Below are 136,740 nucleotides of genomic sequence, written 5' to 3'. Positions count from 1 at the left end.
ATTTAGTTGGATAGGGGATAGCTTTGAGACTACTTTCAGGTGACGGTTGTGCTGGTTACGATAGCTCTGTCATCATGAAACACAAAATTGGGGCAGGTTGCGGAAACTATAACGGCATAGTTAGCCGAAACAGGAGCTAATAATATATGGAAGCATCTTTCGCCCGCGTCAAATGATGTGATTGTAGAGGCCAAAAGTTGTAAGCATCTCTCATGTTGGATTGATGTTGGCACTGTTGAAGCTGTCACTGGTTTTGAGGCTATAATTGTTAGATGGCATTGAGCTCATTTCAAATTCTGTTGATAAATGCTTTGCAAGGGTGTTTGTTTGGGCTTCTTCCGCTTCATGTCCTGTTGTCTGGTTGGGGTCTCTTTAATCCTAGGTCAACTGTCTGTCAAGAAGCTTAGTTTAGTGACCATGCAATGTGTTTCAATCTTAGCAACCATTTGAACGTATCTAGATTTAGACATAAAGCATAACATAATATTACTAGATAACATGGTTATCTAGTTTTCGGTTGCATGACCAAAAGACGACTTCAAGTGGAAGACCCACAAAATGGCATCACAACAAAAAGGAAGTCACAAAAACAAGCCTAACATTTACTCAAGCACTACATGGGACCTAACTACCTAAGGTCAAGGGCTTCTATAGGCACGTCTAACCATTCAAGTCAATTCAATTTATTTCGCACCAAAATCAAAGCACGTCACATTCCTAATTCCTTGGCTTTAGGGTCAGAAAAGTGTCGGCCCACATGTTATTCAAATCTTCCATGTAAATGTGCGTACAAAAATAGGGAAAAATAGGGTGAGTCACGAGAATACAGAAAAAGCAAGTTGGGGTTTCCCTTGTTTTACATGAAATGCATTGAAGAAAACTTAGGGTTTCCCTGGGTTCTTCCTACCATGGCCGAAACCAAAACCAAAACCACCCTTTCCATTTCTCTCTTTTTTCTTTCTCTTGTGTACTCTTGGAGATGCATGCATGGGTTTGGTTTTTATGGTCCTACTTTACCCATTTCAAAGGCTTACGTTAACTCCATCAAGGCATCAAACCACATTTCAAACTTTCAACTCATATCGACAAGCAAACATCATTCACTAGTGTTCATGCACATGATGGTTTGGGTTTGATTTCACACAAGCATGTCAACCATGCTTGAGTGGATGACGTTACATACAAAACATTGAGCAGACATCAAATGATCAACAATAGAAAGTACAGATAAAATTCATGTTGATCGGAGTCTCACTGATCAATAATGGAGTTTTGGTAGAATCTGATGACCATTAAGGAAAAAAGGAGTCACACCTGGAATAGAGAAATCTCGTCTCAATAGCTTACTCAAAAAGTACAATACTTTCATTTATTAAATAAACTCGGTTACATTGTTATATATATAGGCAACCTCTTATATATTTGATAAACTTAAATACTACTAAGATAACATAAATAACAAATACTTCAGTAGCTTATCCCGCAAATTTAAATAATTAATAAGAGAATAAAGATAAACTCCTTTAGCTTCAACACATCTTTCACTAGTCATTTAGAATTTGTGTAGGATTCTTCATCACATTGTCTTTACAAATAACCATTTGCATACAAAACACCATTCAAATCAACCTAACAACTTGATTACACTGATCAAAAAAAAAAAAAAATACAAACACAACACAAAAAAAGGAAGTTAATCCATCTTCACGCACATCTCAAGGTAACATCATACAATCAACCCTGTTGTCACTGACACCTCTTGAAGTTAATTCACTCATAAACAAACACAATACAAATAGATCCATGAACACGCAGCTATTTTATGATAATTCTTCTCATTGCTTGGTATTCGATCTCTCTGATCACGATTTCTTTACGATATTGAGGAATTTTATTCTCCATTTTTGTCTTAACCTTCCAAACTTCAATTTCAACCATTGTTTCACATCGTGCAGCTTCTGCATTCAAACTTTGGTGCCTTTCCCATAAACGACTTACAACACTTTTGCCATGCTCATATATGGCAAGATCCATCCCATCAAAAAAAAAAACCACAGGCCGATTAATCTGCAAAACCCAAGACACATACCAAGTATTTAAGGGGAAGCTTAGACTAATAGTGGACAGTGGTTGAAATTTACTCATAAGTATATTGTAGTATATTGCAATTTTAATGATCATATGGTGAGCCTAAGGGTTGAGGCAAGCATGGATTAATATAGGATTATGGCATAATTTGAGACACAAAATTACCCATCTGAGTACTGCTACTCTTTTTTTTTTCTTTTTTTTTTTTCTTTATCATATTCAAATAATAACTTAACATTATATCATATTAATGCCTAAAAAATCTTTATTTCAGGAAATTCTTTCATTTATGTCAAATTTCCACCCCTGAACAATTAACATAGAGTTCACTTCCCAACATAACCTTTTTCTTTTTCTTTAACAACAAATATTTCAAAACTCAAAATAATATTGAAAAACATAAATCTATGACCATAATTTGGAGTTATGGAGCTCATGACCCTTCAAGTTCAAAATACCAAGCACAAAATATAACAAAATACCAAGTAAGTTACTTACCTCGTAATTCTCACAGCTCACAAACTTCCTATTGATTTTTTTTTTTTTTTTCACTGTAGGCGATTCTAAAACAATCTAGCTGCTCACAAACACAAAGTGTCTTTGCTACAGATGTTGCCCCACTCTTCGTGGAACCAGAGAATGCATTGGGATCTGACATATCCATCCTCTAAACTGTGGTTCTCCTTCAATCTTCAAAACCCGAGGTTACGGAAACTGTTGTATTTTGTAGGCTTGAAGGAGACAAAGACCAAGTTTTTGTCTTCTAAAAAGCTGAGCTACACTTATAAAAATAGTTGTTGTTTTATTTAGAAAAGAGACCCACTCATTGAGGCATTTTCGGGAGTTCAGATCGTTAAAAATCACGTGTGATGCATATGGCTTACATTCTGTCCAAAAAGACGGAAAAAGTTAATAGATAGACTAACTTGCTACAATTTCGTAGTTTGTGAAGGCATTTTTAAACTTTGGAAACTAAAACCCAAAAGCTGAGGGGAGGGAGGAGTAAAGTGCATTTTTCCCTATTCTTCCAATAGTGTTGTGACAAGTGTATGAATTGCACAATCAGCTTCACCATGTTAGACGCATACCACAGTGAATCACGTCATTAAAAAACCTAAGTCATAAATGCCTCATCATTAAAAATGCTCATTACCAAATCACTAAATCTCATGTTCGCTGGGGGAGGGGGGGGTCACACAGCCACCCCTCCATTGTGGGCATGGCCACCCCCCATTTATTGTGGGTGGCCTCCTATAATAGAAGGGGGTGGCCACCCTCTGCCACAATACATTTAGGTGGCCACTCCACCACCCCCTCCCACAACAGATGGGAATAGTTGAGGCCACCTACCCTCCCACAAAAGAGGTGCTGGTTGTACTACCCCCCTCTCACAAGAAATTGTAAGTCACACAACCATCGCTCCCACCATATAAAAGTGGCCACACAGCCACTTCATTCTTCTTTATTTGGACACGAGATTTAGTGATAAAATATTTTTAGCGACATGTCATTAACATAGCAATTCACTGTAGTATATGTATGATGTGGTGAGGCTAATTGTACAATGAACACGCGTATCACAAAACTATTGGATATGACATAACATGAAAAGTTAACAAAAGTGAAATGAAATAAGTGGTTTGATGACCGATTAAACCTTAAAGATCGATTTGATAAGCTTTAAACCTAGGAAATGATTTGATAGAAGGTCAAATCCCATGATATGATATAGTATTTTTCCCCCAAAACAAAAGTAGCTGACCTATGTCAAAGAGAGATAATGGTCGGATGTCATGAAATTGGGTAGGTTAGAAGGTGAAGGTGCACTTTGCCCCCTGCTCATAATTTAGGAAGCAAGTTAGGGGTTCTCCCAATACACCACACCCACTAAGAAGATAGGGCGACTATCGCACTTAAATATGGAAAACCCCCCAAGACAGTTGGAAAGATTCATCAAAAAGCAATACTTTCTGTTTCCCAGGATTTATATCAATTATCGATCGAAAGCCCTAAAACTCTCCTAGGGATCAGGTGGATGTGCGTCCAACAATGAACATATCAAATCAATTCTGAAACAGGAATACCCCACATCATTTGGTGATCTTGTACAAACATGTCTATCTAAAGGGAGTCATCCCCCGTCCTAAGGGGGGCAGGGAAACATTTTACTACTACTATATCATTGTCACTGATGTCAGACATTAAAAGCAAAATTGAATGATCAAGTTTAAGTTCTAGCTGTAAAGGACAGTATAGGGTAGCAACTGGGGCATCAGCCAGTCCTGCCCTTACTGTAAGGTCATGGATCAGATGGGGAAGGACTGAACAGGAGTTTTGTTTCCTGTCCTTGTCCTCTGATGCCAGAATGGGTTGAAAGGAAAAATCTAATCACGAACCTTTTAAACTGTACAAAACATTGTACATGGAATTCTGAAGGCGCTCTGGACAAGCCCCATTGACAGCACAATCATCAGTTAAATTAATTCACTTTAGTAATCTACAATCTAGGAATCCATGATGATGCATGAAATTTTATACACAACATCAGCTCCATTACTACCCAGTGCAAGAGTAGCCGTGAATATCAACAAGGTAAACTGACGATTGAGTGTGGACCTCCACCTGCCACCGACCGAGACATTTGGTTCATCATTCTGAGGAGAAACTCAATTCATCAATGGCAATGGAGAGTTCTGATTCGATCGCATTAGCGGGGTTTGTCTCTTCGGCCTTATCCTTGATGCCATTCTCTTCCTTACCTTCTGCTGCATCTATACACTCCTGGAATCTAAAGCAACTGATGAGATGGTCATTTGTTATTCCTGCTACCTGCATGAATGAGTAGATGACGGTGGGGCCCACACTCCGGAATCCCCGTCTCACCAGGTCTTTGCTTATCACATCTGCTTTCGGAGTTTTCACTGGAACTTGGCGAGAGTATCGGAATCTGCTAACTATGGACTTGTGGTTCACAAAGCTCCAGATATAATTGTCAAATGACCCAAACTCATCTATGACCTGGCATCAGCAAAACCTGCAAAAAGTTAGTTGCAATGATAATTATAGCAATCAAGGAAATGTCCAATTATTGCACTTCAGTGAAAGAAAAAAAAAGGGTTAGTGGTTAACGGCTGGAAATTATCAAGTCTGATAAATGACTTGGGCCTTGCCAACTAAGAAAGCTGGCATGTTGAAAACAAGGAATAATTAGGTGCATGAGTAACTCTTGAAATGAGATATAATAATGTCAGCCTGTATACTTATCAAAAAAAATAATAATAATGTCAGCCTGTATAGATGGTAATATATAGCTTTGTCCTGTATGGTACAAATTGCACACAGATCAGGACCACAATTCAACTACTTTGTTCACCTAACCGACATGATCAAATGAGCACTAAGCACCCATTATTTGTCATTTAATTGCTCATACAAAGAAGAAGAGAACATCGCAAGTGTCCTTGACTTAAAAAGGTATGCTGACCAACCAAGGTTTTCCACTTCTGGACATCATCAATGCATAAACACAACCCATATGTATTGGACTGCCAACATCACACAAGATTTTAACACTTTTTTGACATCAATTTTACTTTGGGTAACTTCACAAGAGTAAATTTATGTTGCGTAAATTTGTTAATATGGTCTGTTCTAAGCATCTTCAAGTATATAAGTGTTAACTCACAGAGCCCTATCCGCATGCATCTTCAGCAACTCAGATCAATAAATGCTATAAGAAAATGAGAATCTACCTTAGATATTTGCCGTGCATTCTCAATGATAGCACGTAGCTTTGGCTCTGATAAAAGGGAGCTTGCAGTGCTTCCTGGTGCTATCATCTTCTTTTCATTCAATTTTGAGACAGTGACCGGATCAAAATCTGCAAATGCTTCCCTGTAAAAAGAATATTGTCAGAAAATAAAATATAGTAAAAACACCAAGAAGCAGGGAAGGGGCCATGATTTCAAGGGACCAAGTTATCTTGTAGCCAATAGTAGGAGGTGAATCTGTTGATAGATGAAAATAAGATTGAACTTTCAGGGGAAGCATACCTAAAGATATGCCTTTTGCTTAAAATGACAGGCCATGTAAGTTCAGCCAAAGCACCAGAAAGGACAAGCAGCTCAAACAATTTCCTGCACGAGAACAGGGATATTAAGAAAACAAAAAGCAACTAGAAAATAGAATTACATATAAAAAAAGGGATACCCCTTTCAATCAATACGGAAGCAAGCAGTGTTGTGATTACATACTTGTCATCATGTACTGGAACTCCCCATTCCTCATCATGCAAAGCAGCATAGCATGGGTCTGGTTTCAACAAATGTAACTCTATCAGAATATAAAATCTAAAAGAAGCATAATAATACAGCTAGGCAACACCCAGGAACAATGGCTTTCCCAACCAATGCATGCCCTGCCAATTCCTGGGTGACATATATGTAACGTCTATCTCTACTTTGAATACAACTTACTGATACATACAATGTACTATTTATTTAAGTGGGAAAATAATGGCACCTTATTGTGGATGGTAGAGTCATATCTCTCCAGTTTTTGCACCAAATAAGAGCAAAACACTCAACAAAGAAACAAAAGCTAAATAAATAAACACACAACAGAGTACTATAATTCATTCAAAGTGATCATAGCCATAAAACAGCCAAACAGCCGGATGCCAAAGTTTTCCTTTAAAAAGTATTGCCCCCAGTATCAGCTAAACTGCACAGTTATGCTCACTTCTCAACTTTTTATAATGGAGTACCCCCTACGTTGTTATTACAGAATGCAAATGCAATATCTAAAGGATATCGATCCAAGTTAAGTAAACTGCACGATGGGAAGTAAGAATGATTAGATGACTTTGGGCTGTGTGACCTATCATTACATCACATGGTTAAATCTTAACAAATTAGGCTTGGAACACATCCAATACAATCTATTATTGGCATGATGAAATCGTAGAAATCAGGGGTTTTACTTGACTAAAAGCTCAGTTTAGTTAGGTATTTGCAAGAACCTAGATACAAAGCCATAGTAGACAAAACAAAAACTGAGAATGAAGAACTTGATTCCAGGTCAAAATCTTGTCCAAACCAAATTCAATCTGGAAACTGACCATCACAAACATGAACAGAGTGAAGTTAATTTAACAAAGCCTTAAATCTGATTACTTCAGTCAGCCACATGTATTCTACTGAACTCTATCGAGAGCCATATCCTCCATAAATCAAAAGCTTCAGTCTATGTCGAGAAAATCATATGGTTCAGTTGTCAGTTTAGTAAGAATGATAAATGCAACTCCTGTCACTTGCATTGAGTTGATGCTGAGCCAAACCACTCCACATCTGGCTTTCCTAGCAATCACATATAACATAAAGACTTTTTTATACAAATCTTCGCCTACACATTAATAATAGAATCCAAATGTATTGCAAATTATTTTGGTTCTTATCACTTATCCAAGGCTTGCCCCAGATTATCATTTCAATGTAAAAATAAGTAATGACTTGTAAAGGCAATCCGCAGCAGATAATAAAAAGGCACATATATCTTCTATAAAACCGTAATATTTTGAAATAAGAGAGTTGCGCCAACATCAAAGAAGAAAAAGAACAAACCCGAATTTGGTGTCACCCACGCACACCTCTTCTTAGTCTGCAAACCATCAGGTGGAGACTCCAAACTACCATCAGAAGCAACACTTCTCGGCTTCGAAGGATACGGCTTCCGCCTACTCCCTACACTATTCGATCGAATCAACCTGCCAGTAGACGCCCGACTATGAAAAGAATCCGTAGAAGCATCGGAGGAACACGAAGCATTTAATGACAAATTGGAATGCAACAACTGCTCGTGCCGGCGAAGCACTGTAGGAACATTGGCAGAATGCAGCTGAGGGGAGGAAGTAGTAACAGTAGACGAGATTCGGGCTTTCTTATCTTCGGCCAATGTAGCCTCCCCAGCCGATTTCTCGACCTTTCTCAATGGTTTCAAGCCAAGTTTTCGTGCACTCAACGACCCTGTCTTGTTCCCATTCCCGGCAGGACCAAGCACTGGCCTCGCCTCCTCCGAATCAGCCACATTCATAGACCTCACTCTTGGAGCTCCCGACATTGATAAAATAGAACTCCTCCTTTGGTTCAACCCAAAGATCCCAACTTTTTGAGCTCAAATTCAACCAAATTTCCCAATTGTACCAGCCACCTTGTGGAGTTTCTTTCAAATCCTCAAACTTCCAAACCATCTCTCAAAATCATCCAAAACCCACCAGCAAAATCCTCGGAAACACACATTTTTTCTGATCGTTTGACGCTCAAAATCACTCCTAAAACCCTAGAAACCAAAATCCATTAGAAAAATATAAAATTCTCACTTCCTCTAGGTATATTCATTGACCTGGCCCCCTCAAGCTCCCAACACAGATCTCACTTTTCCACCCTTCAATTCCACAATTTTTACAGCCCCACCAATCCTAAGGTTCATTCAAAATCACTCGGTTTAAGTACTAAAACCTCAAAACCATCAAAATCCCACAACACGAAACCCCCCATTTTTCTCTGAAACCCAGATTTCAAATCAGCCCAAAACCCTAGAAAACAATACGCACTTCGGGTTTTACAAACACGAACACGAACTCCATCAAACTCAGCAAAATGGGTTACCCTTTTTGACCAAAACTAGGGTTCACATACAGTGTCTTAAAAAAAAATAGCTTTTTATTGTATATTCAAAATGAGCTTCCAAGAGCCTCGAAAGACTGAGATTCCCCTGCGCATTGTGAGAAACGATAGCTTCAGGAAAAGTTGAAACTGCGTCGTTTTCAGGCGCCACTCACATGGAGAGAAAAAGCTGACACCTTGGCGACTGCAGTGTGCAGGTCATGTACACCTACCTTCTTTTTTCCCGAGAAAATGGAAGGAAAAGTTCGAGAGAAAATGTGGGAAAGTAAGATTAGGAATTGATACGAATTGGCGAAGAGGGTATTTGGGTGTTCGATCAAAGACACAGGAATTGCAAAATTTTCTGTGAAAATTGTTAAGAGAGAGAGAGAGAGAAAGACTTTTAAAGAGCAAATGAGTGAAAGACAGAGAGTGAAAGTGAAGATTGGGCTTTGGCTTTGTTTAATGTTTATTGGGAGGCAACCGGGAGTGCCGGTTTTGAGCAGTCTTTTACTGGTTATGTCTGGTTTTGGATTTTATTTTTAAGTTTTAATTTTTGTTCTATTATCTAAAGAAAAAATATTATTCTTTCCATTTTTTTGTTTTTTTTTTAAAATTGGTTTTCAAATTATGTGTCAACGTCCTATGAAACGGTAACCCCTCCATTCCCAAGTGATGGCTCTCTTAGTTACGCTGAGCCTTGACCCGAGTTCTTACGTCTGCTCTTCTCTGTCTACTTTTTTTAAAATAGTAAATTTTAATTATAATTGACACATTATTTAGAAATCAAATTTTTTAAAAGAAGTTAAAAAAATTAGTAAGTGTAGCACTTAGTTTATCTAAATTCTAAAGTCTACTTAGAATTGTCAACCCGAAGATTTATGTATAATAAATAGTTAATGTGGGTGGTGATTAGTTTAATGAACCATCTAACTTTATCACCCACATATTAATTCCATTTCTTATGAGGCAGGTATGAGATTTGTGGTAATTTAATGAATCAATAGAGATAAAGGATATTTTTATGGGTTGCTAGAAAGCATATTGGATTTAGCTAGAGAGAGACAAAGCCATCTTATTCGTTCTTGAGTAAAAAAATCACTCTAGGTAATCTAAAGGGAAAATTTTAATTCAACTCTCCTGAATTTTATCATTTTTGTAATTTCTTTCAGATCTCTTCAAAATTTTAAAACTCTCAATTTAGTGTATCGAGTTTTTAATTTTCTACAATTTTCGTGCTTAAATTGCATGGAGTTTATATAATTGCGTGAAATCTTTAATGAGACTCACATGTTCAAATATGTGAGTCTTATTGAAACCCGGTATAATTGTCTATCCGATTGCAAGGGACAAATAATTAGAAGGGTTAAATATATTTTAGCCCCTCAAATTACCACAATTTTTTCTGATAGCCCCCCAAACTTTCACTTTCTGAGTTTTTGGCTTCATCCGTCCATTTATGCCGTCAATTCTAATAGAAATTTGATCATGTGTATTGCACGTGACCCTTTTAGCTCAAAAATCCGAAAATACCCCTCCCTTTACCATGGGAATTTCAAAATGCATGAGGGGTATTTTCGAATTTTGGGGCTAAAAGGGTCACGTGCCGTGCACATGACCCAATTTATGTTAGAATTGATGGCATAAATGGACGGATGGAGCCAAAAAATCAGAAAGTGGTAGTTTAGGGGGCCAGAATCTAAGCATTGGTAGTTTGATGGACCATCCGGAAAAAGGGTAGTAGTTTGGGAAGCTAAAATGTATTTAACCCAAATTAGAAAGAATCGAGTCCTTATAAGACTAATGGACCTTAAAAGCAAAATACTTCTTTATTATAATTAGGGTTAAATATCTCATTGGTATCTGAATTTTATGTGTTTTTAAACTTAGTACCTCAGTTTTGTTTTATATCATAGGTGGTATCTGAATTAGGGGTAAAAACTCATTTGGTACCTCTCTTATATTTTCAGTCCAAATTTTAATGCCTCGCCACGTGTCAACTGCTGAGGTTGACATGTGGCACTATATAAAAAAAAATCTTTAAAAAATAATTAAAATTGAAAAAAAGAAAAAAGAAGAGGGGTGGCTAAGCCACCCCCTTGGCAGGTCTAGGGTGGCCGAACCACCGTCATGGAGGGTGGTTCGGCCACCCCATGGGAGAAAAAAAATATTATAGGTTTCGGCCCTTGGGGGTGGCCGGTCTGGAGGTGGCCGAACCACCCCCTAGGGCCAAACTCATCAAAACAAATTTGAGAGTTTGCCCTTGGGTGTGGTTCGGCCACCCCCAATGGTCAAAACCCATTATATTTTATTTTATTTTTATTATTTTTTATTATTTTTTCTGCCATGGGGTGGTTTGATCGCCCTAAATCGCCCGCCACCCCTCATCTTTTTCTTTTTTCTTTTTTTCAATTTTTAATTTTTTTTTTTAATTTTTTTTTTATTTTATTTTATATAGTATCACATATCAACCTTAGCGATTGACAAGTGACGAGGCATTAAAATTTGGACAGAAAATCTAACATAGATACCAAATGGGTTTTTACCCTTAATTCAGGTACCACCTATGATACAAAATAAAACTGAAGTACTAAATTTAAAAACACGTAAACTTTAAGTACCAATGAATTATTCGACCCCTATAATTACATGCCATAGTTTAGTTGGTGGAGTGCTAGGCTGCTAGCATGCGCATCATATAATGAGTTTAGTTGGTGTGAAATGGAATTAGATTTCGATTATTGGATAGTCAACTCTTTTACATGCTTTTAAGTACAATTTATGGTGAGTAATTTTGATCCTAATTTAGTTTTGCGTAGGATGTACATTTGGTCTTACCTTATTTTAAAATACAATATACAAATATAGTATATGTTATATGGCATCATATAATAATTAGATACTTATGATACAAGTTATGTGTCAACGTCCGATGAGACGGTAACCCCTCCATTCCCAAGTGATGGCTCTCTTAGTTACGCTGAGCCTTGACCCGAGTTCTTACGTCTGCTCTTTTCTGTCCACTTTTTTAAAAATAGTAAATTTTAATCATAATTGACACATCATTTAGAAATCAAATTTTTTAAAAGAAGTTAAAAAAATTAGTAAGTGTAGCACTTAGTTTATCTAAATTCTAAAGTCTACTTAGAATTGTCAACCCGAAGATTTATGTATAATAAATAGTTAATGTGGGTGGTGATTAATTTAATGAACCATCTAATGAGGCAGGTATGAGATTTGTGGTAATTTAATGAATCAATAGGATAAAGGATATTTTTATGGGTTGCTAGAAAGCATATTGGATTTAGCTAGAGAGAGACAAAGCCATCTTATTCGTTCTTGAGTAAAAAAATCACTCTAGGTAATCTAAAGGGAAAATTTTAATTCAACTCTCCTGAATTTTTATCATTTTTGTAATTTCTTTCAGATCTCTTCAAAGTTTTAAACCTCTCAATTTAGTGTATCGAGTTTTCAATTTTCTACAATTTTCGTGCTTAAATTGCATGGAGTTTATATAATTGCGAGAAATCTTCAATGAGACTAAATATGTGAGTCTTATTGAAACCCATTATAATTGTCTATCCGATTGTAAAGGACAAATAATTAGAAGGGTTAAATATATTTTAGTCCCTCAAATTACCACACTTTCTCCGGATGGCCCACCAAACTTTCACTTTCTGATTTTTTGGCCTCATCCGTCCATTTATGCCGTCAATTCTAACAGAAATTTGATCATGTGCACGGCACGTGACCCTTTTAGCTCAAAAACCCGAAAATACCTCTCCTTTTACCGTGAGAATTTCAAAGTGTATGAGGGGTATTTTTCGAATTTTTGGACTAAAAAGGTCACGTGCCGTGCACATGACCCAATTTCTGTTAGAATTGACGGCATAAATGGACGGATGGTGCCAAAAAATCAGAAAGTGGTAGTTTAGGGGGTCAGAATCTAAGCATTGGTAGTTTGGGGGGCCATCCAAAAAAAGGATAGTAGTTTGAGAGGCTAAAATATATTTAACCCTAATTAGAAAGAATCCAGTCCTTATAAGACTAATGGACCTTAAAAGCAAAATACTTCTTTATTATAATTAGGGTTAAATATCTCATTAGTATCTAAGTTTTATGTGTTTTTAAATTTAGTACCTCAGTTTTGTTTTATATTATAGGTGGTACCTGAATTAGGGGTAAAAACTCATTTGTACCTCTCTTATATTTTCAGTCCAAATTTTAACGCATCGCCACGTGTCAACTGCTGAGGTTGACATGTGGCACTATATAAAAAAAAAAAAAAAAAAAAAAAAAAAAAAAAAAAGAAGAGGGGTGGCCGAACCACCCTCATGGAGGGTGGTTCGGCCATGAGGGTGGTTCGGCCACCCCATGGGAGAAAAAAAAAATTATAGGTTTTGGCCCTAGGGGGTGGTCGAACCACCCCCTAGGGCCATGGGGGTGGTTCGGCCACCCCCAGGGCGGCCTGTCTGGAGGTGGCCGAACCACCCCCTAGGGCCAAACCCATCAAAACAAATTTGAGAGTTTACCCTTGGGAGTAGCCATGGGGGTGGTTCGGCCACCCCAAATGGTCAAAACCCATTAAATTTTATTTTATTATTAATATTTTATTTTTTTTTTTAATTTTTTTTTTTTTTTGTCATGGGGTGGTTTGATCGCCCTAAACCGGGCAAAGGGGGTGGCTGATGGTCAAAACCCATTAAATTTTATTTTATTATTAATATTTAATTTAATTTAATTTAATTTAATTTAAATTTTTTTTTTTTGTCATGGGGTGGTTTGATCGCCCTAAACCGGGCAAAAGGGGTGGCTGAGCCACCCCTCATCTTTTTCTTTTTTCTTTTTTTCAATTTTAATTTTTTTTTATTTAATATAGTATCACATATCAACCTCAGTGATTGACAAATGACGATGTGTTAAAATTTGGACGGAAAATTTAACATAGATACCAAATGGGTTTTTACCCTTAATTCAAGTATCACTTATGATATAAAACAAAACTAAAGTACTAAATTTAAAAACGTAAAACTCAGGTACCAATTAATTATTTAACCCCTATAATTACATGCCATATTTTAGTTGGTGGAGTGCTAGGCTGCTAGCATGCGCATCATATAGTGAGTTTAGTTGGTGTGAAATGCAATTAGATTTCGATTATTGGATAGTCAACTCTTTTACATGCTTTTAAGTACAATTTATGGTGAGTAATTTTGATCCTAATTTAGTTTTGCGTAGGATGTACATTTGGTCTTACCTTATTTTAAAACACAATATACAAATATAGTATATGTTATATGGCATCATATAATAATTAGATACTTATGATATAAATAAATAGATTGAACAAGTCTATTATTGGAATTTAAAGAAATAAAATTAAGTTTTATATAGCATAGCTAGTTGTAAGTAGCTTCAATTTTGTTCTAATTCATTTGTTTATAACACTTTCTTCTTTTTCATTTTGTTTTCTCTTTTTAAAATAAAGGCATTAACACAAACCAACTACAAAAACATTTAAAACCATTTTCACCTCTTTTATGTCACACAAAAAACTTTTTTTTAAAAAAAAAACAAAAAATATTAACAAAACGAAGCTAAGAGCCTAAGAGCATTTCCAATGGGTTAACTATTTATAACTTTAGGCTAACATAGCTAAACAAAAAGTTAAAAACACACTCCATTAGATTATGTTAACTAAATGTAAAATAAATTTTTCACCCATTTGTGATCAGCATTGCACTATTCACATATGGGTCTTTTTTTTTATTGTTTCCCCACGGGCGAAAATAACGGAAAGGTCTCTGTCTTTGGATTTGGGAGCAATACAGTTCCAATTTGAATTTCTTAGAACTGTCTCTTTCCTGGTAAAAAAAATTAAAAATTAAAAAATTGTTCAGGAACTATCGGTGTCGAACAAAGTTTTCCTTCAAATTTAGTTGGAAGAACTAATCTATTAAATTGATATATATATCCTTAAAACATGTGATTTTCATTGCATTTTTAAAGAAATAACGAAGTATATAATTTTTACCTGCATAATTAGAAAGGCATGGAAGAATTACATTGTCAATTTAATATACCGAGTTAAAAAATCTACTTCTAAACCTAATTTAAAGCAAAACTTTGTCGGTATCAAATATGCGCAAACCACAAAGGGAAGATTATAAGAAAGAAAATCATGAGAAAGGTAGGTTTTATTCTCAAAGTCTACTCAAAATAGAAATCACAAGGGATATGTTCCCCAAATAGGAAAAGAGAAGTTCTCCTAGTTGTCATCACTCTCAAGTATTCTTCCTTTAAAGTTGTTTACAGTTTTAGATTTATTAGTAAAATTAGAATCACAGTTTTTCAATCCATTTTTCTATTCCCTTGCTTTTAATCTTTATGTCATGCTTTTTCTTGAGAAAAAAAAATAGACAGATTCTCACCCATGTTCCTTGAGGTTTCACATCAAGATTTTTGGAGCCTTGGAAGTGAAGATGCCCTGTGAACTCTGATGATCTGATTGACTAATCCTCAGTCTGGTGAAACAACAAAAGTGAAAAAAAGAAAAAGAAAAGCTAAGCAGTGAATGAACAAAAGTGAAAAGAAAGGTATATCATTTGTCGTAAGTTCGAGTCATGACAAAAAAATAATAATAAAATATATATATATATATATATATAAAGAGAGAGAGAGAGAGTTTGTTTGTAATTGTTTTATGAAAAAAAGTAAACGTAATCCTCTCGGACCATTATTTCATTGTCGATATTCTTGAAACTGTTAATTGTGTCAACGTCCACCCTTAAACTATCAAAACTTGTTAATATTTTTTTTAGTGACAAAAATACCCTTCATAAAATTATTAATTTTTAAAAAAATAAAAATTATTAATTATAAAAAAAATTATAATTTTCAGTTTCTTTTTTTATGTTTTTTTTTTTTAAAAAAAAAATTATAGTTTTTTTTCTGAATTTATATGGACATTTTTGTAATATTGAAAAAAATTTATGGTCATTTTTATCTTTTTGTTGGTCTTTTTTTTTTTTTTTACCTCTCATTTCTCTTCTCTTTATTAGAAAGAACCCAAAACATAAAATATTTACGAAAAACTTAAAACTAAATTTTTGTTATATCGAAATAATTTTTCAAACAAAACAAAACGCACTCTCAAGAATTTCCTCCGACCTGGGTTGAAATAATTTTCTCAAACACATTTGATAAAATTGTCATGTGTCTCTTAATACGTGAAAACACAAGATTTTTTAATTGAGTAATTTTACTTACTCTTCATACTTATTTATTACATCTATTTCATACGAGCCGATGTGATTTGTTTTAAGTGACTTCCATATTTAAAAAGAAAAAACAATTATATCAGCCACTTAAAATATGCTACGTTAGCATGTGTGAAATAGGCACGAAGAGAAGTAGTACTCTTTTTAATCAACATGTGAGAAACATAAGATTTTTTAATAAGTTATGATATTTAGTAGACCACATACTATTTTATGATTGCTAGTTGTATGACAGTCATATAACAGTCTACTTTTTTAATAAAACTTAAAAAAAAAAAAGCACGTTTTTCTCATATATTTCAAAAACACATAACAATTTTATAAACCGAAATAAAAGAAATTTCTCCATCCTGATTTCAAGGAAATTTAAGTCCCATATGAAAAGCATTAACAAGAGGAGGCCTTCAAAATCTGGAAGATATTGGAGTAGCACATGATGGGGATAGGGGAGAAGCACCTGGAAAGCTAATCACAGTTAATTTTTACTTTATCCCCTTTGAGAAGTTTAATCAATTTATTTACTCACCCACTTCCTTTGTTCTCGCCCTTGGAGTCAAAGCAGGTAGATTTCCAAGATCATTAACTTCTATTTTCACTCTTCGTATCTCATCTTTGGTCAAATTAGTTTAATTGTCAAAATCTTTACACCGGTCTCTTTTTCTTTTTCTTTTTTCCAAGTATTTTAAAAAGGATAAGATGATGATTCTGTTTAGTAATACTTTTTAGATTATGTTTTTTGCTTTTTGTTTGAAAAGTGTTTTTGACATAACAAAAAAGTAAAAAAAAAAAAAAAACAGTTTTAAATTGCAATAGAAAAGAAGAAGGGAGGTTTGTGAAAGTTTTTGATATTCAGTAACTCCTGTAAAAAAATAATCGCAGAAATCCAAACATTTATCTATCCAGCCATAAGGTAGATCAGCCACTACTCCTCTGATACGAAAATAATTATGCATCATTCTCATATCAGTGGCAGCTTCAAATAGATCATATATGAATTCTCTTTCTTTGAAAATATAGAAGAAAGGAGTTTGTGCACCAATATCTGCCATAAAGGGGCCGAGCCATAACAGATGAGAAGCTATACGACTCAATTCCAACATAGTATTTTGTATTTTGAATTGTTTGTTAATATTTTTTGTTTTAAAATGAAAAAAGAAAAAGTTATCAAACAAATCCAATTTGGGCCTTTCGGAAAAATTGATGGTCTGATTTGCACAAAACTTTGCTAGATGAACCGTCTCTATTAACCAATATAAAAGAATTTCCTCATTGCCTCCTATTGTTGTAGGCCCTATATATTAACCTCCACGCCTCTCCTTTTCTTTTCCTTCCTTTTAGTGTTGTTTGTTTTGTTTTGTTCTATTATTTTCTCAGGAAAAAAAAAAAAAAAAGGCTTATTCTAAAGAAACATTAGCTCTGAATCCGAGTTGGCCGAGTAAGCCCAAACAACTTTCCTTTCTTTCTCCATACGCAATACCCAGTTTGAGGGAAACCCATAGGTCCATAGTACACGGCATTAAGGGTACAAAAGAAAACTAGTCAGTGGCCACACTCCATTTGTTAATGCTTTTTATATGATTTTTTTTTTTTTGTTGTTTAAAAAAGCATTTTGATGTGGCATAAATATAAAAATATTTTTGAATATTTTATAAGTATTTTGTATTTTAGGTTATTTATTAATATTTTTATTTTGAAAATAAAAACAAAAATAAAAAAAGCATTAACAGACAAAGCCGAGAGAAACCTTAACTTTGTACACGACTGAGGGATGAATGAAAACAAATCTATCGAAGAACCCAATCAGCTTTGAATCAGCAAGAACAGTAGGCACTTTGTTTTTAAACCTATGACCCTTAGTTGGTACTTCTTAATTGGGACTTTATTATAAACCCAAATAGAAAACTCACTTGCATGTGTGAAAAGAAAGAATTTCACTGTTAAGAAGTTAAAAAATTAATTTATGATGAACAGACGGGAAACTTTCTTCCAATACTTATGTGCAAAGCAATGTTTTGCTTTTACAATCCAGAAAATGATTACTGGCATTGTAATTTAAACTTTCTAAAATTATTTACGAAGCTCAATCTCACAAAATAATAAACAATGTGAAACCGAACACCCGTGACACTTTTGTAATCTACCCTTTACTGAATAAATGTAATAATAATTTTATGAAATACCACAAGTACAAGGTTTTTCTTCACCATGATTGATTAAAGAGTAATATTAAAAGCCACACTTTTACCTCACCCTGTTGATGTAGCAACACCAATCAACTAGTATTAGGGTCCTCTCTATTTCAAATAAAATTGAGAGGAGCCAATCCCTTATTTTATAAAGGGTAAAATAGTCCCAAAAGGTGAAATGACTATTTTGCCTCATATAAAATAAGGGACCTGCTCCTCCCCGTTTAATTTGAAATGGGGAGGATCTGTTTCCCAATCAACTATTGTTACACAAAATAAAATTCAATGATTGATTGACACTGTAACATCAACAGAATCGGATAGCAGTGAAATGAAAGTGTGGTCTCTAGTATTATTCCTAATTAAAAAAAAAAAAAAAAAATCAAAAAATCAAATGCAGGTAGTTTCACTTCCTACTCATCTTTTTTCTTTTTTTTTAGAGAGAGAGAGAGAGAGAGAGTCCTTGAACTATTGGGGCAAATCCATCTTCAAGATCTACTTCTTGGGACGATGGTTTCCCTTAACCCGTGAGCTATGAATAAAAACAGAAAACAGAATCAACAGAGGCAGATAGGGAAAGGCATACAATCCATCAACATGAAAAGACAATAGTAATACAATGGATATGCTCGGATGTGGCATATTAAATAACTCCATTCTCTGTCATCATAAAAGGGTCTTTGCAGAAAATAAAAACAATCATGACAGAAAATGAAAGAGATCATCATTGGGCATCGATTTTTTTTTTTAAAAAAGGTAAGCAAGAATTCTTAAAAACTCTAATAAAATCCATGCCATCAGTGTGGTGAGATCTCCCTTTACTTTAGTGCCCCCACGATAGAATTGTTTACCTTACAATGCTATGCAAAACAAATGGGACTCCCTCAAAAGAGTGGGGAGAAAGAAAAGGTGAAACAAATTGCACAAATCAAACCCTAGGACATCAAAGACACCCTACAGAAAGTTCAATGTCCCGGAGTCCATCAGAATGCAAGTTAATCAACATTAGTTATGATATGCAAATTGTCTTTAAAAAGACAACGGTCTACATGATATTATCATCTTATACAACACAAAATTTAACTCCCAAGTTCTGCAGTTCCACCTCCATGTAATGAACTGATATTATAAGAGCCGGAAATGGCATCTGCAAGCATCCAAACATAACCTAATAGTTAGTGAGTTCATGGGTAGCATGCTCCCTCTGGCCACTGAAAAGATAGAAATAACTAAAAAGAAATTTAAAAAAGAATATATCTACTCATCGACCAAACCGTGCAATAGGATAAGTAACAGTCCATTCTTATATATACAGGTATTTCAGCAAGATCACAAGGTCAATGTTTCATTTCTGAGTATTTTGATGCTGGGAACACTAGTACTTGAATTTATACTCCAAAAGCATCTTGAACATTAATAGCATAGTATCGAAATGGCATAACCAATGCCAAGAAACTAAAGGAATTACAATTGCCAAAATAAACAGAAGAAAAATAAGAAAGGAATGTCTCCAAGCAATATTTGCAAGCTGGGAATCAGTCTAAAACATACAGTGCATTCAGAGCAATTTTAAAGAAATGTGAATTTGAATGCTTAGAAGTGTTCCCTTAGTTTGTTTCGTTGGGGATATGTTTTTTTTTTTTTTGATAAGTAATTGCAATTTATTAAAAAGCGCAAAGGGGCGCAACCCTTATACACGAGAAGTATACAAGAAAACCCCTAAAAAGAACGAACAGAGAAATTTGCATAAAGTCACCAAGAGATTTCTTCACAAAATAAATAACAGAAAGAACAATCACCAGCCAATTCTTTAAAGCGTAAAGGGTCACCCATGGACTAAATTGCATTAAATTTGTTTGCTAGCCATGGACTAAATTAACATACTATTTGCTTGGACCCCCAGTCAAAAAAAAAAAAAAAAAAAACTATCCAATTCTTTTTTTTTTTTTTGGTAAGTAAGAATTCATTAAAGAGCATAGAGGGGCGCAACCCTAATACACAGGAAGTATACAAAAATGTCCCTAATCAGAGGAAAGAAACGAACAAAAAAGTAAAAAATCCGTGAATGACATACTACCCCAGGCTATGCGCCAATACTCAAAGATATAACATATTAAGCACATTTCTACAAAGAGCCTTAACCGGTACCTCCACATCCTCAAAAAGCCTAGAATTGCTCTCATGCCACAAACTCCACAAAACACATAAAGGAACCTGCTTCCAAATACGGTTAACAGGACCACGACCCAGCAAAGTGCCCCAACCACTCAATAAATCCAAGACACTACTAGGCATAACCCACTCCACCCTGAACAAGCTATAAAAAGAACTTCAAACAACCCATGCCACATCACAATGAAGAAGAAGGTGATCAACGAATTCCTCATGCTTCTTACACATAACACACCACTCTACCACCACAATACCACGCCTACGCAAATTGCCATGAGTTTAAAATATTTCTTAAAGCCGCTGTCCAAACAAAGAATGCCACCCGCTTTGAACCTTTAACACGCCATATACCCTTCCAAGAAAAAGAAGCCGTCTCGTGACAAACTAATGCTTTATAGAAAGTCTTTACTTCAAAATTCCTCCTCTTAGAAAGAATCAACACCACCCTATCAACCTTCCCATGCCGGACCTGAATAGAGTATAACTGTTTATAGAAGGACATCACCATCTCCACCTCCCAATCCTGAGCATAGCACTTAAAGAGAACATTCCAATGAACCACGCCTCCTACCACAGAAAAATTATCCCCCACCCAAGCATCAGAAGAACGCGCAATAGTGTACAAAGCTGGATAACAGAGCTTGAGAGGCCAGTCCCCACACCATAAATCATGCCAAAAGCGAATATGAGACCCATCACCCACCTCAAAACGCAAATACTTGGTAACATTATCCCCCCCCCCCCCCCCCCCCCCCCCCCCGCGAATAAACTTCCAAACACTGACACCATAAGGCCCCGTCACAAGAAGTAATGAATACCAACCTCCCCTCACACTCACATACCTCACCTCAATCACCAATCTCCACAAAGCATCGCGCTCCTGAGAAAACCTTCAAATCCACTACCCCAATAAGGCTTGATTAAAATTAATAACATTACAAACTCCCAGTCCACCGACCTTGATTGGAGTACAAACTCGATGCCAATTGACTAAATGAAATTTAGTCTCATCACCCATACCACTCTACAGAAACTCCTTTTGAAGCCGCTCCGGTTTCTTAGCTACACTCACAAGAATAGGGAACAAAGATAAATAATACGTAGTAATGGTAAAAAGAGTACTGTGAATCAACGTCACCCTACCACCCTTGGATAAATAAAGTTTCTTCCAACTAGCTAACCTTCATTCCACCTTCTCAATAACTTCATTCCATATAGAAATAGATTTGAACTTGCAAGTATAGTCGGCCACAAAAAACAACCTCTCTTCATTTTTTGTTGCTAACTACTCTACGTATTATATTATTAAGGAAATATATTTGTCAATTTTGCAATGATATCACCATCTTCTGAATATCTATTCCACATGATAATATATCATCATCTTCCCTATGTATTGTAACTCTATTATAATGAATCCTAAATAAGCCACTAAAATCATTCCAGAAGAAAAGTTTTATTTATTGTAATTGCTTACAGGACATATTAACATTTTGAGAAATGATAACCAGCACTCTTTGACTGAAGGCATTTGTAAATAAGATTGCACTGAAATTTATATAGAGTAGAGCACAACTAAAGGAGAGGGCAGACATACCCCAGAAGTCCCCTGCCTTGCCATGTTCTGGGTGTCACTGTTAAGTTGATCAGTGCACCCTGCCTCTTAACTACTACAGGTATTGCACGACCTTGATTTGTCTGACCTTCAGACGCCAACCTCTGTGACAAATTTTCGCCAGCTTCAACATTCCCAAATTTGACAATCTGATCTCCCAGCTGTAAACCATCCTCTGCTGCTGGTGATGCATCAGCTATTTCGTCAACAATTGCATACGGTATACTGACAATCAGATCCACATCCATAGCATTGGGAGATTCTCTCAAAAGAACATTGTGTGATGATGCAGATGGAACAGCACTAACAAATGGTGAGTTTTGGTTGTTTAACCCATCATCATTCCCTTGCATATCAGGCAAAAAAGGGAGTCAATTTGTTGCATACAAGATATCACTGCTTCATTTTTTATTTTATTTTTGTAAGTAATCGAAATATCATTAAAAGCAAAAGGCGCAACCCGAGTACATAGAAAGTGTACAAGAGAAATCTAGCTACAAAGAGAGAAAAGAACAGGGAAATATCATTTCTTCATTCTAGTAGACACAATACTTTGAGCCCCAGTTTTACAAAGACAAGAATAAAAAAATAGAAGTTAGAGAACTTCACAGTTCAGAAGGAAAACCATTCTCAGTTATATATTGATAGATTAAAGATGTACCCTATATTTGAGATAAATGAAAAATCCATAACCAGCAAACAATAATGGTTAACAACTAGATGTGGGCATTTAAAACTAAAAAATGGCAACCAGAATCAAACCTGCCTTGGCTAAACAGGTGAACCCTACCATAAACAGTAGCTCACCATGTCAAGCTAGATACATACAATACTTTCAAATGCAAATTAAACAGGTTTTCCGAATTGCAGACTTTGATCAAGTAAGATGCATTAATAAATAAATTTCTCCATCTCCAAGTGAAACAGTGAAAAACCATTTTCTTATCCTGTAAAACCATTTTGACATCATTTTGAAGCACATAAAGAACAAAATATATGTAGTTTCTGCAAAACACATAATCTGTATTACAAGTGATTGAATTAGACATGTCATAGAATCAAAAAAAAACAAGAAGACTAATGATCATGCCCCCATATGTGAATGCACACACGTGCACTACGAGACAAAACTGCAGACTAGAATTCAGAAAGAGTAGTTGATGTAGGACGAAAGCACTTTGAGAAGAAAGCTTTGAGAAAGAGAGGGAGAAGCTGGGAGAGAGAAGAGAATGAAGCCAAAGAATGGGGGGAAGAAGCTCGGAAGAGAAACTAGAGAGAGAAGAAGCCAGAAAAAGCCTAGAAAGAGAAAAGAAAGCCTTAGAAAGAAGGAAGAGAGAGAGAGAAAGGGAGGGGGAGGGCAACACCCGATTTGTCAACAGTTTTATTCCATCTCAAAAGTGCCTTTCATTGGACTACAAACATGTTTAAATAGACCTCGACTAAAAACCCTAGGGCAACGCCCGTTTATTACTTACCTAACATAGTTTATTTTCTTGCCTAACATAGCCTAGAGCAACGCCCATTTATTGAATTACCAAAATAAATAAATCATAAAATAAAACATAAATTAATACACAGAATTAAAAACCTAAATAAAATTAGAGGCTGGGTGTTCCACATCAGTAGTTCAAATTAACAGACAAAGAAACCATGGAATGTCTACGACACAACTACCAACAATAAAAAGCTTACTGTTAGGCTTAACAGTTGCAAGTCATTACAAAATTTTCAAGAAACCATGGAATGTCAACCACAGCTTAGACAATAAAAAAATAAAACAAAGCCTATCTGAAAAACATTGAACATCTGGCTTACAGCAAGCATCCAAACTTTGCATAAGTACGTCAATATTTCAGAATATTGGCTCAAAAATCTAAATGAAGGGTATCACCAATAGCAAGCACTCATCAGGTGCAAACTATAGTTAACCCATTGCTCATTCAATATCCATATGGAGGCTACAAATTCCACATCTTTGGTAAGTGAGAACATGTCATCTAATTCCTTTTATATGCATAAGTTGATGGGTTAGAGGTGAGAGATAGCTCTAGGGTTAGATTCTGGCATGATTTATGGTGTGGAGATTTGGCCCTTAAGAAAGCCTTCCTGTGTTTATTTGGTATTGCATGCACAAATAATGCTTTTGTTGCGGGTCATGTGGAACTTCTTAAAGGTTCCCTTCAGTAGAACGAGAGCTTTGCTAGAGCAACTCAAGACTGGGAGGTGGATGTCTTTGCCTTGTTCTTCAGTGTGTTGTATTTAGGGAGAGTGAGATGGGAAGGCGAGGACAAGTTGTAGTGGGTCCCTTCCAAAAGAGGGTTGTTTGGGGTTAAATCATGTTACAATGTCATGAGTCACAATGATGGTTTTTGTTTTCCTTGGAAGAGTGTTTGGTGGACTAATGCTCCGTTGAGGGTGGTCTTTTTTGCTTGGTCGGTAACCCTAAAAAAGATTCTTGCTATGGACAATCTTCGGAAGCAGTGCATCATTGTGGTTAATAGGTGTTGTATGTGCAAAAGGAATTGGGAATCTGTGAACCGCTTTTTTCTTCATTGTGAGGTTGCTTGTGCTATGTGGAGTGTTTTCATCAGTCAATTTGGGGTGTCTTAGGTTATGCATAGAGTAGTCGACTTGTATGCTTATTGGTGGACTGTTGGCAGCACTCGAAGTGTTGCTGAATGGAAAATGGTGCGTTTGTGCCTTTTGTGGCGTCTTTGGAGGGAAATGAATGATAATTTTAAGGACTGTGAGAGTACTTTGGACGAGATTAAATTTTTATTTTTCAATACTCTACACCTTTGGACAACTGCTTTTGTTTCTCTTTTGATGATTAGTTATCATGATTGTCTTGTTCTTTTTGCTTCTACTAGTTAGGTGGCTTCTTTTCTATACTCTCTATGTACCTGAAGGCACCTTACGCTTTTAATGATATCTCAATTACTTATAAAAAATAAAAAAGAAAAATACATAAGTTACTGTCTTCAACCAATAAAGTTTCACTGAGCAACATCAGTTGCTAATTCTTTTCAAAATATTTCTATCAACAGATCTGGATAGAATAACATTTATTTCATCCAGTTACCTGATTCTCTGGGGGGTGAAGACCCAGAAGGAAGCCTTGCCGAGTGTAGAATTTCTATATTCCGATTTATTTTCTCTGTTAACTCCCTGTGATCATTCCGCAGCTCTGCACATAATAAAGAAGAAAACAAAAATTAAAAAAACCAATGATTAAAACAGAAAAATTACTAATATGAAATTGCAACACCACTAGTACTGCTGCTATGGCAGTAACAGGCAGTTGCATACTAAGCATTCACTTAAATCAAACTGTTTTTGAATTATGCCACTTTCAGTTGCACATAATCTGAACAAGGATTGCTTGACTACAAATATTAAGAAGTTGTGATCTCCACAACTAGTTTTTCTTCAACGAACATATAACAGACAAAAAGAAGAGAAAGTTGGATGAAGAATAGTCAATATCACAGTAGGGCCCTCCCATATTAATACTATTACTCTGCTTTAAAATTAGGTGCTTTACAATAGACCTTGATATTTTTGAGGGACTATGCATATAATATTTGTAACAGTTCCTAAGTTAAAACATGCACAATGGCACTCACACCACAACCCTCGTGAGAACCCAGATACTCAAATTAATTATGACAGACAACAACTAAGATAGAGGACTGTCCAATATATATATTTGAATGAATAGATTACAGAACATAACAATTAATACTCTCAAAAAAATCTAATAATGCTGATTACATTATAATCCTACTTATTTGTTATAATTCTAGACAAAGATAGATTGCATATATATAATGCGGACTCGTGATACAATTCGATCAAAATACAACAAAAACCATCATACCAGAAAGACGATGCCGCTCTGCTCGCACAACTGGAATGTCGATATCCGAGCGAGGAAAACCCTACATCAAACCGAACAACAAAACCCCAAATTGTAAAAATCCACAACCACTTCCATTCACTACCAATCACTCCCATACTCTAAGACTCCATTTAGTCGCAAGTAAGCAAAATCCTCAGCACCTTGCACTGTATAACTTATATTTCCCAATGAATACTAGAACTACTTTTTTTTTTTAGAAAGAAACAAAAAATATTAGCATTCACCTAGTTGAGATTTTATTCTATTACAATATAAGGGGAATAAATTGTGAGACGCGAATTGTGTTCCCTTGGTTTTTACTCAATTTTCTCAGCAACCAAACGGAGTCCTAGTAAAAATCAATTAATTCGAACAAATTTTAGCTCTACAGATTACGGAAACAAACAATCCAAGCAGAAAACAAAAAAAACTAACAGAAAATATTATTTTTCCATTTCTCGGCAACCAAAAAAGAAAATTTACAAAGAATAAACAAAACACCTCGGAATCGATGAGACCGCCGGAGAGGCCAGGGCCGCCGGGCTGGCAGAGGCGGCCTATGATGGCGTCCATATCGGCCTCCATGGCGCTCCTCTTCTCCATCAGGGCCATCGTCTCGGATTTCAGGTTCGTCGCCACCATTCTTTGTGCCGATGCTTTTGCGCCGGGTGATGTTATCAACGCCCTTCTTCCAGTTCAATGTACTTCGACTGTGTTTTGAGCGGTGAGTTTTTTGTAATGAGAAGTCTTCTGGAATCTGGAGCCTGTTGGTGGGCAGTTTGGTAAAATTGTACGTGAATAACCCTCGCAAATAGCACACAGTTTTCCAGGTTTTCCTCTCCTTTTATATGTCTATTTAGCATTTGAAAAATACATAATTTTTTAATAATACGAATAAAGTTGAAAGAAATTGTATTGAAAAAACATATGCATGAGTTCAGTTCTCGTGTTATTAAAAATGTATGTATTTATTACATAGTAAATGAGACATGTCTTGGATCGGAAAAAAATTTTGTTCTTTGAAAATAATTCTTAGAATTTCTTACATGCTAAAGTAAATGAGAAATTTTTGTTCTTTGAAAATAATCCTTAGAATTTAATTAATAAAGCTTACTAATAAGACTATAATATTTTAATACCAACAGCTAAATGAGGAAAAAAAAAAGAGATAAATATAAAATAAATTCACGAGCAAACACACTTTTACATATTACTCTCCATAGGTTTTTTTGTCCTTTCAATTTTTATTTTTATTTTTTTTATTTTTTCAATTGGGTCTTTACATATGTTTTCGGTCGAATTTAGTAACATTCGTCAATGCCACGTCATATTAAAATGATATTTTTTATTTACTATAAAAATTTAAAATCTTAACAGTAAATATTTTTAATTTATTATTTTAATTTAAGGTGACAAAAGGATTGACATGACATTAACGGGCGTTAATTATTTGGACAAAAAACACACAGAAATACACAATTAAAAGTTGCAAAAAACAAGGTTTTAAAAATGAAATAAAAATCATAAGGAGTAATCTGTAAAAGCTCATTTTACCAATGATTTATTTTATATTTACAAAAAAAAAAAAAAAAAATCTATAATGTCCCTAAGGCATGGATGGACTTTTATTAAATCAATCCTAGGGCTCAAAAGTTACCAATTTACTCCCTAAGGTTATAACTATTATCAAATAGATCCCTATGTCCATCATCTATTCAATTTTTAATGGTTATCACTCATCATGTTCAATCGAAAGACGACACGTGTCCCTTTTAATAAAAACAAAAAAACAAAAAGAAAAACAATTTTTATAAGGGTTGTGTGGACAACCCTTAGATTGCCTATAATGGGTGACCAAACCATCAAAGGCCAATTTGACCACTCTCAAAAAATAAAAAGATTTAATTTTAATTTTAATTTTTTCCTTTTTGTTTTTTATATTTATATTTATATTCATAATTTTTTATATTTTTCTTTTTTATTTTTATAAATTTTTTATTTTGTATTAAACATAACATGTGTCATCTTTTTATGGGTACGATGTATTATAACCGTTAAGAAATTGACAAAAAGTAGACAAAATAATTTACATGATAACATTTATAACCTTAATGAGTAAATTGATAACATTTGAACATTATTTGTTGGAATTGTCAGCAATTTAGATAAATAATGTGAAAGACATTATATGAAACTCACATATCTAAATAGATTTTAGATTATCTGAACACTTAAATTACTACATGCCTAAATTATTAGTAATTCTTCGTGGGAAACGGTTTGTGGGGGACAAGAAACCATCCCCCACCACCCCCTTTTTGATTTTTTTAAAAAAATCAAACGATGTCCTTTGATGATCACATCAAATGACATATTTTGATTTTTTTTATTAAAAAATTAATAAAAGGGCGATGGGGGACGGGGACGAGGACGGTAATGTATCATCTCCCTTCGAAATAAGTGCTTTGAATCATCCATACATACATAGGTTGTTGATCAAATATTTCAATTCACCATCAAAATAAAGAATTACGAAATGAAACAATTATCCAATAAATATGAGAAGAAATTTAGTGTTATAGGATGTCTAATCATTCTATTAAAGAAAAATCTATGATAAATTCATAGGTAAAATCACAAATTGAAATTACTAACTTTTTAAAAATCAATTTTTGCTGTTTTAATTTTTCATGAATTTTAAATTAGTCATTCTATGATTTTTTTCATTTATTTTCGCAACTTTCGTTAATACTACATCAACCTTTTTGCCACATTATCTTAAAGTATTATATTATTTAAAAACTAAAAATTTTATTTTATTTTATTTTTTTAAAAAAATGAAAATGGAGGTTTAGGGGTGGCCTGCAGAGGTGGCCAGTGCCACCCCTAAATCCATCTAAGGGGTGGTTGTGCACCACCCTCGGCCTTAAGGAGTGGCTGCCCCGATTTCCATTTTTTGTTAAAAAAATAAAAAAATTAAGTTTTAAAATAATATAATAATAATAATAAAAAATATTTTAAGATGATGTAGCGAAAAGGCTGACGTGACATTAACGGAAATTGCGAAAATGAACGAAAAACTCACTGAGGGACAGGTTTCAAATCTGCAAAAAACTTAAACAACAAAAATTGATTTTTAAAAAATTAGAGAGTGATTTCAAATCGCACTTTTACCAACTTACAAGATATGATATTCTAAACTACCAATTTGATATGATTTAGCCCCCTTCGTTAGTTTTGACCGTTATCTTGGATGTAAAATCAAATTTGACTAAAATGTTCCGAAAATGCCTTTATTTTTTACTATTGAAAAACCAAAATTACCCTCTGTATTGATTAATTAGTAGAAAAATATATATTTTTTTAAAAAAATAAATAAATAAAAGAAAGAAATCTTTTTATTATTATTATTATTATTATTTTTATCTTGGACAGAAAAGAAGATTGGTCATTTGCGTGGCACGTGACTAATTTGACCTAATTCTACCCATTTTACCTTTGTCGGGATTAAAAAAAAAAAACTATATATAATTTTTTTTTTTTTTTTTAAAAAAGTTTAGGGGTGATGAAAATAAGGGTATTTTCAAAACATATGGTCAAATTTGATTTTCCATCAAAGATAACGGCCAAGACTGACAGAGGGACCTAAATCAGATCAAATTAGTAGTTTAGAGGACTATATCATGTGAGTTGTTAGTTTCTGATGTTACATCACAAACTGTAGTTAGTTGAGGGAATTAAATAATATTTAACCCATTAAATTAACTATAATCTGCTATGAATTTTTAAACTTAGGTTATTCTTTATTAATTTTTCTGATGTGAGAACAACATTGGACGACCTCCATGACATCTTTTTAAACTAATATGAGCTAGAATAAAGTTCATTTATTTGCTTTTGGATCAAATTTATCAAACAATGTGTTAATAAAAAAACATAGAAAGTTATAAAGTTGAGTTTGTGAGGCTCAAAAATAAAAATTAAATTTTTTAAAAATCATCTTTGTGACTTGTGAGATTGGGGGTAAATGCTTAATTTTGAAATGAATATTTCATGAAAATATAAAATTTAGGAGCAATTTTAAAATTTTGGGGGCTAATGCTCCCAAGCATATATACCTAGTTTTGCTCTGATTTTCCCTTCTATAACACATCAAAGCCCTATTTCCTTTTTTTCTTTTCTTTTGAAGGGAAATCCCTATTTCAAATCAAATCCAAAAACACACAAACAAACAAAATATTCCTCCAATTTCGATCCCATAATTATTATTTTTATTATTTTAACTCAAATTAACGCCTATTCTTAATAAAAAAAAATATAATTCTTACATAATTTTTAATAAAATTAATAAAACATGTGAATCTACATTTTAAATTATGCACGTTAGAATTAAAGAAATTTCCTTCTAACTTTTTTTATTTTCTTTTGAGTGAAATTTTCGTCTTTCTTTCTTTTATTATTTATTTATTTATTTTATTTTTATTTATAGATAGTGAAATTTCCTTCTAACTTTCAAAGAAGAACGAGAATATAGACAATCGTCCAGTACTTCAGTCAAACACATATCTCGCTTTCGGTGGTGATTCTTCGATGTGATCCATGACCAAACATGACTACGAAGGAAGATGCCGACTGCCGAGAAGTCTCCGAGCCTTCTTTTAACGCCTGTGACCAACGCCTTCTCTCTTTGTGATTTCTTTCATGGCTTTCCAAGGAGCCTCTTCCTCTTCTTCTTCCCGTCAATGGGCTTCCGATGTGTTCTTGAGCTTTAGAGGCACAGATACTCGCAACACATTTACCGCCGATCTACACAAGGCTTTGACTCAGAAGGGAATCATCACCTACATAGACGACGACAACCTTAGAAGAGGAGAGGAAATTTCGGGAGCACTTCTAGAAGCCATTGATGAGTCAAGGATTTCAATCGTTGTACTGTCTGAAAACTATGCATCATCGTCGTGGTGCTTGGACGAGCTGATTAGGATCGTTGAGTGTAAGAAAACAAAGCAACAGATCGTTCTACCGGTGTTTTACAAAGTAGATCCGTCGGAAGTACGGCTTCAAAGAAAGAGTTATGGAAAAGGACTGGCTAAACTTGAAGGAAGGTTCAAGGATGACAGGTTGCAGAAATGGAAGGCAGCTCTGAAAGAAGTGGCCGATTCGTCTGAGTGGCGTTTAAGGAAGAAAGGGTATTTCTAACCACTCTTGTGCCTTCATTCTAGAATTTTCTTCTACTTCTAATCTAATTTTAAGGAACATTTAATATGGAATTAAATCATTAATTTCTTTATAGAGTTAATTGGAGAACGGGAGAAATTAATTCGAACTTGAACAAAAAAATAAAAAATGTAAATAATATATATATTGCCAATTTAATAAATTACCAACTAAGGTAGAGGAAACGAATATCCATTTTGGTCAAAGAGTTTTTTTTTTTTTTTTTTTTTTTTTTTTGAATATCAGACAATATTATTGAAATTCAATCAGGTTGTACATTCAGAATCTGCTACAACAACATTTTGGATAATAGAAGGACATTCAGTTATCCATGTGTTGTTTAACAGTTGTGACAGAGCATATTTAGCCAGTACATGTGCCGCCCGATTTGCATTTCTACGAACGTGTTTTACCTCCACCGACGAGAAGAAAGAGAACTGGCTCTTGATGTCATCCAGAATTTGGCCATAGACTCGGAAGCTCGACTCCCTCGTTCCAAGAGCTGAGACTATGACTGACAAATCTCCCTCCAGCACAATTCGACTGCCCCCCACCTCTCGAGCAAGAACTACAGCTTCCCACGCAGCTAGTGCTTCAGCTACGCCAGGGTCGGTAATGTAAAGAATCACCTTCGTCCGAGCCGCCACCACCAGACCTGCTGCATCCTAATTACCACCCCCAACGCCCATTCTGTTCATCTCCTTTGAAATAGCAGCATCCCAGTTAATTTTCCAAACACCAAGAGAAGGTTTGGTCCATAAGGGAGGGGCTCCTACCAATGCTCTACCTGTTTTATCCTCAATCTTCATAGCTTGGGAGAAACCTTCCATCGATTGGTACACAGCAGCCATAACTTGGGAAGGAGGAGTAAGTTTGCCCTCAAAAATAAAAGTGTTCCTTGTAAGCCAAATCATCCTGAGTATGGACAGAGCTTCTATCAACTCCTCAGACTCTAATTTGTCCTGGAAAAACAACAACAAACCCCTACCATCTGTATCCCCACAAGCCATCTTCTGAAGCTTTCTACTCCCTTCTTGCCAAATCCCTACGGCCATTGGACAGCTCCAGAGGCATTGAAAAATTGTTTCTGGTTCTCCATTGCAAATAGGACAAATTGGATTAGCTACCACTTTTTGGGAGAACAAGTTGAGCTTTGTAGGCAGTAAGTCATGACACAATTTCCAGCAAAAATTTCGAAGCACTGGGGTGGTCGGCAGACTCCAGATGAACTTCCATAATTGTTCATTACCATCAACACTTGAACTTTCACCTTTTTCTTGGGCTCTTCTCCTCATCTCCATATGATATGCACTTCTCACAGTGAAGACACCCGAAGGTGAACCTCTCCAAATAATTTTGTCTTTTTTCAGTAAAGGGCTAATCACAACACTCCCAATATCTGCTGCCTCCCCAGGATCAAAAAGTCTATGAATAAGGTCTAAGTTCCACCAACCTGAATTGTGATCAATAAGGCTGCTAACTCTTGACTCAGGGTGCCAATTTGTGTTGTTGGTCAGTAGTAAACGACTCTTAGGAGGATTCAACCAAACATCCTTCCAGATCTTTATATCTTCCCCATTTCCCACCCTCCAACCAATCCCATTTTGCAGTATGGACTTTGCCTTCAGGATGCTGCGCCACACAAAAGAAGGACGACTCCCCAACTTTGCATCCATAAAATCCACTCGCGGATGATATTTTGCTTTCATGATACGAGCCACCAGGGACTCCGGATTGGACAGCAATCGCCATCCTTGCTTTGCAAGCAAAGCCAAATTGAACACCTCCAAATCACGGAACCCCATACCACCCCTGTTTTTTGGAGCACCTAACCTCTTCCAACTCATCCAATGGACTCGCCCTTGATTAGTCTTGTGCCCCCACCAAAATTTGCTCATCAGTGAGTTTAGGGACTTACACAAAGTCTGAGGCAGCCTGAAAACACTCATACAATAGGTAGGCAGTGCCTGGACAACAACTTTTATCAAAATTTCCTTCCTTGCTTGGGAAAGGAATTTCTCCTTCCACCCATCTAGTTTCGCCTTCACCCTCCTGCAGATACTGGCAAAGGTTTGCTTCTTAGACCGACCTACCATCGCAGGAAGACCAAGGTACTTATCAAAACTTGAAGTAACTGTCACCCCTGCCAAGTTGATGAGGTATTCCCGAAAATCTGAATGTGTATTCCGGCTTAAGAAGATGGCTGTTTTGGCCGTGTTCAGTTGCTGCCCTAATGTTCGCTCGTAGGTTTGCAAAACCTGGGTGACATTGGACCATTCCACTGCATTCGCCCTGCAAAACAGGAGAGAGTCATCCGCAAAAAATAGATGACTCAACTGATAACCACCAGCAGCAATGGGTACCCCCGTAAGTCTTTTGTCATACCCCGCCTTGGACAACAAAGCACTCAATCCCTCTGCCATAATCAAGAAGAGATAGGGTGACAAAGGATCCCTTTGTCTCAACCCACGGGTTGGGAGAATCTTTCCAAAGGGTTGATCATTCACCAGCACCGAGTAGGATACACTCTTCACACAAGTCATTATAAGAGTGATCCACTTCTCGTCAAACCCCATTGTTCTCATCATAGCCTCGAGGAAGGGCCATTCCACCTTGTCATAAGCTTTCCTCATATCTACCTTTACAACCATAAAGCTCTTTTTACCACTCATCCTGGAAGACATGGTATGTAGTGCTTCATAAGCTATCATTACATTATCCGTTATTAACCTCCCGGGAACAAAGGCACTTTGGTTATAAGAAATAATAGAAGGCAGCACCAATTTCAGCCTATTAGCTAGCACTTTAGCTATGAGCTTATACACTACATTGCATAGGCTAATAGGTCTATAATCAGACACTGAGGATGCATTAACCTTCTTAGGGATTAGAGCTATGAAAGTCTCATTAATCGAGGGGTTAAAGACACCCCCCTCTAAAAAATTCAGAACTGCTCCACTAACCTTATCGCCAATTGCCTCCTAATGATGTTTATAAAAACTTGCTCCAAAGCCATCAGGCCCTGGGGACTTAAGAGGCTGCATCTGTGCCAGGGCTGTATTGATTTCCTCAATAGAAAACGCTGCTGACAGCATAGCATTCAATTCTGGCTTTACCTTGGAACACACTGCAGGGATACAATCTTCAATTCCTATCACCCCCTCGGACGTAAACAGGTGCTGGAAATACCTGGAGAAAGCATCTCCAACCTCTGTAGAGCCCTTCCTCAATTGTCCTTCCATATCTATTGTGGCCCCAATAAAATTGGATCTCCTCCGGTGGTTTGCCCAAGCATGGAAAAACTGGGTATTTCGGTCCCTGTCTTTAAAACCAACTCCGCTTCGCTCTTTGTCGCCATTTAATGTCCTCCATTTCAAGGAGCTTGTTAAGTTCCCCTTGGACCTCCCTAATATGAGCCATTCTGCCAGGGAGCTCATTTTGCTACAGATCATCCAATCTCCTCGTCAGTTGCTTTATACGGCGGGAATTTCCAGCGAACTTAAGACGGCTCCAAACTAATAAAGCATCCTAACTTCAGTGAAGATCTTGAACTACTGCTCCCAAAGGGTCCCCGTCCACTGCCCCTGAATTCCACACTTTTTGGACAACTGCCAAACACTCCTCCTCTACATTCCACTTGGCCTCATAACGAAAAAGCTTCGTGGACACCCGATGTTCTGAATCAAATTTTAGCAGGAGGGGCTTATGATCTGAATTGGCAACTGGAAGAGTCTCAATAGAACATTAGGAAAATTGGCACACCAACTTGGAGTTGCAACCGCTCTATCCAGCCTCTCCTTGACAAAATTGGAAGCTTCCCTGCAGTTACTCCAAGTGTATTTAGACCCCCGGTAGCCCAAATCATTTAAATTGCATTCCTCAAGAGTTGAGCTGAACCGCTGCATTTGAGCTTCACTGCAAATAGCAACTCCATGTTTCTCGCTTTGATCAACAATCTCGTTAAAGTCTCCCATGCATAACCAAGAGTCCCTACTAAGAGAGGCCAAATGTGATAAAAGTTTCCACGAACCCTCACGCAGATTCCTATCTGGATAGCCATAAAACCCAGTGAAGGTCCAATGGAAATTCGAATCATTCAGGGAGATATCTATAGAGATATGGCTTTGGGAGTAATTCAAGTCTTCCACTCCTTTCCCAGGCTTCCAAAAGAAAGCCAAACCTCCCCTGTGACCTATGGGGTCCACCTGAAGCATTCCAACAAAATCAAACTTTCTTCCGAGACGTTGTAGCAGATGGGAAAACACTTTTGTTTCAATAAGAAACAAAAAGTGGGGCTTCTTACTCTTCACCAGATTGTGAAGCTCCCGAACTGTCTCAGGGTTCTCAAGCCCTCGACAGTTCCAACAAAGAAAACTCATGGTGATCGGCGCGGCTGATCCACAGCCACCGCCGATTCAGTGCTACGTACAGAAAGGCTCGATTCATACCTTTGACCCAAGGTAAAAAATGGAGTCTTTGAGTGTACTGATTCTAAACCGGTCCGAGTCGCGTCTCCTTCTTGCTTTTCCTTCGGAACCCCCACATTTTTAGAATTGTCTCCACCCTCCTCATCCTCTCTAGTTCTTTTCTTTCTAGCCCCCTCCAAGCCAAGCTGAACCAAAGGAGTGACGGATAAGGAATTCCCGTCGCTGTCCTCTTTAGTTTCTCTGTTCTTCCTCTTTCGGGGAAGCTTCTGGGAGGACTCCTTCAAAGTATCGAGGACCTGACGTGTGGAAGCTTCAATTGATACCTGCTAGGGAGTGGCTAGGGTCTGTCCACATGTGTTTGAGCCTTCCGGAAAGGTGTGAGTAACTATTCCCACTTCTGCATTTTGTTTGGGCCTATACGACATCCTGGCTTGGCCCGTAATCCCTGGTGACCAACCCATTCCTCCTTTTTGGACCCTTATTGGTCAAAGAGTATTAAGCAATGCTTAAAAGCCACTTTATTTTTAGAGGGACATAATAGTGACACAAGATGAACTTATAGCATTACTCCATGTAAAACTATTTGGTAGTTATCATATTTTTGGAAATTAAATTTCATGAAGAAAATCAAACTTAAATTAGAAATATGTTGATTGAAGCATTTAATATGGTACTCTAACATGTAAATTTCTCTCTAAATTTCAGTGGAGAACAGAAAAAATTAATCGTAACTTGAACCTAAAAGAAAAAAACCCAAATAATTGTTTTGTTGCCCTTTGAATCGCTAACAGATAAATCACTACTTATCTCAAAAGTTTAAGCTTATAAGAATGGGTGAATTTAATCATTTAATTAAATAGCATTAACAACTTGACAATTAAATAATTAACTAAAATGTAAAAAATGTATCGTTTAATACTACGTGCATGCATATATATATTTATTTGAGTTAGGGAGGGAAAGAATATAGCCTACCATTGTCATTTGTTACGAGGAAAAAGAAGAAAAAAATATATTGCAACTAGATCATGTTCCTATGTCCTTTAATGTGAAAAGTTCAACACGTTAAATGTGTCTTATCTTTTGTATTTGTAGGAGTGCGTCGGAATTTATCAAGAAAATTGTTCAATGGGTCTCAAGAGTTGTAAATCGTACATATTTAAATGTTGCTGCGAATCCAGTTGGAGTGGAGACCCATGTGCAAGAGATCAATTCACATTTAAGTATTGGGAAGAATGACATACGGATGATAGGGATCTTTGGACCTGGTGGAATTGGGAAGACGACTATCGCCAAAGCAATCTATAACTTGATCGCTTATCAATTTGAAGGTAGTTGTTTTCTTGCAAATACTAGAGAAACATCTAAGCAAGACTTTGGCCTGGTCCAACTACAAAAGACACTTCTTTGTGATATCCTTGGAAAAATTGGAAGTTTGAAGTTTGGCGATGTTGATCGAGGAATCAATGTGATAAAAAAGAGACTTCGCTCTAAAAGGGTTCTTTTAATTCTTGATGATGTAGATCAGTTGGTCCAATTAGAAACATTGGCAGGAAAATGTGATTGGTTTGGTTTAGGAAGTAGAATCATCATAACAACAAGAGATAGAAATTTACTATCTCAACATGAAGTTAATTCAATGTACAAGGTGAGGGAATTGGATCACAATGAAGCTCTTCAGCTTTTTAGCTGGCATGCCTTCAAAAAAGACAGACCTGATGATGATTACTTGAAACTTACAGAACATGTAATACAGTATGCTGGGGGCCTTCCACTAGCTTTAACAGAGTTAGGTACAGATCTATATGGTAGAAGTGTACAGCATTGGAAAAGTGCATTGGATAGGTATAAAAGAATTCCTAACAAAAATATACAAGAAAAACTTAGAATAAGTTATGATGGATTGGGTGATACCGAGAAGAATATTTTTCTTGACATTGCATGTTTCTTCAACGGATGTGATGCAGATTATGTTATTAAAATACTTGACAATTGTGGTTTCTTTCCAAATAATGGTATCAAAGTGCTTATGGATAAGTCTCTCATAACTATTGATGAGTTTAACAGATTGATCATGCATCATTTATTGCAAGAAACGGGAAGACAAATTGTTCAACTAGAATCCAAAGAACCTGGCCAGCGTAGTAGATTGTGGTTTCATGAAGACGTTCGTCATGTACTGGAAGAAAATACGGTAAGAGTCACCAAAATTAATTTTACTTTTGTTTCTTTTTCATAAGTGAAACCTACAGTAAAAATATTGATTTTTTTTTTTTGGGTAAAAAAATGGTGAAGAAATGCACATATAGATATACATACATATGTACAAAAAAGTTGAATAAATAGAATGCTTTTAATTAAGAAAAATAAATAAAATTATCATATGCAACGGCGGTTTACCATATTTCAAAGATAGGCTTAGTTTTTATGAATATTTTTGCCTTCTATTTTACAAGTAGGTAAGAGTAATATGTAACTATGATAGAAGACAAAAGTTTGACATTTTGAATGTGGTGATAATCACTTTAGGACATTCAAATAATAGATGCAAATGGAAAAAATTTATGCTTTGATTTCGCTGACACTTATGTATTATCTTGTCAGGGAACAAACAAAATTCAAGGCATATTGATAGATTTGCCTGAACAAGACCTCATATGCTTGAGCTTTGAAGCCTTTGAGAAGATGAAAAAGCTTAGAATATTTATAAACCATAATGCATGCTTTTCAGAAGAGCCTAGTTTTCTCTCTAATGAGTTAAGATTACTTGATTGGCCCGAATATTCTGTGGAATCTTTACCATCCAATTTTCATGGAGAGAACCTTGTTGTTTTTAGAATGCGAAGTAGCTGCCTTAAGGGAATAAAGGGATTCCAGGTACAATTATTATTGTCTATATTTCTTCCTTCAAATTATGTTGTAAACTTACTTGAAGCTAATTTATTCCCTCTTTTTCTTGACAGAACTTTCAAAACTTGACAATTTTGGATTTTTCAAATTGTAAATTCCTAAGAAAAATCCCTGATGTTTTAGGGATCCCAAATTTAAAGGAAGTGACTCTTGATGGTTGTACAAATTTAGTTGAGATTCATCATTTTGTTGGATTCCTTGATAAGCTCATTGATTTGAGTCTTCAAGAATGCTCCAACCTTAAAAGTTCTCTGAGAAGCTTCAAGGTGAGATTTCCTGAATATCTCAGCCTTGAAAACTGCTCAAGGCTTAAGAACTTTCCTCCAATTGAGTCTCTAATGGAATGTGTAAGAAGCATCGACTTACGATACATTGGTATAGAAGAAGAATTGCCTTCATCCATTGGGTGCATCGTTGGGCTTAAAAAATTAAATCTACAAGGCTGCATAAACCTTATGAATCTCCCAAGTAGCATTCATCAACTACAATATCTAGAGTTTCTTTTATTGAGTGAGGTATGTCTTTCTCTCTCTTTCTCTCTCTTATATGCATGTTTGTGTGTGCCTTGATTTGTTGGTTAATTTGGCTGACAATTTGTCATATCTGTGTAATAGGGACATCTTAAAGACCATCCATTTGGCATTATACTTCTGGGAAATAAGATTCCAGATCAGTTCAGCGATCATAAAGGGGCTTCAAATAGTAACTCATGTGAAATAAATATTAATGAAGCTTGTGAAATAGATATTAATGAGCCTGCATATTTGGATGGAGAGATGGGAGGAATTGCTTTCTCTGCTGTTTTTGGAATAATGGATGGACATACGGAAGATTATTTTGATTTTTTTGTTGATATCAGCAGTGATGGTTCAGATCAGTTGTGTTACTATATTCGAGAATCTTTTAAGCTAAAGGGAGATTATTTGCAAGTTTGTTTTGGATTTGAGTCAGGTTCAGTGTTCCTTAAAAATTGCAGAGTCCGTATGGTATATAGGCATAAAGAGGAAACGACAGATCATATGCTGAATCCTCAAGATCTAGGTGTGCTTCATGAGGATGTTGATGTTCATTTGGGTGTACCTGATGAAGATATTGAAAATTCGATAGATATGATGGATGGTATTCAACTTACTAAGAGGTGCCATGATGATGATGATTATGGCAACTTGGAATCCAATTGGTACCCACAACGGAAGAGACGTTCTTCAACTTTGGACATCAAAATTTCCGATAAGAGGATATGCCACTTGGTGAATCACAGCTACACCAATCAAATCACCCCTAGCACTTAAACCAGCTAGCGTCTTTTCACTTTTTCCTCTTAGGATCCTGCAATGCTTGTTAATTTTGTTGGTGGATTCAGAGGGCTTTAGCAGCATTTGCGCCTTACCTGAAAGAAAATATAATGACTTTGAATTTTTGGTGGAATAATACATATGTTGTAGTATTCCATTCCATTTAAAGAGATTACAAAGTACATGATAAATACACAGTGCAAAAGATAACAAAGGTAAAAGTTCCAAAACTGTCATGATAAATTACAAACTCTAGGAATCACTCGGGATAAATCTTCATCTCTACTCTCTTTATCATCTGCAGGAATATCCTTTGGAGAGAGAAGGAGATGATTAGTTGCATTGGTATTGCTGCTGTCGAGTTCTTATCTGGTTGATGTGGAAATTGCTGATGTGGAGCTGATGGTGTTGTTGCTGACTGAGTAGTTACATTAACATTACCATTACCATCCCACTTTTGATGCTACTAAATACTAATGGTAGCAGGCTAAGCAGTTACGTAATGACACAAAGATCCAGCATTTGCCTCCTGATTTGTCCACTTAATTATGGATCAGGTAGTCCTAGTCTGGAAACAGATTTTTTTTCAAGTTTTTGGTGCGGTTGACAAATGTAGTTCGACACGAGAATGCGCGGGACATATCCAGTATTTGACTATGAATGAGTTTGTGCAAGCCAGCCAAATTAGCTGTTTGAGGCAGAATCACTTGCTTGAGTGTTCTAACAACTGTAAGTGTTTCAGTAAGGCTTATCATTGATCTAGCCATATAGACTTCAATTTCATAATTGAGCTGTTGCTTTCATTATTTTTGTTACAAGTGGGTTTTGTGTGGCTCGAAGGGAAAGGGGAGGAGGAGATACATTGCTCTATTTTTAGGGTCTTGTTGGAGCTTGTACAGTTTTTTGCTTTGTGATTTTCATGGGACAAATGCCTCACCAATGCTTAGTAATATTGGAGCTGGAAATTTTTCTGGCAGGCATATTGCATAGATTATTAGATTTCATTTTGCTTTTGGTCGGTGTGTTTTCTAGGGTTTTAATTTCTTGCTATGTTCCTTATCTAGAGTATGTGTTATGGACCTCATTTGATCATCATCTCTTTCAGATTTTTGCTGCCAATGTGTTATGGACCTCATTTGATTTACCCGTAACAAAATAATTCATGAAATATTTGTTCCAAATGCTCTTCAATTGCCTGCTCTACTAAAAAAAGTTAGCTTAGAACACCATCTTCCTTGGAAAAACCTACCTCCAAACCAGTACCATGCGGGGACTCCTTTGGGGAAATTGATGTATTGTTTGGGAGCGTTTTAAAAAAATTGTGATTCGAAAGCACAGAAAAATATACGTTTTTAAATTGCAGACAAGGGGTGTGTTTTTAAAAACACGATTTTAAAAATTAAACTGTGATTATAAGGCCACTATTTTACCAAACACCCAATTGCGTTTTTTAAAAATCGTACATTTTAAAATTACAATTCCAAACGAACAAGTCTGTTTAGGAGTGCGATTTTGCATGCCAAAAGTGTGATTTTAAATCAAGTCGTATAAAATGTATCATTTGGAGTGTTTTTAAAAAATTACGATTTGATAAAAAAAAAAAAAAAAAAAAAAAAACATTTTTAACTTGCAGGCAATGGGTGCGTCTTTAAAAAAATGTTAGTTTAAAAATTAAACTACAATTTTAAATGTCAAATAACAATTTTACCAAACGTTTAACTGCGTTTTGAAATCGATCATTTTAAAATCGTTATTTTTTTTATTGCATTTTTTAAATAACAAACCTAAACATATCCTAAAGATCAACTTTATAAGGGATTCTCTCTCCTTTTTTTGAGATATATATATATATATACATATAAGTACAACGGAAACAATACAAACTACAAATCAAGGAACTCTAAAGGAGAAAGAAATATCCATTCCAATATAGGAAGGAATGGTTGTAGAACTAAAAGTAAAAGGAGTGAGAATATAGCTAGAGATAAATCTAGTCGCGGTCCGATTTTCTCACATTGTGGGTATAGAAGTTTATACTTCAGTTAATATTACTAGCTATACAGCTAGTAGTGGAAGGGATGGTAGCAGGAAAATCCGAGATAATTGACAAGATACGCCAATCCTATGTGATCGTTGGATTATTGATAGCAAGATTGACTGTGAGAGAGTCACATTCAAAAGTGACATGAGATAGTTGCAATGACAAACAGAGTTGAGCATCAAGTAAAGCTGTTGTAGCTTCTCCATACAGTGGGGTGCAAGGTGGACTAATCCTTGAAATAGTTTGGATAATAACTCCAGTTGAATCTCGACAAATAGCTGTTTGCGCTGAAAAATTACTTTTGATTGCCGTATCATAATTGATCTTTAAACAATGAGATTCCGGCTTTTTCCAAACTTGTCGTATAGGAGCAGTTTTGTTTGTCCATGCTAAAAAGTGGATCCGAGATGTTTGATTGACAGCAGCAGATATAGATAAAGCATTAGGAATCCAACCATCATGATGAGCTTTGTTGCAAGAGCGCCAGATGTGATCACAAGCAACCATTGCAGAAATTTGGAAAAGATATGAATCTTTAGAAGAAATACCTATGGTCCCTGGATGTAGAATACTATTTAACCATTCAGAAATTGCAGAGATACGTAGAGCGGTAATGTCCATAGGCTATAAAGAATTTCTCCATATAACCCGTGCACTAGGGCAGGAGAAAAATAGATAAAGCAGTGAATCCGTTGCATGGGAACATAGAGAGCATGATGTATCCAATTGAGATGAGCTAATGGATTTTGAAATACGATCCTTTGTAGGAACAATGTTCCAAACCATTTTCTAGAGGAAAAGCTTGAGTCTATGATTAAGCTTTAGTTTCCACATGCCTTTCCAACTGACTATAGCACTGGTGAAACTGGAAGAGGCCTATTAGAAGTAAATAAATGATGAGCCGTCTTGGTAGTGAAAACCCCAGAAGCAGAAGCTATCCATAGAAAATCATCTGAAAGAACTCTAATTTTAATCTTTAGGACTTCTGTCACAATAGAGGAATCAAAAAGAAAAGTTAGAAGTGATACATTCCAAGTCATAGTAACAGGATTTATAAGGTCCGAAATTGCCAATGGATGCTCCATGATCAGTCTCAAAACTCACGGAATAAGTTGAAAATTGGGCAAAGTAGGTATCCAAGGTGAAAACCAAATTTCCAGAGAATAACCATGAGGAATATAATAAGAACCTGATTTAAGCAAAGGAACGACAAATTTGATTCCATTCCATATATAAGACCCCGATATTAAAGAGCTGGAGAGAAGCGTTCCATACTTAATATATTTTTCCTTGGAGAGAGATATCCAAAGTGCATCATGATTTGAAAGAATTTTTCAGCCAAGTTTGGCAATAAGCGAAACATTGATATCTTTCATTAAACGAAAACCTATACCACTCTGGTCTTTAGGCAGACATATCGAGCTCCAAGATTTAAGAATAAGATTATGAGATTTACCTTTAGGGAAACCCCACCAAAAATTCTTGAAAGCATTGTCAAGACGAGAGAATGTCCAGGAACATAAAAGAACTCATAGCATAAGAAGGGATAGAGGAAGCCACCACTTAAAGCAGAACCGATTTCCCAGCTTGGGAGAGGATTTTAGATCTCCATCCTTCTATTTTCCCTTGCACCTTTTGTAGAATATCCAAAAAAGAAGACTGCTTAGACCGACCGAAGAACATAGGGAGGCCCAGATGCTTCGCCGAAATAGGTGTCTATGTATAGGGTAGAATATCCAGAATACTAGCTTTGGTAGATACTATAGTGTTAGAGCTAAACAGTATATTTGATTTATCCACATTCACCGACTGACTTGACCAAAGGTTGTATTTAGTTAAACAATCCTTGATGATACCTGCTTCCAGAGAGGTGGCATTAGTGAAAATGGCCAGATCATCCGCAAAAAGAAGGTGATTTAGAGGAAGACATCCCTGAGAAATCTTATTACCCTGCAAACTCTAGTGTAGGAGCCTTGATATAACTTCAGTACCCAAAATGAAAAGAAAAGGCAACTGGGGGTCACTTTGGCGTAAACCCCGAGAAGGCCGAAAGAGACCAAAATGAGAACCATTCAATAGGACAAAGAAGGAAGATGTAGAGATGCAAATCCGAATTCAGTTGATCCATTTTGGATGAAAACCGAATTTCTTCATAATAATCAGAAGGAAGTCCCACTCCATTTTATCAAATGCTTTCTCCATATCTATATTAACTGCCATAAAACCACCCCTTCCCCGTTTATTTTTGAGAGTGTGAAGCATCTCATGGGACAGTATAGAATTATCTTGGATATACCTAGCATAAATGCAGTTTAAAAAGGGAAAATAATTTTTGATAAAAGAGACTTTAGTCTATTAGCCAGCAACTTTGAGATAATCTTGTAAATAATGTTATAAAGACTAACAGGCTGGAAGTGTTAAACAGTAAAAGCCCCCAAATGCTTGGGAATCAAAGTAATGAAAGTATAGTTCTGTTCTCTAAGCAATTTATTAGAATAAAAAAAAAAATACCAATGGCCAACAAAACCGTACTTTTGTTACAGTCCCAATAGTTGACAAAAAATAATGATGTAAAGCCATTGGGACCCGGAGCTTTTTCCCGACCCAAACTGGTCAGCGAGTCATAAATCTCAACTTCAATAGGAATAACACAAAGGAGATTATTGTCAAATTCCGAAATGACTGGATTAAAAAGATCAAGTAGTTCTTGAAAGAAAACCGGATTAGTAGAAGTTAACAGATTCTTAAAATTAGTGACAAAAGAATTACCAACATCAGCACGATCAATGATCCACCCCCCATTCGGGGTTTGAAGAAGAGAAATAGAATTTCGTTGTCGACGAATAAGTGTACTAGTGTGGAAGAATCTTGTGTTAAGATCAATGGCGGTAAGCCACAACTCCCTATATTTAGTCTTCTATAGAAACTCTTCCTGAAGAAGATATTCATCCCATAAAGCTTGAAGGTGAAGCTCCATAGCTAAATTAGAATCCGAATGAGGAGCCTGTTGTACCTTATCAAGTAAAGAGAGAGTACTATCCAGTTTAGATTTAATATTCCCAAGATAGTACTTGTTCCAAAATTTAACCTCCGTTGTTAGTTTGAGCTTTTTTGTCAAACAATAAGAAGAGAAACCTGGGATAAAATGTGACCATGCTTCTTCTATAACAATACCATAGGTTGGATCTCTAGTCCAAAATTCCTCAAACCTAAAAGGTTGTGGAAGTGAGGGAACCGGGAGGATTGTGTTCAAAAGAAGCGGGTTGTGATCTGAACTATAAGCTGGGCGACGAACAACAGAATAAGATGGAAAATAGTGAATCTAGTTGCTATTAGCATGACCCCTATTAAGTCTCTCCTTAATTAAACTAGAGCCTTGCCTGTGATTAGACAATGTGAGAGGATTACCACTGAAACCCAAATCAATCATTCCAAATTCATCCATGAAATCAGAGAATGGATTTGAAGAATAAGAATCAAAAGGTCTACCCCTTAATTTATCATCAGGTGAAGTAATAACATTAAAATTCCCAATGCAAACCCACAGGTCATTATAAGAAACCCTAAAACTATCCATAGCATCCCAAATTTTTTTGCAGAGATTGTTGTAAGGGGGTCCATACACAAAGGTAAGTAAGCATTTAATGAGAGGATCATCCGAATAGTACCAAACACAAATAATATTACAAGAAACATAGAAATTGACAATATTTATATCTATTCTCTAAACAAGCAAAAGATCTCCCTTAGAACCAGAGGGAGGGACATGAACCATTAAAGTAAACCCCAGTTGATGCAAAATAGGGGTTGAAACAAAATGACCAGTCTTCGTTTCAGACAAAAAGAGAATATCAGGGTTATATTTCATGATAAGTGCCCTAAGACTGCGAATTGTAGAGGCTTGGGCTAAGCCTCTACAATTCCAAGATAAAGCAATCATATCTCTGGAAGGGGCATGGGCGAGCCAGCCGTTGCAAGTGGTGCAGAGGGTTTAGTCACTGCAAGAGAAGATTAGTTGTGTAACACTTCTGGATTTGTTTGCAGCCTTGTACACCTTCCTTGCAAGAGTTGGAGACATTGGTGTAGTTGGTAAACCCATTGTGTCAACACGGGTTGTGGGAGAAGACTCTGCATAAGAAGAGTGTGTCACAGTAAAAGGTGCCAATTCCTTTGTAGTGGATACCTTTTGTAGAACCGGGGTATGAGGAGCTGGTGGAGTTTTATTCATTGTTGTGAGGGAGTGGGTAGCAAGCATCATCATATCTTGGAAGTTGCTGGAAGTGGAAAGCCTTTTAGAAGGACTAGAAAAAAGCTTCGAGACTTCAGAAACAACCATTCTTTTTTGCCCAGTGATCTGACTCAACTCTGAGAGAGGTGAAGGATAGACCTACTTTGTTTGTGAATACCCAAGTGCAACCGAGACACTACCCTTTCTTTGGTATGGATGGTGACGGGTGGAGGACCTAGAGGTGTGAGTTGGTAAAATGTGTGAGGTAGGGGCATTTGGGTAGTTGAGGCCAGTGGGGTGGCTATTGTATATTTGGAAAGGAGATGGGAGCAATGAAATGATCGGGTTAGTGTATATGTGGGGTGGTATATGCATGGGATTTGATTGGGAGCCCGGGTGAAATGCATGTGTTGGTGGATCATGTGAATCAAAATTAGGCATTAAATTGCTATAAGGAAAGGAGGTGGAAACAAGGGGATTGCTTACTTGTGGATGATGGGCCAAAGAAGAAGGGCTTTGAGGCATGAGCTCAATGTCCATAAGAGATATGCCCATGGAAGCATAGCCCTGATGGAAATGGAGCGCTGATGGACCGAAGAGTGTGAGCCTTGAGGAATGAGGAAAATCTTATCAAGGTATATTATTCTTGAATTGTTTCACTTTCACCAAGCAAAAAGAAGAAAAATGAGGAAAATCTTATCAAGGTATATTTAAAAAAAAAAATTCCAATATTTCATGAGTTTGGCTTGTGATATATAAGGAAATTTTTCAACAATTTTTTTTTCATTGTAAAACATCAAATAATCAATCAAAAACTTATCTTCAATTTTATTGTGAAGCCTAGTTTGTATAATAGTTATTATTTGAATGATATTTTTCTTATATGAAGAGATTATTCATAATGGTTAAGATGTTATAAAAAAGTCTAGTCTTTCCAAAAGGCTCGCCACTTCCAGCAGCTTCCAGGATAGGATGATGCTTGGTGCCCACTTCCTTACGGCAATGAAGAATACTCCACCAACTTCTCATACCTCGATTTTGCAAAAGGTATCCACTACAAAGGAATTGTCACCTTTTAATGTGACACACTCTTCTTATGCAGAGTCTTCTCTCATAACCTGTGTTGACACAATGAGTTTACCAACTGCACCAATGTCTTCAACTCTTGCAAGGAAGGTGTACAAGGTTGCAAAAAAATTTAGAAGTGTTACACAAATCACAATATGTGGGAAGGGTCACATCATCTTAAAATCCTTGTGACTTTAATTGATAACCCTTTTTATTTCTCTTTTTTTATTATTCTTTTGAAATAAAAATATTAACAAATAATCAAAAATATAAAATACACAAAAATACTCTTATTTTTATGTGACATAATATATATATATATTTAAAAAAAAACACCATAAAAAAACATAAACAAATGGACCTTTTTCTTTATGAGATTCTCAATTGTTGAGAAACATAGCTTAGGCCCGTTTGTCAATTCCCTCCCCTTCCCCTTCCCCTTCACTCATTTTAACTTTTTTTTTTTTTTTTTTTTTTTTTTTTTTTTTTTATATCACATAAACAATTTTTTATTATTATTTAAATAAAAAAAACTCACTACAATACAAATTTTTTTATACTTTTCCATATAAATTATTTTTACTTTATATCACAAATTCACATCAATCAATTTTTACTACCACTTAAAAAAAATTCCCCCCTATTCTGAGGGGAGGGGGTTGCCAAATGGGATTACTCTTAGAAAAGTAAGATGCCCAACTCTAATGAGAATTTCATGTTTCTAGAGACCATGGACCCTGCTAAGATTACATTTTTTTTTTTTCAGCACTTGGAATAATATAGATGATTTATATTGGATACTTTAAAGGTGCCCTTATGTAAAGCATTTATTGTTGCCAAATGGGATTACTTTTAGAAAAGTAAGATGCCCAACTCTAATGAGAATTTCATGTTTCTAGAGACCATGGACCCTGCTAAGATTACATTTTTTTTTTTTCAGCACTTGGAATAATATAGATGATTTATATTGGATACTTTAAAGGTGCCCTTATGTAAAGCATTTATTGTTGCCAAATGGGATTACTCTTAGAAAAGTAAGATGCCCAACTCTAATGAGAATTTCATGTTTCTAGAGACCATGGACCCTGCTAAGATTACATTTTTTTTTTTTTCAGCACTTGGAATAATATAGATGATTTATATTGGATACTTTAAAGGTGCCCTTATGTAAAGCATTTATTGTTTATAGTCTAAGATCTTAGATTAACTACCAACTTTTAACAGTGTAATTTTCTTCATGAATGTGTAAGGATAGAGATTTTTTAATAATTTTGCTGGCAAAATGAAGTTCTTACGAGACATGTAAGTTCATAGTGTTTTTTCACATTTTCTATCCATATTACTAATAATGCGAACAAAAAATTGCAAGGAATCCAATTTATTAATGTAGATTACAAACATAAATCGGGTTTAGTGGGCTGTCCGTGAGAGGACAGGTGGCTCCTATTTACTTGGATAGGTGATCGAACATCTCTAGTGAGTATCTAAGCAAGTGGAGGCTTACATTATTCTGATTTGGCTTAGGTGCTGTAAAAATGTGTTGTAGTTATTTCAGCTATCTCTCTTTCTTTCTTATAAAAAAATATGAAATTAAATTTGAACCATTGAAAAAACTATAATACATATATTACAATTTTTTTTACACCACCAAATCCAAATCCCACATATCCTTTCATATTAGGCTTATCAACTTTTGGACCCAATTCAAATATGTATAAACTACTTGCGCAAAAAAAAAATAAAAAAAAATTGTCTTCATGTCTTTGCCTTTTATTGTTTTGGTGCTTCATCCGTCCTCATCCTTAACTTTGTTCAAGGTACCGATAAATTTTTGACTCTTTTGGTGTGAAAAAAAAAATCCATTTCCTAATTGGTGTTTCGTGTTCTGGTGCTATTTTTTCTCAATTTGAATTTAGGGATAATTACACTTAACCCTCCTGATTTATCTACAGTGTGACGATTTACCTCCCAATGTACCAAAATTGATATATGACCTCCCCGAATTTGTTAACGTGTGACAAAATCGACCTTCCGTCCAATCGCCCGTTCGTTTGGACGGAAAGTCGGTCACGTGCAAGTCACGTGACTTGGGGAGGGTCTCTGTCTTAAACGGTCACGTGACTTGCACGTGACCGACTTTTCGTCTAAACGGACGGGCGATTGGACGGAAGGTCGATTTTGTTACACATTAGCAAGTTTGGGGGGGTCATGTATCAATTTTGATACATTAGAGGGTAAATCACCACACCGTAACTAAATCAGGAAGGTTAAGTGTAATTATCCATTGAATTTATTATTGGAGAATTCATTCTTCTTGGTGTTCATGGTAATTCTGTTCATTGATGAATGAATGTTGTTTTTTGTGTTTTGTGTTTTTTTTTTTTAAGAAAAAGAAAAAAGAAAGTAGTCTTAATTAGTGGGCATTTCTTGATAAGCGTGCCGTGGATGAAATTGTGATAGCATTTGGCCCAGCCTTCCGTGATTAAATGCAAGACTCCATAAACTCACATGCTGTCATCTGACCTCGCAAGTCATTTTTTTTTTCCTAAGTAAATAACATATATTTTCAAACAAATTGTGACCGTCCATAAAGTTTGTGTCGTATTGAAATGATGAATTGCTTACATTAAGTATATAAATTATATAAATACTCATAAATGATAAGTTTTGCATTGATTTTTTTTTTCTTTTTTGTCTGAAACTAAATTTTATAAACAATTTTTTTTAAAATTTATTATTATGCAAATAGAGTTGAGAGTTCTTCCTTAATAGTTAAGCAAACTAAACTAAAAAGGGATCCAAGGAACAATAATAAAGCGTCCTATTCCACATCACATCAAACAAGGAACCTGAAGGGATAATCATCAAAGTTGTTATTAAAAAAAAGAAAAAAAAAGAAAAGAAAAAGAGGAACAGGTTTAAGGAAAGCAGGACCCACACAGCAGGCGGTATTGGTTCTAGGGTAATGCTAAAATTATAACAAATGCACTACTACAGTCTACAAGTGCACTTGGTTCTATCTAGGTGGTGATGACAACGCACGCGCCCCATCATCTTCGGCGCCTCACTCACGCTCTATTCGATCACTTTGAGGGTTCACTATAAATAGGTAGAGTCCCACACACACGAAAATGGCCGCCATTGTTGTGTCATTGGCATCCGCACTCGTTGCTTCATCTTCTCGTTCTTCTTCGTCTTTGGTCTTCGCTAAGCTTCGGTCTTCGAGTGCGCTTCGAGTTTCTTTTGCGGTCGCACCCTTTAGCTCTCGTAGAGGGAGGGTTATGGCTCACACTCTCGCCCAGGCCACTCTCGGGCTCACTCTGCCCGCCAGTATCGAAGCCCCGAAGGTCTCGCTCTCTCCCTCTCACACTCTTGGAGTCTGAAAACCCAGTATTTATTTTTCCATTTTATGTAATAATCGTGCATTTTGAATGATGGGTTTTGGCTGAAATATGTGGATAATTGAGTTACTGCTGATGGGTTTCTGAGACTGAGACCACTAGAGTTTGTCACTGTTTGTGGTTCATAATTCTAGAATTTTTGATGGATTATAAGAGCTAATTTTGTGAAGGTTTGATATTTGTTTGCTCTGAATCCATACTCTTTTCTTTAGTGCTGTGATAGGATCACGGTATCTGATTTATTTGATTGTTTTTGAACGGCTAAAATCCATAAATCGATTGAATTACTGGAAAGTCTTTTATGTGTTTGTGAAAATTCCTGACAGGTCTCTTTTGCTGCAAAAGAGATTGATGTGACGGAATGGAAGGGAGACATACTTGCAGTGGGTGTCACAGAGAAAGACATGTCAAAGGATGATAACTCAAAATTTGAGAATTCAATTTTGAAGAAGTTGGATGCTCAATTGGGCGGTTTATTGGCTGAAGCCTCTTCCGAGGAGGATTTTACCGGTAAGGCTGGCCAGTCAACAGTTCTTAGGCTTCCGGGTCTTGGCTCAAAGAGGGTTGGCTTGATTGGGCTTGGACAGTCTGCTTCAACTACAGCTGCTTTTCGGGGTCTTGGTGAGGCAGTTGCAGCAGCAGCAAAGGCTGCTCAAGCAAGTGATGTTGCCATTGTGCTGGCCTCTTCCGAGGGGCTCTCTGCTGAATTGAAGCTTAACACAGCTACGGCGATAGCATCTGGTACTAGATTTATGATCTAGTAAATTAAATTCATGATTGTCTGGGTGTTGTATATTTATGGTAAAATTTGACTAAACATGGTGGAATGGTTTGAATTGTCATAGGAACTGTACTTGGATTATATGAAGATAATAGATACAAATCAGAGTCAAAGAAACCAGCTCTTAAGTCTGTTGATATTCTTGGTCTTGGAACTGGACCTGAACTGGGAAAGAAGCTCAAGTATGCGGAAGATGTTTCATATGCAGTAATTTTTGGGCGAGAGCTTGTGAATTCGCCTGCCAATGTACTCACCCCTGGTTCGTATGACTTGAACTTATGAATAATCCCTCATTCCTGTGTCCTGTAGTAATTTGTTAGGCAGTTATTGATTATCATATTTGTGTAATGCATTACTAAGTATGAAATTTGAAAACTTTTACTTTCTTTGCTAGCATTTTGTTATATCTGTTGGTGTTTATTACAAAACAAGATAATTCTTGGTAATAATTATATCCAATGACTTTTCTACTTCAGCGGTACTGGCAGAAGAGGCTTCAAAGATTGCTTCCTTGTACAGCGATGTTCTTTCTGCAACAATTTTAGATGCTGAAGAATGCAAAAAATTGAAGATGGGGTCATATCTGGCTGTAGCTGCAGCCTCTGCAAATCCCCCTCACTTCATACATTTGTGCTACAAACCTCCAGGTGGATCTGCCAAAGTTAAGTTGGCGTTGGTTGGAAAAGGGTTGACCTTTGACAGGTGAATATATGTTAACTGCTGAGATGTTTTTTGACTAGTTCAGTTATCACCTGGGCAAAGGGTAAAGAATGAGAATTCATTGCCTATGATTTTTGGGATGTTCAAGATTTGATGCCTACATCAACATTGCAATTGAGTTGTGACTTGATTTATGTAATTGTTGATATATCTTGAGTATGATCTACCAACTAGTGAGTCACTCCTGTCTCACTGTGTATGCCAATTGCACTGGATGATTTTGTATTTCTTTCTTCTTTATTGCAAGTTCTTTTCCTACTTGTTCTGATGGTTATGGATGTGGGATTTTCTTAGGATAAGTTATTGGAATACTATTTCTTATGTGTTCTTCTTTGATTTTGATGGCTCTTAGTTATATGGGGTGTTGAATATTCATCCTTTTTGTGTTATCAGTGGTGGCTACAACATCAAGACAGGACCTGGCTGTTCAATTGAGCTCATGAAATTTGATATGGGGGGTTCCGCAGCAGTTCTAGGTGCGGCAAAAGCTATTGGTCAAATTAAACCTCTTGGAGTAGAGGTCAGCAATTTGATGTCGTTTTTGTTCTTATTTTGGTGCAATGAACATTATCCTAATTGATCAATTTGCACTGGTTTTAAATTTTTATTTGTCTTAATTTTTTGGTTCTTTTTTTTAAGACTTTGAGCAGTTGAATCTAGTAATATGCCTTATGTGAGGAAAGTGTCTTGTCTTTGCAGGTTCATTTCATTGTGGCAGCTTGTGAGAATATGATAAGTGGAACAGGTATGAGGCCTGGAGACATTGTCACGGCATCAAATGGAAAGACTATTGAGGTATGGGTTCTTTTGTTTGTGAAGAGATCATACAATAGTCAACTTACGAAAGGTCACATTGACTTATTGGATTGTCTCAAATTTAAAGTGCAGTTTAATGAATACTCAAGGAGTCTCAAAGCATGTTATGGATTTTTTTTTTTTTTTGGGAAAGCCGACTCTTTAGCTTTATTCATTCTTCTACCAGGTCCTAAGTAAATATTTTCAGTAAGTTCCATGTGTTTTCAGTTCAGTTGCATATTTCTTCTTATTCGATAGTAAATGCAATAGTTGTGCTGGGTCAAACTCAATTGGTTCCATAACTACAGTAGCCAGAACTCATTAAAATGATGACAACTTGCCCAGGGGTATGTTTGGGTGTTTCTTTTAAATTTGATTGGCCCTATTGGTTTTTTTCATGGTGTCTGTGAACCATTAAGAAAATTGAACTTGTAATCATATTTGATACTCTAAGACGGACAAAGATTTCCTCCAAGCTGGGTTGGAGGAAGTTCATCCAACCCAATTTATAAAAATGTCATGTGTCCCTTTGCATGTGAGAAGTGCATGCTTTTTTTAATTGCAATGACTAAGTTGGAAGACATTTGATTAAAAATGCATTTGCTCTTCCAACGAATCCAACTTTTCCCTTGTAATAGAAAAGAACTTATGCTTCTCATATGCGAAAGGACATATGGCATTTTTATAGATTAGGTTGGAAGAAGTTCCTCCAACCTAGTTTGGAGGAAAACTCTGTCCCTCTAAGACCAGGTTTGGGATTTATTGAATGCTTTTATCTTAAATTTTCACTATTGCAGGTGATGATGGTCATCATTTTCTAAAGTACCTCCACTCATGGTGTTCGAATTTCTATAGAAAATATATTCATGCAGTTCAATATACAAGAATTTCCTAAGCCACCCCAAAATATTAAGAATAATTTCAAATGCATTATGAAGGTTTGTGGAGCGTGATAATATACTTGACATAAAATAATATTTGATTGGTTGCATGCCAACTTAACTTGCCTAGTTGCCTTTGAAACTTACCATTTACTGGCACATTGTGTTTTGTTATCCAGTCTAAAATGTAATTATAGGGCAATGGAAAATATTGGCACATGGACTGGCTGGACACTTTTCCAGTCTTTTTTGTATTCTATATGATTCAAGATATTGCTTCAGAAGGTTGTCACATTTCAAGTAATTAGATTTTTTTTTAATGAATAAATTAGAGTTAATTGTTTAATGGTAATCAAGTAATAGACATCCGAGACTTGATTTTCAGTGGCATACTTCAGATTTTCTTTTTGTTGGTGAACAACAATAATTATAACGGCATAAAGTATTCAGGTTATGGATATTTGTTGCCATTGTGTGCTATTGATGTTTACGTTGCACATTTAGTATTGAAACTATCAAGTCTTAATAGTTTTCAGGAGCATTAGTGGCTTAACTTTTGAGGTTCTGCATTCATGTCTTTAAACTGATATTTTTTGTTCTCTTCAATTGCTACTGCAGGTTAATAACACCGATGCTGAAGGCAGACTAACACTGGCAGATGCTTTGGTATATGCTTGTAACCAAGGTGTCGAGAAGGTAATACTTAAAATAATGTGTCATGGCAATGCATCAGTCTTCGATAATTCCAAGAATAATTATAACAGATCTGATATATTCTTCTTGTATTCAAGTTATGTAAGCACAAAATTTTTCGACTTCCGTTTATTTTATGTTTGATTAGTGGTGTCTTTATCCAGTTTCAAAGGGCAAAAACCAGTGGTCCTCTATCCTCTAATTTTTGTTGCAGAAAAAAAAAATTGAAAATCAAATATCTGACTGGTATTATGGAGAACATGATGCATCATAAAATCTTCTCAGTGTTTCATTGAATCCAGAGTATCAGTTGTATTCTATTATATCCAGAACCTGATAAAATTCAAAGTCATGTATACATGTCATTGTGGAATTGCACGGAAATACAGGACATCCTTCACCCTGTTCTTTTAACTTTTTTTCTTTTTCCTGAAAGAGTTTCCATCTTGTTAAGATGTTTAATTTGGTTTTAGGATCTGGCTCACACTACTCTTAATTGTTCTGCAGATAGTTGACCTGGCAACCTTAACTGGCGCTTGCGTAGTTGCTCTTGGGCCCTCAGTTGCAGGTATTGCATTTTCTCATAATCGTGGTGGTGAACTATTTATTTTGGTTTTCTATCCTGCTGTGATTTGAGTTCTGAGAACCATACAACGTTCTAATGTGAACAAATCAGGAAAAACCAACAAAAGATTTCGAGTGCAGTTTTAGGTGATGCATGTGTTGTAGACATAGAAAAAGAGGAAAAGAAAAGCACACTGGTTTTGAAATTTGGTTAGCTGTAGCTTATAAGAAATAGTTGTACATCGGCAATCCTGCATGATGTTCATGGAATGGAGTCGAAACATCATAGGTTATGTTTGCCATTTGTCCAAGGCTATTACTATGGTGGCTTTTTACCAGCTGGATTCACAATCTTTCATATATCTGCTGAACTTTTTTTTTTATTTTTTTGGTTAAGTAATGCATTTCATTAAAAGTGTAGACGGGCGCAACCCTAGTAAACATGAAGTATATAAGAGAAAATTCCTTTAGTGAGAAAAAGAAGTACAAAAATCCAAGAAATCAGAATATCTGCTGAACTCTTTAACAACATGATTCCTGGGATAACAGCTATTTATTGATGGCAAACCTTTTCTTTTATAGGTATCTTTACACCCAGTGATGACTTGGCCAAGGAGGTATTTGCAGCTTCAGAGGTCAGTGGGGAGAAACTCTGGAGAATGCCATTGGAGGAAAGTTATTGGGAGTCAATGAAATCAGGAGTAGCTGATATGCTCAACACCGGTGGTCGGGCAGGTGGTGCTATCACTGCTGCTCTATTTTTGAAGCAGGTATATGATCCGTTCATTTTCCTTCTCTGAATTATCGTGCTTTTTACTTGTTCTTCAGAGTCTCTTGATCGTAACTCTGAGTTGCGGGGTCTCTCTCTTCTCTATCTGCATTTTTTTTTTCTCTTTTTAATATTTTGTTTTGTATCTTTCCTTTTTTAAATTAAATTTCTTCCCTACGAGGAAAGAAGTGGGGGGGGTTTTAGGGTGCATATTTGGCGATTGGGTCATCGGAGTGGGGGAATGATGTTCCCATGCTAATTGCTGCCTTTATTTTGTCTCCCTTTTGAGCAAGATTCTCTTCAATTGCAGTTGCTATGAATTTCTGAAACTTGTTGAGTTGTGCTTTTTGCAGTTTGTTGATGAGAAGGTTCAATGGATGCATATCGACCTGGCTGGCCCAGTTTGGAACGAGAAGAAACGCACTGCAACAGGATTTGGCATTGCTACTTTAGTGGAGTGGGTTTTGAAGAACTCTTCTTAGATGCAAAGGTGTTGGGTTCTCTCATACACATCAGTGAAGCAGGAGTGTGGAAAACAGATGCATCTTGGTGGGGTTTCTAATGATGTGATCAGTTATAACTTATATGAATAAAATATGTTGAAGGAGTCGAGAAGTGATGGGGTTTGTTACAGGAAATTAACACTTCTTGATTTTCAACTTAAACAATGTTCTTAGATGTCTCTAAGCTGGAATAAGATTCTCTCTATTTTATGGCTCAAATTAAATTTAAAATGACGTGGTAACATATTTACTATGTGATAGCATATACATCGTTAAATCTTTAAAATATAATTTGGACGATGAAATGGATTTTCTTAATTTTCACTTGAAATGGAGACGATCCTCAACTTACATGGTTTATTTATCTATGTACTTTGTGTTTCATGTTGATGGTGGTCTTCTGTGTGTGTAAATGGTGGAGTACTCTTGGTATTTGGTGAGGTTTATCAAGGTTTGGCTAGATAAGAGAGCACTAGCCCGATAAGGTTTCGCTCTATTTTAGTTAATAGAGATGAACTATTTATAATTAATATTTTATTTTGTTGTATTTAATTTTATATATTTAAACTTTTTAAATAATGTGGTAACATATTTGCCTACGACAACAAAAGCATGTAACATCAATCAGTTTTTTGTCTAGTGTTGTATCATGTATTGCTTGTGTTCTGCATATTGTTGTGGTTAAGAGTAATATTATTGTTTACACATTTCATATCAGTTGACGTGATGTATTTTAGGTGTTTTTTTTTTTTTTTAACCTTCATTTAGTAATTAACATAGGAGATTGTTTTCAAAAAAAAAAAAAAAACATAGAAGATTGTTTAAAACGCAACTTAATGAATGTAATAAATGAGCATGATTTGTATGAATAACATTATTTATTTTTTTTTTTTTTTATGAATTATATCAGCTAACAAAAATCAAAGAAGAAATAATCAATTAAAAAATGAGACATTGAAAGCAAAACTACTCGGAGCAAGTGTCTTTCATATTATTTAAAGTGTTCAATTATCATTTATTCTAAAAATATAAGTTCAATAAAGAAAAAGTTATTTTAATTATTTAAATACTATTTTAATAAAAATAAATTTTGTGCTTAAGTAGAAAATGAATAATTCTAAATACCATTTTATATCTTTTCTGTGTTCTTTTAAAAGTGACATAGATTTTAAAATTATAATTAAATTTATTTTAAAAGTCCATATCAATTTTAAGATTTTGAGAACACAAAAAAGACATGAGGTGACATGTCACATTACACGTAAAAAAAAAAAAAAAAAAGAAGATAAAAATTAGAATACATCGAAAGTAATGCTAATAGAAGAATATAAATCCTCTTTTGAATCCTCCCAAAATAGTTGTAGCTTTGAAGCTATTATTAGATTATCGTATATAATATATTTAATAATAATTTTAAAAATCATATAAATTTTAGAAGAAATAAATCATTCTTATAGTAATACTCGTGCTTTGCAAACGAAACTTTATTGTAAATGCACATGTCACAACAACAACCGGAGTGACCCCGGAAAATATATTGACACGTGCGTATAGGGTCGATATACTGGACCTCGCACGTGCATGGTCAAAACCCAAATAAATCGTAGAAAAATTCTCAGTTCAGACATAAATTATAATTGAGGTTTGAGTATCTCTCTCTCTCTCTCTCTCTCTCTCTGTATACGCTCTTCAACCGTACTGTTCATCAGTGACTCTTCTGTTGGAGTCCACACGAAACGAATATGCGTAAAGTTGTTCACTTTGCTCTTTGTTGAAAAATATTTGGGTAATTAATGATCATGTAGCAGAAAAGAAAGGATAGAGAGAAAGAAAGAGACTAGAGAGAAAATGAGTGTTTCTTTAACAGTGATGACCTTCAATCTTCATGAAGATCAGCCACCAGACAGTCCTAATTCATGGGAGAAGAGGAGGGATTTGTGTATCAGCGTCATCACCAGCTACTCCCCAATGATCCTCTGTACCCAACAAGGTCTCTCTTCCTCTCCTTACACGCGTCTATACATGAATGTTTGTGTGTGTTGTAGTGTGGATCTTGGTCGTGCTTGTTTTTTGATTGAAATGGTTGATCTGGGTCTTCATTGACTGGTGTTTTGGAGGTGGGTTTTTCTTCTTTTAGGGTGTGGTTTTCGGTTTTCCTGTTGAAATGCTTGGCCAGTGAACAAAAATTTGGGTGAATGATGTTTTTGGTTGAAGAGTTCTTAATTCTTACTCTTCTTAATCATACTCCTTTTGAATGATAGAACTGGATTGGGTTTCGTTAATTTATTCTTTGGGGTGCTTCTTTTGCTTCATATAGTTTGAGCTGAGTATATTTTCATAAATATTGATGATTTGGCTTTTCTTTCTTTAAACTCATTTCATATATATATTTTTTTCTGTCTTGGTTCAGGACTGCAATCCCAATTGGATTATATTCAGCAGGGCTTGCCAGGTAACTTTTTTATCGTCTCATGAATTATTACTATAGACTTAGGCAGTAGTAACTTTATCATCAAAGAAGTTGGCTGGAAATAATTTTCTAATAGTTTAAAATGGAGCCAGATTTATACATATATTAATTAGATTGCATTTATGTGCTACTGAGAGTCTGAGATATTGTATATTCATACTCGCACTGAATATAAGAAAGTTCTATGTGGTGGCATGGTGCCCAACCACCTAATACCTGATATGATCAGATTGCATTGAATGTATAAATGCCATGCCTTTGCTTACAGTTTCCGATGGAGATAGATCCCATCTCAGTCTCAGCCAGGTCTACATAGACCCTTGTTCATTCTGATAGGAAGAATATTAATCAAAATATGGATCATAGATGTACATGTGGATTCGGGTGTTTGTGTGAGATTTGTATAGATGTTCTTGTACTAGGATTGTCATATGAGAGCTTTCAATAGGTACTATACACATAGATACAAGCATAGATTAGTCTTTGTAGATTCATAGATACACACACACACATCATGAAACCCAAAAGATAATCTCTGTATATGTGGGACTGCAAATGTTATCTTCACCTAGCAATAGATTCAACACTTTTAGTGAGTGAGTTGTGTGATTCAAGTGATGTTTCTTGTAATAATTTGCTCATTTAGGCATGGAAGTCATTCTTCTTTTAAGTTCTGATTGTTTCCTTAATCATATAGATTAAGAAGTTTGTTGTGCTTGATCCTTCCTCTTCTTATTTTGTTTACTTATTAACTTGGATACGGTAAAAGGAATGTAATGATCTGGTGTTCATGTTATTTCTGATCTTTCCCTGCTATTATCATCCTATACATGGAAATTCAGCTTGTAATTGGACTCTTTTCTTTCTCTAATATTATCTATTAGGTTATGCTCAATTTGGAATATCAAGGAAAGGATCTGAAGACACTTCAGATGAACATTGCACCATCTTCTATGACAAGGAGAAGGTACAAGATTGATTCTTTCCAATATGGCATAGATTTCTAATTTTCATTTGTCAAATTTTTTATTTTTTTGGTTACTTCACTCTTTTATTAAATGAAGGTAGAGGTGGTAGAAGGTGGAACTTTCTGGTTGTCAGAGGCGCCTTCTGTTCCTGGAAGCATGTCATGGGGTTCTGATGTTCCATGTATTGCAACATGGGTGATATCCTTGTAAATTTACTTTATCTGGCATTAAACTGCCTTTTACATAGTGCTTTTATTTTTCTATCCTAGAGTATTGTATCATTTGTTTCTTTGACATGATGTCCACACATTCCAATTGAAACGAGTCGAGCCACCAGGGTTTTCATTTCAGATCGTCAATACAAATATGGATCAGTTCAGTCCTCGTGCTCGTAGACGAAGTGCTTTACTCACATGGCAGCACATTGCATCCCTACCTCCTAGCTTACCAGTTGTATACTGCGGAGGATTCAACACACCAAAGGAATCAACTACAGGGCGTTTTCTTCTTGGGAGATCAAGGTATTCATTGACATGTAGATGTCCAGCTGTTTTATGGTCCTGTCCTATTTCTTGTTTATTGAATGTTAACCACATATATAGATAATAATCCTTTTTTGAGTTATGGATCTTCTGTTTGAAAATTAAACTATGAATATGGAGTAATTAAAAGGAACTTGTGATTTATGGAAAACTATTTTGAGAAGAACAATTCATTATCTCACTGCTTCTATGTTTGGAATACAAATGCTTCTGTTTCAGAGAGAGAAGAATAAAACAAATAGTTCAACTGTTTCCTGGGACGATGGAACACGACCTCTTATTTTCTTGTGGGCAATCAATTTTGTTGTAGGAACCGGAATCACTTGTCTAATCCATTGAATATGATTCTACTTTAATGCTGCTACTATCACATGAATGTTGGTTATCAAAATTTTTTCCTTAAAAAAAAAGCAGAAGAAAGTACTATCATGTGAATGCAACCCTATTCAAGACATGTCATTTGGGAGCATTCAAATATACATTTTTTTTCCAATTTGTTTTGTGTTGACAGAAAGGGGAGTCGTGGCTCTTTAATGGTTTAGGACTTAATCTACATCAACTTTTCCATCCAGCATGTTATTGAGGACGTTGTAACATATGGAGGGAATTCCTCTTGATTGTGTATGATGGTAATAAGCAGTGTAGTCCAACTTTTTATAGTATATAAAAGGAAACCTACCCGTCTCCTTGATGATAAGTTGTTAATGGTTCATACTTGTTAGAAAATAGAAAATAAAATAGCCTGGTAAAAGAATCCCCTACCATTGCTTCCTGGTTATCATTTTCTTGATAAGTAGTTTGAATTTTCATTATTTGTAGTTAGTACCTAATAATGCATCATCTTTACATTTTATTGCAAAATGAACGTGTTAGCCTTTTCCTGTTAGGATATGAATTAAATTACTTTTGGTCTTTCACTCTATTTGCCTCCAGAGAGCATGGTGTTGTGGGGGATATGAGGGATGCATGGCCCAATGCCCGTGTGAGGAAAAATGTTTCTCTCATACGCACTTACCATGGATTCAAAGGTATCACTTTGCTCCTTTTAGACTGATCCTTGATCATGTTATAGCCATGGCCTCACTTGATAGTATTTGGTGCTGTCAGGTGACAAACAGGGAGCTCTTGAATATCTCAAGTTGATTTTCAGAGCTCTCTGCCTTTGCTGGGATCGTCAAACTCAGGATCTACACATTGATTGGATTCTCTTCAGAGGTAGATCTCTGATTCCTGTTTCTTGTGAAGTGGTGAATGATAACATTGATGGATACTACCCATCCTCTCACTATCCCATATTTGCCGAGTTTATGCTTCCTCGTGCTGTGAGAATGCTTGAATCGCCCACTCAAGAGGAAAACTAAAATGCTATTTGTTTTGAATCTTTCCCCTCCCCTTCTACTTAGCATAAAGGATACTATTCATTGTTGCCAAGATTAGGTACCCTACCCTTTTCAAGCACATTTTATATTGTTATGTAAGGATCTTCATTTGATGCGCTTTGAAATATATAATTTCGTCTGAATGTCTTAAAAGTTGTACTTTGTCTACTAACCCTCAAAAGACTCATAGAATGGAACTTGGTTCACAAGTGAATTTTATTTTATTTTATTATTTTTTTTTTTCTAGTGTTTGGAAATAACACTTTTTGCTTTTGCGCTCTCTCTCTCTCCAGCAGTTCCAAGGGGAAACTAAAAGTACTAAAGAATTAGAAATTTGTTGCTAGCATATGTCTAAAGCTCTTTTCAAAAAAAAAAAAAAAAAGCATATGTCTAAAGCTAAAACCCTGCCTGACCCTTTGTTTTAAATGCGGTGGTTGAGCAAGCTGAGCTCATGAATATGGTGGTGGTTGTGAGTTTGTGGGTTCATGATGTTGGACATCCTTTTTTGGAACTTCACCATGAATAAGAAACTTGGGTCTTGCGGAAAGGATAATACAGCAACTCAGGCAATGGCCATAACTTCAGGAATCTGAGACTGGATTTTACACTAGGAATTATGCTGTTAAGCTCTGCAAAGGAGTGGCATAAGCCTACAGTCAGAGGAGGGCACTTATCCATCGATTTGTAGAGTAGAAAATCAGCTGGCAGTTTCTGAAGTATTAACAATGATAGCGAGGGTTGAACAAATACACTTACAATCAAGAATTTTTGTCGAGGACATTATACAAATGGATAACTTCTTTGGTTGTGATTGTAGGTTGGCTTGGTACATCATCTGATGGAAAAAAAGTAGTCAAAAATAGTAGTTACCAAAAACTTCAGTTGTCATGTTGGCTCTCAACCATCCGAATCTCATAGTCGACTCGAAGTTAGCTCCCATTATTTCTTAAATTTGCAGTTACATCCCTACGTCCTCTTGGTTAGGAAAGTTCACAAAAGTCTAAACTTCTGCACCCATGATAGGACAAGATGGGCCGCGTCTAAATGCTTTACTGGTTACATTCTCGTATCCTCTCCTTCTCGCCTGTCCATTTGGCTGTGATCGCCCTACACAATTACATGATTTTAAGCGTTGATTAGCATGTCGTTGTTCGAGGTTTATTATGGTTAGTGTGGGGTTATAGTCTTTCCTAAGCAAGCTAGATCAAGCTTGGCTCCTTTGCGTACTGCTTCAATTTTCACTAATCCCTCCACTAAGCAACTGATATCTTCACACTTATCTTTATAATAAACTTCATGCAGTGTACCCGGAAAAAGGCAACAGGAAACTTAATCTAAAGATAAGTGTCTATTTTCTATTCACATGACATAAAAACCCACCAAATAAGAAAGCAAAAAAAAGGCAATTAGAAGTTAACCTCCATTTAATTGGTGCTTTGTGCCTGTGGTGGCTTGGTGGGTGGTGCAGTGACGAAATGGTGTGGTCCAACTACCCTCCCACCTTGCAATTTTCTGTTGGGTTGTCTCTGTCTTGCCTTGTATCTCATTGTTTTGGTCTGCAGCAATCTACCAAATAATGTTGAACAAATGCTCAATATTAGTTTATAGGGTTAATTATAATTGTTATCCATTAGGGTTTTTATCGCTTGAAAATCAGAAAATAAAGGAAATAAAGAGATAAAATCGAACCCAACATGTCCATTTTCTTGATAAGTTTTATACTAATTTGAGTGGAAGGTGAATATCATCAAGTAGTCTTAAATTGATATTTTGGTTAATAAAAAAAATTATAATTTAGGAAGAATATTAGGTTGAAGAGTTATCATTAGACATTCGTCCTAGTTTTGATCATTTGCACATTTAAAAGGACCTCTTAAATGTATCTTTCTGAAAAGGATATATAGGTCAAGACTCAAGAGACCTAATTCCCCACCTTTTCTCCATTTATTGGAAATATAAGTAGGATGCTTATTCCCCACTTACCTTTGTTTTTACATATTTTTAGATTGATAGTGATAGTGACCATGAATAGGACTCAAGAAAACTAAATTTAATGTGGATATTTTTTGCCTCCCTAAAAATAAAATAAAGAATTTGGATTGTATTGATTCTATAATTAAAAAAAAAAAAATTGCAAGAAATTTAATACTGAGAAACAAACGAAGAGCATGCATCATTACCTTAAGCTTGAATTCAAGTGACATCAATAATATATTATTTATCTTGGATCAAGATTCACTATAGTTTTTGAAAGCTTTTTTAAGTTCTTTAAAGCACAACTATATTCAAATTTTACCACTTTACTATTTATCACATTTATTTATTTTTTTTAAAATGTGATCTAGTATCAAGCTGATAAATATGATAAATTCTAATCATTTAATCTTTAAATAATATTTAAAATTTTAAGTGTAGTTCTCTAAAAACTCTTGAAGATCATGATCATAATCCATTTTGATAGTATCGTGAAAGGAAAATGTTTTTTTTTTTTTCAAAGAAAAAAAGGAAGGAAAAATTTTTATGGTATCTTATATTATAATTATCTTAAAAATTTATGTGACAATTTACATTTTATGAGAATAAGTGCCATATAAACTGTTTGGCAACAATTTACATTTTAGTGACCGATTTAAGAAAAATCACATGGATTGTCCCATCTGTCTGTAAACATGATAAATACTGTGTAGACTACCACATGACCGTCTATGTTTTAGTGACTAATGTGATAAGTATTAGATAGATTTTCATGTCAATTTAGAAGAAATTTGTAATAAAAGCAGTAATATCCAAATCTTAAAAGACTAAATGATTTTAATTAAATTATAAATAATTTAAAATATAAAAAGAAATTATAAATTTTTTTTTTTAAAAAAAATACTCCAGCTAGTGAAAGAAAAAACAAAACGATGGGTAATAACAAAGAAACCAACAAACGTTGACTAACGAAGCCGTTTTCCACCGCACACAAAACGGTAATCACCGTCAGAGAAACTTCCTTCTGGTCCAATCTCTACCGCACATCACGCGGCATAACAATCGAACGGCAATCAATCCCCACGTTTTGGCGCATAAACGCTTTCTCCAATTCTCGTTCTTCTCGTGTGCCATTATATCACCGCTGAGACTCACAGAGAGAGAGAGAGAGAGAGAGAGAGAGAGGGTAGGGCTTGTGGAGGTGGATCTAGATCTTGGTTGTGGAAGCCATGGCGAGAGGACCTCTCGCTCTTCAGCGATGGATCTGTGTGTTTCTGCTGCTCTTTGTCCATGCCGCGTATTGCTTCTATCTCCCCGGTGTCGCGCCCCAAGATTTTAAAAATGTATGTATACATGTACATGTGCGTATGTGCATGTGTTTGCGGTTGAATCTAGGGTTAGATCTTGGATAATGCTTTTTGGATCTGTTATTTATTTTGATTTTGTTTTTGTTAATTTTGTGTGGATCTGTGCTGGTTTCTTATCTTGTGAACTTAGCTTAGTGTTAATGGGTATTCAATTTGTTATTGTTGTTGTTTTTCGTTTCTTTGAAATTTTATTGTTTTCCTTATTGATTTCTATTCTAGAGCAAGTTTTAGGATTTCAAGCAAAAAAAGAAGAAAAGAAGTTCACTTGTTGTCTCGCATGATAGAGACAAAAGTGGAATTATAAGTTATAATGGGAATTTGATTTTTAGATTGTTGTCTTTAGGAAGGAATTCTAAACACTGTTTGAATCACTAAAAACTGCCGACCAACGTGAAATTACGTATATTTTGTATTTGGGTTTTAGCTTGGTGAGATGTTGAGGCCCCATTCTTCAATTGGATCGACACAGGATCCTTTTTCTTTTGGGAGATGCTTTTGGAAGTTGTAAAATTTTCCATGTTCTTTTGTATGTTGCTGTATACCCATCCCTGTTAGGTAAACCTTGGACCAATGTAAAGTGCTTCCTCTGCACGGATCGGGTAATACTCCTGCTTCGCTGGTGGGTTAGCCCCAAATAATTGTTTGCACGCAAGGGGATGTACTTTTTGGAGTGCGGATTTCTAGTTTTCCTACAGATATCTGTTTGGTCTCCCAAGTTTTAATTAAAAGGGGTTTCTTTTAGAGGTTTACATGGAGCACGCTCACCGGGAAGTCCCGTTATTAGAATGAGAGTGAAGTTAAGGTATACTTCCAGAAGTTTGAATGCTTGTGTATTTTAGAAATATAGAAAAGAAAAGATGACATTGCATGAAATAAAAGGGCCTTTTTTTTTGAGGCATTGTTGACAATATGATATTCAGAAATAAACGCACACTCACTTTCACTCTGCTCAGTCGGTCTGCCCTCACATTGATAGAGGTGTAATTTGGTCATTTTAATGGTGCATATCGGATTAGTTAATTCCTCCCATATGTTCTCATGCATTGTATGTGTTTGCTAAGTGATGCAGTCACATTCTGCTTTTGTTTTACTAGCAATGATTTCTGATTAAATGACATCATCTTGTTGGAGTTTTAAATTTTTTGTCACATTGGTTGCAGGGGGATGAGTTGAAGGTGAAAGTGAACAAATTGTCCTCTACAAAAACTCAGCTTCCTTATTCTTATTATTCCCTCGATTATTGTCCTCCAGAGAAGATAGTTGACAGTGCCGAGAATCTTGGGGAAGTTCTTCGTGGTGATCGCATTGAAAACTCTCCTTATGTGGTAAGTTAGATGTTTTAGACAATTTACTCATCCTCTCGTTTAGTCTCTTGTGTTTGGTTACTGAGCTGCTAACTGAATTTGTTTGTTTCAGTTTAAAATGAGAGAACCACAGATGTGCAATATCGTCTGTCGTAAAACTCTTAATGCGAAAACTGCAAAGGATTTCAAGGAAAAGATTGATGATGAGTATCGGGTGAACATGTAAGGCAGTACTTTAGAGGGTTTTGAATGCAAATTATGTTCTTATCTTAACAGGAATGTGAATTATATTCTTATGTGAATAGAAACCGGCTAACTGCATGGTATAACATGTTTGATTATATTTGTTCCGTTATTTCAGGATTTTGGATAATCTTCCTCTGGTTGTTCCTATAAGAAGGCCTGATCAGGAGAATTCCATAGTGTATCAACATGGGTTCCATGTGGGTCTCAGGGGACAGTATGCGGGGGTAAGTGCTGAAGCAATTACTGCTTATCAAAAAAGTTCTGAAGCAATTACCATTTGTTTTAAGAAGTAATAACTTCTACTAATGTACTCATCCATTTTTTTTTTCAAATATAATTATTTGCAGAGCAAGGAAGAAAAGCATTTTATCCACAATCACTTGACATTTACAGTCAAGTTTCACAAAGATTCAGTGACTGAATTATCAAGGATTGTTGGATTTGAGGTCAAACCATTCAGGTTAGAGTATATGATTCCTTCCTATATTATCTGTATTGATTTATGCTAATCTCTCTTCAATGGTAGTTTATGCCTGCATAAGGACATTTTATTATTTTTATCAATACAGTATCAAGCATGAATATGAAGGTCAATGGAATGATAAGACCCGTTTAACAACCTGTGATCCCCATGCCAAACGTACGGTTACCAACTCCGAAACTCCTCAGGAGGTTGAAGAGAAGAAGGAAATTATATTTACCTATGATGTTGAGTTCCAGGTCAGTTACCATCTACACATAAAGAAAGGAATTTGCTTCTTGCCATTGGGTTTATTATGACCTTCTCTATGAATGTCTTGGCCCTTGTTTAACCTTGCAGGATAGTGATGTGAAATGGGCATCCCGGTGGGACACTTATCTTCTGATGGCCGATGATCAGATTCACTGGTTCTCAATTGTTAATTCTTTGATGATTGTTCTTTTCCTCTCGGGCATGGTGGCTATGATTATGTTGCGAACACTTTACCGGGATATCTCCAAGTACAATCAGTTAGAAACCCAAGAAGAAGCCCAAGAAGAGACGGGGTGGAAACTGGTGCATGGGGATGTTTTCAGGCCTCCGTCCAACTCAGACTTACTCTGTGTCTACGTTGGGACAGGAGTCCAGTTTTTTGGGATGATTCTTGTCACTATGACTTTTGCTGTCCTCGGGTTCCTCTCCCCCTCAAATCGAGGTGGGTTGATGACGGCCATGCTCCTACTCTGGGTCTTTATGGGGCTGTTTGCTGGATACTCTTCAGCCCGTCTCTATAAGATGTTCAAGGGAACAGAATGGAAGAAAATTACTCTCAAAACAGCAGTCACATTTCCTGCGATCATCTTCGCTATTTTCTTTGTTTTGAATGCTATAATTTGGGGCCAGAAATCCTCTGGGGCAGTGCCATTTGGAACCATGTTTGCTCTGGTTTTCTTGTGGTTTGGCATTTCAGTTCCACTTGTTTTTGTGGGTGGTTATGTGGGTTTTAAGAAGCCCACTATTGAGGATCCGGTGAAAACCAATAAGATCCCTAGGCAGATCCCAGAACAGGCTTGGTACATGAACCCGGCATTCTCTATCCTAATTGGAGGCATACTTCCCTTTGGCGCCGTCTTTATTGAACTCTTTTTCATCCTCACTTCGATATGGTTGCAACAGTTCTATTACATATTTGGTTTCCTCTTCATTGTCTTCCTCATCCTTGTTGTCACTTGTGCTGAGATTACGATTGTGCTATGCTACTTCCAGCTGTGCAGTGAGGACTACCTTTGGTGGTGGAGGTCATATTTAACTTCGGGTTCTTCTGCACTCTACCTTTTCCTCTATGCTGCTTTCTACTTCTTTACAAAGCTTGAGATCACTAAGCCTGTGTCTGGGATGTTGTACTTTGGCTACATGCTGATTGTCTCATACGCTTTCTTCGTGCTGACTGGTACAATTGGTTTCTATGCGTGCTTCTGGTTCACAAGGCTCATCTACTCATCGGTGAAGATTGATTAGTTAATTTTTGCCGAGGAGGTGGCTTTTTGGTACTAGCTGAGGAAGCACAGAATTTCCACTTGGGATGGAAAAAGTGGGGAACATTTCTGGAATTACCGTCTGGGTTCAGTTTTGAATTTTAAACCATAGAAATTATTGTTAATGTTAGTCTTCTCTATACAGGTTCTTTGGCAGTTTAGCTCTCTCTCTCTCTCTCTCTCTCTCTCGCTTCCCCCACCTTTGTGTTTAAATTTTTTGTTCTTATTTGTCTTCTTATTATTCTGTATGAGACAATTGTGGGGGATTGTTAAGCAATCTCCTGTCCAAATGCCTATTTAGAAATGAAAAGGAATTCTTGTATCAGCACTACTGGTGGTTTTTGTTTTTGTTGTTGCAAAATCCATAAGTAATGAATTTATGCTTTGATAATAAAAGAAGGTAGAAGATCAATTTATGGTGTTCTATTTTCTGCATGATGTCCTCAAATATTTTGGTTTTTTTTTTTTTTTTTTTTCTAAGCTATTTGGAATTGTTATTACATCCGTTCTTCTTAGCTTAGAACCATTTCTTTTGGAGGCATTAACATCTTTCATCTTTGAGCATACACTATTATCTTTGTGGAAGGCTGAGGTCCTTCAAGATGTCAGCTTCCTGTCTTTGATCATGCAGGTTGTCCACTTTTGCCAGTTCTGTCTGCCTCGACAAGTCCCAAAGGGGACACCTTTAGAAACATCGCAGTGATTAAAGGCCATGGGCATGTTGATTATCTTTTCTTTTGTTCGATATTTTTATGGATTATAGGGAACAAGGATAGGGTAAAGGTTTTTTTTTAGATGAATAAGTAGATCTATTATTGACAAAAGAATCAACTGTACAGCAAGACAACAAACAAAACCAACACATTACAATCAGAGAATAACTCTGAAAACCCAACCAAAACAAACGACAGCCAACCAACTAACCCAAAACATTTACATCAATGGTCCATGTAGAACATAGGCGGACATTCTCCAAGTTCTTCTTGCAACTACCTTTTACCAGAAACCTAACCTCCCAAAAGATTAGCTTCAAAATATGTTCCTCAGTTTTGGGATGGCCCCCAAATCTGATTTCATTCCTATCCCTTCATAGCCCATACACAGTTGCGCTAAGAACCAACTGGCAGATCACCCCAAACATGGATTTAGACTTCCAGTTTCGGCAGCCTTTTCTACAATCAAATCATTCCAAACCATAGGAGGGTCCAAGACACTGCATCTCTGCAAAAAAGAAAGCTTGCTTTGGAATTGCATATGGGTGCTAAACCCTAACAACATTCTTCTTCCGCCGAAGGTGCCAGATCGAGCAATGGACCAGATTGGCTTGTCAACTAATCCAAGTTGCACTTCAAGTAGTTTACTTTGTATTTCAACAAGGTTTTCAGAATGGGCTGGCCTCCAACACCATACACCATTCTTAAGAACAGAGTTTAGTTTGGCATCCAGCTTACTATGTGAATCATAAACAATTCTGAAACCAAATCTCTCCACCAAAGCACCAAGAAGATGCCAATTATCCAACCACATATGGATTTGCCCTCCACCAACATCAAACTGAAGAAAATTTCTGGCAAGGTCACGTAGCTTCAATATTTTCCTCCAACACCAGGAACTATTTTGAGGGATAGTTACATTCCAAAAACTTTTCCCTCTCAACAAATAAGTTTGGACCTAAGCCACCCAGATAGAGCCAGAATGGGCAAACAGACACCATACATGCCTCATTATAGAAGAGATGTTTCAGGTCTCCAAATCCTTCAACCCTAAGCCATATTCCTTCTTAGGAAAGCAAACATCACTCCAAGCTATTTTAGCCTTAGCAGCATTACCTTCTCTACCATTCCATAAGAAGAGGTTGAACTTTTGATTTATAACCTTTAAAATTTTATTTGGCAGGATAAAAATTCTTGTCCAGTATACTTGAAGGCTATAAAGGACGAATGAAAGAAGCTGTAATCTGCCAGCAAAGGACAGGTTCTTAGAAGTCCAAGACTCCATTCGGCTAGTGATTTTCTCAAGAAGCACTTGGCAGTCCGCAGCTGAGAGTTTAGTGGATATCAAGAGCACTCCTAGATACCTTATAGGGAGATGCCCTTCCTTCATCTTCAATTCCTCCAACAAAAAAGCCTTCAACCTGTTCGAAACCCCATAACAGAATAGAGGACTCTATGAAGGATTAGCCTTCAAGCTAGACAACACCTCAAATTCCAAAAGAGCAAGAAATAGAGGAGAAATTAGCAGCAGAAAAGATAAGCAAATCATCCACAAAACAAAGGTGGGTAAGCTTCAACTTAGAACACCTAAGATGAAACATAAAACCCAAACCTTCCTGAGTGTGATCCCCAAAATTTTTGGAGAAAACTTCCATGGTAATAACAAAAAGGAAAGGGGATAAAGGATCCCCTTGCCTCAAGCCCTTTTCACCCTTGAAGTACCCTACCAAAGTCCCATTGAGGAAAATAGAGAACCGGGGGGAAGTAATGCACATCTTCACCTACTGCACAAATCTGGCCGGATAACCAATACACCTGAGGCAGTGAATAAGAAAATTCCAATCTATAGAATCATAAGCCTTCATCAAGTCCACCTTCATTGTGCATCTAGGTTGACCATCTTTCCTATGATAGTTCCGGACCAGTTCTTGGGCCAAAAGGAGATGCTTCTACCGAGAATAAAGGCAGACTGAGCTCTGCTAACCACTGAATCCAATATAGCCACCATACGATTAGATAAGATTTTCGTGATGCACTTATACAGGATATTGCAACAAGCAATAGGCCTGAAATCACCCATAGCCGCAGCAAATTCAATAGGGTAAAGTTTTTTTACTCAAAACTGTCTGGTTGGAATTTCTTCAAATTCAATCTATTAAATTGACATGCTTTAAAGAATTTATATGCATTTTCAAATAGGATTAACAGATTGAGAATGGGTTGAAGCATATTTACTAAGAACACGTCACATGCACTAAATACAAATGTAGACTGGATTCGAGAAATTTCAAACTGAGGACTCAGTTTGAAGGAATTTGTTCCACTTTGTCTATTAGGATATGGGCACGAGCCAACGAGTTTAAAGCTCAACTAGGTTAATGCTAATGGGTGTCTTTATTCTCTCAATGGAGAAAGATGCGTTGTGCTTTTCAAAAAGCTCGTCAGTAAAGATCCTCTCGAACAAAAAGAAAGTGCGTACTACACTTGTGACGGCAATCAGCTGAGCAGATTAACTTTAAAAATACCCTTCTTTATGCCTCTGTGAAGAAGACTTTTTTTTGCAATAGATGTGATGCATCCTTAATTGGACCGGTCCATTTTCCTCCTAGAAATCATCCTTTGGTTATAGTGATATTTCAATGCCAAGTAGTTCATTCCCGTGTACTTGAGTTGCGCCCATTACGATTTTAATGAGTTTGCTTTACTTTAAAAATTTGCAACATGCTGGCTTAAACACAGTTTAATCATTAAATATGAAAAAGGATAAACTTGGAGACAGTTATTTCTGCAACAATGTCTAGAACATTTAACCAACCTCAAGGGCAATCTGCTAAGGTTCTTGCCTCTTTGGTTGGATGGGAAAACAAGCAACATAAGCATCCGAGCTTTTTACATTTTCTTCCAGCAAGCCTTGCAATCGCTATTTAAAGTTTTGTGTAAAGTAATACATTTTGCTTTTTGCCCCTTTGAGATGTAAAATCAGAAAAATAAAATAAAATCAGTTATGAGCATATGAGCATATCCAACGAGTTATTTTACATAACAAGTCTGTCTCTTAATTTTTTTTAGGCAACACACTTCACAAATCAATCTGCATCATCAACAGCAAAATCAGGCTCTGGAGGCTTTTGCAGTTTCACCAATTCCCTAGCAGTCTTTGCAAGCCGATTCCGATGTAAACCACGAAGAGCATTTGCTGCAAACCTGGAAGCTAAGAAAGTGGCACCAAGACTGTATGAACCCGCACCAACATTGTTGCCAGTCCCTTCCAACCCTTTTGCTCTTTCTTCCTCTTCTTCCTCCTTGCGATGAAGCTCCATATTCTTCCTCTTGGAATATCGGCGCCATGCTGCTTGGATAAAGCATGCCGCCCAAGTCCTCCATTGCTGTGAGTAGAAGCGGAAGGTGTGTTGAACCTGTCTACTGTGAAGGCGCCTAAATTGACTTGCAACAAATTTCAACTCTTCAGCTGTTAGAGCGAAAGCCTCAACCTCTGTTATAGCCTTCACAGTCCGAGTAGAAGATGGGAGGTTAGATCCCGATTTGGGATCCAGTGCCCAGGTTAGAAGCTCCTCCCCACAGAAATCAGTTTCAACCAGAAGACTACGGTTGAAGAACCCGCTCCTCCCACCATCGGTGGTTATACTCTCAAGGCGGCCGCGTATGATAAAAAGCATCTCATCAACTGGATCTCCTTCCCGGACTAAGTAAGTATGCTCTGTGAATAAGCATGGTTTCAGACGCTCACAAATGGCATCAAGCAATCTCTCATCCATACTCTCAAACAGAGGAACCTACAATTACCAGCAAAACAATTAATGCCATTTCCAAAACCAGATGCCAAAGCACCAATTACATAAGAGGCCAGTAGGAAGGAAAAAGGAAACAAGTACAGATACTATCGAGAGACGAGAAAGACAGATGCCAACTTCTCAAGAACACAATGTATACCTCCCTAATAATGAACTTAAGAGCAGTCTTTTTCAGATGTGAGCATGGAAACAATCAACTATACAAGTCAACTCAAGAAAGCCCCTGTTCAATTAATTGGCATCAAATGCACATTAGGATAAACAAAGAAGCTTTTGTGTCTGATTCATTCAACAATTATGAACTTATTGAGACATTATCAGCTACTGCATATTTGTGATGTGTGCAAAAAATACAATGCTAAAAAATTTGGTTCCATATGCTTTGCAAATAAGAATATGACCTCTTTTTTGTTTTTAATATAAATATCCTCACCACAAAAGGATAGCTACATGAGTAAGATACCAAAAAGGGTTAAAAATTTACCCTCCTCACTAAAGCGAGACACAGGTGCCGCTTGATATCTCTTCTAAGATCCTTTGGTAGACTCTGTACCAAACTCTGTTCATCCACCCCACGTGTTTCCAACCACTTGTACTGATCATAACGTCTAACCCGCTCTTTAAGGCCCTGTGGTAGCATGCGATGATGCATCCACTGTTCTGAATCACGCCTTTTAACCCTCATCTCCTCAAGCCGAATAGTAAGCGACTGAAGATAGGTCTGTCACAGTAGCACAATACCCAGAATTTAATATTCTATTTCTCATACTATAAATTTCTTTTCCACGGTTGTGAGATTTCAACAAAACATGCATTTAGTGAAATTGGAATGGAAATTTATATATATAAAACGATGAATGGTAATTCTAAGAAACGAAGAGAACAGGCAGTGAACTTGGCTAAGGAAGATTATAGCAACTACAAGGGTTAGCTACATTATCAATTTTCACATTCACTTCTATTTGTCCAGTTCACATCTTCTGTTCATCTCTTAATAAATATAGGTTGCATTATTTGTTTCCAACGAGCATCCAATAAGCAAGGATCTTGTTGACTAGATTCAAGGCTGCCTATATACAAAAATGCACTACCAGAAACTTCAGGAGGCTCCAAGCAAAAGAAATCAATCTGTATATGAAAGTTACTAAAAAAGGTTTACCTGCATGTTGCCAATCAGAAGAGCAAAGAGGATGAGACCGAATATGGCTAGAGCTATGGAAAATATAACCTCTCCAGGATAGGTACTGGTTTGAAGTCCCTGGCCAAGTGTACTGTAGCAAAATCATGGAAAATGTAGTTAGAGTGTGGAAACTTAATTATAATTATCAACTGTATGAAAAACCTAGTTATAACTATAATTCTACTTGCATAGAAACCAGTAGAAACGAATGGATGGGGAAACCAAGGTCCCATTTTTAAACCAAGTGATGAAGTTAAGCAAAATAACATTTTCAATGGTCACACTCGCCTCAACTCAAGTTCGAACATCTTGGCACGTTGAATAGATAATATCAGACAAAAATTTGTTAAGGAAAAATGAAAAGTGTGTGATCGTGTTGAATACATAACCTAAACTCTATTCATGTATTTGGTTATAAAATGAAAAGCGTACTTGTGACACAGATAGAGAAATAGAAACAAAGAAAGTATTCCTTATTGACCCCAGCACATACAGCCTGAGAAATTAGCAAGAAAGTTCATATTACTAATATTCTTAAAAATGCACTCTATTTTCGAAAGTATATAGGTTTAGAAAGAGCTAGAGCTATAAATTTCCCTCACAAATTGATGAGAATCTTCCACAATACAAAACTTTAGAAAGCAACTAAATTTGTGCACTCTTTGCCTTAAGAAAGTTGGATAATAAAGGACTGTAGAAGTCTTTTGTGTGTGTGTGTGTATATATATATATGAGAAATGGTAGATATTATAATTTTATCTAATAATGCTGTTGTGACACTCCCAACCAACCATTAAATCTTTTTTTCTTTTCTTTTAATTTAACAATGATTAGTTGGGAGGGTCACGTCAACGTTGTTGAATGAATGTTTGCTAAAATTATAGTATCTAGCATTACTCTCTCTCTCTCTCTCTCTCTCTATATATATATATATATATGTGTGTGTGTGTGTGCGCGCGCGCCACTTTTAACAAAAGAAAGAAGCTAAAAACAAATGGGGCCATCTGCCTATGCTCTGGAGATTAGTCTGACTTATGGGATGAAAATATCCTCATTACCACATAAAAAATAAAAGGGAAAATTTCACTTATAACCCCTGACCTTTCATCACTTTTGCAATTAAGTACTCAAACTTTAAAAAGTGTCAATTTAGGGTATCCATCTTTCAATTTATTTCAATTTCAACTCTCAGTTAGAATTTTCCGTTAAATCCTATTAAAATTCCCAAAATACATTTTTTCTTTTTTTAATTATAAAAATTTTCAGAAATTTAGGCATGAGTTTTTTTGCAAATTTCGTTAAATTCTGACCAACACCTAAATCCTTACAATTTTTTTTTTCTTTCCTAAAATATGGGTATTTTGAAAATTTTGATAGGATTTAAAGAAAAATTCTAATGGAGGGTTGAAATTGAAAAAAAAAATGAAAGATGGATACCCTAAATTGACACTTTTTAAAATTTGAGTACTTAAATGCTAAAAGATCATGAGTTATAAATGAAGTTTCAAAGAAGATCAATCATATTCACTAGTAAAAGCACAAAATATCAACCGAATATTACCATCTTCAACTGTGTTCATTATAACCCCTTTTCATATGTTTAAAAGCCCAATGCAGTTAATCCTGCCCATTCCATCAACTAATCTCAACTAAAGAATTTTAACTAAAAGAAACCAAAAGGCCAAGAGCCTGTCACAGTTCACTACTACAACAGCTTGAATGGTGACATGCTTAAAGATCTAAATAGTAAAAGTCATTAATTTTGCTGTGGTATCACTAAATCATCAACTAGTTGAAAATTTACCAGCTAGTACTAAGTATACAAAAATAGTCACTACACATAAACTTTGCAAAGCCCTCGTACAGATTGTCAAACCAGGACAAGAATACCCCATATAAACCCAATTTGGTCTCTTTCAGTTGGTATACATTACCTACCAAAAAACTAAAAACTAAAATCTATGGTGCCACAGTTAATTTGTTTCATGGGTTTGATGCTGAAACAGATAACTTATGTGGATGTATAACTGCATTTATAAGCCAAGTTGTGGTGGAAATAACAACTTTCATTTGGAAGCATGGATGTAAGCGGAAGTATGGAAGCACATGCGCTAGTTATCCAATAATTTTTAATGTATTAGTTTTATGGGGTTCAACAAATAGATGTGTTCAGCTGACTATAGTCAATCATGATAGATGATGAAGAACAAATACATAACTAGAAAGTTTAGATGTCCAAATACTTCTTAATTATTCCTATATACAGAACCCATATCTCTTGGCCAGAGATCTATGAGCAGTGGCAGCACATCATCAAATGAGAATTGAAGGTTCACTCTCAGTATAGCATTGGTCTTCAAAGTCTGAATGAACAAATAAACAAACATCGAGAAGTGAAATACCAAACTCAAACTACCCCACTACAGGCCAAATAAACACTCTCCTACTGTTTATATAGCAGCACCTAGTTGTAGAAAAGAAAAATTAATATACCTTAAATTCTGTAGTCCCCACCATAAACAGTAACAGTATTTGGGGACGAAATTAATGGATGAAACAATTTCAGATGACAAAGCTTTGGCATAGATGCCAAAATCAAATGGTTTGTTACTATCATTCGCTGTGCAATTTGAACTGAGAACTTTCTGCCAGTCATTGATTACCCCGGCTTGGTTCCTGCAATACAAAGAACTTTTGCAAGCTTTAATACCAGTACCAGTACCAATACCAGAACAAGCCTCTTGCCAGCATGCGTCATTGCGTTCTACAGCTAACAGGTACCAGAATGCCCCAACTATCTGCAAAGATTCATCCAATAGATAGAAAATATGTCACAGAGACGTGCCATTTCCTTTCTTAATGAATTTTAAACAGGATTGCAGATGTTTTCTTGACAAGAATTAAGTTAAGAAGAAAATAAAAGTATATGACCATTTATTTAAATGCCAAATGTTAGGGGAAATGACATTCTCCTTTTTCTCTTTTTGTTTCTTTGATAAGACTTTGCAAAGAAATTTCCTCGTCATCCAAAAAAAAAAAAAAAGAAAGACTTCACAAAGAAAAACAAAAGAAAAAACTGAGGTACACAGAAAGTGTATAATCTGAAATTCAATAAGTCAATAAAATTCAAAAAGGAAGAAGGAACTCTGCTCAAGGATATCATCCAGTCATATGAAGACCTCAAAGGCAAAAGCCAAAGCATGCAGCCCAACACCATTGAAATTCAGATAATTCTTCTCACTCCAGATAGTCTCTACAAGGCAAAGTGGGATAGTTCCAGCTTTTACAGCTTTTGTGACAACCAAACTTCTGCCTCCAGCATGCTAGCAACCAGAGTTACCATATTTCAGAGACAACCCCCGTCAAGGCATCTCAACTCCCCTTCCGGTCTCTGCCAGGAGACCAGCAACGATCGCGATGAGGCTCCTGGAGAAACAACGGGCTTAACAGAAGAGAGATCGATATTCGCTCCCTTGAGCGAACCCGGAAAACAATCCACCGCACCCATTCTGACTTTCCAGTTGAGAGTGGAGTTGGGCCTGGACTGGCGTTGGCTTAAAACCTGGGAGAACTTGAACCAAATCAGGCCTGGGCCTTTAGCTCGTGCTCTAGCGGGTTGGGCCGCCAAATCTGGGCTTGATTTAAGCGCTCCTAAGCCCTTAGATGAAAACGAAGAGGCCCTCCCTAAAGCAAAGGCCTTCGATTCCCGAGGAACGCCGGGCTGACAGGAACTTTAGCCCACTCCTGCGCCCAAGTCCACAACAGAAGCCCACCCTCCCACACTCCTGGGCCAATTTTGACTTAAACCTTGGGCTCAAAAACACGGAGCCTCAAAAGAAACTCCCCTGAGCCGGTGGGTGAAAAGGATGGTGCCTTACTGTCTGGCTTGTACTTCAGCTCAATGAATCTCTCCTTTGCAAGGCCTGCATCCAAAACGGGCCCAATAGAAGCCTGATCCACCTTTTTTTTTTGATAAGTAATAGAAGCCTGATCCACCTCTAACCTCTCCAAGCAATTTTCCACATTTTTTTTAAGTAAAGCCAACAAATTCTTCAGGGATTGTACCTGAAACATCCTTGGGTACCTTGGCACTGACAGAACCAGCTTGAAATCTAGGAATTCCTGCAAATACCACAAATGCTCCTCTGCCGCTGTCTACCCTTCCCCTAAGGACTCTACTGTCTAAAAAAAATATTGGCCCTCAACGAAGTGGCAATTTCCGGAGACCACCCCGCCCTACTAGAGCCTCCGCATACAACTTCCTTTCAACATCCTCTACCGGGGCCTTACCCGCTAGCACCAACGAACCACCACCCAAACTGATCATCTAAAAGCCACCAAGAGGCTTTCAGGTATGCACAGCTCTGATCCCATTGCCAGTAAGACAGCTCGAAGAAAGCTACCGTCTTTCGCAACTCAATGTCACAGCTTCTTCAGGATTGCTCAATTAGTGAACGAGAGGGCAAAGGTAGTTTAATTGAGAAAGAGGACTGTTTATGCTTTGTGGTTGGGTTCGCTAATGACAATCAGCTAAATTGGGAATACAAGTAGTCAAACACTTAAACAGTTGGGCACATATCACTATGAAATGGATCCAGCCAAGGATGGAGCAAAACTGTAATAAACAGGATTATTTGGATTGAGCAGACATGGTTCTCTCAAATCTACCGCACATGTTTTACTCCAGAATATACTATATACTCTGTTGTCTTTTCCACGACCAAATTTCAGAACAGAAAGTAAAAAGAATAAAACCTTTGAAAAACAAAGGGTCATCTGTGGTTTGTTTGAACTAAAAACCAATACTTGGTCTAAATCCAGGAATTGGAAGGGTTGGTACACCACAAAACTATATCATATAGGGAAGGATGAAAAGTATGGTACAGTTATTTTGATCTGTTGATTAGTTTGGTGATTAGTTTATACTTGGACAGTTGCGTTTTTAGCACATTTGGTGATCAGTTTTAAAGATTTTCTTGTTCTTTTTTCTCCTTCTAGGTAGGCCTTTTTCTTGCATACTTCCTATGTATTTGGGTTGCGTTTTTAATGATATTTCAATTACTTTTTTTTAAAAAAAATAAAATAAATAACATTTAGGAACTAATATGATGTTAACTAAATAAAATATTTCTACACTCATCACCTAACCTGGTGAGTTGGTCTAAGGTTTTCTTTCCTAACTCTGAGGGAGGGTTGGGTATTAGGAATTTGATGATGTTTGGGTAAATGGTTGTTGCGCTATGGGCTTGATAGAGAGGATTGGTGGAGAGTAGCGATGGATTCTAAATTTGGTAGTTTATGGGGTGGGTGGTGCTCTAGAGTCTACAGGAGTCTTTGGGGTGGGGTTGTAGAAGAATATCAGGAAAGGGTGAGATAAACTTTCCAGCTTTACTGCTTTTGAGGTGGGGGATGGGTCGAAGATTAGCTTCTGGCGTGATCGGTGGTGTGGGGAAATAACTCTAAAAGTAGCTTTTCCGGTTTTATATGGTCTTGCATGTGAGAAGGACATCTCTATTGTGGATAATTTATTTATGGCCCAAGGGGAGCCGTATGAGGTGAAAATCTCATGTACGGTTCTGTAATAGCGATGGTAACAGCGATGTTATCAGCGATGTTATCACCGACTATGATTATCTAACAGTTTAAGTACAGTTGATATAGTTGAGGCTCAATCAAAATACGGTTTTTGGGGGTGGAATTTGTGGCGTCAACCTATAGGGTTTATCGTTTTTATAATTTCTTCCCTAGCAGAATGCGAGAGATTACCTTTTGATTTACCAGAAGCAGGGCGGTTCCAACCAGTGGAATGTGAGCTTCACTAGAGTAGGACCGGATTGGGAGGTTGATGACTTTGCCTCTTTTACAAAAGTATTGCATTCCAGTAAAGTGAGAAGAGGATGTGTAGATAAGCTGTGGCGGAATCCTTCCACAAGAAGTTTATTCAGGATTAAATCCTTATACAACCCTTTGGCTTTTTCGGAAGGTAGCAGCTTCCCTTGGAAGAGTGTTTGGTGGACTCAAGTTTCTTCGAGGGCAGCCTTTTTTGCTTGGTTGGCGGCTCTAGGAAATATCGTCACTTTGGATAATCTTAGGAGGTGAAACATCATCGTGATGGACAGATGTTGCATGTGCAAGAGGAATGGAGAATTTGTGGACCACCTTCTTCTTCATTGTAAATGTGGCTTTTGCTATTTGGAGTGTTCTTTTTAATCGCTTTGGGATGTCCTGGGTTATGCTTAGACGTGTCATTGATTTGTATGATTGTTGGTGGTCCTCTGGTAGGCCAAGGAGCACTGCGATGTGGAAAATGGTGCATACGTGCCTATTTTGGTGTTTATGGAAGGAAATAAATGATAGAAATTTTGAGGATAGGGAGAGTTCTAGGGGGATATTATTTCTATATTTTTTGAAACTTCGTATCTTTGGATTGTGGCGTATGTGTCTCCTTTGTTGATTAGTTTTAGTGATTTTCTTTTTCGTTTTGCTCTTTCTAGTTAGGGTTGTTCCTTTTGTATACTTCTTGTGTGCTTCGAGGCACCTCGCGCTTTCAATGAGATTGGTTTTATTACTTATCAAAAAAAAAATATTTCTACCAGTTTGCGGCAAATCTTCTAGGATATACAGTTGGACTTTGCTACAAAGAACCATTTCATTCCTACATTGTACATGAACCAATCCTCCTTGTTTTGAAAAACCACAATGGCTTTAGGCTTCAATTCCTTTTTTCTGCCAAAAGTCTATCCACACACAATTGTTTAGATATGTTTATTTGAAGCTCCTACATTATTCCTGCCTTTTGCTTTTACATTGATTTAAATTTCATGAAAACTTCTACATATTTCAAAGCATAATTAATCTAAAACACTTTTAAGCCCTAAATCCATCATCATTGCCTCCCCCATGATTATAAAATATATACCTCGTTGAAAATACTAACGTTACTAGTAAGTTTGAATTTCATGATTTGCTCTCAATTTATTCAATTTTGGCTTATATCAGGAAAATAGATGATTGCAAGGAAGAGCATGGTATGGCACATGGATCGCATTTGCACTTGTTGCCATGATATCAGCCAAGAAGAGACAACTTGCAGAAAAGCTCAATGTTGCAGCTATTTTCCCATAAATAAATTTACACTGCAACGAGGCTAACAAGGTTTTGGGAATAGTTCATGCAACCAAAATAAAACCTTAAGTAGCAAGAAAGGTGCATCCAGTTAGTCAACAAGACAGATTCACAACAGTGGACTTCAACTATGATAATATGCTAACAAACCAATTAGGAACTTACATGACTAGCGAGCATGTATAGTAGCAAGTAACATGCAGCACCTGCCCAAGCAGTTTCAGCAAAGACACCCTCTGTCCTTTTCAGTTCTGAAGTCAAAGGTAAGATTCGAAGAAATCTGGGAAAATATTGAAGCAAGACAATGAAAAACAAGGCTTGTTTTGTAGCCAGTACATCTGAACCATCTGAATTCTGAAGAAATCTCCATACAACAATCTGCACAATTTTAAGAAATGACAAAAAAAAAGGGTTTATTCTAGATACAACCTCAAGTCCTGTAAATCTGTAAGTAGGTATTCCAATGCCAACACACTTTTCAGGACTTCTATCAGTATCTATTGTCACACGTCTTAAAGCAGCAATAAACAAGCATCTCATATAGACATCAAGTTCACTTGATGTCAAGAACCTATCATGAAATTGGGGCCAACAATTGTAGCCACATCTTGGCTGAAAACTCTAGTGAGCTCATATGTGCATCTGGGCCTGTGAGTAAGTCTAGTCAAAAGGACCATATATGCATAACATTTTATTTTAGGCATTTAAAATGAGAATTTCCATATTTTTGGAATGAAAGTTGTTAAAATATCCAATCCAGAAGCTTAACCCATTACGTGGAGAGGCCCAAATGAACCTGGCAAGTGGAGTAGAAACAAATTAACAAACAAACAAAGCGGACTCTAATATTATGTTAAAGGCCAACTAGCCCATACACTCATATCAATACAAAACTCAACCATTGCATTACTTCTCTTAACTAAAGGATTTAAACAAAATTTTAATCAGCAAAAGCAAAGATTTTCACATAAGAATCATTCTGTTTCCAACAATTCATGCCCCTAGGAAAGTATTTGGAAAGTAAAGGTCCCCCTGAGAGTGGCTTTCTTTGTGTGGACGGCAACGTTAGGGAAAATATTAACTGTGGATAATTTACGAAAGAGAAACATTATTGTGATGGAGTGGTGCTTTATGTGTAAAAGTTCTGGAGAGTCCATTGACCATTTGTTTCTGCATTGTATGGTGGCTACAGAATTGTGGAGGACGATTCTGCAAATGTTTGGGGTGGAGTGGGTAATGCCGCGGTCAGTGAAAGATATGTTGGGGAGTTGGAGGGGGCAAAAGGGTAATCAGACATTGATACCGATTTGGCGCATGGCTCCATTGTGTTTGATGTGGTGTGTTTGGAGGGAACGAAATGCACGCTGTTTTGAAGATTGTGAGATTGATTTGATGAACTTGAAGAGAATGATGCTACAAACAATGTTTATGAGGAGAGAAAAATTTCAGCTTATGCATGAGTGTTCTTTTTTTGAATTTATAGATAGGTGCTCTCGTTTTTCTTTGAATTAGGGGCTTCTTGTATACGTCCTGTGTACTATGGGTTGCGCCCCTTTACGCCTTTTGAATATACTTCACTTATAAAAAAAAAAAAACAATTCATGCCCCTAGGAACCCCTAACACTCTAGCATATCTTTCCAATTCTATTTTTAAAATTGAAGGCTTGTACGTGTATATGAATACAATATCAATTATGCAAAAACACATGAAGAAAAGAATAATAAGTATCCAACAAATTATAAAACACTAGAGCAGAAAAAAGAGAAAATGTGATTCATTAGATATTTACTACAACGGAAAATAAACAGAAAAACGGATACTATTAAATAAGTGTTTATGAGAAACACGTATTACTGCAAAATTGTCAAGTAGAATGCAAATAGAGGGCAAATAAGAAAAAAGAAGTAATATCAATATAGTAATACACTAACATAGTTAACATGGAAATCATAAGAAAACAACAGTCAGCTGAACTGTTTTTGATATGTTTAGCACTACAAAGGTAAGATGTTAACAACATATAAAACAAAGATGGAAAACGCACAAAAGTTGAGAGCCAGAAGTATATGAATAAGGTGGAAACATGCAGCCTGGTGAATAAATAAATGGAGTGAGAGCAGTATGAACTTTTAGACCTGTGGTAGGGGTAGTACAGCAAGAAAATCAACGATAAAATACCGCCGCAAGTATCGCCTGGCTATTTGTGCAGGATCTATCACAAGTTCACCCCGTCCAAAAACCCGAGATGATGGGGCAATATAAGCTGTTCGGAATTGGAGAGCCATGTGAATGAGATAGAAAGCATCAACAATTGTCCGCACTGTAGTCACTGTGATTGCTAACTTTCGATCTATACCAATGCAATTTGATGACTGACTAATGACTGGAAGATAATAAAAAAGCGGGTCTACAGATACTGCCATAATGCACGATACAACAGAAAGTTTATTCCACAAAAGGAGGAATTTGTTTTGAGGATCAAATATCTTCTTCTTTGAAGCTTGCAGATCTTCTGGGAACACTGCCCGAGAAACCCCAAATCTAAGTGATCGACCAATTGACTTAAGTCCTTCAGATCTCTTTCTCATTCCTTTCTTGAAAGATCTAGATGCTCCATCTCTTGCATGACCAGCAGGGCGAAATCCGTCAACATTAAATCCGCATTTATTCACTCCAATATCAGAAGGTGATGATAATGTAGATTCTGAGTCATTTAACCTAAAAAATAAATAAATAGCACCACCATGCACAAAATAAGATGCTTTTTATACTGTAGCAGTGAAAAATGTAGTTCGTACACAATTAAAAACATCAGCCTTGAATTTTCATCACAATAAATAGATGGGAGAGAAGGCTAGGGTTAGAGGAGGGGGGCAATAACCCTGCTTTTGACATCAACTACAATCCTTTTCCTGCTAAAGCAACGTCTAAGACTTCTTTTTTATAAGTAATTAACCCCAAGGGGAGGGGAAATGAGAGAATCAAACTAGTAACCTTTGCTTCATGAGGCATGGTCCCCGATTGAGCTACCCCTTGGGGTAACATCTAAGACTTTTATTTTTAAATATAAATATATCTAAAATTGTGAAAGTTAGTATCAAAAGTTGCATAATGAAACTGAAATTTTTCTTGGTCAACATATCGAAGTAATGAACAGTACAAAAATAATATAGTGAAAACAAATTTTGAAATTATATCGAAACTTATAGCCTTCCCATCATCCCATGAACCATGAAAATTTTGGACAACACTTAATCATATGAGAGGACTGTAGATGACTCATACCCTGACATGTCATGAAGTAAAACTTGCATTTGTACCCACGTGTGATATCTAAACTCTAATAACAGCTTTAAATACTTCCCAAAAATATATTTTTAGACCAGACTAACAAAACCTAATAAACATAAACGTATAAACAATTTAACTTTCTTAACCTTCATAAGTTTGCAACCATAACAGTGTGTAAAACTATATTTGGTACCTTGCAAATTTCTCCCGTTGGCCACCCATGTATTGTGATGTGTAACCACAATCAAACATTCTTTACAACTGAGTACATAAAACCTGCAACCAAGGAAATAATTCAAGTTAAAGTATTCATCCCAAAAAAGAAATTCAATTTAAAGTGCAACGTCCTATTAATCAAATCAACCCAGGTACTTCGGCTATATGACAGGTTAACGCCATGCGACCAAGGCAACATTACACCAGAAGTCCTTTAAGTTCCAACCATGCACTCAAGACTTCTTTACCACGTGATCATCTAAAAATTCCAGCATGGGGGCAGGTTGAATCAGAGTTTCAACAAGAGGTCTCTCTACATGTCTCTTTAATATTTTTTCAGAAGTTCACCCTCCTTATATGTTTTATTAAGTGCCATATCCACTAAGAGCATCAAGTTACATAAACACAAACATGATACGAGTTATTATACATTACTAGTGTCAAAATAACAAAGAGCCCGCCAAATAGCTAGTAAAAGCCAAAATTCATTTTCTCCATTTTTCCACAAGCAAACTTGTCTAGCATCTGCATCAAGTAGTCCCAATCAACATGTTCAAATGCTTTGTTATCCAATTTACAAATTATCCCTTCAATAGCAGATCATGTCTTGCCATCCATGCACTTGTTCCCAGTAAGGAAAAAATCCAACTTTTTTCCCTCAACAAAGGCATTTTGCAACACTAGCTTACTACCGTCCTTCTCAACCAGCTAGCAATCCTTAGTCAAAAGTTTTAAAACACTTCCCACAAAGCTAATGGGCCTAAAGTCTTCTATGTTCAAAGCACCACTTTCTTCGACAAGAGCAGCATAAGCAGCATTCAAACTTTTCCCAGGAAAAAACCGCATGATAACATTCTTCACCAGCACCAGCAATTTTAAAGAAACCCATGGTAACCTATCTAGACCAGATGACATATTCCTAGTAAAATGTCTAACTAACCCATGGCCTCTCTAACGAACCACTGTCTTGATTTATCAGCAAAAAGGAAGTATATAATCACAAGGTCTCCACTAAACTGCGACTCTACAAATATTCTAATTGATCATTCTTCTCATCTAAGAGAACAAAAGTTCCCGTTCCCAATAAAGTTCTCTCTTTTATGAAGATCACGAAAAGACTTTGTACTTCCACCCCTATCTTCGAGCTGAACAGCCCTCAATTATCCCCTCTTTTCCAGCACAGACCCTCGGGTGGCTTTACTTTCGGAGTAGCGCACTAATGTAAAAGTCAACACTTTTACTAACACCCATTAGTGTACAGGAAATGCCCTCTAATTCAATTACCAAACTGCATCTTATTTCATTCTCTTCAATAATCTTTTTTTTGATAAGTATCTCTTCAATAATCTTATCATCAGGAAAGCCCCAAATTTTACGAAATACTTTTCCAACAAACTCAAATCTACTTGCTTCCTCATTTTTTCTTTCTGGGCATCCAAAAAATTATCTATGTTATCACTGCAGCACACAGAATAAGGACTCTCTAATGCATTAAATCTCAATCATCAGCTTACAAAAGCAGATTTCTCTCGCTTCCCACTTCTTACTAGCACAATCCAACATTCCCAAATGCTTCTTCGCACTATCAAGCTTTCTTTCTACCATTGACCACTGGATTTCATAAAATTGCATCTAGAAGAAAAGCCAATAACATTAGTGATTATGACCCAGAAGCCGTATTTAAGATTAGGACAACTCTACTCCAGCTCCAAACCTCCAGATTCCCAAGACAGCTCCAAAATCTAATCTACTTCAAACATTCATGCAACAAAGCTACACTAAATTCAAAATCTGACACAAAAGTTTCCGTTTTCAAATATATTCACACACATAAATATACATACACATACACATACACATACACACGTATTTCTGTTAGCAACAACGATTGGATGGAAAAGAGAGACCAAGAGATTAAAGAGACGTACTTTGAATCACCTGAGGCTCTTTAGCTCATTGTCTGAGTTGGAAAAGAAAGAAAGCCTGGTACCCAGAGACAAAAAGAGAGAAATATCTTTTACCCAAAAATAATTGAGAGGAAAAGATTAAATTTTGAGTCTATGGATTTTCTATATGGAAGTGGGAAATGACTGGATCGGCCCCTGCGAGTGCGCAAGTTGTTTGCACGGCACAGTAGGAAGGATGGTGGCTGCTGCCTCTGAATTGACTGCAAAATGTGAACGTTTTGAAGAAGTCAAGATAGGAAGTCAAATGTGTTGGAGAGTTGGAAAAAATTTAAATAAAATATATATATATATATATATACTCTCTTTTTATTTTCACATCAAAATATTTTTTTAAACCAAAAAAAAAAAAAAAAAAAAACCCGTCTAAAAGCCATTTCTAGTACTTTCTTTAATTTTCATTTGTCTTTTTGATCTTTTTTATATTATAATGTATTGCTTGTGATGTCACCAGTGCAGTGATTTTCACGAAAGAGTAATACACACTCCATCCCCAAATAGATAAAATATCATCACTAATACATATTTTAATTAGCCAATTAAATGTTTTTAATGTTAGGCTATATATTTTTTCAACCTAAAAAGTTTAGTAAAAATAATTTTCGTACCAATCAAATAATAAACATGGATTTTTTTATATTATTTTTAGAATCTGAATCAAAAAAAAAAAAAAAATCAATGATTTCTCGGGAAAAAATTCTCTTAGAAAACTGTTTACGTCAACACATCCACATAGGTTTCCTGTTTTCTCGAGAAAAGAAGAAAAAATAAGCTTAAGTTGAAGAGTAATATAAGAAAGTTAAATAAATAAATGATTTTATTTGTTAAAATTTCCATTTTTTTTTTGGACAATCTAAAATGAAAACATCTTGTCCGATAAAACTTTTTCCTTTTCTCTTTTTTTTTTTTTTTTTTAATAAAAATATTAATAAACAACTCAAAATACAAAACACTAAAACTATTTTCACTGAATCAAAATATTTTTTTAAACAAAAATAAATCATTTAAAAAACATTAACAAACATAGCTTATTTGAGGATAGAGAAAATAATAACAAAAAAAAAAAAACAATTGCTCAGCTACATTAAGAATGAAACAAAATAATTAGGGAACAAGATATATACTTTTCTCAAACTACTACTCTATTGTTAATTTGTTCTCCAAACTACCAATCGTATCAATGTCACTTCCCATAAACTACCAAAAAATATTAATGTCTTTCCTAAAGCTAACAAAAATATAAAAATAACCCTAAAAAAGTTTTAACAAGACAAATATATCATTATAAATTCAGGGAAAAAAAAACAAAAAATAAAAAACAAAATTTTTTTAAATTAAAATTTTTAAAAAATGATTTTTTTTTTAAAGATTGAAAAAAAAAAAACATTTTTGTTCTTTAAAAAACAAAAAAAAAAACAAAAAAAATAAAAAGAAAAATAAAAATAAAAATTCAAGGAATGTCCCAAAACTAAAAATTATATAAAACAAAATGTTAAAAAAAAAAACACTAGTTTGTACTTTTTTTTTTCCTTTTTTTGTTTTTTTGTTTTTTATAATTTTATGAAGGGTATTTTTGTTATGGGATAATTGCACCGTTGGTCCCTATGGTATACTATAATTATTTTTCACTCCCTATAGTTTAAAAAGTTCATGGGAGGTCCTTGTGATATGCAATAATTACAAATCGATCCCTGACGTCAAATTCTGTTAAAATTTTTAACAGATTCCGTCAAATGCCACGTCAGCGCCATGTGTCGTCATCTTATTGGTGGCACGTGGCGCTGACATGTCCAATCTTAATAAAATAATATAAATTTATTAAAAAAAAATAAAAATACTTATTTTTTTTTTAAAAAAAAAAAAAAATTCAAAAAAATTCAAAAAAAAAAAAAAGAAAAAACAAAAATGGGGAAAGGGGGTGGCCACACGCCACCCCCAGAGGCCGCCTGGGGTGGCGCGCGCCCACCCCAAGCCATTGGGGGTGGCCGTGCGCCACCCCTTCAGCTTTTTTTTTTTTTTTTTTTTTTTTAATTTTTTTTAATTTTTTTTTTTTTTATAAAAAAATAAGTATTTTTATTTATTTTTTAATAATTTTTTTTTTTATTATGGTGGACACGTGTCACAATCTTATTGGCGACACGTGGCGCTGACGTGGCATTTGACGGAATCTGTTAAAAATTTTAACAGAATTTGACGCTGGGGATCGATTTGTAATTATTGCATATCACGAGGACCTCTCATGAACTTTTTAAACCATAGGGAGTGAAAAATAATTATGGTATACCACAGGGACCAACGGTACAATTATCCCTTTTGTTATTAGGGGGATATTGACATGAACTTGTTTGGCAAATGATTATAATTGTGGAATATTTGTTTGAATAATAATAAAAAGTGATTGATATAATATAAAGTATAAAAAAGTTTGGAATTGATTTATAAAAAAGTGAAAAAGTTTTGTTTTGTAGTGAATTTTTTTTATTTGGATAATAATAAAAAGTTACTAATGTGATATAAAAAGTGAAAAAAAGAAAAAGAAATTTTTTTTGATTTAACTTTTTTGAGAGAAGTGAAAAATATAGAAGGAGAGTGAGAATTGTTTGCCAAACCTCATTGTTTGGTAGTCTAGGAGAAAACATTGACACAATTAATAGTTTGGAGGGAACATTGACAATTGGTTGATAATTTAAAATATATATATATATTCCAAATAATTAAAGAATTTTTCGGAAGCACTAAAAAAACAGAAAAGCGTCACGTTTTACAAATCTTCAAAACAAATTACCAACTTTTTAAGAACTTTTGACCTTGTCTGCCATTACTCTTTCCTTAAAAAGCACGAAAACTCGAGGTCAGTGACTCAGTATTGTCTTATTTGTGGCAATAATTTGGTCTTTCTCTTTACTCTTTAGAGATTAGAGAAGGCTTATCTTGTTGATTTTCTCAAGTAAGTAAAATCAGTTACTTTTGCAATACGATCATCTATGGAAAATGTAAAGACTACCCCTTGAGTTCTAGACGTCAATTATATCATTATTTCTTGTTAACATAATCAAATGGTATATTTCCTTGGGTAAATCACATGACATATTTTACCCTAAATGGTTGGTCCTGTTAGCGTTTATTATTGATTTGGCTTGGAACCGAACCCGTGGGATTGTGACACGTGTTCCTCGTGTATTGTAATAAACGGATATCTCAATTTCAATGAGTTCAATTTCAACTAAAATTGGACCCATGCCAAATCATTTTTTGCCTTGAATGGAACACTATCAAGACATTATCAGCTTCTAAATATTTGTGATCCATGCAAAAAATACAATGCTCAAAAATTTGGGTCCATGTGCTTTGCAAATAAGAATATGACCTCTTTTTTTTTTTTTTTTTTTTTTTTTTTAATATAAATATCTTCACCATTAAAGGATAGCCACATGAGCAAGATACCAAAAAGGCTTGAGAGGTCATATTCTTATTTGCCAAAAAAAAAAATCATGACCAAAATTCATTAAAACTACTCACGTTTGTCACTTAAATTGGCAAAACTTATCACTAGCATATCAAAGAGTTTTTTGAATCTGGTTTCATCTGAACTTTAGGTGTTATGCATGTTAATGTAAAAGGTAATATGTGTAGGTTGTGTAGCTAGTAACTTGGCTTCAAACTAGCCTGAAAATATCTTTATATTGGCTCTGTTTGTTAATACTTTTTCAATGGTATTTTTGTTCAAAAAAAGTATTCTCTTGTGACATAAAAGTGAAAGCAGTTTTATGTGTTTTACGAGTATTTTATATTTTATATTGTTTATTAATATTTTTGTTTTGAAAATAAAAAACAAAATGAAGGATGAAAAAGTTTTAGCAAACAAAGTCTAACTCCAATAATTTCTCTTTCCAAATGGATGGGATTTTTGTGAATGAAATGTTACCTCACCCATACCCTTTGGAACTTGATATCTTGAACACACTTATCTATCTTAAAATTATAGATAACTCTTTATCTTTAAATTATAAAAAGAAATGACAATATTCAACCCTCCTTATAAGCCTAATCTTTTAGTACTCCATAGATAAGTTGGTTTCATTCTTGACAGAGATTAGACCCATTCCACGCTAGTCAAGGATTGGTTCGGCCACCTTCAACCGTTCACTAAGTCGGTCGTACTACCTATGTAGTCAAAAGAGGCGGTTCAGCCACTCCGGTAGCTTGCTTGGTGTGCAAGCCATCCTCCCTGTTTATGTAAGTTCACCATACTTGGTCAAACGTTGGAAGGATGGGAGAGATAAATGAGAAGCAAATCTATTAAAATAAACAAAAAAGAAAAAGAAAAGAAAAGAGAGAAGAAATCTATTAACTTTAATCCGTTGATTACATTGTCATTGTTTATTTGTTTGTTTTCATTTGGTGGGGACTGGGTAGGGGGTATCTGAGGGTCCAGATCTCCAGCTGTCGATTGTGTCCGAGATAGTAGCAGTGTGTGTATGTTGGTGCAACCACAGCTTGCATTCACAACTTATATATTACCAAAATTTAATCTGGAATAAGTCAGAGTGGGATTATCAACAGAGCACAGAATGACAAGGAAATTCTTTCGAATGATCATTCGAAGCATATAAAACTCAAATAAGTAAGAGCAAATTCAAATTAGGCACAATAATATAGTATGTATTTACCCCAAAAAAAAAAAAAGGAAATAATAATAATGACATTTACTTTATATAAGAAATGAATAATTAATTGAGTAGTTCGTAAACAAGCTCAAGTTCGTTTGAAAAATAAATGAGTCAAGCTTGAACATATTATCTAGCTTGATAATAAGCTCGAGTGTTTTAAATAAAATTAAATGAACCGCGTTTGACATTCAATAGTTGGCTCGTTTACAGCCCTACACAATAACCATTAAAATACTGCTTGCAAACTGAGCCACATGGGAAGGCAGAAAACTGGTTCCTACACGTGCAAGAGCAACAACTCATCTGAGAAATAGTAGGTGGGTTAGCTCTTAAATGAGCCTAACAAAAGTATATATATATATATTACTTGTTCAGTTCTCACATAAAACGGCCATTAATACATTGCTAATGGAATGAGTCACAAATCACAGTATATGGGTTTCAGTTTCATGTGGCAGTGAGGCAACCAATCTGAGAAGACAGTACATCAAGATCTCAACATCATCTTCTACTTTAACAGGTTCAGTTGATTCCAACTAGGCTGGGTGTCTTGATATAAGATGCTCCAGTATTGCATATTTTACTTGGAGCTAATTCTATTTCGTGGTCAACGAAAAAGCAAGTCACTGTTTCCTGTGGAGCAATGAAAGAGGTGATCCAGTAGCAAGTAGCAACGCTAGGCTCCATGGTCGTATGCCGCCATTTGCTTGTGAGATCGCATGTGTTTATTAATTGAACGAGATTCAATGAAAGCAAGAGTGTCTTCAGAATAAGAATACATGTAGCATTGTATACCTACCAGTAAAAATACCAAACTGAGAAATAGAGACTGTAATAACCCCTATGGTCAAAATTTTCAAGGATATATTGGAGAGAGAGAGCATATTTGCCTTCTTTACACCTTCATTTGCGTTTTATATAATTTGCAATCAAACCAGTCAAACCATCATATGTTCAAACATACAATCTTTGCTTTTCTTTTTTTCAAAAATCAAAACAACATTCACTACTTCCATTAATCGTTATATCTGTAACATTGCTATAAGCCCAAATACTTGCATGATAACAGATTGCAGACAAAAATGCAGCACTCATTAATATGGAAATTAAACTCACCTTACTTTTCACATGCTATGACGGTGATGGAAAGACTTAAATCAGAGAAAAAAGCAAGGACAATGGATTCATACCTTCCAGTTTATATTTCTTTCAGGTTAAAGGATCAAGTGTTGAGCCATTGAAATCAAGCAGAACTTGTTGCAGTAAATATCTGGTCATTGGCGATTGAGCTCATCTGCGATTGTGTTTCTAGCCTCATTGCATAGCACTTGTGCATCACTTCCTTCTATAGGCTTATGAATAACAACTTTTACATCACCTTCATTCAAGATCCCCTCCATTCCTGCAGGCATGATTTTCCCAGTTCCCATAAGGGTAATAGGTACTACTGGTACTTTGGTTTTTGCTGCAACACTGAATGCACCTTTCTACATATCACCAACAAGATAAAACAATAAATTTCCGAGAAAACACTAGGGTTCCAAATTTCCTCTCAAAGCATCCTTTTTTTTTACAAAAAAAAATACTAAAAAGTACCTACTTTTCCATCTTTACCTGCGTTCCCTAAATGAACTTACCAAATCAGTCCATAAAGATGATAAGAACATTATAGGAACTCACCTTAAAAGCACCTAATTTTCCATCTTTACTCCGTGTTCCCTCTGGAAAGAAAAAGACGGAGGCCCCCTTCACCATAAGATCCATGCATCGCTTAAGACAATCCTATATGAGAAAAAGTAAAACAAAGTTTCAAATTCATTGTTTGAGACTAAGATAATAAGTTCACCTAGACAAATTGGATAGAAAAGAATTTATTATTGCACAGGGTACACTGCATATAACCTAGACAGACAATAGAACAAAACTGCAATCAGAAACAATGCAAAAGAGGAAGGAGCTACCAACTGGCTTCTAACATCCAAGCGCTTCAACGGGATGACACCCATCAAAAACATGGCCCACCCAATAATGGGATAGAGGAATATTGAAGTCTTGCTGATGAGCTTAAAGCTTCTTCCAAGAGTGAGAAGACAATAGATGTCTAAAAAACTCTGGTGGTTGGAAACATATACAGCAGGAATATCAGGAGGAGGCAGATTCTCCAGTCCCTCATACTTGATCTTGAAAAATGGAGTGACCGTAAAAGTTGCCCAAGTTTTGGCCACAAAATGATGAAATCTTCTTCGGTATCGATCAAATAAGAGAACAAATGGATGAGCCACCATCATCAGCACAAACAGAAAGATGGCATTGACAGCAGTGACAGCATAAAAGCACATTCCTCTAACCTTTGAGCCTAACTTATATTCTGCATTTCAGAGATGTTAAAACGGATTAGGCCAATAAGCTTGAACATATTTTTTTTTTGATAAGTAATAAGCTTGAACATAAAGATGGATAATGTCTGAAAAGGCTTTAAGGAGAAACCTGATAATGGGTGCCAAGCATCAGCGTTCCCAGCTCCAGCAAGTTCAGATCTAGCAACTATGTATCTGGACAATTTATTTGGCTTATGCAATATATTATCATAAGACGGTCTGTTTAAACCCTCTATGGGCTTAAAATAGTGCCACGATACACCACGATTTTTTCTTGGAAAGCATACATAGCCATTTCGAAGAGCTGCAGAAGAAAAGGAGCGCAAACAAGAAGATTTAAAAGATTATGGTGACCAAATAAGGAATCAAATTTCATAAAAGCAAATAATTAGCTTTGCATTACACTTTCTACAAAATCGCGAAGATTATACCTATAGACTAAGCAACAAATATTTATATGATTCATGATTAAGCCAGAAAACAAAAGGGAACAGTGCATTCAGGAATTTTTTTCACAAGGATCAGAACCAAAATCAGCATGATGAGGATAGGCACGAAAGCGGACATTTTAATCCGATGTTCTGATGACAAAGTAGAAGAGCTTGTAAGGGGAACAAACAGGAAGACGAAATAGGGGCTATGTTTTTCTTAAATGGCATCTGTTGAAAGTACATCTAAATTACATAAATGATATTCTGTGCGTATGATCAAACAAATAAACAATGAGAAAGTAGATCACCCGCGGTACCATAATTTCTAATAGTATCACTCAATTCACCTCAAACTCAATTGAGCCTTAATCCCAATTAATTGAATTTGGTTATCTTTTTACACCACTTTTTCCCATCTCCAGAAATTTCTGATGATATCAATGATTGCTATTATTACTTAATTTTCATGATCCTGGCAGTTAGGCAAGAAATGGAGAACGAGCCACATCACTGATGGCAACTGAAAGAACATAAAATTTGAAATGCAGCGCATCATTAACCATTTATTTGGGCACAAAGCATATAAATAGTGTGATTATCTGCTAGAGATACATTTACTTACAGTTAGTTGAAACTCCTAAAATCGCCTGTTTACACGGAGAGCACACTGTATAAAGTCCTTTCCGAGCGCATGACTGCTGTAAGAAGGGTCATAAGCAACAAAGTCATGGAACAAAATCTATAACAATAACAGCACTATCGAATCCAAAGCAAAAAATTTCATTTCTTACAATTGCTAAATACTAAATAAACATTTGGGGACATGAAATTTCATTATTAAAAACACATGTCGTGGAGGAAGGTCGTTCAAACTGGCAATGCATAGTGCAGGGGATTAATGGGTTAGCTCAGCTAAGTGATAGGGCTAGGCACATCAAGCTTGTTTCTCTAGTTTTGGGTCCATCAATGACAAAATTAGTATTAGTAACAACAAAAAGATTTCGCTCCACAAATGGGAAAGCAACTTCAGCGCACTCAATCGGTGGCAACAGCTTATACTAAATTACACATTGAAGAACGCCATCGAGGCATCTATACCTGTCACACACACATGCTGTGAAAAAAAAAAAAAAATCATCTTCCTTATAATTATTCCCCTTGAGAACAACCTTCTCAATCAACCAAAGCACCAAAACAAATGCAAAGCTTTTTTTCCTACTAACAAACACCTAATATTCTGCTTGGTTGCTGGGAAAATGTAGGAAAAGAAACGAAATCAAAACACTCAGTTACAATTTCATTTACAGGGAACACAATACACGCATGAGTAACAAAATTCAGCTTTCTTTCATTTCGTTCGTTTTCTCAGGAACCAAACATAGGGGAAACAAAATCGACAGCGTATAATTACCGGTAACAAAGACGGTGCTGCGAAAAACCTCGATTCCTTATAACCTGAAAATCGAACCCACAAGAGCGAGCAATTCAGAGACTGACAAAAAAGTTGCGAGAGAGAGAGAGTGAGAGAGTACCAAAACGATGTAGCATTGGACGTGGTGGGTGGGAAGCGACTTCCATAGATGAACTCTCTCTCTGTCTCTATCTCTGAGGTTGAGAAAACGACGTAGTATTGTAAAGGTGAGAGTGTTAGGGTTTACGGTGAATTGTTAGTGCACATTTCAAGGCAGAAATATTCCCAATCTGCGAATTGCTTGGGAGTGAGAGCGACTGGGATTACTGACTTCTCTTCAAGGCAGATATATTTGACACTTGTTTTGGCTGGAGGACCACCCTAAACCTTAGGGCTAGGGTCACACAATTCGAATCTTAAACAATTTGCGACGTTGCAATTTGGAGAATAAATATAATTTAGGGTTAAATATATTTTAACCCCCCAAACTACCACCCTTTCTCCGGATGGCCTCCCAAACTACCAATGCTTAGATTCTGGCCCCCCAAACTACCACTTTCTGATTTTTTGGCCCCATCCGTCTATTTATGCCGTTAATTCTAACAGAAATTGGTCAAAAACCCGAAAATACCCCTCCCTTAACCGTGGGAATTTCAAAGTGTAAGAGGGGTATTTTCGGGTTTCTGTTTAAAATTGACGGCATAAATGGACGGATGAGGCCAAAAAATCAGAAAGTGATAGTTTGGGGGGCCAAAATCTAAGCATTGGTAGTTTAGGGGGCCATCCGGAGAAAGGGTGGTAGTTTGAGGGGCTAAAATATATTTAATCCTATAATTTATTATTATTATTATTATTATTTTATAAAACTCATTTATTGGGCCAAGACAAGTAGATTTCTAACAAAATTGCTAGTCACGTTATGTTATGGAAATATGTTTAACATAAGAGTAATGCTAGGATCACAGAATTCGAATCTTCAACAATTTATTGTCTCGTAATTCGAACAGTAAATATAAAACATCTACGGGCCTTCCAAGACCTGTTTAGACAAGTAAATTTCTAACAACATTGTTGGCCACATTACGTTATGGAAATATGTTTAACATAAGAGTAATGCTAGATAATTACTTCACTTTTGAGTATAATCTTATAAAGTTGAAGTACTCTTTGCACTCTTTACCATATCATCCATTTAGTTTGTATTAAAATTTTCCATCCGTCCAAAAAAAATAAAATTGAACCAATGTGTGATGTGGTGTATAATCTCAGTTAAAAAATGCTAGACCTATAAATTTTTTTATAACTTTTTTATAATTTGTTGACATGTGTCGACATGTGATTGAAATGTATTAAATTTTTTAATAGCTAATGTATCTCCAATCATATGTTAACATGTGTCAGCAAGTTGTAAGGAATGTAAGTGTGGTATTACTATCTAGGTTGTAAACATATAGTTTAAAATTGGACAATTGAAACCAAAAAATTTGAAGGGAAAAAAAAAATAAAATTGTTTTTGTAGCTTTTTTGTTATTTACTCATAGTGGCCTCCCTAAAAGATATGCAACTCTTGGAAAAGTTGCACCTATTGTGAAGAGACACCATTATATCTATAAAAGAATGGAATGGTGGTAATTGGTAAGTTTCTAACACTTTTTCTGCCTCAGTAGGTTATCTCCCATGAGATCAACACTCTCACATGAGATACATGTAACATCACCATCTTCAAAATCTTATAGAAATAGGTTTAAAAGCTTAACTTTATGTGTTTCACCAGCTCTATAGTTTTTGGCATATCGGTTAGGTATCAAAACTTTCCACGTTCCATCGGTCGGCTCTAGTGCTTTTTCCATTTTTGATACCTAATCGATAAGTCAAAAGTTCCAAAGTTAATGGAACAATATGAAAAATTATACTCTATGATATAGGAATAACATTTAAATGATAGGGTTGTTCAACATTTAATCAAGTCTAATTAAAAGTGCCTCGATTCGATGATTAATCATGATAAAGTCTTATCCAATTTAACATATGGTGGTTGCAAAGAGAGAAATCATTAAAGGATGGTTGGAAGTTTGGAACTCACATTTTGAGTTACATAATTTACATGTATTTTCAGGTTCCAACTATAAATTTCAAGGTCACATGCCATGATGTTAAAAAAACCCCAATATTAGACCAACCATTTGATGTCTTGTCCACCGTGCTCATTGATTCACTAATTTCGCATTGTAACTGTTTTTCAACGATCCTGAATTTGATCAAGTTCAAATACTTCAAACATTCTATTAAAGAGGTTAACGTGAAATATTTAATTGAAATGTGGGTAAAACATAAAGTCAGTATTCGAACTCAAGAATTTTACTTTGAAACTATGTTAAATCACCATTTGTCTCAAAATTTTAAGGGTCCGTTTGGATTTGCGGTTTCAAAACGTACGATATTTAAAAACGCAGTTAAGTGTTTGGTAAAATCGCATTTTATGCTTTAAAATCGTTCGTTTTTAAAAGCACACCTCATTACCTGCAAATTGAAAACACATATTGTTCTATGTTTTCAAACCGCAATTTGACCTTTAAAATTACAGTTTAACCTTTAAAATGATATGTTTTTAAAAAACACACTTCTTTGCCTACGAATTAAAGATATATATATATATATATATTTTAATGTTTTCAAACTGCGAATTTTTAAAAATGCACTCACAAATGGAACATTTTTCACAATTTTGTTTAAAATCACATTTTTAGCTTACAAAATCGCAGGGCCAAACGGACTGTAACTTGTTAGAAAATGCCAAATTTAATTAACCCTTTAACAAAATTGATCGAGTGGTCTGAATCCCTGAACTTAATTCAAATAAGAAAAGTTTTGACATAATATATGAGACCCATCATATAGCACGTAATGGAAGCTTTATTTGTGCTACATCTTAAGGCAATAGAAGAAAAAACATAAAACCAGGCATATATGAATGAACAAGGACATCTACTGGCGCGGGTGGGTGTTGTCTGGATGGGCAACTCCGACGGAAACTTTGGCAACATCAACGGCGGAGGCTTCCGGCTTCTTCTTGGAGTACAAGACCAAGTAACCGAGGGCGGCGGTGAAGGCAAAGCCACCAATGGCCATTCTGATCGGACAAAAAGGCAGTTTTTTGCGTTGGTGAAGTGCCTCAGTTGAATGCCGCCCCGGGGAAGGAACCTTCATTGCGTCTGGTCCTGCCATAGCCTTTATCTCTGGTTTATCTCTTTGACACTTCCGAATCCTCTATATATATTCTCTATCTTTTTCTGCAAAACTGTGTCCTGTGTGTGTGCTTTGTATATGTTATGAGGTACTTATGGAAGTTTAGGCAGAAGAGAGTGGGGGGAGGTGACGAGGGTGCATGCATGCATGCATGGAAGAAATAAGAGGCGAAAGTGAATGGTTAATGGACATTTGGAGCATGTAGACTTGAAGAGATCCAAAGTTTGATATGTGGTGGTTGACCTTTTACAAGCAGTCTTTGACTTGATCCATGTATGTTTGATCAATATATATGGTGTCAATTAGTTGTTTCATATGACCTTTTCCTTCTCACAACCACGTTTTTAGGGGTGGGAATTTGACTAAGATTTATTATTATACAATACAAGATGCAAACCTTTCTCCATTCATTCTACATGTGTTTGGTCCTTAGCATTAGGTCAATTAGAGTTGATTGAATGAGAAATGTTATATTCTTAAACCTATCTCATATTAAGCTGACTCAATCTGACGCTCATACCTCAAATTAGGGCCCACCAGGATTATAACAATACGTGCTGATACCCATGGAGGCCCACTCTATAACAGCTTTCATTGAACACGTGACATGGTACTTGCTTTGATACCAATATTAAATACCTAACCAATATGCCAAAAGCTTCAGAATTGATGGAACACGAAAAATTAAGCCCTTAACCCTCTCACATACTAGACTGGCCCAATTTGACGTCCATACCCCATATTAGACGTTACCAAGATCATAACAATGTGTGCCGATGCCACATAAGCCCACTCTATGGCGGCTTTTATTGAACGCGTGACACATTGCTTGCTCTTATATCAATATTACATACCAAACCAATATGCCAAAAGCTCCAAAATCTTAAATCTATCTTATACTAAGCGGACCCAATCCGAAACCCATACCTCAAATTAAGCCCCGCCAGGATCATAACAGCCTGATTCTAGACTATTAAACCACATTTTCTTAAAAAATTTCACTGTCCAATATACTTCTGGTTATGTCATAACTGAATTGTAAGAACAACTGACACCCCTTTAGTCCTTTGTATGAGAGATATGGGTTTAGAATCATATATGATTTTTAGAGTAGTCTGGAGGCAAAGTTAAATTTTGTAATTAGGAATGGGCACTAGTGCTGGAGACCAGTTAGATCAGATGAGTTGGTGGATATTCAGAGTAAGCTTTCGGATGTGCCTCTAGGTGAAGTGGATAAACCCTTTTTTTTTTTTGATAAGTTGAAGTGGATAAACCTATATGGACTATCTCTCGGAAATGAGTTTATGTAAGTGCAAAAACATGGGAGTTTATGAGGAAAAGGAAGCAGAAAGTCAGTTGGTGGAATATTGTTTGGTTTCCTCAAGCTATTCCCAAACAAGCTTTTATTCTATGGTTGACTATCCTTAATAGACTAACTACAGGAGAAAGGCTTGTGACTTGGGGTTTTCAGGGAGATACGCAGTGTTTGTTTTGCAAGAATGGGATGGAAAGTTGTGATTATCTATTTTTCTCTTGCAGCTTTAGCTCACGTATTTGAAAAACCTGCATGAACTGTTGCTTCATACAACATCCTCTTCTGGACTGGCAAGGGGTGCTTGATGAAGCTTGTAGAAAATGGAAAACTAAGAAGTTGCTAGGCGTGTTGTGCAGGTTGATACTGAAAGAGGAGTTTCAAACTAAGAATCTTCTTATCCAGATGAAAGGCAATTTGTATATGACAGTTCGTATTGCTGATCCCCATCAAATGGAAGTTTCAAACTTCAGCGCTGAATTAGTGAATTCAATCTTAATATTCTGCAGACACTTTACATTGTATTCGAAAGAGGAGTTTTTGGGGGAAGCAAAGAATGGCCTCAAACTACCATTTCAGCTTCTTTAAGGTCTGAGGGGATTCCCACATCCAACCTCATAGTTGATTTATACTCTTCCGGCACAACAGCACCAGCCTGTATGCACATTTCGACTACAGCAGGAGCTTGACCATAGAAGTTCCTAAGCTCCCGATGCAATGTCGGTTCGTTTACATCAGGAACATGCCACACATATCTTGGTGGTATGAAGTCATCTAGCACCGCCGCCTGCCAACCATGCTGCCCATTCCGCTGCTGGTGCTTGTGTGCCCCACAGTTCTGCGCCTTGTGGCCGCTAGGACCTACATGCACCTCAGGGCAATACCCACAAACCCTTACCGGGTACATCTTCATTAGCCTCTTGGCTCCTCTCCTCATCTTTTCCCATGCTCCTAGTGTTTCCTCAGCAAGCCAAGCGGTGTCCATTTCATCAGATGGGGCTACTATCTCTGAATCGGGTATTTCATTTAATAGTGGTTTCTCAGGAACTTCTGGGACAGGATCTGGTAGTTCACTTTCATCTGCATCAACAAATTCCTTTTTGCCAATGCTGATGATCGGCTTTCTTCTCCTTTTTGCTGGAAATTCAGGAATATTTACACCGGCTTGGATGCAGAGTTCAACTACTGCTGGAATCCGAGGAATTGAAAATCTTTCCTCATGAGGAATACGCTTTCCAAGGCGGTCATAGAGGTGGTAAGCTTCCACCGGCAAGACTATGTCATCAACAGTTGCATTTGTCCATGCATGAAGGCCCTTGCGGATGTTAGCATTTTGGCCTCTACAAGATCTGAATGGATGTCCAACAGATCCCACATGAATTTCATTACAGCAGCTGCATAACCATTGGAAAACAGAAGTCACAAAAATGTACTCACTAAGAAGGTTAAATGACTTAAATACATATACACATACATACATCTTGTATTCCATAAGTTAGGGTTTGTTGTCAATTTGGTAGTTCCATCCAACCCCCTTTAACATGGTCTAAAATGTCATGCGACATTACACATGAATGCTGTTCGCAATCAGAAATCATCGAGCTAGTTTTAAATGTTCTTTCAACACCATTTTCTTCACTTAGAGCTCTTGAAGAACATACCCGAAACAAGTTGAAGGCCAAGGAAACATAAACTAAACAATAATGCTATTAAGTCAAAGAAGTAGAAGAAGAAGATTGCCAGGCTGTCTGCTACAAGATTTCTGACATATCCCTCTCTTATTGCCAATTCTTTTAATTTATTTTCTCCTTTTTTCAATGATTTTTTTTTCAAGAGAAAAGAGCATCAAAAGAGTGACTGTTTCATGCTCACGTGCAACAGCACATGAAATCTGACATTCCTATGATTACGGGGATAGACAGGACTAAATTAATAACAATTCAAAATTCCAAGGTTGACATCGCTAGAATTGAAAGTACACAGACCAAATTGAGAACAATTCAAACTTAGAGAGATCAAAAGTATTTTAGGCTAAAAGAACAAGTGTAAGTTCTACACGAAGTTCTAACAGGCAATAATTTTTTCCAAGGTTGCTTAGATAACAATAATCTAATTTGTTCAAGGAGAGTAAGATGTTCACTGGTGAACAAGAATTAGTAGAATTGCTCATATCAAGTAATCACATGCAATGTACCAATCAATAAAAACATAGGGATAAATGTACTTTTAGTCCTTGTGGTTTGAGGTTTTGACAAATTGCTCCCTGAGTTTTAAAATGTGATTAATCACTCCCTAGGGTTACCCCAAAAAATAAATTGGTCCCTATTGTCAGAAAAACTAACAGAATTCGTCAAATTAACATGCCAGCACCAATTAAATTGTGACATGTATCCGGTTTGCTTAATCACTACAAATATAACATGGTGGACTTGACAACAAGGTAAATTAAACACATTGGACTCCACGTAAGCTCCTTCTCTCCACGTCAGCAAGATAAATTATAACAACAAAAAAAGACAAAAATCAGCTTCATCATCGTCCCTGAAATCCCCTCAAATGCCTCCCCAAATCCCCTAATCTCCCATCAGACACCACCCAACGAAATCACCCTCTACCCAAAATTTTTCAAATAGTCACCTAATCGTTGATTTCGATCATCTCTGTGCCATATTCGTTGGGTGAAATCGGTCTCATACCCATCTCTTATATCATCACTTTCTTGAGTGATAGTGAAAACAAAAGGGTGGGACATACAGATGTATAAGCTAGAAAGTAATTGAGAGGAAAGAAGAGAATACACAAGAGAGAGTAAGAGCAAATTTGAGGTTTGTAGTTGAAAAATAAAAGAAGAGGAAAAGCAAAAATGACAAACAGAGGCAGAGAATGAAAGGACATAAGATTGAATTCCGTGTTAAGCGTAATATCTTTGGTAAGATATTTTATGTGAGATCTACTTATCAAAAAAAAAAAAGATATTTTATGTGAGATCTGAGTCATTAAAGGTTTTTGACTCTTTGTACATTGTCGACTACGATTGCCTATCTCTTCATTGGTGACTTCAGAACTTGGGGAGGCATCTGAGTGGAAAGGATTTCAAAGACGATGATGAAGATCTGATTTTTACTTTACTCTTTTTGTTGTTTTAATTTACATTGCTGACGTGGAGTGAGGAGCTTACGTGTTTAATTTACCTTGCAGTCAAGTCCACTGTGTTATTTTTGTAGTGACTACGGAAACCGGACACATGTTGCTATTTAATTGGTGTTGACATGTCACTTTAATGGATTCCGTTAGTCTTTCTGACAGTAGGGACTAATCTGTTTTTTTGGCTAACCCTAGGGAGTGATTAATCACATTTTAAAACTCACTGAGCAATTTGTTAAAATCTCAAACCACAAGGACCAAAAATGCATTTATCCCAAAAGAAAGAAAAAAAAAAGAAAGGAAAAAAAGAAGAAGAAGAAGAAGAAAGAAAGTAATCACATGCAATGATAGTGAATCTAAAACCAAGTAAAGATGCCTAAATTGTCTTATCAGCAGCTAATTAGGATATCTATCAACATTTTGTTGCATCACCATACATACTACATCCAACAAACAGAACAGTTATTCGCCGTGTACTTAACAACTAATGATTTTGGATCACCACATGAATTTGACTTGCCATGGTTTAGCAAATACTGATTATATTTTTTGCCATAAGCTCCAAGAGTCAAATTCTGCCATTAGGGAGGATACTCAGAGGAATCAAGGAATGAAATTACCTGCAAGCATGCACACGCACCACCTTCAAGAGTTTCTTGAGATTGTTAATCAATTTTATCCTTGCATTGAACACGTCATAAGCAAGTGGCACCAGGCTCTTCACAATCAGCCCATTCTTTGGAGGTGGGACAGGTTTTTTAGGCTGCCCTTTACTTTTCTTAAACCTCTCCCTGGCAGCCCGCCTCAGCTCTAGAACAGGTACAGGAAAAGGCTTTTTCTCCTTCCTTGAATAGTAGCGAGGAAAATCAGCATTTTGGGGAATTTCACTCCTAATGACCAAGGCATATGATTGACACAACTTAAGTGACGGAATTCTGGACTTCAGTGGAAGTATAATTGTACTGATGCTATGCTGCAAAAGGATAAAAGGAGGCACATGAAGCATAAGCTTTACATGTAAAGTTCCTTAAATAGTTACAGTTATTTAGAAAACAGAGACTTACAGTTATACTTTCAAGCTGAGATTCAGAAATTGGAAACACTTAAATTCTCGAGCATGGCCCCTCGAGAAACACACAAACAATCAGATTGATTTTTCAAAAACTTTTAAAAGCACATCTTAGTGATTGTTACAGCAGACCCTGCATATGTTCTAATATGAGTCATGACTAAGAGTGCGTTTGGCCCCTCAATTTTGTAGGCCAAACACACATTTTAAAACAAAATTGCGAAAAGTGTCCCCCTTCGGAGTGCGTTTGAAAAATGTGGAAAAAATCCATGTTATTAAAAAAGCAGGCCAACCCGCGCATTTTTAAAAACGCAGGCCAATCTGCATGCTTTAAAACTGCTAAACCAAATGGACACTAAATGCATAAGTAGGAGCAAGTTAATTGGCATGTTGGGAAAGCTGCAAAATTGGGGGAGCTGTAAATAGCATTACCTATTAAATCTTTCTGTTTGTCAGATTTTAAAAAATATGAAACTAACTCTCAATTTGTCATGTTTGCACTCAAACTTAGTGCCTACAAGTTTCTAACAAAATACAAAAACAATATTACCATATGGTTTAGACAAACTGCACATAAACCAAAAGTCCAAAACTAGTTCGAAATCAAACTAGCTCTCATTTCCGGATTGCTTCATGTACAAAATATTCCTTCAACCAAGTCTACTAAATTGATATATTTTCTTCGAGCACGTGAGGCGTCAGAATTACATACTCCATTAATCCTATTAAAAATACACTTGAGAATCACATGCTCGACGTCAGTTTAATAGACTAGTTTGGAGGAATTTCCTCCATACCCAGACCGAACCAGTTCTATGGTTCGCCAGATACCCACATTATAATTGGAAGCAGAACATATGTTTCTCAAAACGCCAATGACATTACCTACTCCACAGGATTTATCCACCATATTAGATTTCACATTTACAACTAAACAGAACTCACCCATTAACGGTCTCAGACCCTCAGCAGTAGAGAAACTGAGAAAGCTAGCCACACAACCATGGGCTAATAAGAGCCAAAAACACAGCAACTAAATCCCATTTTATGACCATTAAAGCTCACCCATTTACAACAAAATTCCAACCAAATGCATACACAACAAACATGGTCTGTGGGATTCCAAAGGGGGGCATACCTGGAAAGAGTGAAGTGAGCCAAGACCAGCTGGGTGCCGGTAAGGCTTCAGGAGTTGCGGATTGTTTTGGAAGGAAACCTTAACTGGACCCGCTACTCCTTTACCACGCAGTACGGCCAAAGGGCCATGGGGAAACAGATTTGGAGAGCCAACGCACTCCACCATATCCCCTCAAACCACACACAAAAAGCTTAAAATCTTTGAAAGAAACACTAAATTGGAGTGGGGATGGGATTCTGTGGACTCCTGGGCCAGATAGGGTGCTGATGAGTCAGTGATGACGAATGGACGATTCACAAAATGAAAATAGAGTATAGTTGTAATTTGAGAAAAATGATAGGGGTATTTTGGTACTTGTGAACAATATGAAGGCTATTGCTGAACGGTCCGGGCCGGGTCGGTAAGGGCGTAGATTGTAAGAGAAATTAGAGATGATGGTTGCATTGCGGACAAGGATCCTCGACGGTTTAAGTAAAATAGAGATGTGTTATTTTATAATTAAAATTTAATATTATTAATCAAACAAAATATATGATGTTATATTTTTTAAAAACATGTTAATATATTCATCATGTGACATTATATACACCGTTAGATGCTACAATATTAAATTATGATCATGAAATGACTTTAATCTATTTCTTTTGAAATTGATAAAATACTGTTTTTCCTATATTGGAACACATTTCACTCTCAATCAAATTTTAGAATATATTTTTGAACCAAATGGATATCACGGGAGATGAAAAATGCTGGAAGTACAGTAATTTTTATAATAATTCTTTTTCAAACTAATGTAGCAGTTTACATGTTAAGGAAATGACTACTATGTGAACTAGTGGTGTATATGCAGATACGGATGCGGTTATTTACAATAACTGCAGCCACATCCGCAAAATGCGGATGTCACTTTTCGATATTTACATCCGCATGTTTTTACAAACGCATCCATGCGATTATTATCCGTTATTTGTATATTAAAACGAGCTTATATTAGTCTTTTTGACCTTCTTTATGTCTATATGAGAGCCTATTTTAAGCGATTTTAAAAATAACATGGGCTGATTTTTAGTGTTTCAAGCTTGTTTTAATTTTTTTAAAGCATTGATGTTTTGAAAATATTTTAATTTCACATTACATTTTTTTTTTTTGGTTAAGTGTTACACGAAAAAACAACACAACCAACCAAACCCTCTACAACACTTGCTGCACAACAAAACTAGCATCGAATAACATAAAACATAGCTATCTATTTAAAAGAACACAATCAAAGATACTCCAGCAGTTTGTAAATTATCGAACATGCTCATACACAGTTAGACACTTTGATCATGTGTTTACACTTCCCACTCACAGTGATCATATATTTAACTCTACAGCTACTTAATAGAAATAATCCAGCAAACAAAAAATTGCAATAAGAAGAACATAAGACCTTTAAAGAACAACCAACACTTAAAATTTCTAAAATTTTTCAAGAAAACCAACACCCAATTGGTTGAAAACCCAAAGAGAATATTGAAACCCACCTAAAATTTTGTCTGAGCCGATGGAAAAGCAAAGACCGCGAGCGAGAGGAAGAAGATAGTGACTCTGGACTCCAACGGCGTCATGAGAGTCTAAGATATGAGAGAATTAGAGATGAGAGGCGAGAGGAAGAATATGGTGGCTTTAGCCTCTGGCAACGTCACAGTGAATTTGTGAAGTAAATGAGTGACATGTGAAGAAAAAAACTTGAAACAATGTAATTATAAGCTATATCTAATCCAAAAGGTATGCAAATATTGATTTTTGAATGCGAGCGGTTAATATCCGCTCGCATGTACACTCCTAACGTGAATTGTCACATAATAGTCCATATTTTAGTGGTTGATCACATAGTATGTGTCACATAGACTGTTACGTTAATTTGTAATAAACGTCATGTGGATTATTATGTGGTAGTCCACATTTTAATGAATGACATGGTAAGTATCATGTGCACTAATACATCAATATTTGAGAGCTTGTAATAAAATGTATAGTGTCCCTAATATTAATCTTCTCATTGTCCATATTATAAAACAACATTGACTTTTAATTATCATGAATATGGATTAAACCTAACCTAAGAGAAATTCCTAAGTAATAAAGAGTCATACAATAGATTTTTTTTTTTTTCATCAAAGTGAAGCGTTTGACCTCGTGATATACGTACGTAGATAAACCCTCTACGTCTTGATCGCTCTCAAACTAACTCCAGTAGAATCCTATTAAATGATCAAGTTATCATTGATATTTTTTTGTAGGAGGTTTCTTGTGAATCAATTTGAGCTTTTATCCAAAAATGCCGTTAGGTTAAATAACAAAACCTCTATTCTCTCTCATGTGATTTTTTTCCCTGGTTTCTTCTCTTTGTAGCCGTCACAGGGAGAAGGGAAGGGTCTTATCTCTTCCCTCCTCTCCTCATCCTTGTACTCTTATGAAGTTTTTTTTTCTTTATTTGCAGTTTGCCTAGAGGGTTTTTTTTTTTTTTTTTAACACTTTTCACCTCTCATGAGGTTCTATCCGTCATCCAGTACGACTTATCTTGCCCAAAATCAAAGCTTAGTATCAAGGCTCCACCACCGTGTTGTTCGTATTATCCTCCGCGTTGAAAATCGGTTTTGTCCATGTTCTTAGATCTGGTTTTTTAAAAGCCAGATCTACGTTTCAATCCTAGCCTCCGACGCTTCATTCCACCATCTCCACTGGCATTCTAGCTCCCTATAGCCCCCAGATTTTTCTCCATCTGATCTCCACACGCCGCCCCTCATGAAGCCTTACTCCGCTCCACCTGATGCTCCAACTACTGATTTTTGGGGCTTTTTGCTGTTTTTTCTATTGTTTAGTTTTTTAGTGTATTTCTTATGTATTTTCATAGCTATTTTTGTGTTTTGCTACTTCTGTGTTGTGTGGGTTATTGTCTCCCAGACCTTATGTAGTTTTATCTTTTAGGTGAGACTTTTGTAACTGAATTTGTGTTGGTGCCTCTCTTTTCTGCAGTCTTGGATTTGGACTCTAATAGTGTTTTTACCGCTTCAGCCTCTTCTATCCAGTGGTTGTCGTTGTTTCCAAGTGGGGGTTCAGATAGGTCTACTTTAATCTGTGCCCCTTTAGCTTTTGTAACCGCCTTGTGCGGTCCCTTGAGAGGACTAGATCATTTGTCTAACCAATTTCCTACTATTTGTATTTATTTCAGTACTGTTGTAGTTTGTTTTAAGTCTATTGTTGGGTAACCCACCTCTTTTTCAATATAGGATTGTCCACTTCTTTCTTTCAAATTAGGAGTGGAAAGGATCCTTCCATGTAATTCTTTCCTTATTCAATATATATATATATATATATATATATATATATATATATACTGTGAAAATACTCATCACACACCCCATTTCTGGATATTTGTAAATAATTTTCTTACATTTGCTAAATTCTCTTTTTTCAAATTCCATAAGGATGTTATATTCAAAATTTTATAACAAAACTCATCTTGAAAAGATGATTGGTAGTAAAAATTTTATGCGGAAACTACATTGATCTTTTAGAATTGACACTTGATTTTATGTTAATTTGGACAAAAAATGCAACACATGACCCACACGTATTTGAAATTATCCATTATACATCCATCAAATATGTGAACATACAATTATATCTCTTAGATTAAAAAGAATTAAAAAAAAAAAAAAAAAACCTCCTTTAGCCATGGAGACCGAGGTCACTATTGTGGGTTTTTTGGTCGTTGAGAACAATGGCATCTACTTCTGTTAGGGAGAGAATTACTTAGAGAGTCAATAAAGGGCAAGTAAATATACATATTATGATACAACTTTTAGCCCAAAAGGCTAAGCTAATGAGTTTGGGACCATATGGGTATATTAACTATTTCTCATTCACTTGTGAGTCTCTTTCACATTGACTCAACTCCTCCTTGTGAGTTAGTCCTTTACTAATTTAAGATTGTAACACGTACTCTAAGAGCCACCTCACTCTTTTTACTAGAGTCAAACCAAACGCGTCAAATTAAGAAACTCGTATTAGCAACAGAAGTAACCATAACTTTAGTATCAATTGTTAGAAAGAATCATTTATGGAGTCAACAACGAGTAAGTTAATATACATATTAGGACGCCACTTCTAACCCAAAAGCCTAAGCTAGTGGGCTTGGGTCTAGTTAAGTATATTAACTACTCATTCTCTTTAAACTATACCAATTTGTGACATAACATCATAAGTACACTCACAACAAATCTCCCCCTCGTATGTGAGTCATTTACAAATCTAAGAGCGTTATGTGTACTCAAGAGCCACCACACTCTTTTTACTGTAGTCGAACCAAACGCGTCAAACCAAGACACTCGTATCGATAATGGAAGCTAATCATGACTCTGATAACAATCGTTAGAGAGAGAATCACTTAGGAAGTAAAACAAATAGTACATTAATATACATATTTGGACACCACTCTAGCCCAAAAGCCTTAGCTAATGGGCTTGGGTCCACTTAGGTATATTAACTACTTTTTTGTTTTATATTATACTAAAGTGGGACACAACACTCACAAATGTACCCACAACAACATCTCACCCTTAAGGAGAGAATTACTTAGGGAGTCAACAAATATGAAGTTAATATACATATATATTAGGACACTTTTTCTAGCTCAAAATCCCAAGCTTATGGGCTTGAGTCTACTTAGGTATATTAACTACTCAACTTCTTTATACTTATTCAATGTATGACACAACTCTCACAACAAATCTCCACCTCACTTGGGAGTCTATTCCACATTGACTCAGCTCCTCGTTGTGTGTGAGTCGTTTACAAATTTAAGAGTGTCATGCGTACTGCAAGTGCCACCAAACTCTTTTTACAGGAGTCAAACTAAACACGTCGAATCAAGACACTCATATCAGCAACGGAATCTAAATATGGCTCCGATACCAATTGTTAGGGAGAGAATCACTTAGGGAGTTAATAAACATATTAGGACAACACTTCTAACCCAAGAGTGCTAATAGGATTTGGTCCACTTAGGTATATTAACTACTCTTTTGTTTTATACTTTACCAATGTAGGACATAATACTTATAAGTGCACTCACAACAATCTCTCCATCATTTGTGAGTCTCTTCCACATTGACCCAACTCTCCCTTGTGTTTGACTCATTTACAAATCTAAGAGTGTCACAAATACTCCAAGAGCTACCACACTTTCTTTACCAGAGTCAAACCAAACGCGTCAAATGCCAAGACACTCGAATCAGTAAGAAAAGCTAACCATGACTATGATATCAATTGTTGGGAAGATATTCACTTAGGGAGTTGACAAAGAGTAAGTTAATATACACATATTAGGACACCACTTCTAGCCCAAAAGCCTAAGCCATTGGGCTTGGGTCCACTTAAGCATATTAACTACTTTTTTACTTTATACTTAATCAATGTGGGACACAACACTCACAAGTGCATTCATAATACCTTACATGATTTATTTATTTGTTTATAAGATGTAAGGATATAATAGATAATTTGAGTCACGAGTGGATTATGTGTGCATTTTCCATAAAAGTTAATAGAAAATACTAATAAATGGGGAAATTGAAAATGTTGATAATTTGAGGAGGTCGAGCTTCACTTTTCAAAGTTTAGCATGGTGATTGTAATTCGAGTTTCAAGGGATAAGTGTAGTTTCTCAAATTTTATGGTTTTTCTTTGTTTGGATTTAATGGTAATACCAAATTTTTAAGGACATCGTCAGATTAGTTTGATTTTATATTGAACTCTTGCCAAATTAATTAAGTGTCAACCTTTGTCAATGTGGTTCATGTAAAATTTCACATATTCTTTTCTTGTCCCCTTATTTAATATGATCCTTTGAATTTTATTTGAAATGAAGAGTCATTTTATGCTTGATATTTTATTTTATTTCATTTAATACTATACATGATATCATGTAGTAAATATGTTGTTATATAATTTAAAAAAATTGGAAAAACTTCATAAAAGAGTATCAAACTAACGCGCTTTTTCAATTAAGGGTACTAATGTTTTAAAACGTTCAATTGAGTGTATGAATTTATCAAAATTGTTCAATGTAAGGTATTCCGTCACCCTCCGTTCTAAATCGATGATGGAACCCAAAACACATGCATTTCATATGATTTACTTAAGCATTTCTTCCCTTTATGCCCCTCAGAGCTCTCAAAAAAATTAACTAAAAACAAAAACCATGCCACCTTCAAAACGCCCCGTTTGAATAAAAAATCACACTCTACGTCGTCGTCGTCGTCTTCTTCCCGCGTTTCTCGTATAGTCAACCCAGTTAAAGATCAAAGCCACTCTGGATCTTGCTGGACATTCAGCACCACTGGAGCTGTTGAGGCAGCCTACTCTCAGGCATTTGGGAAGGGAATCTCTCTCAGAGCAGCAGCTTGTGGACTGTGCAATGGAAGGAGTGCTTAGTTGAATCAGTTGCCTGGGATTCCCTTACGTGGTTTGCTACGTACCCTCATTGCAATGGCTGGGTATCTCAAGAAATATAGTCTTTTTTTTTTTTTCTTTTTTTTTTTTTTAAAACAAAATAGGTTAGTGATACTAGCCTAGCTACCACACATATCACCAAGGCAATTCCCAAAGATCATGCAACCTCTCAACATGACATATATGCTGCATATCATGCACACTCAGCCAAAGACACCTATGCAATCACCACAAATCATGATGTAGAATCCAGTGCCACTAATGCTCAGATCATCACAGAAATGCTTCATCGTTGTGGACTCTGTCACTGCCTCTCAATATGAAGTTCATGAAAACAAGATCTTAAACCACGGCATCCATTGTTGTATCTCTTCTTCATTCACACAAAAAGTCTTTCACTCTCTTTCATGTACAAAAAAAAATCATACCGTCATCACATCTCTCTTTAAGACGAATTCCTCTAGTACCCACCCGCAAAAAACCGGTCCCACATTTCCTTCTCCAAATCGACAGCGTCTGTTCCCCCATCACCCATGTCCTCATCCTCGTCTTCACCACCACTCGGCCTCTTCATCTCTGCCTCCAACTCCGCGCACGTGGGCCCAACAACGGCACTCCCGGGCCTGTACGGCAACAGGCCTGTCATCATATGCTTCTGATTCTTCTTCTTGATCAAACGATGACGTTTTCTCTATTTCCAGGCCTTTTTGCAAAGGCCCGTTGGGACCTTGTAGACGGCCAGGACGAGGTGGTTCATGACGCTGCACGGACAGCACCAACATACCGCAACGCACTCCGTCGCCGTTCCTCCGGCCATCTCCCCCAGCCGCCTCCTGTCATTTATTAGAAAAATAAAGAGAAGACAGAGATTTTTGTCTGTTGAAAGCCGAGACACAGAGACGAGACTGAGAGACTGATAATGAGGAGACTTTGAGGAAGAGCTGATGAAAGCTCACTGGTTCTATGGCTTGACGGAAGATCCAGGAAAAATGATGTGGGTTGCTGCTAATGAGAAAATAAGAGCATGGAGTAAAGAAATAAGAGAAGAAAAAAGATAGAGAAGGAAAAATGACATGGGTTGCTACCAAAGTAAAGTTTTGCTTTTTTTTTTTTTTGGTGAAGAGAAAGGAGATGGTAAGTATCAGACTTGGTGTTTGAAGGAAGACTGGGTGAGATAAGGGTTGACAGTTGTAGAAAGGAGAGACATCATTTGGTTAAAGGAATGGAGAAAGTTTGCATATGTTAGAAGGAGGGATGACAGTAGATTCGGTGACATAAACAGAGAACAGAAGAGAAAGGGTGACAGTTGATGAGAAGAAGAGAAGGATAACTGAAGAGAAGTTAGACTTTTGTCTGTTGAAGGCAGAAAACAGGGAAGCTTCAAGAAAGAAAGAACGACCATGGATCATGCTGTTGGTTGTGTCTGATGGAGCAGTTTGAGTTTGCCATCAAGAAACATGATAGTTTTCCTATATGATGTGGTTTGGTTTTGTTGTGAGTCAGGTACATAAACAGAGCAGGAGAGAGAAAACGCGGGAAGAAGACGACGATGACGACAAAGAGTGTGATTTTTTATTCAAACGGGGCATTTTGAAGGTGGCATGGTTTTTGTTTTTAGTTAATTTTTTTGAGAGCTCTGAGGGGCATTAAGGGAAGAAATGCTTAAGTAAATCACGTAAAATGCACGTGTTTTGGGTTCTGTCATCGATTTAGAACGGAGGGTGACAGAATACCCTACATTGAACAGTTTTGATAAATTCATACACTCAATTGAACGTTTTGCTACATTAGTACCCTTAATTGAAAAAACGCGTTAGTTTGATACCCTTTTGTGAAGTTTTCCCAAAAAAATTTAAATGATATGACATCATATACACTGTTAGAAGAAACAAAATAAAATTGTGACCGTGAAATAACTCATCTCAATTTCCAAGTGAAATGGAATTGATCTTTATCCTCTCTTGAAATGGAGATGCATATTTTAAATGATGTTGCATCATATACACCATTAATGAAACAAAATAAAATTTTGACCGTAAAATGACTCTCTCCATTTCTAGTCCCTCAAAAAAATAAAATTATAAGACAACCAAACAAAGGAGTTAGAGAAATGCTATAAACCATACCAATATTCTACTTTCATCCTACTATGCTGACGTGGCATGGTCTAATAGCAATTGGATATGTATATATTGAGACGTGCTATACATCTTTTCTTGGTCCTTCTCTCATCCTCATACTTTTTAAAATTACTATTGGATCTGTGTAGCCCATGTGTGTCTCACAGATCTAATGGTGATTTTAAAAAGTGAGAGGATAGAAGGACTAAAGAAGAAAATGAATCATTTCTCATATATATATATATATATACTATACTCTGTTATGTCAACATATTGAGATACTTGTAAGATATTAATATGATATATAACATTTTTCAGAGTTAATGATCAATGTGTATAGAAACTCCAAACAATGCATGCAAATTAAAAAGAAAATACTTGCGTGTAAAGATAAGAAAATTAAAATTAAGAAATCAATTCATATATGTGTAATCTTACATAGATGTTATAACAAGCTAATCCATAACATGTAATTAGCCTTTATTTTCCAAAGTTCACATCTCTCTTTGGATCTTTACCAAAATAAAGCAAATCAAAAACAAGAAGTTCACATTGATCTCTACGACTCTACCTATATTTCAGAGCAAGACCATCCTCACCAAAGTCCCTACTCCCATGAGAAATATTCCCATAAACCCACCCCTCAATTCATGAGGTGCACCACTCGTAATTGGGGGATCCGCTATGGACGTCGTCGGGGCTGGTGTTGGAGCCACATGGGTATGGTTATGCTTTCCATTTTGCACTTTATCAGAAATGACAACCACAGTTAGCCTCTGGCCAAATGCACAACTATCATTACCTTGACCGCCGATGAAGTAGAACGGTCCTGACCGGTCCAACTCAATCTTGGTCCGGCCGTCGTCGTATTTTTCGATTGGCTTTGTTTCGTTGTTGCAGGTCTCGTAGTCTTCCCTTGTCACTCGTAGTACTGAGTCAGACTTAGGATCATACTCAAAGACTACGTAAGTACACAAGAAAACAAATAATTAGTGTCGGATGTGATAAAAATAATTTTAGAAGTATTTATAAAATAATTAATTTTATTAGAATAAGTAGTGATTTAATTAATATGGCATTAAAGTAAGAGAAATGATTCTTCACCACCTAAATATACAACTTTTCACCACCTTGCCTATGTGGCAAAGTGGTCCCTCACTACTTTTTGAGTTTTTTTATTTTTTAAAAATAAATTAAGGTGAGGGACCACCTTGCCACATAGACAAGGTGGTGAAAAGTTGTATATTTAGGTGGTAGTGAATCATTACTCTTAAAGTAAAGACCCTAAATTTCTGTCCATTTAACTCTCTTTTGAAATAAATAGTAATTTAACAAAGAGTATCATAGATAGTTAAATCCTACATCGGGATGTTCTAACATGTTATATAGATTACACGTATAAGATATCTATAAACAAATGCATGATAAAATTTTTAGCACGAGTGTAATTGGCCTTATGATTTCTTGTGCTCAATCACGTTTAAACAAATCACAGAAAGTGTCTTGTTTAAGACTGCATTTGAAAAATATAGCAGATTAAAAACGTGAAAAAAAAAAAATTCACATTTTCAAACTGCAGGCAAGATGGTGGTTTAAAAGACGAACAATTTTAAAGGCTTTACGATATTTTCCCAAATGCTTGACTGCATTTTTAAGAATCGAATTTTTATTAACTATGTCTTGAAATAACTATTTAACGTACTTTTTATATCACATGTTTTGAAACCGCTAAATTAGACAAAGAACCTGATGGACACTTAATTGATAAATAATAGTATGATATGGAAGGTATATACTAGAGCTAAACTGGGAGAAAGTACCAAAAAAAAAAAAAAAAAAAAAGAAAAGAAAAAGAAAGAAGACAAAAAAGACAAGAAAGACAAAATCCAGACGGAAAAGAATGAGAACATACAAAGAAACCAATGAGAATTTTGGAAAAAGAGAGTTGTAAAATGTATAAGAAAAATAAGACTCATATAAATGAGAAAAGCTAGAGGGAAATCATGAGATGGACGATTATATTACTGAGAATATCGCCGACAAAGAATCGGTTTGTCTGAGCCCACTCTTGGAGGGATCCTGCAGAAGATATTGGAATTTCCCATGAACAATTGTTGCCTCCAACCACGTACTCTCTGGCTTCCATGGAAGTAAACAGCAGAAACATGCTGAGAATCCAAAATGGGATTGTGGTTCTCAAGGAAGCCATTGGTTCAATCACAGAGATTCAGACGCAGAAAGATGAATATATTGACAAGAAAACTCTATTTAATGCTGAGAGTACTTGAGGCATTGTTTTGGTTCTTTATATAAACCCATTTGGTCGGGATCCAAATGGCTATGACGTTGGTTCGGAGTAACATAAGGCTACTCAATTTTCAAAAGCAACCCTAGCTTGCATGCCATTACTAATTACTTTATCCTCCAATGAAATTATCATCATAATATTATTTTGATTGCTATTAAGGTTATTATAAATTTATTATAAATTACTTATAAGTGATAGGAAATTTTTTACCTAGATATCAACAACCTATCAACGACGACAATATTGTCATTCCTAAGGGCATGTTTGGCTAACACATTTATTTTTTTATTTTTTATTTATTTTTGAAATATATGTTTGGATTATTTTGCTAAATTTGAATTCCACTCAAGTTTTATCATTTTTTTTTTTCAATTTTGCCTTAAGCTTTTTAAACCATCCAAACATAATTTCAAAAAATAAATTTTATCGGTATTCGCGATTTTGAATATAGTAAATAATAGTAGAATATAATAAAAAAAAAATCGCACACTCAAACGTACAATCCATTAAAGACAAAATTTTTTGTAGTATTATAAAATTAAATGACATGAAAATTTACATAGTATTTTTCAAGTTAGTCACTAAAATGTAGATAAGCATGTAACAAATTAAGTGATATGACGGTGCACGTTTGCAATTATCATTTTCGTATTTATTTTTTTTACCAATTATTTTTGCAATGACAAAAGAGTAACCATATGTAGCATTCAATTATGATGATAAGTAGATAGCAAAAATTACAAAATTAACTCTTTTTTTTTTTTTTTTTTTTTTTGTAAATTACAACCTTTTGGTTATCCAATAAAATCGCAATGCAAAAGTGGTTCTCCATAGCTCGTCAGCTGCAATAAGAGGTAATAATATTACTTGACCATTCCCATATGCGAATCACATTTAGTCATCCAACACCATATTAACATTAAGTTAAAAGAAAAAAGAAAGAGAAAAAAAAAGGAGTCTTCTTCTTCTTTCAATCGTTTGATTTATTTAATTAATGCTCCATTTGTTTCGGTGTAAAATGGTTTTTAAAAAATGATTTTGACATTTTTCGGTGTTTGGTAGGGGTGAAAATAATGGTTAACCAGAAAATGATTTCCGTATGACAAAAAATGCTTAGTAAATTTCGGACAATGATTTACGCTTTTAAAATGCATAAATCATTTTCTATATATGACAGACGCAGTCGATCATCTTTTAAATGACGCAATTGACTTTTACATTCAAACAGTTGACTATCGCCGGATTCCGACATGCCAGATTTCGGCACTAGTCGGTTTTAGAATCTAAAAAATTATGCTGGAATCTGGCAACGTTCGGCTACTATTATCGGATTCCGGCGGTACTGTGCCAGTCTGCCAGATCCTCGGCCGTCTGGCCGGGATCCTGGACGGATCTGTCCGTTCTTGCTGGATCCCCGGCCAGGATGATCGGGATCCGGCACAAATGGTTAGATTCCGGCCACTTTTGCTTAAATACGTATGTGCCAAATATAAAAAAAATATTTTTATATTATTTTACATTAATATTTTTTATGTTGTGAATAAAATTGGATTTTTATAAATTAATATGATTGAATAAAAATATAAAAAATATTTGTAATTTTCCGTATATACCAAACATCGAAAAATGATTTCGACGGAAAATATTTTTCTGAAAAATGATTTCCCTAAAAACATTTTACGACATAAACCATTTTACACCGAAACAAACGGAATATAAATCAACTATTTTGTTAACTTAAATTTTTAGGATAAAACTTGGTTTAATAACCATGACTTGATTAATGGCTATAAATGTTGACATTCTATTAATTAGGTCTTGCTTGGTAATTGGTATCATGGAGATTAATGGGAAGAACTATTAGTATTTTATGCTTAATTTGTTTCAGCGTAAAATGATTTCTGAAAAATAATTTCGGCATTTTTTGATGTTTGGTGGGGGCGAAAATAATAGTCAACTAGAAAATAATTTCTGTTTGATAAAAAATGCTTAGTAAATTTCGAAAAATGAGATTTTCTCTGGACGACAGACACATTCGACCATCTTTTAAATGATGCAGTCAACCTTCACGTTCAAGTAAATTTCTGGCAAGATTCCGGCCAACTCAGATTCCAATGAAACTGTTCGGATTTTTGCCTTTATCCCGAAATCCGGCAACAGTAGCCGGAATTCAGTGAAAAAAGTTGTTGGAATCCTGTCGGTCAGAGACGGAATCTCGTCACCGGTGATTTTTATATTATTTTACATTAATATTTCTATGTTGTTGAATAAAAATTGATTTTTATAAGTTAATATGATTGAATGCAAATATAAAAAATATTTGTGATTTTTCGTATGCGCCAAACACCGGAAAATGTTTTCGGCGAAAAATATTTTCTTGAAAAATGACTTATTTGAAATCATCTTTCGACAGAAATCGTTTTATATCAAAACAAACGGAGCATTAATACTATAATTCATCAATTCTATTGGCTAAAAAACCTCTTTTTGGTTCAATTATATAGAATAAAGTACCGGAGAAATTTCACTTGCCTCATCGATATGTCATTAATTGTTTTTGCAATGTCGACCTTGAATTATCAAAAGTTGCAATGTGGGTATTTTTTTTTTTTAGTCCGTTTTAATTTCACCCTTACTAAAGTAGCTGGAACAAGACCCATGACCACCGTTGGTTAGCCAGACAACAAACTTTTTATTTATTTAATTTTTTAGGAAAAATATAAAATCAGTCTTTATGGTTATACCGATTTACAATAAGCTCCTTGTTGTATAAAAAATTAAAAATGTTATGAGAACACTCCCTATGGTATGCAAAGATGACAAGTATATAAGTCATGAACCTAACTTTCGTCTAATTTTTTGATAGACACTGTTAAATGATATGTTAACGCTAATTAGATTACGACACATGCTAATTAATCATAATAAAAATATTATAAATATACAAAAAATATATAAAAAAATTACTATTATTATTATTATTTTATTTTTTTTCTAAAAAAACAAATCCGTCAACAGATCTCGTCCAAATGTTCAAAAAATTCCAATCAATCAAAAACCCATTCACACCAAGCGACAAATGTCACCGAAGAAGCAATTTAGCTAACAATTCCGGCCGGCGACATGTCTGTAATTGGATCTTTCATTAAACAAATAAACAAATAAACAAATATATATAACTCAAACTCCTAATTATGTGAGCAATCGTGGACCAATATCCAGCACAGCACCACTCAGAAGCTCAAATAGCCGTTGAATCCATGAGCTAGACACAATTAAGTACTGGCTACAGCTTAAACATTCTCCACGTGTCAAGTACTTTTACCATTACGAATATTTCTCCGACCCTATTTTAGCTCATACTACTATAATCTTTCTTGCATACAGAATGTGTCCAATAAATTTTTTATTTTTTATTTTTAAAAAATGAAAACTATTTGTCACGACACACTTTGTGTACGTGCAAGAATCATTACTCTTAGAATATATATTGCTTGACAACCCTCCCACGGGATCAATTACCCGTAAAAATCTTGAATTTAAATGTTTAAGTCCATATGCAAATCAATATATCTTTTTCATGTGTATATAAAGATGAAAAAAGTTAATTAAAATAATGTTTTCCTTGTAATAAATGTAATTTAATTTAACCACAGTTAGGTTCTGGCCATTCTCACACATCCCCTTAATTAGCACCACCGATGAAATAGGATGGTCCTGACTGGTCCAACTCAATCTTGGTTCTGCCATCAATCATCATCGTATTTTTCAATTGGCTTTGTTCCGTTGCAGCTCTCGTAGTCTTCCCTGGTCATCACTCGCAGTACTATGACAGCCTTAGGATCATACCTAAACACCAAGGATACGTACATTTGGTACACAAAATAGCTATTTCATCAAAAATAAAAATAAAAATGAATAGCCTTATTAAGAATCGAAGAAGTTTGAATAAAATAATCTTGGTGTAATAGTATACATATACTCGTAACACTTAAAATGGTAATTCTCTCATGCACAATGAGAATGGCAATTCCAAAGCTATTTCATTCCACTTTTTTCAATTTCCGACAGAAGCTATTCCATTTTTATAATGGAATAGCCATATACGGCACATAATAAATGTAACCTAAGTACGCAAGAAAAATGAAGAAACAATAGTGTTTGATGTGATGAAAATATTAATTAAATGATTAAATTTATTATTTCTTAGCCCATATTATTGGAATAAATAATGATTTAATATGATATCCAAGCAGCCCTCACTTCATTAAATATTTCATGTATTTGGCATTGTTGTTGAAGAGAGTAATTTTCTACAAGCTGGTTTATAAGAGTTCTTACAACCTAGCATCTATAAAAGTAACATGTATCAATTAGAATGTGAGAAACACATATTTTTTCAATGACATATGCTTCTCACATGGTTTTTTAATAACATTAATAAGAAAACATTTACTTCTCACATACTTAAAGACCTATGTCACTTTTTAGAAGCAGAATTGTAGGAAATCCTACAAACTAGTTTGTAAGAAATTTCTGTTTGTTGAAATAATAATTAAATTATTAAGCTCACTATTTCCTATAAACTTGTGAAGGTTTTGAAATACTGGTAATTTAACAAATATAACCACTTGTATTAAATAAGAGTAACTCTCTCTCAAAAAATAGTTTGGTAAAATATAAAAACCTTATTCATATATAAGTTACTCATATCCATTGTTATTTTCTTAAGATTATTAAATTTGAATTAATAATGCTACTCTTCATACTAATCTATCACACCCATTTTATATCGTGACGTGTTTTAAGTGATTTTTTTTTTTTTTTTTTTAAGTGGCTCACATAGTCACATGGAAGCTATTTAAAACTTGTAATGTAAGACAATATGAAATGAGTGTGATAAATGAATGTGAAGAGAAGCACATACTCTTAAATTTCTAGTCAATTAAAGCAATTGAAAAAACAGTGAACCGAATTACCCCTCGAGTTATTTCTTTTATTTTTTTTTGAGAATAAATGCTCTCTATTTAGGTTTTTGGTGCGACCAAAGGGCTAGGGTTTCTATTTTGACTTACGATATCGATTTTTTTTTTCTTGGTTTGTGGGTTTAATTGCTGGGTTGGGTGCTTGAATGATGTATAGGGCTATTGACATGCAAGTGCCAGAGAGAGAAGAGGAATATGATTAAGAGGGATGATTTGCTTTGGTGACATGTTAGATATTCATTCCCTAATCATCTCCTACCTATCTTGAGTTCTACAAATTTAATGGTGAATTTGAAACTTGATTATATGGAGATGAGTAGGAGATGTGTAGGAGATAAATTTGTATCATTTTCATTTGCTTTGGGCTATGGATACTTTAGTGTTTGAAGACACATCAATCCGCTCAAAATTTACCTTACTAAAAACAAGGAGGTATTTTAAATTTAGTGATTACCCTTCCGAAAAAAGGCCTTGCAAGTGCGTTTAGTCATTAGCTATACCCAAGATAAAATTATATATATATAGAATGAAATTGTTGGAATTGGGTAGAGTTTCCGATACCGATGCCAAAGTAACGGACCTTAGATCAATTCAAAGGCGACGAATTTAACAACCTATTCCCATTCAGGCCATTCCAACCGAGTGTTTGAGGTTTACATCCACGACCTTCATTGGCACCTTAAAAATGATATGATCTATGTTATTAATTCGTCCTAATATATTTTATATTGAAATTCAAATAATATATATGTAATTTAAATGAAATTAGTCATTAACTATGAGCTAGAGCTCATCACCGATGAGATCTCAAGAAGAACAATGCTCATCACATGAAGATTTGAATAAGAGTAAAAAATCCAAATACACATTATATATAATGATTATTTTTGTTATTTTTGCGTATTTCTTACATATCACTTTGTAACCTCTTTACTTGCCAAGAAGATTGTAAAAAAATTAGACGAAAGTTGGGTTTATGGACCTATTTGTTATTTTTTTTTCATACCATAGGGTGCTCTCATAACATTTTTATACTACAAGGAGCTCATTACAAATTGGTGTAACTAAATAGACTTATTTTGTAATTTTTTTCAAAGAAAAAGAAACAAGGGTATTTTAGGTATTTTTCCTTCCTATATTACTATTAGGATTTAATAGAAAACCCAAACGGATCGGTGATATTACAAAAAATTTTAACATGGAAACTTAACATTGCCAATTTTTAAACTTTTAGAGTATGATTGCAAAAATGCTGAAACATCATCGATAAGTAAAGTTTCCCGTAAAGAATTTAAAAACTAGATATCTTCGACATTACAACTTTTGATAATTCGAGGTCAACATTGCAAAATCAAAAATACATTCTGAAGGTGTAAATGAAGTTTCCTGCAAAATAATTAAATTAGACGACTTATGATAAGAACTATGTAAAATAAAACTATTTAATGGCTTTTAACATGTGCTAGCACATGATTGGAGATACATCAACTACTATTTTTTTTTTTTAACACACTCCAATCACGTGTTGACACGTATTAAAATTGTAAAAGAGTTGTAAAATAATTGCAAGTCAAACATTTTCGTTAAATAATGCTACATAAATTATAAAAAGCAATTCTAAATGTCACTCCCATGTCCTCCATAATCCAATGACGATTTTAAAAGCCATATAAGTTTTTGGAGGGACACATGAGGAAAACGAGGGTGACATGTAGCATTATTCAATTATAAATAAGGTAGGTATAGAGTAATGCTACGCTTACAACTCTTGTAACTATTTTATAACTTATTGACACGTATCAATGCGTTGTAAAGAATTGTAAGACTAACAAATATATCTATATTTTTTTTTTAAAAAAATTGTTAAACAGCCAAACAAAGTAGTTAATGATCAACATGTGAAACCCAAACAATTCACAAAAATTCAAACAATTAAAAGAAGAATACTTGCGTTTACAGATATATAAGAAAAATAAAATTAAGGAAAAAATTCACTTACCCATTGATGTTTCGACACTTTTGCAATCATACCGTCAAAATTTAAAAAGTTGTAATGTCAGGTTTCCATGTTTTAAAATTTTGTAATGTCACACATCCGTTAGTATTTTAAGTTAAATCTTAACGGAAGACGCCAAAATACGCAAAATGCTACTATTTAAAAAAAATTGCAACGCTGACCCATTAGGGGTGAAAAGGCGGACAGTTAATTACTGCCTACTATTCGATAACTGCCATAAACTGCTTAACTGCCTAACCGCTTTTGTAGGCGATTAAAGAAAACCACTAATCGCCTAAGGTGGGGCAGTTAGCGGTTTTGTAGACACACACACACACACACAAATTGATTTTGTTTCATTATGAGTTTTAAAAGACATCATACATCCGGCAAAAAAAAAAAAAAAGCCCAAAAAAACCTAAAATAAGCTTAAAAAATAGGTCTAATAAAGGCACAATACCCAAAAATAGGCCCAGATTTAAATAATGGCTAATTGCCTAAGGCGGAGCAGTTGTGATTACGGTTATAAAAATAGAATAATCGCCTAAGACTATTATAGTTACGATTAGAAGCAATAACTACTAATTAACTGTAACCGCATTTTCACTCCTATGACCCACGTACAAGTCCACAACTGGGTCCAAAGTGGTTTTTAATTTTTTTTATTTATTTATTTAATTAGGGCAATTTGTTTGTTTTGTTTTTGTTTTTGTTTTTGTTTTTGTTTTTGTTTTTGTTTTATGTACAGGGATATATGAGACATTTCACTTGTTTACCATTTGATTTAATCTTAAATCTTAACACCGTAAGGGTGTAATTAAAAAAAGTCTAAACTTGGAAACCCGACATTACAAAACTTTAAATTTTAATTTAAAATATGATTGCAAAAGTGCATAATCATTAGAAGATATATAAGTGAAGTTTCTCTTAAAATTAAGAAAGCATTTCATTATATGTTTTACATTTGATATAAGAAGCTAATCCATATAACATGTAATTAGCTAGCCTATATTTTCCAAAGTCCACGTCTGTCTTTGGATCTTTACAAAAGATAAAGCAAACTGAAAACATGTAATTAATCCATATATATATATATATATATATATATATATATATATATATATATATATATATATATATATTTTATATCAGATATAAGAAGCTAATCCATGTAACAAGTAATTAGCATTTCCCTCTATTTTCCAAACTTCACATCTGTCTTTGCAGGGGCGGAGCCAGGGGGGTCGAGACCCAAAATTTTTCCTTAGTCCCTGTAGATTTTTCTTGGATATCTTGGTTGCCTACTCTCAACCACTCATCAAGGGACATCTACATTAGACTGGCAAAGCTTTTCCAAGACTAAGAGAACCAGAGTTTAGTCTTTCATACTTTTACCATGTTAGATCTTCAAGCTTCAGACATTTTTAGGAGTTCGTCTATACGGAGGACGAGGGTCAGACCCTCGTCTGACCCTCGTCCTACGTGGCACCATTTTTTTTTTTTATTCTTTGATTAAAAAAAAAAAAACGAAAAATTCTGTGGTGTATAGAAAACACATCTGCCATTTTCTTCTCCCCATTTTCAGAAAACTTTCATCCCAAAATTTCAAAATCCACTCAAAACTCACCCCATCTCACCGCCCACTGCAGTTCGCCGGCCACTGCTCTTCACCGCCCACCAGCTCCGGCCACTTCCCAAATCTTCCCCTCTCCACCGTACAAAACTCACCCCATCTCCACTGCCCACTGCAGTTCGCCAGCCGCTGCTCTTCACCGCCCACCAGCTCCGGCCACTTCCCAAATCTTCCCCTCTCCACCGTACATCTCCACCGTCCAACGGACCGACCGCCGCCCACCAAGACGACCGGCCCACCCGACCGACACCGTCTCCCAGCTCTCTCTCTCTGATTTATTCATGGATTTTTATTTTTTATTTTTTTTTTATTTTTTTTTTATTTTTTTTTTTTCGGTATGGGTAGGTAAGAAATGGGTTTGTTTAAGGTTATTGATGGTTGGGATTTGGTTTTGTTCTTGTTTGAATTTTTTTTTATCCCCTTTTCTCTAAAATTCGTGCTTTTTTTTTTTGCCCATTTAGTCACCGTTCAAAATGGGTGTTTGAGAGGAGTGATTTTGTTTAATTTGGTGTTTGGGATTGTTTATTTTTTTAAATTTTTTTCTCAGTTGGTTTCGAGTTTTTTTTTTAGAACATACGGAAATTGGTTTGTACAACTCTTGGTTTTTCTCAGTTGCTTTTGTTTGGACCTCTCATGTAGCAACAAATGTTTGGACCGCTTATTTAGCAAATGTTTGGACCTAAACTTTGATATAGTTTCTGAGTATATTTCAAGACTGCAATTTTCACTTCAAATGTTCTATGATTGGCTTGTATTTGAGGTGTCGGTTTGTTGAATTTACTAGGCAAGTGTTTGATAGAATGCCAAAGTAGGAGTAAGCAATCAAAGATGGGCTTAATGTTGAATGGGATTTATTTGAGAGAATGCCTGCCGGAGACTTCTCTTGAGATGCCTATTTAAAAATCATTATTTTGTGGACCGTTGTAATTCTTCTTTATCAAACCCATGCAGTTGTAATTTTTTTTTTTTCCCTGACAATAATCGAAGAAAAATCCCTTGGAAGAAGGATTAGGAGACTAATATATTATTGGTGAATTGAAGTGCCTCTTATTCTTGTTAGAGTTTCCTGTAATGTGGGATATTAAACCATGTTGTACATAACGATTGAGCATATATATATATATACTTGTCTATCATGGACAAAATCAATATATAGTAAAAGGATTCATAGTTTGAGGTAGCTAGCTAAAAGAACTTAATTAAGCAAAATTCATATGTTTAGAATGAAGAATTCGTAGCGAGAAAAGAAAGATCCGTATGAGAAGATTCAAACTCACAGATATTAGGGGTAGGGGATATCATATCTGAAATGGGTTTGCAAAAACAGGTAGTATTGATGTTGCTAGGGAATATAAGAAAGAGATAGTGTTGCTATGCTTTGATGTCTAGGGAAAAGATGGCCAGCTTGTTGCATGCTAAACCTTTTGAGAGGTGAATCTTCTGCTAGTAAAATATTTCTAAGATGGAGTTACCATTTTTGTGATGTGTTGGAGTTGTCTGCTTTCTATTTCATGTCAATAGGCTCCCAATGAAGCATTGTTGCAGACTCATATTACAAACTCTTTGTTGTGGGCTGAAAGGGAACCATCATTTGAGTGTGATAAAGCTTTCATTCCATCCGCAGCTGAGTGTGTATCCTTTGCAGCGCTCCAACCTATTACAGGCAAAATTTCTTTCACTCTATTTTTCTTTGCTTTTTAGCATTTCACAAGAGAAATGGTCATGGCCAATGCCAGTCAGTTTATGAGGATCCATAGAGAAGACCTGAATTTGATTTCAATTAAGGCTTAATCCTGTTGAGTTGCTTGCTTAAAGTTGAGTTTTAGTCTAGATCATCTACATACTATAAGGACACTAGAAACTAGAATATTATACTCTTTAGGGCTGTTAGAAAGCCAAAGCACTTAGTAAACTAATTACTCATGTTAATATGCTGGAATCTTAGGAAGCCTTCTATCTGAAATGAGCTGGATTTGCTACTTTGACAGGATCTACTCAATCAGAACTGCTGAAGTTGCAACGATAGAAGCTAAGGGCCATGGTTCTTAAAGACACGCTTCAAAGGCTTGAACATTCCCTGGAAATAGTTAAGGAGAACATTTCCATGGTTGCAGCCAAGCTCACTATACAATCATTAGAGATGCAATGAGCCATGTAACTTCATATTACAGCTTCTGCTGCCTCCCAAAAACTAGCATCCCCTTTACTTGCAATAGTATTGTACAGAAGAAAAAAAAAAAAAAAAAAAGGAAGAAGAAGAAGAAGAGAGAAAGAAGGAGAATACTGGAATTCGGTTTATTTTGGTAGCCAACATTTTCCCTTTAGTTGTAAGATTACTGGTTATTTTATTTTATTTTTTCTTTTTGGAGCAGCTGTAAGATTTCCTAAATGCGTTCCTTAGAATGTTGGGCTAAGATAAACTGGTTAGAACATTCCTAGTAGCCTCATCAAATTTTACTTACCAAAGTAGCTAAAAATCACTTTTCTCTATTATGATGAGCCACTTTTAAAAAAGCGAAAAGAAGCAAACCAAAATGGTATTGGAAGCATTAAAAACCAACAGTTTCTTCCCAAAATGCATTCAAAGCAACAAATCAAATTTTATTATGAGCTAGAAAAATAAGCTTTCTACAAAGGTCTACAAAGCACTTAAGTTTAAAACAACTTGAGTGCCATAAGTTGCGGAAAGCATCATACACCAAACAAACAATAATTTTTAAAAATAAATTATCTTGATGTTTGCAATTTTCAAAAAATGGGACCAGACATATCAATATAGCAGCTAGCAGGAAAGCCTTTGTTCATCTAAAATTCCATAGACTGATTCCAATGAAGTACAATTCCATCTTCTTCACATCATCCTGTTCTTCCACATTCAAAAGAAAAAAGAAAAATGGTCGATCCTAACCAAGTTGGAAAGACACAAGCCATTGAAGCCAACCGGATGATTGGTAATTCACCTACAACTATCAATCTGTAAGAATATTGAGACCCAAAAACAATGAGCACTCACTCCATCTGAACATGGATGTATCATCTCAATCTTGCTCTAAAACAAAAATCTCACATAGAAAATGACAATATACTCTAAAAGTCTGAAACTATTCACAACACTTGTCACTAAATTACATATTACTAGAACATATTACAAACAACACTAGGTTATGTCCACAAATTCCTTCATCCCTAGCCATTCCATAACTGCAAAAAAAAAAAAAAAAAAAAAAAGCATTAAAATAGACAACAAGCTTTTCCTCATCACTTACAATTAAATAAGTGTTCTATATATATGCTCCCCATACAAAATATCAATATGACAATAGAGAATATCAATAATAATAATATTCTTGTTATGGATTAGAAAATAAATGCATAAAAGTTTTGAAAGTACAAGCATATAATATTCTCCTAGATCCTAACTCCTCAACTTTACAATCTAATATCCAATAGCTTGTTCTTCATTTACCGCTTGCTCCATTGCTTCCACCAAAAGATTAAGACCCTCGGCTGGATTATTTTTCCTGGCACAAACATAGACCAACACGACTTAGAAACTGAGTTAATTACACAAAAAATACTACTCAAGTCAGTTAAAATTTTACATTTTCCTGTTGTTCCTCTTTTTTTGCATCTACCTCTCTTTCAATTGAACATATTGACTGTGAATTCATGAAGCTCTGAAACAAATATTACTCAATATTAAATACTTTTAAAGGAGATGTCATTTAAAAGGTAATATTAAATATTACTCAGATTGAGTTCCATCAATACCTGTGTAACTATACTATTTTGAGTTCCAATTACTTGGTCTTGTTGTAAATCAGTTACACAAGCTAACAGATCTTCACATGTGTCCAGTTCATCTACTAACGATCTTTGACATATCTTCAACTCATAAAATATTCAAACATGTTAGATAAAATATTAAATACTACTCAAATATGTGCAAATAATGGATACTATGCATAGACATAAAACCTAAAATAGCTCAAGTACAATGAATACCTTTTTTTTTTTTTCACCTGTTGATTGGGATTTGTGTCACTCTGTTTCTTCTTGTTTCCTCCTGCCTTTTTGACAACCGTTTTTTCAACTGCAGACATCGTCCTATTTGATACTAGCTTCCCTTTAATTCGAGCCACGTGAGGACTATGAATCTCCACCGCCGTACAATCAATGGCCAAACTACCGGTTGTAGATGCACTTGGGAGTAATTGGAAAGGTGGACTTGGTACACAACTTAGATCACTAAATTTCTTAGTTAGCACATCAATATCATTCTTCAATTCCGTGTAATGGTCCACGTTTGGTGCTGCGACTGCAGCTAACACACACATATATTTGCACAATTCAACATATCGATCTGCACTAGGGTTGCCACTCAAAGGATCATAACTACTTTTGATTAACTTATATGGCTGCTTCAAATCCTTTCTCCATCGTTTTAAAAAATATTTTTCTGGCAACAACAAAACATCATCAAGTTTGCTAAGTACAGATATGACATGTCTGCACAAAATTCCTATTGATTCAAACAAACAACAACTGCAATTCACTTCACATGAAGGTTCACTATAGTAAACGGTAAAGCATAATTTCTTCATGTAGGAGCTATTAATTTGTACCCGTTCAATCACTTGATATGCACAAATTCCACATTCACTTTTTAGAAGAGAGCAATCACAATACATCAACTCCCTTATCTCCTCCTGAACTTCTTTAAACTTGTTATGCGTGTAAAGTTCTTGAAATTGCTTCTCAAAGGAAAATCTGCTCACACACTGAATCGTGGAATTAAAAGAATTGAAATCAGCAACATTCTCACTCTCAACCCTCTTTCGCAAAGTGTTATCGTATTGATCCGCAAATTCCTTCAAAGAGGTTGACGAGTGCACATAACCATCAAAAAATGAATTTATACTTTCACTCCTTTGTGTGGTAGTCATGCTGGTCCAAAATACACTTTTCAAATATGCCTGTACCCAGAAAGTTCGTTCCTTGTATAAATCACGCAGCCATGCATTATCCTCCAAATTATAACTCTTAAGTAAATTCTGCCAGCTTGCATTAAACTCATCACATGTCTGAGAATCATACACACAACTTCGTATGGCACTCTTAATGGCATTGTATTGTGAATGTGATCGAAATTTCTCTGAAAGTTTTTTCAATATGTGCCATAAACAAAATCTATGTCGGGCATTCGGGAAGACCTTATTAATTGCATTTTTCATAGCCCTATCTTGATCTGTAATAATTGCCATTGGCGCTCGGCCCTTCATGCATTTCAACCATGCCTCAAACAACCATACAAATGTCGTTGTGTCCTCACTTGAGATTAATGCCGCCCCAAAAAGTATTGATTGACCATGATGATTTACTCCAACAAAAGGAGCAAATGACATTTCGTACTTATTCGTCAAGTATGTTGTATCAAATGTAACCACATCCCCGAAAACTTCATACGATGCCCTACTTCGTGCATCAGCCCAAAACACATTTTTCATCCTACATTCATCATCCATGTTAATATCAAAGTAGAAATCATCATTAGCTTTCCGCATTCTACAAAAGTAGTCATACAATGCTGCAGCACCTCCTGTGCCAAGGCGTAGATGTCTTGCCTTTGCAATATAATTGCGACAATCTTTCTCTCCAAAAGTAAGATTCTCATACCCCCCGCTTCAACGGTTAGCGAGTTATTGATCTTGTTCATGCGTATCCCAGCTTTATCATTAATCTCAAGCTTTCGCTTCGTACAAGGATCCAAAATCTTGTGGCTTCTAAAATATCTTGCTTTTCCAGGGCTTAAAGCATGATTATGGGCAATAGTTACACAAGTCACATACCACTTTGTGTCAACTAACTTTGCATTCAAAGTAGCCTTACACCCTGTTCTAATTGTTTGAGAAGGCTTGCAAAAGCTATTACTTGAGCTGGATTGTCTTTTGCCTTGACGAGCACATCCTAGACTTATGTAATGTACATTTTTATCTTTATTCTTTTTCTTCTTCTTCTGTACCACACCAAAACCTTCTTGCTTTGCATAACTCCTATAATACTCATGAAGTTCCTCTATGGAGCCAAATAGCATCCCTTCCTTAGGTTGCTCAACATTTTTAACTTTATCTATGAGCTTCAACTTGGAACTGCAATTTTCCACACCATCTTTCAACTGTTCATCAGCTACTGTTTCTATTCCATCTTCATCTATGAGCTTCAGTTTGGAACTGCAATTGTCCACACCATCTTTCAACTGTTCATCAGCTACAGTTTCTATTCCATCTATATTAACATAAATAAAACATTATGTGAAGAACCCAACCATGTTTTCTAATATTCACTCTACTACGATATGTTACAAAAATTAAAAGTAAGAATTAAAGGCCCAATATACCATTTTCAAGGTCCATTTGAATGGGCACAACATCATCAAATTGTTTATGTATCAACGAACAATCTTCTTGGCATTGTGACTTCAAGGCTGATTGCTCAAAGTCCATTTAAGAGTTATTTTGCATAAAAAATTTAATCAATCAACTATATTTAATCACTTGAGTGAATATAAAGCATATGGTAGAAACAAAAAATATATACATATACATAATATAGATCTTATCATAAGGAAGAACTAAGATGTTATGTGCATATAACCCGATCAAACAAAGCAGCACAATCTTAATTTATACCATCCTCTTTAATTTATTTTCACAAAAAACACTAACCACAAGATTACACAAACTCAAAAAAATCTCACGTACCCATGTACCAAAACACAAACTAAGAACAAAAATCCAAGGGGTAATTACCTTTTCTCCCCATGAACTACCAAAAAATGCGCGATGCCCCCATGAACTACCTACTCGACCAAAATAGAGCATTCAACTACCAAAGATAACCATTTTCTCCCCTTCCGTCAGTCACACGCCGTTTTACCCTCATTTTCTTCCTCTTTTCCCCCTATGAACTACCACCACTTCCTCTTTTCCCCCCATAAACTACCATCATCTTCTAACATGCCCCCATATAAAACGGCACATGACCCGTTGACCGTTTGTTTTAACCCCTTTGACTGACGGAAGGGGGGGAAATGGTTGTCTTTGGTAGTTGAATGCTCTATTTCGGTCGTGTTGGTAGTTCATGGGGGCATTGCACATTTTTTGGTAGTTCATGGGGGAAAAAGGTAATTACCCCAAAATCCAATTAAAAAGTATTGCTATGGAGAACACAAAAATCTAATGATTGTTCTGTCCAAAGGTCAAAAAAATGTAAAATCGTTTTGCAATGAAATGAGAGATCAATTTTTTTTTTTCAACCACCGATTTATTCCTAGTAATCAAAAAAGAAAAAAAAAAAAAAAAAGGAAAAAAAGTGATATTCCCTCCACCACAAACCAAACAAGGCCAGGAACAAAAAACATAGAGAACAGCAAGAAGTAAGCATTGCATAGAAGAGAAAGCAAATATTTGAAAGAATACGAATACAAAAACCAAAGCCAGATTTAGACCCATCAAACCAGATTTCAGAAAAATCAAACTCTAAAGAAAGAGATGAGAGATTGAGAAAACCTGAGATTTTGTTCACACTGGGAGAGAAGGAGGCGTCGCACAGGGAGGGGATTGAATGATCTGCTATCCAGAAAAAGCCCGGCTCTGGCGCTCCTCGTCAGAGATCTGCGGAGAGAGGGAGACTAACCGGAGATCGGCGGTGCTCGTCGTCGGCTCTGGCGCAGCTTCTCGTCGGACCTGGACGGAGATCCGCAGTGCTCGTGGGCCGTCGGTCTGCTGGATCCGAGAGAGAGACAGAGAGAGCTGGGAGAGGGATGGTGTCGGTCGGTGGGCCGGTCGTCTAGGTGGGAGGCGCTCGGTCCGTTCTGCTGGGTCCGAGAGAGAGAGAGAGAGAGCTGGGAGAGGGATGGTTTCGGTCGGTGGGCCGGTCGTCTAGGTGGGAGGCCCTGAGCTGGGAGAGGGATGGTGGTCGTCTAGGTGGGAGGCGCTCGGTCGGTGGTCGGAGAGGGTGAGAAATGGGGGGAAATTTTGGACCCCATCTTTGTCTGTAAGTCTCTTGTCCCGCGTTTTCATTGTTTTTTAATTTTTTTTATTTTTTTAATCAAAGAATAAAAAAAAAAAAAATGGTGCCATGTAGGACGAGGGTCGGACGAGGGTCTAACCCTCGTCCTCCGTATAGACAAACTCCATTTTTAGGTTAAAGGTCCTTTCTAAACTAAGAAGAAGAAGAAGAGAACACTGTGCACAATACTGAGTTAATTATTTGTGACAAAACACCCTGTTTAAATAACTCTAGCCTGAGTCCAAAACGCTTAAAACGCGTGTTGCGTGTACAGTGTTTCATTGGGTGTCTATTTTAAACTTTTAGTCTTTTAAAGTTGTGTTTTGCAGCTTTTGTTGACTTAAAATCACGTGTTGCGTTTAAAAGTAGTGGACTTTAGTTTTATATATATATATATATACATGCACTTTAGTTAGTTTTTTTTTGTTTTTTTATTTTTTTTTAAATAGTACTTTAGTTAGTTTTAGTTGCTGAGTTCTTCGTGTGTGTTTCAAAGTTGTAATTATTTTTTCTCTCTTCTTTTAATTTTTTTTTAAAATGAGAAGTTATGATTTATTAGAGTAATGATATTTAATAAATTGTTATATAATTCTCATACAAATTGATAACAGTAAAAATTATCATTTAGATTAATACTTACGAAATAAAATAAAAATTTAAGGGCTGATTTTCGCAGCCACACTATCTTAGTTATATATAATAGTCGTATAGTATTTTACTAAATAACATTATTCTTGATATTATGTTTTAACTCCGCCAACATAATAACATTTTAATTGTATGAAATATAGAACTATAGTTATTTGAACTTCTAGAGAGCAACAATGATTCTATTGAACTTCAATCAAACTCTAAATGAGCCCGTGTCGAAGTAGATTTAGCAAATATGCCAGTAGATGCTTGCTTAAGAAAAAAATTTCAAATTATCATCATAATTATAGAGACCAAATCCGAAGAGCATATCTACAAAAAGAACATTGTCAAATTATTTTTATTGAATTGTTTATTTATTTTGTTAATAACATTCTTTAATATTTTCAATTAATTTTGAGTCACTTTTATTGTTTAATTTTGCCCCCCCGTGAACCAAAATCTTAGCTCTGGCACTGTGTCTTTGGATCATTACTAAAATAAAGCAAACTGAAAGCATGTGATCCATATAACATGTACGTAATCCATATATGTTTTACATCATATATAAGAAGCTAATCGATATAACGTGTAATTAAACTTTATTTCAAAAGGATCACATCTATCTTTGCATCTAGCTTTACCATATAATAGACCCACCCCCCTCAATCCATGAGGTGCGCGCACCGGCCACTCGATGTCGGAGCATCCTTAAGGGAGGACGGTGGGGCGGGTACTGCCAGAGCCACAGTGCTATGCTTATGGGAGTATGGCTATGAGTTTTCCTATCCAACGCAAACCTGTTAACTGGCTGATGCCCTGGGGGATGACAACCACCGATAGCTTTTGGCCATTCTCACATAACCCCTTAGCACCACCGATGAAATAGAATACTTCAGATCGGTCCAACTCAACCTTGGTCCTGCCATCGTCATATTTTTCAATTGGCTTTCTTCCATTGCAGCTCTTGTAGTCTTCCTTTGTCACTCGCAGTAGCGTGTCAACCTTGGGATCATACTCAAAGACTTAAGTACGCGAGAAAACAAAGAAACAATATTAGTATTGGATGAGATAAAAATAATGTTAAACATATTAATTCAATGATTAAATTTACTACTTTTTAACTTACACTTTTGGAATAAGTAATAATTTTTAACTTGATATTAGAGTAGAGTCATAATTTTAAATCCTGATTCTACAGTTCAATTCATTAAATATTTCATGTGGTGTATTTTGATTGTTAAAGGGAATATTGAAAATATTAATTAAATAACTAAATGTAACCTATCTTACAAACTTACGAATTGTTTTTGGGATAAATAAATAGTATCAGAAATACTTAAATCCTACCCATATATTATACCTATAAACAAATGCAAGATAAAAATTGTACGTGGTATAAGTGCGTTTGGCCTTACCATTTCTTAGGTCAAACACGCAATTTTAAATAAAATTGTACAAAGTGCGTATAAAAAAAAAATGCGTTTGGACGAAGTGCATGTGAAAATAATGATGAATTAATTGAAAATGTGAAAAATTCACAATTTAAATCCATATGTAGGAGAGTGTGTTTTTAAAGACTGAACCGGTATTTTAACAAATATTTAATTATAATTGTAAAAATTATATTTTCATTAACTACGTCCTAAAATTGCTATAGTCACTGAATTAAACAAACGGCGTGATGGACACCTAATTGATAAATAATAGGATGATATGGAAGGTATATATATACTAGAGCTAAACTGGGAGAAAGTGCAACCAAAAAGACAAAATCCAGCAGGAAAAGAATGAAAATATACAAAGAAATTAAACCTATGAATAGTGCAAAATAATGGATGAAAATATTACTTGGGAAAAGAGATAGAGTTGTAAAATGTGTAAGAAAAATAAGACTCATATGAGAAAAGCTAGAGGGAAATCATGAGATGGATGATTACTGAGAATATCGCCGACAATGAATCGGTTTGTGTGAGCCCACTCTTGGAGCGACCCTACAGAAGATTTTGGAACTGCCCATGAACATTTGTTGCCTCCAACCACGTACTCTCTGGCTTCCATTGAAGTGAACAGCAGAAGCATGCTGAGAATACGAAATGGGATTGTGGTTCTCAAGGAAGCCATTGATTCAATCCTGCACAGAGATTCAGACGCAGAGAGATGAATATATTGAGAAGAAAACTCTGGTTAATGCTGAGGGTTGAGGCATGGTTTTGGTTCTTTATATATATATAAAACCATTAGGTTGGGATCCAGATGGCTATGATGCTGGTTCGGAGTACTTATGGCTCCTCAATTTTTTAAAGCAATCCTTGCATGCTTCTGAATGCGTAGGGGTACTAATTAATTAATCCTTGAATGAAATGGTCATCATAATATTATTATAGAATTTGGCAGCTATATTACTTATCAATATTGGTAATTTTCTTCGCAAGAATTTCGATCAGTTTTTATTTTTCTTTATTATTTATTTATTTATTTATTGTTTTAGAAGCAATCTCCACGGTAAGGTTAATTTTTGTATAGAAAGATCTTCATTACTGGTTTTTTCGCTCGAGGTATGTCAAACTCATTATTTTGAGTGCTATTACGAGTATTACATATTTTACTGGAAACTGAAGTGACATTTACTATGTCAGCAACTCAAATATGAACTGTCACGCATATGGTAATTTACATTGTATTTACCTGTTTTACAAATAGAGGTGACGCCATTAATTACTTACTATATATTTTCTATTATTATTTTTTTACCAATTGTTTGGTTCCTAATTGGTCTAATTAATTCATATGTCGTAATACAACTTGGACAGGTAAAACGCTATATATGTATGGGCCTCCATGCATGGCCAATGGAAGATTATAATAGCTAACAAAAGTTGCAAAATGACACCTTTGGTTATCCAATAAAATCCCAAGGCAAAGTGATACTCCAATATCAGTAGCTCGTT

At 35.6% G+C, this 136,740-nt stretch overlaps 12 protein-coding genes across 16 annotated transcripts; 4 read left to right on the top strand and 8 right to left on the bottom strand.

Annotated features, from left to right (window-relative positions):
• Positions 1 to 4,469: 4,469 nt before the first annotated feature.
• Positions 4,470 to 9,164, bottom strand: LOC133866543 (uncharacterized). Its single transcript, XM_062303101.1, has 5 exons — positions 7,710 to 9,164; positions 6,342 to 6,399; positions 6,141 to 6,224; positions 5,841 to 5,982; positions 4,470 to 5,106 (listed from the first exon to the last, which is right to left on the bottom strand). Exons 1-5 carry the CDS (start codon positions 8,203 to 8,205, stop codon positions 4,738 to 4,740), a joined length of 1,149 nt encoding a protein of 382 aa, XP_062159085.1. The 5' UTR covers positions 8,206 to 9,164; the 3' UTR covers positions 4,470 to 4,737.
• Positions 9,165 to 19,019: 9,855 nt separating this feature from the next.
• On the bottom strand, positions 19,020 to 26,707 carry LOC133867356 (uncharacterized). The gene is made up of 5 exons (XM_062304094.1): positions 26,406 to 26,707; positions 25,884 to 25,944; positions 25,086 to 25,190; positions 21,986 to 22,349; positions 19,020 to 19,363 (listed from the first exon to the last, which is right to left on the bottom strand). The coding sequence occupies exons 1-5, from the start codon at positions 26,544 to 26,546 to the stop codon at positions 19,342 to 19,344; spliced, it is 693 nt and encodes a 230-aa protein (XP_062160078.1). The 5' UTR covers positions 26,547 to 26,707; the 3' UTR covers positions 19,020 to 19,341.
• Positions 26,708 to 30,435: 3,728 nt separating this feature from the next.
• LOC133866563 (TMV resistance protein N-like) lies at positions 30,436 to 40,767 on the top strand. Its single transcript, XM_062303122.1, has 6 exons — positions 30,436 to 31,093; positions 36,644 to 37,742; positions 38,153 to 38,425; positions 38,512 to 38,973; positions 39,073 to 39,968; positions 40,058 to 40,767. Exons 1-5 carry the CDS (start codon positions 30,606 to 30,608, stop codon positions 39,748 to 39,750), a joined length of 3,000 nt encoding a protein of 999 aa, XP_062159106.1. The 5' UTR covers positions 30,436 to 30,605; the 3' UTR covers positions 39,751 to 39,968; positions 40,058 to 40,767.
• Positions 40,768 to 50,149: 9,382 nt separating this feature from the next.
• Positions 50,150 to 56,431, top strand: LOC133865549 (leucine aminopeptidase 1-like). Its single transcript, XM_062301970.1, has 10 exons — positions 50,150 to 50,437; positions 50,818 to 51,232; positions 51,337 to 51,531; positions 51,749 to 51,974; positions 52,386 to 52,512; positions 52,692 to 52,787; positions 54,287 to 54,364; positions 54,869 to 54,929; positions 55,508 to 55,695; positions 56,048 to 56,431. Exons 1-10 carry the CDS (start codon positions 50,222 to 50,224, stop codon positions 56,174 to 56,176), a joined length of 1,731 nt encoding a protein of 576 aa, XP_062157954.1. The 5' UTR covers positions 50,150 to 50,221; the 3' UTR covers positions 56,177 to 56,431.
• Positions 56,432 to 57,823: 1,392 nt separating this feature from the next.
• LOC133865278 (uncharacterized) lies at positions 57,824 to 61,711 on the top strand. The gene is made up of 7 exons (XM_062301655.1): positions 57,824 to 58,187; positions 58,608 to 58,649; positions 59,552 to 59,634; positions 59,732 to 59,834; positions 59,943 to 60,156; positions 61,111 to 61,205; positions 61,285 to 61,711. Exons 1-7 carry the CDS (start codon positions 58,046 to 58,048, stop codon positions 61,536 to 61,538), a joined length of 933 nt encoding a protein of 310 aa, XP_062157639.1. The 5' UTR covers positions 57,824 to 58,045; the 3' UTR covers positions 61,539 to 61,711.
• A 2,931-nt stretch (positions 61,712 to 64,642) lies between these two features.
• On the top strand, positions 64,643 to 68,767 carry LOC133865723 (transmembrane 9 superfamily member 8-like). The gene is made up of 7 exons (XM_062302169.1): positions 64,643 to 64,873; positions 66,058 to 66,222; positions 66,314 to 66,423; positions 66,563 to 66,671; positions 66,795 to 66,907; positions 67,017 to 67,167; positions 67,268 to 68,767. The coding sequence occupies exons 1-7, from the start codon at positions 64,760 to 64,762 to the stop codon at positions 68,423 to 68,425; spliced, it is 1,920 nt and encodes a 639-aa protein (XP_062158153.1). The 5' UTR covers positions 64,643 to 64,759; the 3' UTR covers positions 68,426 to 68,767.
• Positions 68,768 to 71,909: 3,142 nt separating this feature from the next.
• Positions 71,910 to 86,912, bottom strand: LOC133866503 (probable cyclic nucleotide-gated ion channel 5). 3 transcript variants are annotated; one of them, XM_062303050.1, is made up of 8 exons: positions 86,709 to 86,912; positions 84,758 to 84,840; positions 83,409 to 83,991; positions 81,438 to 81,650; positions 76,641 to 76,945; positions 74,127 to 74,238; positions 73,452 to 73,688; positions 71,910 to 72,949 (listed from the first exon to the last, which is right to left on the bottom strand). In XM_062303050.1, exons 2-8 carry the CDS (start codon positions 84,814 to 84,816, stop codon positions 72,242 to 72,244), a joined length of 2,217 nt encoding a protein of 738 aa, XP_062159034.1. In that variant the 5' UTR covers positions 84,817 to 84,840; positions 86,709 to 86,912; the 3' UTR covers positions 71,910 to 72,241. The 3 variants fall into 3 exon arrangements, with proteins under 3 accessions (XP_062159034.1, XP_062159035.1, XP_062159036.1); XM_062303051.1 differs by having other exon boundaries at positions 86,719 to 86,912; XM_062303052.1 differs by lacking the exon at positions 86,709 to 86,912 and adding an exon at positions 86,295 to 86,313.
• Positions 86,913 to 91,732: 4,820 nt separating this feature from the next.
• On the bottom strand, positions 91,733 to 95,981 carry LOC133865254 (1-acyl-sn-glycerol-3-phosphate acyltransferase BAT2, chloroplastic-like). 2 transcript variants are annotated; one of them, XM_062301625.1, is made up of 8 exons: positions 95,756 to 95,981; positions 95,635 to 95,678; positions 94,846 to 94,921; positions 93,902 to 94,096; positions 93,376 to 93,782; positions 93,095 to 93,196; positions 92,605 to 92,901; positions 91,733 to 92,209 (listed from the first exon to the last, which is right to left on the bottom strand). In XM_062301625.1, the coding sequence occupies exons 1-7, from the start codon at positions 95,799 to 95,801 to the stop codon at positions 92,689 to 92,691; spliced, it is 1,083 nt and encodes a 360-aa protein (XP_062157609.1). In that variant the 5' UTR covers positions 95,802 to 95,981; the 3' UTR covers positions 91,733 to 92,209; positions 92,605 to 92,688. The 2 variants fall into 2 exon arrangements, with proteins under 2 accessions (XP_062157609.1, XP_062157611.1); XM_062301627.1 differs by having other exon boundaries at positions 94,846 to 94,918.
• A 4,627-nt stretch (positions 95,982 to 100,608) lies between these two features.
• LOC133865281 (APO protein 2, chloroplastic) lies at positions 100,609 to 105,823 on the bottom strand. Its single transcript, XM_062301659.1, has 3 exons — positions 105,544 to 105,823; positions 103,957 to 104,309; positions 100,609 to 101,586 (listed from the first exon to the last, which is right to left on the bottom strand). Exons 1-3 carry the CDS (start codon positions 105,706 to 105,708, stop codon positions 100,755 to 100,757), a joined length of 1,350 nt encoding a protein of 449 aa, XP_062157643.1. The 5' UTR covers positions 105,709 to 105,823; the 3' UTR covers positions 100,609 to 100,754.
• An 8,743-nt stretch (positions 105,824 to 114,566) lies between these two features.
• LOC133866766 (early nodulin-like protein 14) lies at positions 114,567 to 116,463 on the bottom strand. The gene is made up of 2 exons (XM_062303396.1): positions 116,193 to 116,463; positions 114,567 to 115,128 (listed from the first exon to the last, which is right to left on the bottom strand). Exons 1-2 carry the CDS (start codon positions 116,374 to 116,376, stop codon positions 114,746 to 114,748), a joined length of 567 nt encoding a protein of 188 aa, XP_062159380.1. The 5' UTR covers positions 116,377 to 116,463; the 3' UTR covers positions 114,567 to 114,745.
• An 11,400-nt stretch (positions 116,464 to 127,863) lies between these two features.
• On the bottom strand, positions 127,864 to 133,522 carry LOC133867012 (protein FAR1-RELATED SEQUENCE 5-like). Of its 2 annotated transcripts, none has more exons than XM_062303683.1 (6): positions 132,658 to 133,522; positions 129,095 to 131,374; positions 128,861 to 128,974; positions 128,692 to 128,766; positions 128,556 to 128,610; positions 127,864 to 128,290 (listed from the first exon to the last, which is right to left on the bottom strand). In XM_062303683.1, the coding sequence occupies exons 2-3, from the start codon at positions 130,651 to 130,653 to the stop codon at positions 128,956 to 128,958; spliced, it is 1,578 nt and encodes a 525-aa protein (XP_062159667.1). In that variant the 5' UTR covers positions 130,654 to 131,374; positions 132,658 to 133,522; the 3' UTR covers positions 127,864 to 128,290; positions 128,556 to 128,610; positions 128,692 to 128,766; positions 128,861 to 128,955. The 2 variants fall into 2 exon arrangements, with proteins under 2 accessions (XP_062159667.1, XP_062159668.1); XM_062303684.1 differs by lacking the exon at positions 132,658 to 133,522 and adding an exon at positions 131,487 to 131,696.
• Positions 133,523 to 134,285: 763 nt separating this feature from the next.
• LOC133866566 (early nodulin-like protein 14) lies at positions 134,286 to 135,995 on the bottom strand. The gene is made up of 2 exons (XM_062303125.1): positions 135,730 to 135,995; positions 134,286 to 134,814 (listed from the first exon to the last, which is right to left on the bottom strand). Exons 1-2 carry the CDS (start codon positions 135,911 to 135,913, stop codon positions 134,549 to 134,551), a joined length of 450 nt encoding a protein of 149 aa, XP_062159109.1. The 5' UTR covers positions 135,914 to 135,995; the 3' UTR covers positions 134,286 to 134,548.
• Between the last annotated feature and the right edge of the window lie 745 nt (positions 135,996 to 136,740).

Source organism: Alnus glutinosa, chromosome 4 (assembly GCF_958979055.1).
Source record: "Alnus glutinosa chromosome 4, dhAlnGlut1.1, whole genome shotgun sequence".
Taxonomy (NCBI): Eukaryota; Viridiplantae; Streptophyta; class Magnoliopsida; order Fagales; family Betulaceae; genus Alnus; species Alnus glutinosa.
This window is presented reverse-complemented; position numbering and strand designations above follow the sequence as displayed.

What these genes read in the sequence shown, in the direction of transcription:
- LOC133865281 (XM_062301659.1), bottom strand. Translation starts at nt 105,708, where the DNA reads ATGGTGGAGTGCGTTGGCTCTCCAAATCTGTTTCCCCATGGCCCTTTG. An exon ending in GCTCACTTCACTCTTTCCAG is followed by an intron (nt 104,310 to 105,543) that starts GTATGCCCCCCT and finishes ATCCTTTTGCAG; the next exon opens with CATAGCATCAGTACAATTAT. An exon ending in GTGCGTGTGCATGCTTGCAG is followed by an intron (nt 101,587 to 103,956) that starts GTAATTTCATTC and finishes ATGGTTATGCAG; the next exon opens with CTGCTGTAATGAAATTCATG.
- LOC133867012 (XM_062303683.1), bottom strand. Translation starts at nt 130,653, where the DNA reads ATGCGGAAAGCTAATGATGATTTCTACTTTGATATTAACATGGATGAT.
- LOC133866766 (XM_062303396.1), bottom strand. Translation starts at nt 116,376, where the DNA reads ATGGCTTCCTTGAGAACCACAATCCCATTTTGGATTCTCAGCATGTTT. An exon ending in CTTTGTCGGCGATATTCTCA is followed by an intron (nt 115,129 to 116,192) that starts GTAATATAATCG and finishes GTACTTACGTAG; the next exon opens with TCTTTGAGTATGATCCTAAG.
- LOC133866563 (XM_062303122.1), top strand. Translation starts at nt 30,606, where the DNA reads ATGGCTTTCCAAGGAGCCTCTTCCTCTTCTTCTTCCCGTCAATGGGCT. An exon ending in TGGCGTTTAAGGAAGAAAGG is followed by an intron (nt 31,094 to 36,643) that starts GTATTTCTAACC and finishes TTGTATTTGTAG; the next exon opens with GAGTGCGTCGGAATTTATCA. An exon ending in AGTTTCTTTTATTGAGTGAG is followed by an intron (nt 38,974 to 39,072) that starts GTATGTCTTTCT and finishes TCTGTGTAATAG; the next exon opens with GGACATCTTAAAGACCATCC.
- LOC133866543 (XM_062303101.1), bottom strand. Translation starts at nt 8,205, where the DNA reads ATGTCGGGAGCTCCAAGAGTGAGGTCTATGAATGTGGCTGATTCGGAG. An exon ending in GTTCCAGTACATGATGACAA is followed by an intron (nt 6,225 to 6,341) that starts GTATGTAATCAC and finishes GTTCTCGTGCAG; the next exon opens with GAAATTGTTTGAGCTGCTTG. An exon ending in AGCAAAAGGCATATCTTTAG is followed by an intron (nt 5,983 to 6,140) that starts GTATGCTTCCCC and finishes TTCTTTTTACAG; the next exon opens with GGAAGCATTTGCAGATTTTG.
- LOC133865723 (XM_062302169.1), top strand. Translation starts at nt 64,760, where the DNA reads ATGGCGAGAGGACCTCTCGCTCTTCAGCGATGGATCTGTGTGTTTCTG. An exon ending in GATGAGTATCGGGTGAACAT is followed by an intron (nt 66,424 to 66,562) that starts GTAAGGCAGTAC and finishes CCGTTATTTCAG; the next exon opens with GATTTTGGATAATCTTCCTC. An exon ending in TTTGAGGTCAAACCATTCAG is followed by an intron (nt 66,908 to 67,016) that starts GTTAGAGTATAT and finishes TTATCAATACAG; the next exon opens with TATCAAGCATGAATATGAAG.
- LOC133865278 (XM_062301655.1), top strand. Translation starts at nt 58,046, where the DNA reads ATGAGTGTTTCTTTAACAGTGATGACCTTCAATCTTCATGAAGATCAG. An exon ending in ATGTATTGCAACATGGGTGA is followed by an intron (nt 59,835 to 59,942) that starts TATCCTTGTAAA and finishes ATGATGTCCACA; the next exon opens with CATTCCAATTGAAACGAGTC. An exon ending in CACTTACCATGGATTCAAAG is followed by an intron (nt 61,206 to 61,284) that starts GTATCACTTTGC and finishes TGGTGCTGTCAG; the next exon opens with GTGACAAACAGGGAGCTCTT.
- LOC133866566 (XM_062303125.1), bottom strand. Translation starts at nt 135,913, where the DNA reads ATGGCTTCCTTGAGAACCACAATCCCATTTCGTATTCTCAGCATGCTT. An exon ending in CATTGTCGGCGATATTCTCA is followed by an intron (nt 134,815 to 135,729) that starts GTAATCATCCAT and finishes CGCGTACTTAAG; the next exon opens with TCTTTGAGTATGATCCCAAG.
- LOC133865549 (XM_062301970.1), top strand. Translation starts at nt 50,222, where the DNA reads ATGGCCGCCATTGTTGTGTCATTGGCATCCGCACTCGTTGCTTCATCT. An exon ending in CAAATGGAAAGACTATTGAG is followed by an intron (nt 52,788 to 54,286) that starts GTATGGGTTCTT and finishes TTGCTACTGCAG; the next exon opens with GTTAATAACACCGATGCTGA. An exon ending in GTAACCAAGGTGTCGAGAAG is followed by an intron (nt 54,365 to 54,868) that starts GTAATACTTAAA and finishes ATTGTTCTGCAG; the next exon opens with ATAGTTGACCTGGCAACCTT.
- LOC133866503 (XM_062303050.1), bottom strand. Translation starts at nt 84,816, where the DNA reads ATGTTTGATTGTGGTTACACATCACAATACATGGGTGGCCAACGGGAG. An exon ending in TATACATGCTCGCTAGTCAT is followed by an intron (nt 76,946 to 81,437) that starts GTAAGTTCCTAA and finishes GAATCTTTGCAG; the next exon opens with ATAGTTGGGGCATTCTGGTA. An exon ending in TTCTGATTGGCAACATGCAG is followed by an intron (nt 73,689 to 74,126) that starts GTAAACCTTTTT and finishes CTACTGTGACAG; the next exon opens with ACCTATCTTCAGTCGCTTAC.
- LOC133867356 (XM_062304094.1), bottom strand. Translation starts at nt 26,546, where the DNA reads ATGGTGGCGACGAACCTGAAATCCGAGACGATGGCCCTGATGGAGAAG. An exon ending in TTCACCCCCCAGAGAATCAG is followed by an intron (nt 22,350 to 25,085) that starts GTAACTGGATGA and finishes CTGATATGCAAG; the next exon opens with GGAATGATGATGGGTTAAAC. An exon ending in CAAGGCAGGGGACTTCTGGG is followed by an intron (nt 19,364 to 21,985) that starts GTATGTCTGCCC and finishes GGATGCTTGCAG; the next exon opens with ATGCCATTTCCGGCTCTTAT.
- LOC133865254 (XM_062301625.1), bottom strand. Translation starts at nt 95,801, where the DNA reads ATGGAAGTCGCTTCCCACCCACCACGTCCAATGCTACATCGTTTTG. An exon ending in TTTAGGAGTTTCAACTAACT is followed by an intron (nt 94,097 to 94,845) that starts GTAAGTAAATGT and finishes TTTCTTCTGCAG; the next exon opens with CTCTTCGAAATGGCTATGTA. An exon ending in TGGATGTTAGAAGCCAGTTG is followed by an intron (nt 93,197 to 93,375) that starts GTAGCTCCTTCC and finishes TTTCTCATATAG; the next exon opens with GATTGTCTTAAGCGATGCAT.